General features: G+C 41.7%; 3 protein-coding genes and 1 pseudogene across 10 annotated transcripts; 3 read left to right on the top strand and 1 right to left on the bottom strand.

Moving 5' to 3' along the window:
• The first annotated feature begins 17215 nt into the window (after positions 1-17215).
• Positions 17216-69879, top strand: ZMYM6 (zinc finger MYM-type containing 6). Of its 8 annotated transcripts, none has more exons than XM_047793277.1 (16): positions 17216-17365; positions 18481-18647; positions 28806-28890; positions 29754-30003; positions 34998-35172; positions 35269-35460; positions 42903-43053; positions 43462-43577; positions 44544-44819; positions 44978-45128; positions 45921-46093; positions 51219-51366; positions 52587-52721; positions 53433-53473; positions 65572-65716; positions 67947-69879. In XM_047793277.1, the coding sequence occupies exons 2-16, from the start codon at positions 18555-18557 to the stop codon at positions 69776-69778; spliced, it is 3963 nt and encodes a 1320-aa protein (XP_047649233.1). In that variant the 5' UTR covers positions 17216-17365; positions 18481-18554; the 3' UTR covers positions 69779-69879. The 8 variants fall into 8 exon arrangements, with proteins under 8 accessions (XP_047649233.1, XP_047649234.1, XP_047649231.1 ...); XM_047793278.1 differs by lacking the exon at positions 17216-17365 and adding an exon at positions 17445-17565; XM_047793275.1 differs by lacking the exon at positions 17216-17365 and adding an exon at positions 17445-17587.
• On the bottom strand, positions 19847-27438 carry LOC125132169 (40S ribosomal protein S12-like; annotated as a pseudogene).
• A 1463-nt stretch (positions 69880-71342) lies between the features above and the next one.
• On the top strand, positions 71343-74533 carry TMEM35B (transmembrane protein 35B). The gene is made up of 3 exons (XM_047793272.1): positions 71343-71504; positions 72818-72998; positions 73968-74533. Exons 1-3 carry the CDS (start codon positions 71397-71399, stop codon positions 74063-74065), a joined length of 387 nt encoding a protein of 128 aa, XP_047649228.1. The 5' UTR covers positions 71343-71396; the 3' UTR covers positions 74066-74533.
• Positions 74534-78593: 4060 nt separating this feature from the next.
• On the top strand, positions 78594-79610 carry LOC125133350 (platelet-activating factor receptor-like). The gene has a single exon (XM_047791465.1). It carries the CDS (start codon positions 78594-78596, stop codon positions 79608-79610), a length of 1017 nt encoding a protein of 338 aa, XP_047647421.1.
• The last annotated feature ends 54707 nt before the right edge of the window (positions 79611-134317 follow it).

Here is a 134317-nt window from a genome sequence, read left to right as displayed (position 1 = left end):
GGCTTGAGCAAGTCACTTGAGCTTTCTGAGCCTCAGTTTCTTCATCTGTAAAAATGGATTACAGTAAAACCCACTGGAGCTATTGGGAGGATTTGAGATATTTTATTTTATTTTTAGGGTCACACCCATGGAATATGGAAGGTCCAAGACTAGGGAGAGAATCAGAGCTACAGCTGCCAGCCTGCGCTACAGGCACAGCCATAAAGATCCTAGCCACATCTGCGACCTACACCACAGCTCAAGGCAATGCTGGATCCCTGACCCACTGAGTGAGGCCAGGGATCAAACCTACATCCTCATGAACACTATATTGAGTTCTTAACCTGCTAAGTCACAGTGGGAACTCATAAAATGTTATCTATTTATCTCCTAAATAGCCCCAATCATAACCTTGTATCACTTTATTTATTTATTGTCTTTTTAGGGCTGCACCCATGGCATATGAAGGTTCCCAGGCTAGGGGTCAAATTGGAGCTGCAGTTGCTGACCTATACCGCAACCACAGCAAGGCAGGATCCGAGCCACATCTGTGACCTACACCATGGCTCATGGCAACACTGGACCCTTAACCCACTGATCAAGGCCAGGGGTCAAATCCACATCCTCATGGATACTAATCAGGTTCATTATCGTTGCACCATGGCAGGAACTCCCTGTATCACTATTATAATGGGGGGAAACTTCATAAATTCAGGGGAAAAAAAAATCAAGAGTCATGGAGCTCTCTTGAGGCACAGTAGGTTAAGGATCCGGCACTGGCATTGCAGTGGCTTGGGTCACTGCTGTGGCATGGGTTCAGTCCCTGGCCAAGGAACTTCCATATGCTGTGTGCGTGGCCAAGAAAAATAAAATCAAGAGTCAAAGAAGGATGCCAAATAGTAATACGTGATTACTTGTTAGTACACAACAAGCACTAACCAGCTTTTTAGTACACAGCTAATTGGCAATAAGTGAAAAATGTGCAACGGGGAGAATAAGAATGAATCATAATTCTGTTTTTCTCCTGGAAGAGCCCTTCTCCATCCTTAAGATTGTTTACGCTAAAATAAGTTTTTTTTTAAAAGCACCCTAATTATGTGTCTCAGGACAACCATTTGAAATACATTCTGGGTTTTATTTTCTGGTTATCACACAAACTCAAATGAAACTTTCTGTCTAGGTCTTGCTCTGCATCTCTGCCTGATATACACTTTCTCTGGTTTTGAAAATGGATATCTTTGTTACATCTCATACCCTAGTAGGTAACACAATAGGGAGCAGCTAGTCACTGGGTAAATGCTTGTTTAATGAACCGAATAGGTGAATGTATCCTTTCTGCCTCAGGATATCTTTGTTTCTATTTCTCAATGTAATTCTTTCGACTATGAATTCAAATGACAAAGTACTAAATAAACTCACCTTGAAACTGGCTTATTTTTTTCTTTTTTTCTTTTCAGGGCCACACCCATGGCATTTGGAAGTTCCTGGGCTAGGGGTTGAATAACAGCTGCAGCTGCTGGCCTACACCACAGCCACAGTGAAGCCAGATCTGAGCTGCACCTGCAACCTATGCCGCAGCTTTCAGCAATGCCGGATCATTAACCCTCTGAGTAAGGCCAGGGACTGAACCTGCATCCTCACAGATACTATTCGGGTTCTCAACCCACTGAGTCACAGTGAGGACACCCAATAATACTTTCCTTGTGGAGTTGCTGAGATCAGATGGGATAATGTATGTAAAGCATGATATCTGCCCTAAAGTAGGTGCTGAAAAAGAGTTCCTGTTGTGGTGCAGTGGTTAATGAATCTGACTAGGAACCATGACATTGCAGGTTCAATCCCTGACCTTGCTCAGTGGGTTAAGAATCCAGCATTGCCGTGAGCTGTGGTGTAGGTTGCAGACGTGGCTCGGATCCTGCGTTGCTGTGGCTCTGACGTATGCCGGTGGCTGCGGCTCTGATTGGACCCCTAGGGAGCAGCCCAAGGAATGGCAAGAAGACCAAAAAAAAAAAAAAAAGTAGGTGCTGAATAAATTAATTATTATTAAAAAATATCTGTTGAGTGTTGTTTATGTGACAGGCACTATACTAGATGGTGGTAATTTTTTTTTTTTTTTTGTCTTTTTGCCATTTCTTGGGCCGCTCCCTTGGCATATGGAGGTTCCCAGGCTAGGGGTCGAATCGGAGCTGTTTCCACCAGCCTACGCCAGAGCCACAGCAACTCTGGATCCGAGCCACGTCTGCAACCTACACCACAGCTCACGGCAACGCCGGATCGTTAACCCACTGAGCAAGGCCAGGGATCGAACCTGCAACTTCATGGTTCTTGGTCGGATTCGTTAACCACTGCGCAACGACGGGAACTCCCAATGGTGGTAGTTTTTTAAAAAAACACACCAAGATAGACAAAAGTTCCTCCCTTCCTGAAGCAGCTCTAGTGGGGGATTTTGATATGTAAATAGATATTGCCAACTTGAGGCTATGATAATGGAAATGAAACAGGAGGGAAGGGAGTAGGATACAATCCTTTAAAGAATGACATAGACCATGAGGATACAACAAAAACCTATTGGAACCAACCAGGTCCAAGATACCATTAGACCTTGAACCTGATTATATGCTCATTGTAATACAATGGCAGCTAAATGACACACCCAGAGGCACAAAAGGCCAAAAGCGGCCCAATTCCTGGAAATTTCCCCCCTTTCCCTGAAATAGTTGGAATAATCCTCCCAATTATTAGCCTATGAAATAACCCAGCCCATTAAAAAAATCACCCATTTCAGGGCTGCTGTCTTGCCTTTTGAGACAGGAACTTAAGTATGTCCTGAGACCACGTGTGTAATTATTTTTTTTTTCTTTTTAAAGCTGCACCTGAGGTGTTGCAGAGACATGTTTCTACAACATTTTCTTAGCCTCTTTGCTGAAAACTCCATCTTGTCCTTCTTTACTTTATCTCATCTTCCTGCTTTATCCAATCTTCCTGCTTGGAAAAACAGTCACAGCGCTGGTTAAATGACTTAAGCTTAAGAACAAGACTGTTATATGCCTAAAGGTCAGAGTAAAAGCTTAACTTTTTACCAGCTAAGTGGCTTTTAAAATAGTAAAAGAACTTACAAAATAGTAAACAAACCCTATATCCTCCACCCATAGCCCCTCCTCACTTGATCTCATCTAAAGAGCCCAATAAAAGTGTGTGGTTTCTTGAGGTAGTGCTCTTGGTCCCTGAGACCTTGAGTCCCCCAGTTCCCACCTTTACTTAAGATAAATGTCTCCGTGTCTTGTTTTATGTTAACTCTTTTCCTTAAGTTCCACAGCACCCGTTCTTCAGGCCCATCCTGCTGAGCTGGTCTCGGCACTGAGGCATGTGGAATCCTGGACAAGAGGGGAAATCAGAGCTGCAGCTGCAGCTGCAGGTCTCCGCCAGAGCCATAGCAATGCCAGATCTGAGCCACATCTGCAAATGATGGTGCAGGTTGCAGCAATGCTGGATCCTTGACCCAATGAGAAAGGCCAGGGAGCGAGCCCACACTTTGTTGGGTTCTTAACCCACTGAGCCCCAATGGGAACTCCCAGGTGTGTAATTTTATTTTATTTTAGTCTTTTTGCCTTTTCTAGGGCCGCTTCTGCAGCATATGGAGGTTCCCAGGCTAGGGGTCGAATTGGAGCTGTAGCCGCTGGCCTTCACCAGAGACACAGTAACGCAGGATCTGAGCCACGCCTGCCACCTACGCCACAGCTCACCACAACGCCGGATCCTTAACCCACTGAGCAAGGCCAGGGATCGAACCTGCAACCTCATGGTTCCTAGTTGGATTTGTTAACCACTTCACATGAGGGGAACTCCCAGGTGTGTAATTTTTGTTAAAAGACAATGTGTTTGAGGAGTTCCTGCTGTAGTCCAGAGGGATTAATGATCCAGTGTTGCTGCTGCTGTGGTGTAGGTCACAGCCATGGCTCAGATTCCATCCTGTCCTGGGAACTTTCATATGATATGAGTGCTGCCTTAAAAAAATATATATATATATGGATCGGAGATGATGGTGGCCTAAACCTGGAGAGTAGAAGTGGGAATGGAGAAAAATGGATAGATTTAAAGAGATGTTTAAGAGAAGAATCACCATGGATTAGCATGGAGATTAAGAAGTTAAGCATAATGATCAGAAAGCCTGGTATCTTTCCATGAGATAGTATACACAGGAGAAGGGGAAGCAGTTGAGGGAGTGGGAAACTGGGGCAAATAATTGGCTCAATTTTAGATATAATAAGTTTGAGTTCCAATGGAATGCTCAAAGGGAGATATTTAATAGGCAGCTGAATCAGTTCTGAAAAAACATCTGGGAGAGAATTATAAATTTGTGAGTCATCACAGAGCTGATGATTTTGCCATAGAAGTGGGTGATGATATTACACTCACTGTGGGTAGAATGAGGTGAAAAGAAGGCCAAAGAGAGGAATCTTGAGGAACATTGATAATAAAAAAATAATCTAGATATGGGAACATAAGAAAGATTAAGACGAAATGGCCAAGGCATATGAGAACATGGTATCACAAAGCAGTAAATATGGTATCATAGTAGTGGATTGAGGAGTAGTTGTGATACAAAGAAATGAAAACAGTGAGTGTCATCAGGTTTTTTTAAGAGACATGTAAGACAAAGTAGATACAGTGGTAGCTGGAGAGACATTCCCTCCTTTGTAATTGGAGGAAAGAAAGAACAGTATGTCTAGTTGCAGAAAACCTTGTGAGTTTGGCGCCAGGAACGGAAGAAGTTCTGTTTTAATGACTTCTATGGTATTTTTTTCTGTAAAGTAAAGAGGTCAGATCATCTTCTGAGTGAGGGGACAGGGTCAGAGATTTGAAGAGTAGGGAGAAACTCTGAACAGTCATTGTGAAGAATGGAAGAGAGAACTAACAAAAGAGGCATGGAAAGGTTTCTGGTCAATACTATTAGCACAGATTATTTATTTTTATTATTTATTTATTTATTTATTTATTTATTTATTTTGCTTTTTAGGGCTGCACCCTAAGGCCATACCCACAGCATATGGAGGTTCCCAGGCTATGGATCTAATCAGAACTGTAGCCACTAGCCTATGCCACAGCCACAGCGATGTGGGATCCGAGTGGTGTCTGCGACCTACACCACAGCTCACAGCAATGCCAGGTCCTAAACTCACTGAGCGAGGCCAGGGATTGAACCCATGTCCTCATGGATGCTAGTTGGGTTCATTAACCACTGAGCCACAGTGGGAACTCCCTTGATTTTTTATTTTTTTATGGCTGCACCTGTGGCATGTGAAAGTTCCTGGGTCAGGGATCAAACCTATGCCACAGCAGCAACAATGCCAGATCCTTAACTGCTAGGCCACCAGGGAACTCCTGTCCCCAATGTTTATAGCCACATTATTTACAGTAGCCAAGGTATGGAAGCAACCTAACTGTCCATCAACAGGTGAACAGATAAAAAAGGAGTCTCACGCAGACACACACACACACACACACACTGGAGTATTACGCAGCCATTAAAAGAATGAAATTCTCCCATTTGCAATGTCATGGATAGACCTAGAGGGTACAATTCTTAATGAAAGAAGCCAAACAGAGAAAGACAAATACAGTATCTTATCACTTACAGGTGGAATCTAAGCAAACAAATGAATATAACAAAACAGAAACCGACTCACAAATATAGAGAACAAACTAGTGGTTATCAGTGGGGAGAGAGTTGAGGGGAGAGGGTATCAGGCACAGTGGAGGGTAAGCGGGGATGAAAATAGGATGTAAAACAGTGAAAGTCTGCAAATGGAATGATGAAACTTGGAGTCCTCTGCTCCCATATTTTGCCCAGGTCACTGATTCATCAGGCAAGAACTTGAAGAGCTGAATAATTTTTCCCTGGAGAAACTGAATGCCTTAGAGAAAAACTTTTTTTTTTTGGCCATGCTTGGGGCATGTGGAAATTCTAGGACCAGGGATCAAACTTGAGCCACAGCAGCAACAAAACCAGATGCTTACCTGGATGTACCACAAGAGAACTCCGAGAAATCTTTAGATGAGCCACTTGGAGATCCCTCAGTGAAAAGTCCAAGTGAGTCCACTTCTCCATGTGCTTCACTAAAAAATTAATACAGCACCAAGGATCATCAGATACATGAGGAAAAATTTAAGGTGAAAAAGAGAAACCAAAACTAACAAGCAGGAAAAAGAAATCTGGAATAAATAGACACAATATAGGAAACAGAAGAAAATGACCTAAAAACTCACCAACTTTAATTAATTAATATACCCAGAGGATTAAGATAATTTATTACATTTACAAAATAAGAGCACAAAGCTTGAAAAAGTTGAACAGGAGTTCTATTGTGGTATAGGCAGTTAAGGATCTGGTGTTCTTGCTTCTGTGTTGTGGGTTTGATGCCTGGCCTGGAAACTTCCACATGCAGTAGGCATGTCCAAAGAGAAAACTGAGGAGTTCCCATTGTGGCTCAGCGGAAATGAACCTGGCTAGCATCCATGAGGATGCAGGTTTGATCCCTGGGTTAAGGATCAGTGGGTTAAGGATCTGGCGTTGCCGTGAACTGTGGTAAGGTCCCAGACATGGTTTGGATCTAGCATTTCTGTGGCTGAGGCCTAGGCCAGCAGCTACAGCTCCCATTCAACCCCTAGCCTGGGAACCTCCGTATGTTGCATATGTGGACCTAAAAAAAAAAAAAAAAAAAGAAAGAAAGAAAATTGAACACAATAAGAGAATAAGAAAGAGTTCTTTGGAGTTCCCGTCATGGCTGAGTGGTTAATGAATCCAACTAGGAACCATGAGGTTTCAGGTTTGATCCCTGACCTTTCTCAGTGGGTTAAGGATCTGGCATTGCCATGAGCTGTGGTGTAGTTTGCAGACGTGGCTCGGATCCCTCGTTGTGGTGGCTCTGGTATAGACTGGTGGCTACAGCTCTGATTAGACCCCTAGCCTGGGAACCTCCATGTGCCCCGGTAGTGGCCCTAGAAAAGGTTAAAAAAAAAAAAAAGAGTTCTTGGAAATTAAAGAACATGGTATCTGGCATCAGAAATTCAACAGCAAATAAAGTTAAGGAAACAACTAGGAAAGTGGACAAAAAGATACTATAGGCAGCTCAACTTTCTTTCCCAGAAGTGAGGAATGCTGAATTAAGAAGAAATATACCCATATCAAAACCCCAGCAAGCTTCTTTGCAGAAATGGATAAGCTGATCCTAAAATTCATGTGGAAATGCAAGTGACCCAAAATAGCCAAAACCATTAAGTTAGAGGACCCATACTTTCTGAATTCAAAACTTACTACAAATCTCTAGTAATCAAAATGATGTGGTATTGGCATAAGTATTGACATATAGATCAAAAAATAAAATTGTGAGTCTAGAAATAAACCTTCATATTTACAGTCAATTCATTTTTACAAGGCTGCCAAGACAATTCAATGGAGGAAAAAAACAGTTTTTCAACAAATGGTGATGGGACAACTGATATCCACATTCAAAAGAATGAAGTTGGATGCCACTACCTCACACTATATACACAATAACTCAAAATAGATTGAAAAGACTTAAATGTAACGTTGGATTAGGCAATGGTTTCTTAGATATGACACTTAAAAGCCCAAGCAACAAAAGAAAATAAATTGCACATCAGCAAAATTAAAGAGTCCACCAAAAGAGTAAAATTGTAGCCTAAAGAATAGGATAAAATTTTTGTAAATCCTGGAGTTCCCGTCGTGGCGCAGTGGTTAGCGAATCCAACTGGGAACCATGAGGTTGCGGGTTCGGTCCCTGCCCTTGCTCAGTGGGTTAACGATCCGGCGTTGCCGTGAGCTGTGGTGTAGGTCACAGACGCGGCTCGGATCCTGCGTTGCTGTGGCTCTGGCGTAGGCCGGTGGCTACAGCTCCGATTTGACCCCTAGCCTGGGAACCTCCATATGCCACGGGAGCGGCCCAAGAAATAGCTAAAAAGACAAAAAAAAAAATTTTTTTTGTAAATCCTATGTCTGAGAGTGGTATTATAACTAGACTATATAAAGAAATTTTACACCTCAATAACAAAAATACAAGCCAGTTAAGGGCAAATAATCTAAATAGATATTTCTTCAAAGAGGATAAACACATGGCCAATAAGCACATAGTCTTCAAATATAAATCAAAAACAGTGATATACAACTCCACACTCACTGAGACAGCTATCATCAGAAAGAGAGATAATAATAAATGATTGTGAGGATGAGAAGAAAATGAAACTCGTACACTGCTAAAAGGAATGTGAAAATGGTACAACCACTTTGGAAAACAATCTCAAGTGGTTAAACACAGACTTACATAATTTAGCAATGTCAGTCCTAGGTATACACCCAAGAGAAATAAAAAGATATGTCCACACAAGAACTTGCTGTTAATAGCAGCATTTACTCATTACAATCAAAAAGTTAAGGGGGAGTTCCCGTCGTGGCGCAGTGGTTAACGAATCCGACTAGGAACCATGAGGTTGCGGGTTCGGTCCCTGCCCTTGCTCAGTGGGTTAACGAGCTGTGGTGTAGGTTGCAGACGCGGCTCGGATCCTGCTTTGCTGTGGCTCTGGCGTAGGCCGGTGGCTGCAGCTCCGATTCGACCCCTAGCCTGGGAACCTCCATATGCCGCGGGAGCAGCCCGAGAAATAGCTAAAAAAAAAAAAAAAAAAAGTTAAGGGGTTTCCACTGTGGCACAGTGGGTTAAGGATCTGGCGTTGGCACAACTGTGGCATAGGTCACAGCTGTGGCTGGGATTCAATCCCAGGCCCAGGAACTTCCATAGGATTTGGGTATAGCTGAAAAAAGAAAAAAAAGTAAACAACTCAAAAGTCCATTAAATGACAAATGGATAAATAAAATGTGGTATGTCCATACAATGGATGAGTAAAATATGGTAATCCATCCATACTATTTGGCAATAAGAATAAAATACTGATACATGCTACAACATGGTTGAACCTTGAAAACATGCTAAGTGAAAGAAGCCAGTCATAAAGGATCACATGTTGTATACTTCCATTTATAAAAAATGTTTAGGCATTCCTAGGTGGCTGAGTGGGTTAAGGATCTGGCACTGTCACTGCTGTGGCTCAGGTTGCTACTGTGGCATAGGTTTGATCTCTGACCTGGGAGCTTCTGTGTGCCATTGATGTGGCCAAAAGAAAAAAAGTTTAGGTGAATCTATAGGGAATGAAAGTAGATTGGTTGTTGCCTAGGAGTTGGGAGGAAATGGGAAGTGATGACTAATACACATAGGATTTCTTTTTGGGGTGATGAAAATGTTTTAGTATTGATGGTGGTAATGGTTGCACAATTCTGTGAATACACAGATTTCATTGAATTGTACACTCTAAATGGGTAAATTTTATGTTATGTGAATTATATCTCAATAAAGCTTAAACATTTTTTTCTTCTTCTTTTTTCTTTTTTAGGGCCACCCCGGCCACATATGGAAGTACTCAGGCTAGGGGTTGCATTAGAGCTGCATTTGCTGGCCTACACCACAGCCACAGCAACATGGGCTCTGAGCAGAATCTGCAGTCTACACCACAGCTTGTAGCAACACAGAGGTCCTTAACCCACTGAGCAAGGTCAGGGATCAAACCCTCATTCACAAGGACACTAGTCCGGTTCTTAACCTGCCACACCACCATGGGAAGTCCTGAAAAAAATTTTTTTTTTTTTGGTCTTTTTAGGGCCATACCCAAGGCATATGTATGTAGGTTCCCAGGCTAGGGTTGACAGAGCTGTAGCTGCTGGCCTATGCCACCGGCATAGCAACGTCAAACCCAAGCTGCGTCTGCAACCTACACCAGAGCTCATGGAAACGCTGGATTCTTAACCCACTGAGCAAAGGCAGGGATGGAACCTGCCTCCTCATGGTTGCTAGTCAGATTCATTTCCGCTGAGCCACGACAGGAACTCCGTGGTTTCCATCTCTTGATGGGAGAATCATCATGCTCATATACAGAAAGGTAGAATTATTGGCGCCATCTTTGGAAACAATCTTTCATAGTTCACCTTCTGGCCATAACAATTCATGTCCCTTATTAATATAAATGCAATCATCTCCTCATCCATTATGACAGCAGATCAAGTCCAGGATCTCTGTATAACTTTTGGCATAACTGATCTCATCTTGGGCCCATTCAGTTCCTCTTGTCCTTCTACTGATCCTACCTAGGACTGTACTCTGTAGTAAATTTCTGCTCTGTTGTCAAGGGCTTAGCAGTTAATAAATATTGTTTAATGATCTTTAGGTTCAGGTAGTCCCTCTGCTCCGTTAGTCTCTAAACAATCTTGAAGATCTTTGCTGATATATTCCTGCTGCCCACAAGACTAGTTACCCATTCATCTGTCTTGATTTAGGATTGTACTTCCTATTTCCAAGCAGGTACCCCCATACCCTAGGATAAGTAGAAAATTATTCCAATGGTCCCTCGGTGGTGTGGAGTTTAGCTGGAAATAGTTCCAGATCATAGTCCTCCTAATCTTACGCAGTGTGCATGTTACCCTGTAATAAACTGATCCATTGATTGTATGAGTTTCCTGCTTTGTTTTTCAGTTTCAAAATAACCTTCTCAGTTCAGTAGGCATTTTTTATTCCCTCCATCCTCCAACAATCTCATATAAATCAAACCTATCAAAATGAAACTCCTCAGTTGCAGCTGCTCAGGTGCAACTATCTAGAGGCCTGATAACTAGACAGACTGGCTATCTGTTCCCCCTACCACCTGCTCCTCACACCCAATACATCTGATGATAGAGACATAATGACTCCCATAGACACTCCTGTTCAAAAAGAGGACGAACATAAAACACATAACAGTCATTTATTCATAGTGATTCACAACCTGGGTACCTGCTGTTAGATTCTCTAAGGACAGGGAATGTTCTTTGACTTTCCTGTTCTCTGGGAACAGTGTTATAATCCATTTTTCAGGTGTATTTGTTTCTGCTCTCTGGGCTTGTGGCTTTGCCTTCTGAGAAATTTTCCTTTTCCATAAGAAATGGTCCATTTCTGCAGCTGAGTAAACTTTCAGCTTCTCCCTGCCCATAGAAAGTTGGAACCCAGAAATCTTTTTCATTTCAAATTTCTATTGTGCTTTATAGTTTTGCTTTTACCAAAATACTCCTTTTAAAAACTTTGTGGGTGTTTGTTTTATGAGTTTTACTGGGATTCACTCTGTGCCCCCAAAACCACATCCATACTTCTTTCTGAGACAGTGCTTTCTCTACTTTGAGTGTGTCAGATTGCTATGGGACCATGTCCTTACATTTCTTAGAAGCTCTTCAGTTTATTTTATTATTATTATTTTTTTTGTCTTTTTGCTATTTCTTGGGCCGCTCCTGCGGCACATGGAGGCTCCCAGGCTAGGGGTCCAATTGGAGCTGTAGCCACCGGCCTACGCCACAGCCATAGCAACTCGGGATCCAAGCCGCGTCTGCAACCTACACCACAGCTCACGGCAACGCTGGATCGTTAACCCACTGAGCAAGGGCAGGGACCGAACCCGCAACCTCATGGTTCCAGTGGTTAGTGGATTCCCTAACCACTGCGCCACAATGGGAACTCCCAGTTTATTTTTTAATTTATTTATTGTTTTGTTTTTTAGGGTCACACCCACGGCATATGGAGGTTCCCAGGCTAGGGGGTTGAATCAGAGCTATAGCTGTTGGCTTACACCACAGCCACAGCAAGCAGGATCCAAGCTGCCTCTGTGACCTATACCACAGCTCATGGCAACGCCGGATCCCTGACCCACTGAGTGAGGGCAGGGATCGAACCTGCACCTTCATGAATACTAGATGGATTCGTTTCCACTATGCCATAACGGGAACCCCAGCTCTTCAGTTTAGATGAGAGGGTCTATGAAGTACTGTTTAACTCCTTATGAGGTCTTACTGCGCTCTCTCTTTTTTTCCCTTTTAATAACCACATCTGAGGCAAATGGAATTTCCTGGGCTAGGGGTTGAATCAGAGCTGCAGTTGCTGGCCTACATCACAGCCACAGCAATGTCGGATCCTTAACCCACTGTTCGAGGCTAGGGATTGAACCTATATCCTCATGGACACTACAGCAGGTTCTTAACCTGCTGAGCCACAATGGGAACTCCTCTTACTGCACTCTTGAGTTGGTCTTGACCTCAAGGCCACCTTTTACCTGCAATGTTCTGGATCTGATCTTTCTTCTGAGGCTATTTCTTATTTTGATGATAATTTGCTAACTGGAGAGACTGTTCTGGACCCTTTATAGTTTGTCTAATTTTGGCTTGAAAACAAAATCATTCCTTCTTCAGTTTATTTCTCTTTTACAATACCTTACCATAGATGGTTAAAATAAATGAGTAGGCACTTTTAATATTCTTTCTGGCAATCTCCTAATCTAGAGCCACAAGTTCATTAAGTACATTTTCTATCCTCTAAGTTAGTATAGTAGCCGTGCTGCCAAACATTTTATTACTACATAACACCGGTTAATCTTTTTCTAGCCTTCAGTAACAATTTCTTCACTGCTTTTCCAGACTCCACTAACAGTCTCTTTGCCATCTTTCCAGACTCTGCCTGATGTCTGGTCCCAAAGACAATGTCACATGTTTTAGGTTTAAGTTTTGTCAGTACTCCACTTCTAGATATTAATTCTGGAACAGCTATCTATTGTTAAATAACAAAGCACCCCAAAACTTTCTGAGTTAAAACAAGAGCCATTTACTTATTCGTTATTCTACAATTTGGGCTTAGCTGGGTGATTCTTCTGCCTGGGCTCATTCGTGGGGCTGCAGTAACCTAGCAACCTGGAGGATCTAAAATCGTTCCACTCACATGTATGGGACCTTGGTTGTTGGTCATGAGGCCACTCTCTGAATGATTTTTTTTCATCATTCAGTAGTTTAACTCACTAAAGCTTGATATGTTATGGGAATGTTCTAAGAAAGTGAAAGCAGAAGCTTCAAAGACTATTAAGGCCTATGCTTGGGAATTCACATGATATCAGTTCTGTAATTTTTTTTTTTTTTTTTTTTAGGGCTGCACCTGAGGCATATGGAAGTTCCCAGGCTAGGGGCTGAATTGGAGCTGCAGTTGCTAGGTTATAGCACACAGCAATTTGGGATCTGAGCTGTAACTGTGATCTACACCATAGGTCACTGCAATGCCAGATCCTTAACCCACTGAGCTAGGCCAGGGATCAAACCCACATCCTCTTGGATACTGGTTTGGTTCTTAACCTGCTGTGACAAAATGGGAACTCCAGTTCTGTAATAGTCTATCAGTCGAAATAATTCACAAGGCCAACCCAGAAACAAAAGGCAGGGAAATAGACTCCTTTTCTTGATGGGAGGAGTTGCAAAAAATTTAACGTATTTAATCCCCCACAGGTTATTACAAAAATTCTAAAGCAAATATAGTATTTAATGATTTTATGTTGAAAGCAACATAGGAAGAAGATACAGATTCCCAATGTCATTATTTCCATTTAACACATTACTAGAGGTTTTAGCCAGTGCAATAAGGCAAGAAAATTAAATAAATAAAAGTTAGTCATACACTTGGAAAAAAAAGTCATATGCTTGGAAAAGGGAGAGATAATTTGTCATTATTCTCTATATAGTTGGAAATTTAAAAAATTTAAAAATACATGGATAAATTATTAGAATTAATAAATGAATTTAGCAAAGGTGCTGGCTTCAAGACCAATATACAAAAGTCAAATGTAGTTCTATACATACCAGAAATAAATCACTAGAAAATGAAATTTTGCTATTTAAAATAAGATAGGTCTTCCCATCATGGCTCAGTGGTTGGCAAGCCCGACTAGGAACCATGAGGTTGCGGGTTCAATCCCTGGCCTTGATCAGTGGGTTAAGGGTCCCACACTGCCATGAGCTGTGGTGTAGGTTGCAGACGTGGCTTGGATCCTGTGTTGCTGTGGCTGAGGTGTAGGCCAGCGGCTACAGCTCCAATTGGACCCCTGGCCTGAGAACCTCCATATGCTGTGGGTATGGCCTTAAAAGACAAAAAGACCAAAAAGAAAAAAAAAATTGGAGTTCCCATTGTGGCACAGTGGAAAGGAATCTGACTAGGAACAATGAGGTTGCAGGTTTGATCCCTGGCCTCGCTCAGTGGATTAAGGATCTGGCATTGCTGTGGCTGTGACACAGGCCAGCAGCTGTAGCTCTGATTTGACACCTAGCCTGGGAACCTCCATATGCTATGAGTGAGGCCCTAAAAATCGAAGAAAAAAAAATAACAAAACATCAAAGATCTAGAAAAAAATCTTAACAAGATGTGAACTCTATATACTTAAAAACAATAAAACATTATTAGGAGAAATTACAGGCATTTAAATTAATGGAGAGATAGATCATTTTCATGGATTGGAATATTCAACCCTATATAATCCTATTGTTGTTTCCTGGGCCTGTGGTTATAAAGTGCTAAAAATAAAAATTTATTGTCTCAATCCTGGAGGCCTGAAGTCCAAAATCAAGTTATCAACAGAGCCATTCTCTCTCTAAACCTGTATGGAAGAATCTTTCCTTGCTGCTTCTGGTGTGCATCAGCAATCCTTGGCATTCCTTGGCTTGTAGCTGCAGCACTTTTTTTGTTTTTTCGTTTTTAGGGCTGCACCTGAAGCATATGGAAATTCCCAGGCTAGGGGTTGAATTGGAGATCCAGCCTTTGCTAAAGCCACAGCAACACCAGATCCGAGCAGCCTCTGTGATCTACACTACACCTTGTGGCTATGCCTGATTTTTAACCCACTGAGCAGGGCCCTGGGTCAAACCTGCATCTTTATGGATACTAGTCAGGTTCATTACTGCCGATCCACAATGGAAACTTCCAGCTGCAGCACTTCAATCTCTGCCCCAATTATCATCTGGCAGTTTCCACTCATATGTCTATTTCTCCATCTCTTCTTCTTATAAGGATAACAGTCATATTAAATAAAGGGCCAACTCTACTCCAACATGACCTCATCTTAAGCAATTACATCTGTGACAACCCTATCTCCAAATAAAGCCATATTCTGAGGGTCAAGACCTCAACATATCTTTGGGGGGACACAATTCAATACCATGAATAACAAATGCCATTTCTTCAAAACAAGTCTATAGCTTTAGTGTAATACTAGCTGATTCTAAAATTAATTAATTAATTAATTAATTAATTTTGTCTTTTGTCCTTTTAGAGCCACACCAGCGGCATATGGAGGTTTCCAGGCCAGTGGTCTAATCGGAGCTGTCGCTGCCAGCCTACACCAGAGCCACAGCAATGCCAGATCCGAGCCTTGTCTGTGACCTACACCACAGCTCATGGCAACACTGGATCCTTAACCCACTGAATGAGGCCAGGGATTGAAGCTGCAACCTCATGGTTCCTAGTTCTAAAATTTATAAGGAAAATTTTGTTATATTTGGCAAGCCGATTCTAGAATTCATATGAATATGCAAAGGGTCAAGAAAATCCAAGACAATCTTGACATAATGAGACAGAGGACTTTTTCTACCAGATGCCAAGATTTATTATAAACTTGTTACAGAAATTAAGACAATGTGATATTTCCCCAAAAAGAAACAAAAAGAATAGATTACATTGTCTTTAAACAAACCCACACATTTATAGACAATTTATAATTGCAAAGTTGACAATAAAGAATAGTGGATGAAAGACTTTTAAAAAAAATGGCGCTTAATTAATTTATCATTCACATGGAAGAAATGAAACCTGAGTTACCTCATACCATCCACAAAACCCAACTTCAGATAGATTGTAGATTTAAATGAAAAGGACAAAGTAATAACATTTCCATAAATTAATCAGGACCTTTGGTAGGAATATTTTTTCTTGACAGGCACAAGAAACACTAAGCATAAAGATCTTTTATATTCATCAGAAGACACCAATAATAAAGTGAAAAGGCTGACTTCTGAGTGGGAGGAGATATATGAAATACACATATTCACAAAGAACTCATATCCAGAATATATATCCATAAGGAAATGGCAGACAATCCAATACAAAAATGGCTAAGAGTCTTGAACAGGCACTTCATAAAAGAGGCCATCCAAATATCAAAAAACATGAAATGGGTTCTCTTTAGAAATCTGGGACCTCCAAATTAAAATCACAATATGATACCAATAAGCCCCCGCCAGTATGGTTAAAATTAGAAAGATGTACAGTAGTAATTATTGGCAAAGATGTGTGGCGACGGGAAATCTTATAAATGGCTAGTGGCAGTACAAACTGAAGCAACCACTTTCTAAAATTGTTTGAAACTATTCTCTTAAGTTTCCCATATACACAACAAACAATTTCATTGCTAGGGATAAACTTAGCATATGTGTCACAAAAGGCAGGAATGTTTACAGCAGACTATACCTAGTAGCCCCAAACTGGAAACAATTAAAATGTCCATCAGTAGTAGACAGTTACTTTGCAGCACTGCCATTAAAATGTAATACTATACAGCAGTCAAAATGAATGACAGTCTAATCTATCATAGCTGTATCTCCAACACAATGTTGAATGAAAAAACAGCAAATTTTGACTTTGAACAAGTTAATTAATCTCTTCGTTTATATCTCCTGGATAAAATTTGTGCATCTGAGGATTGTGGTGAGGATTAAATGGAAGATTCAGTCAGATTTGTTTTTTTTTTTTTCTTTTTTCTTTTTAGTAGCAGTCATGGCATGAGAAGCTCCCAGGCCAGGGATCAAACCCATGCCACAGCAGTGACCAGAGCCACAGCAGTGACAATGCTGGATCCTTAACCTACTGAATCACCAGGAAACTCCTCATGTCAAGTGTTTGGCTTAATAAATATCAGCTATTATTTATTCATAGCAGGCCACCTTCTTGGAAATGATCATTAAAGTATGGTGCAAGAATTCCCTTGTGGCTCACCTGGTTAAGGATCTGGCGTTGTCACTGCTATGGCTCAGGTTACTACTGTGGCACAGGTTCAATCCCTGGTGAGGGAACTTCCGCATGCTGCCCCACCCCAATGTGGAGCAGCGAACTTACAGCATCAACTATATACACCCCTAAGAGTCTCCCCTCAACCACTTTCTCTACCTTTTCATCATTGGGTCTCGGTCTCTTTAAGAAGTCAACCATAGCTGAAGAAAGGGGAATGCTGGGAAGGTCCACTCAGCTCAGGTCTGGAGCACTATGGGAAAAGGGGCGGAGACTATGGCTGCGCACGCGCAGTTGTCCGGGTGTTGCGTTGGGATGGATCAGGCGGAGGAATTCCAGTAAAAGAAAATAATCTTCATCCCCGAGCAGGGGCCTTCGGTTTTATTCCCCTTTTCTTCGTCGGTGTTCCCCGGGAACAGAAAGGCCACTAGAAGGTGAGCGCGGCAGGTGGCAGCGGGAGGGGCCGCACGGGGCGGGGCAGCGGCTGCGCCACGTGACGAGGCGGGCGCCGGGCGGAAGCGGAGCAGTCGGACTGGGCAGCTGACGCGTTGCGGTTTTGCTGCTGGGACGCGCTGACAAGCATATGCGGGTTGTGTTCTCACCATTCGATACAACGTTGCCGCGTTTGTACTCGGTGACCGGCGTGGGAATTACTGGTGGGGACGAGATTTTCGGAGCGAATATGACACGAGCATCCATAGATTATTTTAACTGTGGCAAGTGGTTAGAAGTTCTCATCTGTAGTACAGGCTATTAAGCCAGCTGCCCATTTCCATGTCTGGCTTGACTGTTTGGATTAAAAACAACTTTGAAGAGCCTCTTTTTTGCTTCAGGTTTACTGCGTCCTATTTAGTACGATTATTTTTAGGGGATGGGAAGTCTGCTTGATGACTAATAAGAGTATCTTGTTTACAAGAAGGCGATTGGAAAGTGGAGCTATGAGGGGCTCATACCAGGGCACGGCCCCCTTGGAGACCCTGAAATGTGCAGGTGGTCAACTTTACCTGTGGTGGCATCTTGCGCTCTGATCTATCATTAGGCCTTATGCTCTGATCTAGCGTTAGGCCAAAGAGGTTGGGTGCTTAGGGAGGCTTCCAGTAAATACTGAGTTCGAGGTAGAGGTGGGGAACTTTATGTGCCTCACTTTTAAAGGTAAAAGCTGCTGTGGGCCTCCAAATACTAATTCTCATGGAGTCAGAAACTGTATTTCTGAGTCCTTTCTTCTAAGAGCTTGGTAACTTCCTCCCACGTCTTGCTTTGCTAGTCTAATTTTCTCAGTAACTTTCAACATATAAAAGACCAATGTTTGTCTTTAAAGATATTAGGGAAGTGGGAGTTACCGCTGTAAGACTGTTTTCTTATGTGAAGGTAGCTTCTAAAAGAGCAGAAGGCAGGAAGAAGAGAGAATAGTCGTGGCCCCAGAAGGGTTGTTTTTTCAAATGCCTGCTCCTGAAACCTTGTGCTCAACATAAAGCTTTTGATATAAATAAACATGGGGAAAAAAAAGAAAGAATAAACCCGAATATCAACACTTTATGTTGTGTTTTAGGAATCCAGCTATCCATCACCAAGAAGAAATCTATTAGTTTTAGACTGGGGAATTCCTTTCCATAAAAATTTAGAATGAAAGAACCTTTGGATGGTGACTGTGGCAAAGCAATGGTACCACAGCAGGGACTTCTGGACAAAATTAAAGAAGAACCTGACAATGCTCAAGTAAGCATTTCATCTTTATTTTAAAAAACTTTTTTTTTTTTTAAATTTATTCTTTTCTAGCTGGTGAATTCAAATTTTTAGGTAGTTTCTGACTTACAAGGTAACCCAAGCTGATTTTTTTCCCCACGTTAGATGAGTATATCACCTTTTCTGCTCTTTGAATGAAAAAAGATCTTGGTAACTCTATGATATTTCTTTTTGTGAGAAGAAAGTAATGTGTATTACCGTTTTTCCGTTACTTCTTAACTTAAAAAAAAATTCTCTTGTATCTGATAGTGGTTGCTTTTTATTCTATGCCTGTTTGTGGCCTACTCTAGCCAGGCTTGGGGGATCCAGGTGTGAGCACAGTCAGTTTTAGTCCCTTTCCTTGCAGAGCTTGCCGGTTGGTAGAAGAGATAGACATTACATAAGTAATTGTTCAAATAATACATATAATTACAAACTATGATGAGTGCTGTGGAAGAAAAGTCTAAAATGGGGAATCTGACCTAGTTTTGATTGGGGACAGGGGGCTAGAGAAGAATTTGTAAGCTGCATTATGAAGAATGAATTGACTAGGTAAAGGCATGGAGGACAGTGTTCCATATAGAAGGATCTGTATATAGGAGAGCTCTGAGTTGGGAAGATGCATGGTTCTTTTGAAGAACTGCAAGACCAGTGGGCCTGGAACAGAAAAGGTGTGAAAATGGTGAAGATGAGAATGACAATGATGATCATAACAGCAATACTAACTATTAGTGGTATTAATATATTAATATGTAGAGTATATCATTATAATGTGACATTATAACTATTAACCTATTATTATTAATACTTACAGTGCTTAGAGTGTGCTGGGCACCAGTCTCACAACCATGTTATTATGTCCATTTTATTTTTTAATTTTTAAAAAAGTTTTTGGCTGCATCGGTGGCATGCAGAACTTCCCAGGCCAGGAATCAAACCTGTGCCACAGCAATGACAATGCCAGATCCTTAACCCACTGAACCATCAGGAAACTCCCTTATTATCTCTATTTTAGAGATGAGGAAACCAAAGTATAAAGAGGTCATGCGGTTTACCATAGCTCACAGCTCATAAAGGGCAAAGACTGGGTTCAAATCCAGGTGGTCAGACTTCAGAGTCTATGCTGTCCTGCTTCTAGAATGAAACCCTATAGGTAGTTTGAGGCCAGATTATGTAGGACCTTGTGGACCTTGTTACGAATTTTGATCTTTAACTGAGAGCTTTGGGAAGCTGTTGTAGGGTTTGATGTTGGAGAATAAGATGATCATGTTTGGAAAGATCATATGGCTACCGTTCAGAGACCCAGATTGGAAATCTGTGGAGATAACGTGGAGAGACCAGTTAGTTGCTTTGGTAAAAGATGATTTTTTTTTTCCTTCTTGGACAGTTCTTTTGCTTTATCCTTGAGTTAGTGGCTTTCTTGTATAAGTAAGCCATTACTACCAAAAGTATTAATAATAAAATAATAATGATAATATTTTAATTCTCATACTATCTCAGAGGAAGTAGTATTCCAGGATAGGGAGGCCAAATAGGTTTTGTCGTATTCTTTTTAGGGCTGCACCTGCAGCATATGGAAGTTCCCAGGCTAGCGGTCTAATTGGAGCTGTGGCCACCAGCCTATGCCACAGCCACAGCAATGCGGGATCTGAGCTGTGTCTGTGACCCACACTACAGCTCATGGCAACGCTGGATCCTTAACCCAGTGAGCAAGGCCAGGGATCGAACCTGCGTCCTCACGGATACTAGTTGGGTTCGTTAACCACTGAGCCGTGACGGGAACTCCAGTTTTGTCATATTCAACTTCACGCCCTCCTAAAGTGCTGTACTTTGAAGGGTTCTGAGGTAGTGTCTACAGAATGAGGGGTGGGGGGTGGTGGTATCCATGACACTTGTTTTCCCTCCAAATGGTAAATTCTTCTTCTTCCATTGCCAGAAGTAACCATTTGTTTGCCAAGTTTTCTGGATTCTGCCTCTGAAGAATTTTAAAATTCTGTCTCTTCCCTTTCCTCCCTGTTTCATTATTTCTCCTCTGGACTCTTCAACAGTTCCCTATTCCTCCTCATCTCTTTAGACACATATCTCATCAGAACATTATATAGTGATACCATGGTACTTTTTTTTTAAGGACAGGAGCCAAGTTTTTTACTTGATCATTTCTTGTCTTTTCCCCCCCCCCCATTGATTTTTAGGGCTGCAAGTGTGGCATAGGGGAGTTCCCAGGCTAGGAGTTGAATCATAGCTGTAGCTGCCAGCCTATACCACAGCCACAGCAATGCTGGATCCTTAACCCAGTGAGCAGGGCCAGGGATCGAACCTGCATCCTCATGGATACTAGTCGGGTTCATTACTGCTGAGCCACAGCAAAAACTCCCATTTCTTGTCTTTAAAGTACTCCTTGGAGGAGTTCCCGTCGTGGCGCAGTGGTTAACGAATCCGACTGGGAACCATGAGGTTGCGGGTTTGGTCCCTGCCCTTGCTCAGTGGGTTAACGATCCGGCGTTGCCGTGAGCTGTGGTGTAGGTTGCAGACGCGGCTCAGATCCCGCGTTGCTGTGGCTCTGGCGTAGGTCGGTGGCTACAGCTCCGATTCAACCCCTAGCCTGGGAACCTCCATATGCCGCGGGAGCGGCCCAAGAAATGGCAACAACAACAAAAAAGACAAAAAAAAAAGTACTCCTTGATGACACTCTTGGTATGAGACTCTTTACTATAGTCCTTAACCACCACACAACTGCAACCAAATGCTTTACAGGGTTTTCCTTCTCTGTCAGTTTTACGGAGGACTATCCATTCCCTTAGTTTCTTGTTGTCATCAATCTTAATTAGGTTGATTTGTTGTTCAGCACAAGAGCTTCCACCAGCTTGACATAAGCGAATCAGTTAGAGGCAAGCACACAAAGATCCGGCTTGGTGCTTGTCTGAGGCTTTGGTAGCTTCGGAATTTTGTGTACTAGGAAATTGTGTAAGAGGGCATGAGGGTCGTGTCAGCACCTCTTGTGGAACAATATTAATGTCCATTACACCTCCAGCAGAAATGCCTGAATCACTGAGGAAGTGGGTTACCACCAAGATGCCATGGCAGTAGTTATGGGTAGAGCTGAATCTTTTTTTTTTTTTTTTTTGACCACACCTAAGGCATGTGGGAGTTCCCAGGCCAGGGATCGAATTCCAGCCTTAGCCGCAACCTGCACCGCAGCTGTGGTAACACCAGATGCTTAACCTGATGCACCACAGTGGAAACTCCTGGAGCCAAATCTTGAATGCACCTGAGCCTTCATCTCCTGCATAATTTCCCAGAGACAGGGAAAGAGCATCATGGTTCTCATTATAGATCTGATGCTATTGCTCTCTTTAAAGGTCCTGCCTCCTTATGTGGGATAAAACCTAAACTTTTTAGTGTGACATTCAAACTATCCATGTTTAGGCCTTGGCTTCCCTTTTCAGTATCATCACTCATCCTTCCCACCTTTTCTATCCTGTGCTCCTGCAAACTATCTGCATTTCACAAAAAGGTATACACTGTTGATTTTTATTTCCTTGTCTTTGCACATGCCATTTCTTCTGCCTGAGTGTCTTAAACTAGGTAGCTTGGTGAAAAGTTTCTCCTCTTAAAATACAGTTTGTCTGTCACTCAGAGGTAGAATTAACCATTTTTTTTCCTCTCTTTTTGTTAAATGTATAGTGCCTTCACTTTTATTTTGGCATCTAAAGGTCAATGAATTTTATTTTCAAAGAGTTGGTTCTTATTTGACCTGAAACCTTAATTTCAGGTCAAACCTTAATACAACAACTGTACAAAGTATAGGCACAATAATTAGAATAAAATGTCCTGTGTTTCATAGATGAGGAAACTGAGACTGAAAAAAATAAATGTTTTCACCGAGATCTCATGGCAAAGCTGGGATACAAAATTCATTTTTTAAAATTCCAGATGCAATATTTCTTTCATTGTACCTTGCCTGTAATATAAAAGTTTAACAAATATTGTATTGTGAGTAAAGTGCGTGTTCTTTCTAATAAAAAAATTGTGGTAGGAGTTCCCGTCGTGGCTCAGTGGTTAACAAATCCGACTAGGAACCATGAAGTTGCGGGTTCGATCCCTGGCCTTGCTCAGTGGGTTAATGATCCGGCGTTGCCGTGAGCTGTGGTGTAGGTCGCAGACGCGGTTTGGCTCCCACGTTGCTGTGGCTCTGACGTAGGCTGGCAGCTGCAGCTCCAGTTGGACCCCTAGCCTGGGAACCTCCATATGCCGCAGAAGCGGCCCAAGAAATGGCAAAAAGACAAAAAAAAAAATTATGGTAATGAAAAATCCCACTGTTAGCTTACATTGTAAATTTAAGTGAAAAGTGACCTACTCAGTTCTCTTTGGTTTATATTAATGCTTCAAGGTAAATAGGCTGTAATTTTTCATGATTGAGCATCTGGACTATGATGGAAAAGCCAAATGAACAAATGGTGTGTGCTGTTTTTAATGTTGTATTTGAATACTGGAAAATAGACAAAAAATGAAAAAGATTAATCTTTTCAGATATACTAAGGATCTGTTCTGCATATTAAAGCTATAGTTAAGCTCTCATTTATTTGGTGAGGTTTTGTTTGTTTGTTTGTTTTGTCTTTTTAGGGTCACACCTGTGGCATATGGAAGTTCCCAGGCTAGGGGTCGAATTGGAGCTGCAGCCATCAGTCTATGCCACAACCACAGCAATGCAGGATCCAAGCCGGGTCTGTGAATTACACCACAGCTCATGGCAATGCCAGATCTTTAACCCACTGAGGGAGGCCAGGGATCAAGCCCACATCCTCATGGATACTAGTCAGGTTCATTAACCGCTGAACCATGATAGGAACTCCCCATTCACTGAGTTTTTGTTCCTGCTTAAATAATCTATAGCACTTATTGAACATGGTTGTAAGCAGTTTACATAATGAATCCATGGGTCACTCACAACCCTACAAGTACTGTTCCTATTCCCACTTTAACACATAAGGAAACTGAGACACAAATAGTAATTTGCTAAATGTAATACAACTAGTAAATGGTTGAGCTAGCATTTGAGCCCAAGCAACCTGATTTAAGGGCCCAAACCCTTAACCAAGATACTAAGCCATGTTAGTTATTTTGTTTTCAGAGAGCTACAAAGATGAAAAGATGGGGCCTCTGCTTTCAAGTGAATTGGTAAGGGGGAGTAAAGATATGGAAATTAGAGAGGTAATTATTTGTTGTATGACTGTGCCCTGCCAGAGGTATGCTAAGTGTGTCTTAGGCATTCTCATTTAAGCTCTACCACCATAGGAGGAAAGTATCCTTACCCCATTTTACAAAGGAGGGAACTGAGGGAACGACTGGTTAAGTAATTTACAAACTCAAAAGAAGCATCAGAGCTGGAATTGGAACTTAGTTTTGACTGTCTTCAAACTTGTATTCTTTCTGTTGCTTTGTGCCATCTCTGTACAGTTACAGAGTCACAGTATTATGTAATTACTGTAATTAAAAAAAAATTGTGTAAGGTGCATGCATTGGGAGTATAGGGAAGGGAACCCTTATGTCTGTCTAGGGTGGAGAGGAAGCCTTCTTCACAGGGCAAGTAGCACTTGAATTGTAACCATCGATTACAACCTTCAGACAGGAGTTCCCTCTGTAGTGCAACAGGATCAGCAGCATCTCTGCAGCGCCAGGACACAGGTTCCATCCCTGGCTGGCACAGTGGGGGTTAAAGGATCCAGTATTGCTGCAGCTGTGGCATAGGTTGCAACTGCGGCTCTGGATCTGATCTGGGAACGCCACATGCTGCGGGGCAGCCAAAAAAGGAAAAAAAAAAAAAGACCTTCAGACAAGAGAGAACTGCTAGTCATGGAGGTGGAGGCGAGAGAATATAGTATGGTTAGTGGTTGAGTATTTAAACAGTAAAGTGGGAGAAGAGAATAGATCTTAGGTATTTAGATATAATTGACTCAACTTGAGGTAACATATGCGATATGAGGGTCAAGGAAGAGTCCAGGAATGCTCAGAGGTTTCTGGCTTCAGTAAGTTGACTTCGTGGTGATGTGGTGATACCATTTACTGAGGGGCTAGGGACAGGATTTAAGGGAAAAGTAGTAAGTGTAGTTTTGGATCTGTGGTGTTTAAGGAGCTTGTGGGACCTTCAAGTGATAATTTGCACTAGGAGGCATTTGTACATATGGATGTGGTATTGAGAGATTAGAAAGTTAGCTACCTGTAAGTGTACGGTTGCCAGATAAAGTATAGAGTGCTCAGTTAAATTGTGCCTGGCAAATATACAGTGAGTGCTTTTTTTCATACAAGTATGTTGCATGCAGTATTTGGGCCATACTTATACTAAAGATTATTGTTTATTTGAAATTCAAATTTAACTGAGTGTTTTATATTTCATTTGCTACATGTGGTAGCTGTATATAGGTGATAGTTGAAGTCATGACTGTGGATGAGATTGTTCAGGGACTAGAGTAGAGAAGAGTAGAGCTCAGGATAGAAAGCTGGGAACTGGATTAATCTGAGGCTTCAGAATGGCTTCAAAGTAGTTGCCCAAGCAGCAGCCTCATCATTGTCTGGGGACTTGTTAGAAATGTATATTCTTGGGCCCTGCTCCAGCCCTGCTGAGTCAGAAGCTCTGAGGCTGAAACCCAACAGTCTGTGTCTTAACAAGACTTCAGGGGCTTCTGATAGCCGTGATTTGGGAACCACTGACATAAGGGGCGAATGTAAGAAGAACAGTGAAGCTTACTAAGAAAACAGAATTCCTTTGTGGTGCAGTGTGTTAAGGATTTGGCGTTGTTGCTGCTGTGGTGTGGGTTCCACTCCTGGCCCAGGAACTTCCACATGCTGCTGACATGGCTCTCCCCCAAAAAAGGGTGGGGGGGGAATACTAAGAAATAGTAATAAATTGAAGTAACAATCAAAAGACAACCAGTGGAATTATTGGCACTGTTAGATGTATCTGAAAACCCAAGTAAGATAAAACCTAAAAATAATTATTGAATTAGGCAATTGTGAGGTGATTGGTTATGTCAGTTGAATCAATACCCTGACTGCCTTGCACTCAAAGTGAGGAAGTAGAGGAAGAATGGAATACTTTTCCTCTAAGTTTGGTTGTAAAGGAAGAGAGTAAAGAGAGCAGTAGTTCCTTGGAGACTAGATAAGCTGGAAGGAAGAAACCAATATGGAGGCTGTGAAAGGCGCAAAGGTAAGAATGACAGAGACTGCCTGGAGGAGCTCCATATGTGCTGCCCATGCTGAACTTCAGCTGAATTCTAACATGAAACTGCTGAATAGTTGCTGAGTTGCCAAAAGGAAAGAACAATGCTGAGAACTGGACTTTTTCTGGACGAAGGAAACCATACCTTTCTCTAGTAAAAGATGGGATGTGCTTGGTAAACCCACTCATATGTATAGACCAGACTTACCCTCCAATTGAAATTCTTGGTAAACAGCCTGTGTAAGCCTGTGTGAACTTCCTCTTTTTCCCATAAAAACCCCTCCCCATTTTCCTCCCGTGGTCACTATTCTGGGTTGCTCCAGAATCTGTGATCCCTGAATTAAAATTCTAAGAACCCAAATAAATTACCTTTTTGTCTCTTTACAATTCATGCTGCTTTCAGTTGACAAGGTGGAGAGAGGCTGAAGATATACAAAGATAGTATGAAGTGCTATAGGAAGAGAGAGGGAAAGAGATCCTGAACACAAGCACTATTTTAGCCATGGATGAGAAGGTTGCCTTTCCTTAAGGTTCAAGGACAGTTTGCTGATTCATTTGTAGGCATAATGGAGGGAGAAATCAGGATGTTGGGGGAATTCGTGCATAGCTGTTTCTATTTTCTTGGTGAAATAGAAATATTATTGAGCAGGAAATGTGTGGGGTTGGGATTTAGGAGTGATGAAGGTGTGGAACAGTTACTTTGCGAAGTAAAAGCAACTGATCAGGGAAATGTAACAGGTATATTAGAAAAATATTAGAGATTGAGTTGATAAGGTGAAGTAATTTTTATTGAGTCTTAAGTGTTCTTTTGGTAAGTCGAAGGAGGTACTTTTAACTTCCTCCTCATTTTGCACATGCCAATAAATAAATACCATTATTTAAGTACAATACTAAGAACATCCACTTTGAATCGAATGAACTTGGATTCAGTCATTTAACAAATATTTATTAGATGCCATCATTGTGAAAATAATAAGAGCGTTTTTGTTTGTAATTATGTCTAACTTTTGGCCAACTGTAAGGCATCATGCTACATACGTTATTTGTATTAAATCATTTAGCTACCATAAATCTAGTCCTATGGGTTAGCTAATATTATTTTCACTTTATAGATAAGGAAGTTGAGACTGGGAAAAGATTAAATAACTTGTTTAAAAACTAGGATCACAGAGTTCTCGTTGTGACTTAACAGGTTAAGAACCTGACATGGTGTCAGTGAGAGTGTGGGTTTGATCCCTGGCCTTGCTCAGTGGATTAAGGTTTGGCATTGCCGCAAGCTGCGGCGTAGACCCAAGCCACTGCAGTGACAGTTCTGGCTACTTAACCCCCTGAGCCACATGGGAACGCCTTTATTTGCACATTTATGAGGGAGATAGCATGGGTTTGAAATAGACCTCAGTTTGATTCCCATCTGTGTGCTTAGTATTTTTGTGACCTTGGACAAGTTGATGAACATCTCTAAGCCTCATTTCCTCATCTGTAAAGAAGATACCAAGAAAAAAAAAAAAGAGGAAGGTAGAAAAGTTCCTACCTTATTGGCAGCAGCTTGTTTGGTCCCTTAACATACATCATGGAAAGTAGTAAATTACTGCAGTGGTTCCTAGTCTTCAGCATTTAGTAGTCCAAAGAAATTTCAAAGTAACTTTGGGACCTACTGTATTAGTTATTTATTTTGCTAAGTATAGGGAGATTGAAAATACAACTACCATTTGTTATCACCATTGTTTCAAAAAAGTAAGACTATTTTGGAGTTCCCTGGTGGCTCAGCAGGTTGGAGATCTGGCATTGTCACTGCTGTGGCTCAGGACATGCTGTGGTTGAGCCCCACCCCCCAAAAAAAATTAGATTAAAAAATACTTTTTCTTTTGAAACATATAAGACTATATATATATATTTTTTGATCAGGGAGTGCTGTGCTTGCAGCACACAGAAGTTCCCGGGCCAGGATCAAACCCATGCCACAGCAGTGACTTGAGCCATAGCAGTGACAATAGCAGATCCCCAACATGCTGAGCCACCAGGGAACTCCTGAAATATGTAAGACTATTTTATCAACTCCCTCCCCAAAGTAGGATGGCTCTGATCTCAGAATAAAGGGCAGTCTTTTTCAAGATAGGTATGTGTATTTAATTTGTTTTCATGATTATGTGTTATTTTAAAGCATTTTGAAGGACATGTTTAGGATAAACCTGATTTAGTCTGTGATGATTTTGTGTATAATGAACAGATTACATTGAAATTCTTGTCTTTCCAACTTGCAAACCTATTGGCTAAAATTGCTAATTTGATCCAAATTCTAAATCATTCAGATTTAATTTCACTTATTGCTCCCTGATAAACACAGCCTAAAAAAGGGGTAATGCTCAGCATTGATATTGATGTGCATTACTCTCATATATCAAGATTACATTTGAGGAATTCTCTTTGTGGCTCAGTGGCTTAACGAACCAGACTAGTATCCATGAGGATGTGGGTTCTATTCTATCCCTGCCCTTGCTCAGTGGGTTAAGGATCCAGCATTGGCGTGAGCTGTGGCGTATGTCACAGACAAAGCTCCGATCCTGCGTTGCTGTGACTGTGGTGTAGGCTGGCAGCTACAGCTCCACTTCAACCTCTAGCCTTAGAACTTCCATATGCCACAGGTGTGGCCCTAAAAAAAGAAAAAGAATAATGATAATTAAAAAAACCCTGAAAAGATTACATTTGAAAAGTAGATATAACTATCATAAAAGATTCTCCAATTCTAAATATCCTTTTTGTAGCAATTAAATCTAGCCTAATAACTTGTAAATTTTGACTTTTGAGGTATTTGTGAAGGTGATTATGATTGTAATGTAGAAGAGATGAATATGACAGAATTATTTTTTGTTTCAATTTCTAGTTTAGTTTGATACTAACACTGTATTAATTTCTTTCTCTTTTTTTTTTCCATTAAGGAATATATACATGATTCAAAGCCAAAAACTCAAGAAAGTGAACTGAAAATTAGCGCTGTGTTTTCAGTCAGTGACAGTCCTCTTGGTAAGATATGCAACTATAAGTTAGTTACAATTAGTATTTTTATATTCTGACTAGTAAAAGTACCTCTCGATGTCAGTCTTTTTTTTCCTTTAGCTGAAGCAGTGCTTTACAAACTGGCTAGCTGGTCTTGACCAACACTTTAAAAAGTGGACTATAATAAGATTTTAGTTGGCCCTTGAACAACACCAGTTTGAACTGTGTAGGTCTACTTATATGTGATCTTTTTCAATAAATGTAGTACCTGTATTTTCATTTTACAGGTCTTTAACTACGTGTGGGAAAATATTTGTGTCTGATTGGATTTCACGGTATATGGAATCAAAAGAACTAGGTGAAAACAAAAACAAAACAAACAAAAAGAGAACTAGAGTTCGAGTCCTTATTCTATCCAGACTGTTTCAGTTTCTTGCCCTTGGATGAGTCATTTATTGTCTCCTTTGTTTTTGAGGCAGAGACAGCCAGGCACAGATTTTCAATTGTGTGGGGCGGGTGCCCCCTAACCCTTCAGTTGTTCAAGGGTCAACTGTATACAAAATGTGATGTGTATAGTAAGAAAACATTATTTCATGAAACTATTATTTCAGTTATTAAAGTTTATATATAAACACAAACGTATACATGCGCATGTGCACACACACACACACAAATACTGTATGTGTCTCCTGGGTTATAATGTGAAATGTAGTTCTTACTATGTGCCATGGTTTAGAAAGTTTGAAACTGCCTGTTTTATTAGATTGCTTATTGCCTCAATTTTGGATTTCAAGACTGAGAGAATTTGTCCTAAAAAGTAGAGAATGTGTGTATGTTCATGTTGATATGAAAACTATTTTTTATTTATTTTTCTTATTTTGTTTTTATAGCCCAACAGTTGACTCCAGGCTTTCAGCTTTCTCCTGCATCATCTGGCCCAAATATATCACTTCCTTCTGTTCCAGCTGTAGCTATTCAGGTTTTTTGTTCTGGTTGTAAAAAAATGCTTTATAAGGGGCAAACCGCGTATCATAAGACAGGATCTACTCAGCTCTTTTGTTCCACAAGGTGCATCATTGGATATTCTTCACCCGTCTGCCTACCACCTCCTCCCAAGAAAACCTGTGCAAACTGCTCAAAGTATGAAATTCTTAATTACTTTGTTTTTTTAGCATGTTTAGTTCAAACATACCATTGTGATTTTAAACCTCTTTAGCACATTTCCTGGGAAATACTTTTTAGCTAATTGAGAAATTTGCAAATTCTGAAGTTTTATAAAGTTAATACGTGATGTAAAAAAGTATTACCTAAACTAGTTTTCCTATCTTTTTCAGTTTATTTTTGTCTTTTTAGAGTCACACCTGTGGCACATGGAAGTTCCCAGTCTAGGGGTCGAATCAGAGCTGCAGCTTCCAGCCTACGCTACAACCACAGCCCCACCAGATCTGAGTTTTGTCTGCAGCCTATTCTGCAGCTCATGGCAATGCTGGATCCATAACCCACTGAGTGGGGCCAGGGATCAAACCTCATGGATACTAGTTGGGTTCATTACTACTGGGCCACAACGGGAACTCCTTGAAAGTTATTGAAGTATAGAATGAAATAATATTAACCCTTATAATAGTATATGAAAGTTATTTAATTCTTTAGAAGAGTAAAATCTCTAAATGGGCACAGAAATAGTGAGTATATTTCTAAAAAATCCTTTTGAGCTTTTGTGGGTCACTGTCCCTTTGTAATAATACATACGTGGAGAGAGAAAGAAATAGCAACAAATTCACATAAACTTCTTTCTTTGCCTCAGTAAGTTTGAAGAATTTGGCATGTTTTGCCTATTTGTGTGGTAGTATAATTCTAGGAATATAGTGTGTTGTCAGTAGTCACTAATATAGAGCAGAAAAATTAAGAGCTTGGTTTTCAGTTGTGGCTCTATCACTTATTTGCTCTATGACCTTGGGCTAGATACTTCACTTTTCTAGGCCTTAGTTTCTTCACTGGTTAAATAATATCTACTTTCTCAGGTTTTAATGAGACAGGTTTTTAGTCTAGCACAGGACCTAGCACATAGCAAGTGGTTAATAAAAAGGGTCCTGTTATTTTTAATAATAAATTTGATATTATTGTGTATATTTAAACATATAATTTATGGGCCACTATTTTGTCTTCGGGGTATCGATAGTTTCTTTATCTGCTTAATGCGTTGGCCTAAAGTTTCTAAAAGTAGATCCTATTAAAATGGAAATCTTCAACTAAAAGGAAAGGGGAATTTTAAAATATTTTACTTAAATATTCAAATTTAGTTCTGTTCCAAAATACCTTTATAATAATTCCTTACTTTAACTCTTCTATGTCATTCTCATGAAACTGATTTGAAAGAGTAAATTTAGTTTCCTGTTTTTATTTATTAAATTAATTGATTTTTTTTTTTTATGGCTGCACCTGTGGCACCAGGCCAGGGATTGAGTCTAGCTGCAGCTGTGACCTACAAAGCAGCTGCAGTGACGTTAGATCCTTTAACCCACTGCGCTGAGCCAAGGATTGAACTTGCACTTCTGCAGGGACCTGAGCTACTGCAGTCGGATTTCTAACCCATTGTGCCACAGCAGGAACTCTTAGTTTTCTGTTTTTAGATATTCAGTTTTGACATAATATCAAAAGAAAGTGAATTAAATTTTAAAGAACATAAGAGGACATAGATCCAAATACATGTTGTTCTCTTAAAAATAGTTACTCTCGGAGTTCCTGTCGTGGTGCAGTGGTTAATGAATCCGACTAGGAACCATGAGGTTATGGGTTCGATCCCTGCCCTTGCTCAGTGGGTCAAGGTTCCGGCGTTGCCGTGAGCTGTGGTGTAGGTCGCAGACTCGGCTCGGATCCTGCATTGCTGTGGCTCTGGCATAGGCTGGCAGCTACAGCTCCGATTCGACCCCTAGCCTGGGAACCTCCATATGCCACGGTGCGGCCCTAGAAAAAGGCAAAAAGACAAAAAAAAACCAAAAAAAAGTTACTCTCGTCATTGGCTTTTTAACCACAGTGCTATTGTTATTCAAAAACTTTTTCTTATCTTGATTTGACATTGCCTTCAGAACCTTTGAAACATTCCTTTAGACTTAGATAGGTGATAAATCTATCTTTTCAGCCAGAGTTTGATTTTTGCAAATTGCCGAAATTTACTTGATGTCTTACCAGCTAACTATTGAGAAGTTTAAACTGAGTCATACTGTTAAACATGATATCTGATTATAAAATTTAAAGTTGTGTTTAGGAGTTTCCATTGTGGCTCAGTGGGTTAAAGGCCCAACATAATCTCTGTGAGTATGTGGGTTCAATTCCTGGCGCCCCTCAGTGGATTAAGGATCTGGTGTTGCTGCAAGCTGCAGCATAGGTCACAGATGCTGCTTGGATCCAATGTTGCTATGGCTGTGGCATAGGCTGGCAACTACAACTCCAGATCAATCCCTGCGCCAGGAACTTCCATATGCCACAGGTGTGGCCATAAAAAGAAAAAGAAGGTTGTGCTTAGAGTTCTTTTTTTTTTTTTTTCTTTTAAGAATTAATTTTTTTGGAGTTCCTGTTATGGTGCAACGGAAACAAATCCGACTAGGAACCATGAGGTTGCAAGTTTGATCCCTGGCCTTGCTCAGTGGGTTAAGCATCCGGCGTTGCCGTGAGCTGAGGTGTAGGTTGCAGACAGGGCTCGCATCTGATGTGGCAGTGGCTGTGTTGTAGGCCGGCAGCTATAGCTCTGATTGGACCCCTAGCCTGGGAACCTCCATATGCCATGCGTGTGGCCCTAAAAAGCAAAAAAAAAGGAGGAAGAATTTATTTTTTCTATTATACTTGACTTACAATGTTCTGTCAATTTCTGCTGTATAGCAAAGTGACCTAGTCATATATATATGCATTCCTTCTGATATTATCCTCCATCATGTTCCATCACAAGTGACTAGATATAGTTCCTTGTGCTACACAGCGGCAGAGTACTTATATACTAAAAGAGAAATTAGAAAAAAATGTTTGAGCCACGTTGTTGGAAGAGGAATGTTTTTTCTAAGACAAATGTTAAGGTATAATATTCATTGGATGTGTAAGGTTTAGAATGCCATTCTCATTGGTTTACTTATATATACATGGCACCTGTAGATTTACATTATTAGATAAAAAAATTTTTTTACCCCTCCCTGCAAGGCATGTGGAGTTCCAGGGCCAGGGATCAGATCAGAGCTACAGTTGCAACCTACGCTGCAGCTATGGCAATGCCCGATCCTTAATCCACTGTAGTGGGCTGAGGATCAAACCTGCATCCCAGCACTCCAGCGCCAGTGCCGATCCCGTTGTGCCACAGCAGGAATTCATATGAAATAAAATTTTTATTTTTTTGGTTTTTGTTCTTTTTTGTCTTTTTAGGGCTGCACCTGTGGCATGTGGACGTTCCCAGGCTTAGTGTCAAATCGGAGCTGAAGCTTCTGGCCTATACTACAGCCATAGCAATCCCAGATCCAAGCTGTGACTTCAACCTGTACCACAGCTCACGGCAACACTGAGCGAGGCCAGGGATCGAACCTGCATCCTCATGGATACTAGCTGGGTGCTTAATCCCCTGAGCCACAATAGGAACTCCTTAGATAAAATTCTTAATTGCTTTAATTTTAGTAGGAAAATCACTGTATAAAATTAATGTACATGTAAGCACATCCATTTGGTTTCTAAAACTCACTGTCATTTTTAAGGCTAGGAGAGTTTTGGAAAATTAAAGTAGTGCTCTGTCACTGTTTTTTCATAGTTTATCATGTAACAGTTTTCATAATAAAGGTACAGAATGGAAGGCAGAATAGTGGAATGATGAACTCCATGAACTATAGAATCAGACTGCCTCAATTTGTATTCTGGTTTTACTGCTTACCAGCTGAATGCCTTTAACTAATACATATATATATACACACACATATATATTTGCCTTTGACAAATATGCAGGTTCCCAGGCTAGGGGTTGAATTGGAGCTGTAGCCTCTGGCTTACACCACAGCCACAGCAACGCCAGATTCAAGTTGCACCTGCAACCTACACCACAGCTCAAGGCAATGCTGGATCCTTAACCCACTGAACGAGGCCAGGGATCAAACCTGGGTCTTCATGGATGCCAGTCAGATTCATTTCTGCTGAGCCACGACAGGAACTCCACCTTTGACAAATATTTAACTTTTCTGATTTGGTCTCCTTATAATACTTACCTTACAGAGATTTTGTGATAATTAAATTGGATAATTTGAGTAAAAAGAACAATGTCTGGCACAAAGTAATCAGTATACATTATTATAGTACACAATATTATTACCATTATTATTCTTTACTTCATGGCCTGTACTCATGTCTCTAATTAGTGACTATTTCCTTCAGTTTTTACACTTGTCAGAAGAATAGCCTTTGTTTTTATTGGCAGTGCTTATTGCAACAATGAGCTCTTATGAAATAACTCTAGGAATCTCATAGAGAAACTCAATTATTTGTGTCTTTTTGTCTCATTCTTCTTTCCATCTGTCCTCTGGTACCAAGCCTTAATTGCCCTTTTGTCATTTCTTTGATCTCTTGAGTTATAGCAAAGTTTCAGATATCATGCAGTGCTAATCTTTGGTGGTTCATCTGTTTCTCAAAACTTTCATTTAAATAAAAATTTTTTTTCATTCCTTGTCTTATTCATGTTTCTATTCTGGCAGCTACTGGCTAGTAAGAGGACAAGTGTTTTGTGGTCTGGAGTTGAGGGATGGCCACTTGTTCCATTGGCTCCAGTGGATGAAACTTGATTGGAGCTGGAAGCCTCTGTGTTTTTATCATGAGCATCTGGCTGTATATATTTTAAATATAATTATTCCTCAACACATCTATAAATTAGGTATTTTAAACCCCATTTTATACATGAGGAAATTGAGACAGTAATTGCCTCGCTCATTGTCACTCAGCTGATAAGTAACAGAACTAATCATCAAACCCAGTTTTCCAGATGCCTTATCCAGAGCCAGCCATTTTCTACTCTACAATAGCTGCCCTTAGTAAATGTAGTTATTTTAGCTCACAAAGAGGAAGAAATTACAATTATGAGGAACACATTTCATTCTGCCTTTGTTATTTATTTTTAGAGACATTTTAAATCCAAAGGATGTGATCACAACCCGATTTGAAAATTCCTCTCCTAGCAAAGATTTCTGCAGCCAATCATGCCTTTCTTCTTATGAGCTAAAGAAAAAACCTGTCGTTACCATATATACCAATAGCATTTCAACTAGGTGCAGTATGTGTCAGAAGAATGCGGATGTAAGTTACATTTCACCTTTATTGGGATTCTGCTCAAAGATGAGAGATTTTTAACTGGCTCTGCTTATTTTGTATCTGTGTGTTTTTATTTCCTAGATTCGATTTGAAGTTAAATATCAAAATGTGGTACATGGTCTTTGTAGTGATGCCTGTTTTTCCAAATTTCACTCTACCAACAACCTCACCATGAACTGTTGTGAGAACTGTGGGAGCTATTGTTACAGTAGCTCTGGTCCTTGCCAGTCCCAGAAGGTTTTTAGTTCAACAAGTGTCACAGCATATAAGCAGGTATGAATATCAGTCTATTGCATACAGTTAGGCTTAGTCCTCCTGAGATGGCTGCACAGGGATGAAGTGCAGAATAAAAGTGTGAGCTCTTCCTACTAGTTGATCTTGTGTGATTTCCCCTCCAGGAAAATGGGATAGATTCTAATACTGTAAAGGCTGATTTTGGTAGTGAGGTGATACAGATGAACTAGATCGTTTTTTAGGGAAACTTCATGGCCAAGAATTCACAAATGTAATTTCATGATTTGCTATGAGTCTGAAGTATTTTGTGACATGTATGCCATATAATTGTGAATAAATCGTGACTGAGTTAAAAGATGATAAAATCAGTGAATCTAAAGGATCTTTTTTCCTTTTATTTATTATTATCATTATTATTATTTTTGCTTTTTTTAGGGCCACACCCTTGGCATATGGAGGTTCCCAGGTTAGGGGTTGAATTGGAGCTGCAGCCACTGGTGTACACCACAGGCACAGCAGTGCCAGATCTGAGCCTCGTCTGAGGCCTACCCCACAGCTCATGGCAACGCCAGATCCCCTACCCACTATATGAGGCCAGGGATTGAGCCCAAGTCCTCATGGATGTCAGTCAGGTTCGTTAACCACTGAGCTGCAATGGGAACTCCCTTTTTTCCTTTTAGAAAATATATTTTTAAAAGGTGTTAAAGTGTTTTTTGTGTGTGGTTTTTTTTTTGTTTTTGTTTTTGTTTTTGTTTTGTTTTGTCTTTTTAGAGCTATACCCGCGGCACATGCAAGTTCCCAGGCTAAGGGTGGAATTGGGGCTGCAGCTGCCAGCCTATGCCGCAGTCATAGCAATGCCAGATCTTTAACCCACTGAGTGAGGCCCAGGATTGCACCCAAGTTCCCATGGATACCAGTCAGCTTCGTTTCTGCTGAGCCACAGTGGGAACTCCCTAAAGTCTTTTTTTCTTCTGTGCCAGTAACGTGGAAGTTTCTGGGTCAGAGATCGAACCCATGCCACAGCAGAAACCCCAGCCTCTGCAGTGCTAATGCTGGATCCTTAAACCACTGCACCACAGCAGGAACTCCAAAAAGTTATTTTTTAAAAAAAGATGTAAATAATGATTAATTTTTTTTCAGTTAACAAGTTTTTGATTAAAAAAAAATTTTTTTTTTTAGTACCACACCTGTGGCATATGGAAGTTCCCAGCTTAGGGGTTGAATCAGAGCTGCAGCTGCCAGCTTATGCCACAGCCACAGTAACGTGGAATCCTAGCTGAGCTCACGGCAACACCGGGACCTTAACCCACTGAGCGAGGCCAGGGATTGAAATTGCATCTTCATGGATATTAGTTGGGCTCATAACCCTCTGAGCCACAATGGGAACTCCCAAGTTTTGTTTATTTTTAGTTCCTCTAAGTAGTTGGTAATGGACATTCATTTTTGGAAAGTATTCCTTTTCTAGGACTTAGCCACTTTTGGCAGTCTAGTTACTACTTTTACAAGAATAGAATCCATGTTATTTATATATTATGTCTTCGTGTGCGTGTGTGTGTGTGTGTGTGTTCCCAAATCAGTTCCTTCTTAATTCTGTTACCAGTATACTCTATCAATTGCATAAATGATGTTCCTCTTCTACCAGGAAGATTATGTATTGAAACTTCACAATTTATATTCTTCTGCTGTTTACCTCTCTCTATAATATCTTAGTGAAAGACCTTACATTGTGTTAATGACACGAGTAGCAGATAGGAGCCTGGACTTTGGAGCCTGATGAAGTAAATTTAATCTCTTACTTTTCTGATCGTTAAGTTAATCAAAGTTATTTTAAACTTTGTTAATATAATTTTAAAAAGTATCTCACTGTGTTATTGAAAGGGTTTTGTGGTACAGTATATATTAATTGCTTAGTAGGGAGCCTGGCTCATGGTAATCACTCAGTAAGTAATAATATTGGTAATTTATATAAATGGTAGCCATTATTATTATTGTTGTTTCTTAATACATGAATATATTTACAGGCAAATTTTTTTTTGTCTTTTTTTTTGCTATTTCTTTGGGCCGCTCCCGCGGCATATGGAGGTTCCCAGGCTAGGGGTCAAATTGGAGCTGTAGCCACTGGCCTACGCCAGAGCCACAGCAATGCAGGATCCGAGCCGCATCTGTAACCTACACCACAGCTCACGGCAATGCCAGATCCTTCACCCACTGAGCAAGGGCAGGGACAGAACCCGCAACCTCATGGTTCCTAGTCGGATTCATTAACCACTGCGCCACGACGGGAACTCCTCCAGGCAAATTTTATTATGAGACTCAGCTTGAAAAACAGGTAGTTCTGTAGGATCTCCTAATATACGTTAAACACCATTTCTACCTCCTCCTAAATAGTCTTACTAGTTGTGCATGTATGTATGTATGTGTATGTGTATATATATATATACACACACACACAAATATAATTATATATATATATATAAAATGGCATATATTCTTGGTTTAAAGAGTATGTTTTAGGTCTCTATAGTTCTTTTCAAAAAGTGAACAACAAATCATTAAATAATTCTAAAATAGCATTTATAAAGAAGTTTCATCAATTAAGAGTTTTAGAGACATTATTAAGTTCATCCAGTTTCTATAGCTAGGAAAGCAGTTTACTAGATGACTAACTTACATAGATTATGTCTTTTCCTTACTTTTATAAAGAGAGCATTTATAGGCACACCTCAGAGGTACTGCCTGTTTAGTTCCAGACCACCACAGTAAAGCAAATATTGCAGTAAAGTGACTCAATGAATTTTTGGTTTCCCAGTGCATATGAAAGTTCTGTTTAGAAGTTCCCACTGTGGTGCAGTGGGTTAATGATCCAGCGTTGTCTCTATGGCAGCACGAGTTTGATCCCTGGCCCCATGCAGAAGGTTAGAGATCCAGCATTGCTGCAACTGTGACATAGGTCGCTGTCGAGATTTGGATTTGATCTGTGGCCTGGTAACTTCCATATCCTCTAGGTGTGGCCTAAGAAGAGAAAAAAAAGTTGTGTTTACACTATACTGTAGTCTGTAACGTGTGCAGTAACATTATGTCTTAAAAAACAATGTATATACCTTAATTTAAAAATACTTTATTGCTTAAAAACGCTAACCATCATCTGAGCCATCAGTAAGTCATGATCTTTTTGCAGAGGAGAGTCTTGCCTTGGCATTGATGGCTGCTGACTGATCATGGTGGTGATTACTGAGGTTGGGAAGGGTGACAATTTCTTAAAATAAGATAAAAATTAAGCTTGTTGCACGGATTGACTCTTCTTTTCATAAACTCTTTCTCTGTAGCACACAGTGCTGGTTAATAGCATTTTACCCACAGTAGAACTTCTTTGAAAATTGGAGTCAAGTTTCTCAAACCTTGTAGTTGCTTTATCAACGAAGTTTATGTAATATTCTAAATCCTTTGTTGTCATTTCAGAGTCTTCACAGCATCTTCACCAGGAGTAGATTCCATCTCAAGAAATCAATTTTTTGCTCATCTTTAAGAAGTAACCCCCTGTTCATTAAATTTTTTCATGAGATTGCAGAAATTCAGTCACATCTTAAGACTCCACTTCTAATTCTTTTTCTCTTGTTATTTCTACCACATCTGCAATTATTTCCTCCATCAAAGTCTTAAACTCTTCAAAGTCACTCATGAGGGTTGGAATCAACTTCTTCTAAACCCTGCTAATGTTGATATTTTGATCTCTTTCCATGAGTCACAAATGTTCTTAATGGCATCTAGAATAGTGAATCCTTTCCAGAAGGCTTTCAGTTTACATTGTCCAGATCTATCAGAAGAACCACTGTCTATGGCAGCTGTTGCCTTAAGAAATGTATTTCTTTTCTTTCCTTTTTTTTTTTTTTAATAATGGGCACACCTGCTGCACATGGAAGTTCCTAGGCTAGGGGTTGAAATGGAGCTGCAGCTGCTGGCCTACACCACAACTACACAACTATGTATGGCAACTTTGGATCCTTAACCTGCTGATTGAGGCCGGGGATTGAACCTGCATCCTCATGGAGAATATGTAGGGTTCTTAACCCACTGAGCCACAATGGGAACTCCTGAAATGTTTTTCTTTTCACTTTTTTTAAAATTCAGTGAATTTTATTGTATTTATAGTTGTACAACTGTCATTGCAACCTAATTTTAGAACATTTTCACCCCAAACCTCCAGTCCATCCCTCTCTCCTAACCTGTCTCCTTTGAAAATCATAATTTCAAAGTCTGTGAAGTTCATTGTATCTTTTTTTAGATTCCACATATATATGATAGCATATTATGTTTGTGTCTAGCTTTCTAACTTCACTTAGCCTGATAATTTCTGGGTCCATCCATGTTGCTGCAAATCCCATTATTCCCATTATTTCATTTTTATGGCTGAGTAATATTCCATTGTGTACATGTACCACTTCTTCTTTATCCATTCCTCTGTCGGAGACTTAGGTTGCTTCCATGTCTTGACTATTGTATATAGTGCTGCCGTGAATATTGAGGTATATGTATCTTTTCAAATCACTGTTTTCTTCAGATAGCTGCCCAGGAGTGAGATTGCTGGTAATTCTTTTTTTTTTTTGCCTTTTTCTAGGGCTGCGCCCACAGCATATGGAGGTTCCCAGGCTAGGGGTCTAATCAGAGCTGTAGCCTCCAGCCTACGCCAGAGCCACAGCAACTCGGGATCCGAGTCGTGTCTGCGACCTACACCACAGCTCACGGCAACGCCAGATCCTCAACCCACTGAGTGAGGCCAGGGATCAAACCCACAACCTCAAGGTTCCTAGTCGGATTCGTTAGCTACCAAGCCACAACGGAAACTCCTGTATGGTAATTCTATTTTTAGTTTTTTGAGGAATTTCCATACTGTTTTCCATAGTGGTTGCACCAGTTTACATTCCTGCCAATAGTATAAGAGGGTTCCGTTTTTTCCACACCCTTCCAGCCTTTATTGTTTGTAGACTTTTTGATGATGGCCATACTGTGAAGTGGTACCTCATAGTAGTTTTGATTTGCATTTCTCTAATAATTAGTGATATTGAACTTCTTTGCATGTCTTTTTTGGCCATCTATATGTCTTCAGAAGATTGTCTGTTTAGATCTTCTGTCCATTTTTTGATGGGGTGGTTTGTTTTTTTGGTATTGAGCTGCAGGAGGTATTTATATATTTTGGAGATTAATCTTTCATCAGTCCCTTCATTTGCAAATATTTGGGTTGTCTTTTCATTTTGTTTAAAGTTTCCTTTGCAGTGCAAAGACTTTAAGTTTAATTAGGTCACATTTATTTATTTATTTGTTTGTTTGCTTTTCAGGGCTGCACCCTTGGCATATGGAAGTTCTCAGGCTAGGGGTTGAATTGGAGCTGTAGCTGCCAGCCTACACCACAGCCATAGCAACTCAGGATCTGAGCTGCATCTGCAGCCTATACCACAGCTTGTGGCAATGCTGGATCCTTAACCCACTGAGTAAGGCCAGGGATCAAACCTGCATCCTCATGGATTCTAGCGTGTTTGTTACCACTGAGCCACAACAGGAAGGCTGTTTATTTTTGTTTTTATTGTCATTATTCTAGGAGGTGTATCTGAGAACATATTGGCTGTGGTTTATGTCAGAAAGTGTTCTGCCGAAGTTTTCCTCTAAGAGTTTTATAATGTCTTATAGTCTTATATTTAGGTCTTTAATCCATTTTGAGTTTATTTTCGTGTATGATGTTAAGAGAGTGTTCTTTTAATGTAGCTGTCCAGTTTTCCCAGCACCGTTTATTGAAGGGACTATCTTTTTCCACTGTATATTCTTGCCTCCTCTGTCATAGATTAGTTGACCCTAAGTGCATGAGCTGAAATGACTTGGAAGTCAAAATTGCCCTTTGATCCATGCACTACAGAATGGATGTTGTGTCAGCAGATGTGAAAGCAATATTAATCTCATTGTACATTTCCATTACAGTGCTTGGGTGACCAGATGCATTGTCAGTGAACAGTAATATTTTGGAAGGATTTCTTTCTTCCGAGGAGTAGGTCTCAGCAGTGGGCTTAAAATATTGAGTAAACCATGTTGTCAACAGATGTGCTGTCATTTTTGTTGTTCCATTTATAGAGTACAGGCAGAGTAGATTTATCATAATTCTTAAGGGCCCTAGTTTTTTTAGAGTAATAAATGAGCATTTGACTTCAACTTAAAGCATTGCCCCTGATGAGAGAGTCAGTCTGTCCTTGAAGCTTTGAGGCCAGGCAGGCATTGTTTTCTCTCTAGCTTGAAAGAGAGAAGACTTCTTCCAGGAGAAGACTGTTTCATCAACGTTGATGAAAATCTATTGTTTAATGTAGGCTGCCTTCATTAATTATCTTGGCTAGATCTTGCAGATAACTTGCTACTTCTGTATCAGCTCTTGCTGTTTCACTTGCACTATTCTGTCATGGAGACTGCTCCTTTCCTTAAACTTCATGAACCAACCTCTTTTAGCTTCAGACTCTTCTTCTGAAGCTTCCTCACCTCTCTCAGCCTTCATAGAATTGAAGAGAATTAGGGATTTGCTGTGGACGAGGCTTTGACTTAAGGGAATATTGTGGCTGGTTTGATCTTCTTTCCAGACCACTAAAACTTTATATCAGCAGTAAGACTGTTTTGCCTTCTTATCATTTGTGTGTTCACTGCAGTAGCACTTTTAACGTCCTTCAAGAACTTTTCTTTTGCATTCACATCTTGGCTAACTGCTTGGCACAAGAGGCCTAGATTTAGGACTCTCTTGGGTTTTCACATGCCTTCCTCACTAAGTTGAATCATTTCTAGCTTTTGATTTGAAGTGAAAGACTTGTGACTCTTCCTTCATTTGACTACCTAGAAGCCATTGTAGGGTTCCTAAATGGCCTAATTTCAATAATGTTGTGTCTCAGGGAATAGGGAGACCCGAGGAGAGGGAGAAAGACAGGAAATGGCCAGTTAATGGAGCAGTGAGAGCACATACCACATTTATCAAATAAGTTCATCTTAAATGGGCAAAGTTCATGGCACCCCAAAACAGTTTACAATGGTAACGTCAAAGATCACTGATTAGAGATCACCAAAATAAATACAGTAATAATGAAAAAGTTTGAAATACTGTGGGAACTAACAATGTGATACAGTGAGCAAATACTGTTGGAAAAATGACACTGATAGACCTTGCTTAACACAGGATTGCCACAGATCTCCAGTTTGTAAAAAATGAGGTCTCTGCCAGGTGTAGTAAAGTGAAGCCCGATGAAACAAGGTATGTCTGTATTATAGTATGAAAGAACCTATTTTTTCCACATCCCTACTTTTAGGAAAGTCTGTACTTAGTGTAGCTTCTGTCATTGTTCATGCTCAGATATTTCAGCCAAAGACATTAGTTGTAGGTAGCTTTTCTCTTCTCTTTCCTTAAACCATATGTATTTATGTATGCTCGTACTAGGCGTCTAAATGTTATTTTGTTTTAATAGAATTCAGCTCAAACTCCTCCTTATGCCTTGGGGAAATCGTTGAGGCCCTCAGCTGAAATGATTGAGACTACGAATGACTCAGGGAAAACAGAGCTTTTCTGCTCTGTTAATTGCTTATCTGCTTACAGAGTTAAGACAGTTATTTCCTCAGGTAAATGTTTAAGTTTGATAAACTTATAGATTTTATAACTATTGAAGCAGGATGTAACTGCTTTTCTTTCACTTTGTTACAAACTAAATTGATCTGTATAAATGAAGGCCTAAGATTGTTTTAGTTTCAAAGAGCTGATTTTTAAGTGAAAATAGTTTTTCAGTGATTTTCTTGGTTGAAGTATTTATTTTGTAATTTCATAGGAAAAGAAACAAACTCTTATAAGTTCCAAGCTATCTTTTTTGTAAATGGGACTTAATTGAGGTTAGCTTTATATATTATTGTAAAGTTCCTTCATCTGTGTTTTGCATGTTACTGAATATTTGTGTTTTTACTCTCCTAATACATTTTTGGATTATTTGTTCATCTATGTAACTTACTCACTGGTTTTTATTTTTTGCCACCAAGGTGTCCAGGTTTTGTGTCATAGTTGTAAAACCTCAGCGATCCCTCAGTATCATCTAGCCATGTCCAATGGAACTATATACAGCTTCTGCAGTTCCAGCTGTGTGGTGGCTTTCCAGGTATGATCTAAGGTAGTATTTCACCCTTGCAGTTCTCTTAGGCATTGGTCTATGGCAAGATGTTGACTGCCAAAGGACCATACTTATAAAAGATTAAGTTAGGAAGAAAAAAAATTCTGTTCAACTGTGGTCTAAGAGGTCATTTCTGCAGAATGTCTGAGCCTAAGATTTGAGCCTCAGTCCTTCTTTATTCAGAGTTCTCACCTAAACTGCCTTTTCTTCCTACTTTCTCCCTTGCCTCTCCCCCTTTCAAAAGAATGAAAGCTAGGCTATGTTTTGGGTCGATGGTGTGGTGATGTGCTCATGTGTCCCTTCCTGTCATCCTGGGCCAGACACATAATGACTCCAGGCATGGCATTGGAAGCCTCCACTTGTTTGTCCCATTTTCTCCTCACTCTCTGATGCATAGAGAGAGGGTAGAGTTTAGCCATCCTCCTGGATAGGAAGATGCAAGTCATGTACTAGAGATCTTTGTCTGGAAAGCCTGAATTTCAGTCCTCAACCTTTTATTTATTTGTTTGTTTATGTATTTATTTATTGCTTTTTTAGAACTGCACTCACAGCATATGGAAGTTCTCAGGCTAAGGATCGAATTGGAGCTGTAGCTGCCAGCCCACACCACAGCCACAGCAACTCGGGGTCTGAGGTACGTCTTCGACCTACACCACAGCTCACGGCAACGCCGTATCCTTAACCCGCTGAGTGAGGCCAGGGATCGAGCCCTCATCCTCCTGGAATTGGGTTTGTTACTGCTGAGCCACCACAGGAACTCCCCTCAACCTCTTAATGTTGCATTTCTCAGCCTTGTTCGGGAAGTATGCCATTTCAACTCTTTTTGTGAACTGCTTAATCAAATTTTAAAGGAATGTTTAGGAGGAATTAATTTATTAAAATGAGAAAATGAAAATGACCAGGTTACCTTCTTTCTCAGTTGATAAAATCTTTGCCTTATTTGTGTTCATTCAGAATGTATTTAACAAGCCAAAAGGAACAAACTCTTCGGCAGCGCCCGTGTCTCAGGGCCAAGTGGTTGTAAGCCCACCCTCTGGGTCAGCAGTGTCAGTGGGAGGAGGTAACGCCTCTGCCGTTTCCCCCAGCTCCATCAGTGGCTCTGCCGTAGCCAGTCTCCAGCCTCTTGCTGCTCAGTCCCAGCAAGCTGCTTTAACTCATAAAGGTGTCAAACTCAAGTGTCAGCACTGTAACCATCTGTTTGCCACAAAACCAGAACTTCTTTTCTACAAGGTAAAGCAATATCATGAAAGGGATCGAATATGAGTATCCAATAGAAGCATTTTTATCTTTTCATCTTTGATAGTTGGCTTTGACATGAGAAAGCAAAGGATTTCTTAAAAATAAAGCAACTGTTTACTTAGATATTAATGACTGTTCTTCCTCTGCAGGGTAAAATGTTTCTCTTCTGTGGCAAGATTTGCTCAGATGAATACAAAAAGAAAAATAAAGTTATGGCAATGTGTGACTACTGTAAACTGCAGAAAGTTATAAAGGAGACTGTACGATTCTCAGGGGTTGATAAGCCATTCTGTAGTGAAGGTAAAGAATAAAGCTAGTTTTAGCCACAAGGCATGTTTGTGGGTTGTTATGAAATAATTCCTGATGAGTTAGGCTGTTAATCCACAATTAATTTTCAAGTGATTTGTTTTATGAGGTATAATTTAAAGCATTTTTATTGAGTTTTAACTTATTTCGCTTTAAAGTCTATCCTTTTTTATTTTAATTTATTTTTTATTAAAGTATAGCTGTTTTAGAATGTTGTGCCAATTTCTGCTGTCTAGCAAAGTGACTCAGTCATACACACACACACACACATATTCTTTTTTAAAAATATTACTTTCTATCATGGTCTGTCTTAGGAGATTGAATATAGTTCCCTGTGTTATACAGTGGGACCTTGTTGCTTATTAAAGTCTATCCTTTTAAATGTTATAATAATCTCAATAAAGAAACTGAAAATATAATTAGATCATAGGTGTTAGTGTATAGAACATCTCTTCATTAGTTTAGCTATGACTGCAGAGATCTTTTTGTTTCTGCACCCATTTATAAAGAGGTACTTAAGCAATTACTGCTTCTTGGCTTAAGAATCTTTTATACCTCTGATTTTCTGAATATAGACAACGTACTATTTAGACTGTATATTGCAAAGGTAATGTGAATTTGATTTGTGAATGTAGGGACTATCTTTTAACCTAGAGGCTTAATAATTGTGTCAAGTATTTAGAAAATAGCTTCCAGTTGTTATCTTAAGTCTGTAGAAACTCACTTTACCTCCTTTAAATTAATGTAAACTTGATGGTTCTTCCTTTTATCCTTTCTGGATCTCAGTTTGCAAATTCCTCTCTGCCCGTGACTTTGGAGAACGATGGGGAAACTACTGTAAGATGTGCAGTTATTGTTCACAGACATCCCCTAATTTGGTAGAAAATCGATTGGAGGGCAAGTTAGAAGAGTTTTGTTGTGAAGACTGTATGACCAAATTCACTGTTCTGTTTTATCAGGTAAATGTAATATACCTCTTCGGCTTTCTGAAGTTAGCACAAATTATTTTCTTTTCCTTTTCTTTCTTTCTTTCTTTTTTTTTTTTTTTAGGGCCACACTTGCAGCATATGGAAGTTCCCAGGCTAGGGGTCGAATCAGAGCTGCAGCTGCCAGCCTACGCCACGGCAATGCCATATCCACGCTGCATCTGTGACCTGTACCAAAGCTCATGGCAACAGCAGATCCTTTAACCCACTGATTGAGGTCAGGGATCGAACCCCTGTCCTCATAGGTACTAGTCGGGTTCTTAACCCACTGAGCTGCAATAGAAACACCCACAGATTATTTTTTGTTTAAAGTATATTCATATTATGTGAAGAAAAATTTGGTGTTTAGAACTGGGTAAATAAATTATGGGCTCCTAAAGCAAAACTCAATTGAATATAAACATGAAATCAGAGTTCCCGTTGTGGAGCAGCAGAAACGAATTGGATTAGGAACCATGAGTTGCGGGTTCTATCCCTGGCCTCGCTCAGTGGGTTAAGGATCTGGCGTTGCCATGAGCTGCAGGGTAGGTCGAAGATGCGTCTCGGATCTGACGTTGCCGTGGTTGTGGCATAGGCCAGTGGCTATAGCTCCAATTAGACCCCTAGCCTGGGAACCTCTGCGTGCCGTGGGTGTGGCCCTAAAATACAATAATAAATAAAATAAATAAGCATGAAATCTTTGTGTTAAGAGTAGGATTTCAGGAGACTTTGTTGTTGTTTAAAGATATGATCCTTTTTTTTAGAGGTAGAACTGATGAATTTATTAAGGAACAAAGCACACTTAAAGGGCAATATTGAAAAAAATACCGAGGAATACTACCCTTACTCATGCCTAAACTGAGGGACTAAAATGTTAGTAGAGGTAATCCAAGACAAGAGGTTGGCCCATCACCTGTGTGAAACATATTCAGTAAGATTGAGAGGCTCTTCCTTCTCAGGAGACTTCTAGAGCATATGTCAAATAGGTTAATAAACCAATTGTAGTTTATAAAGTTTATTGGAAATGAAGTACATTGAATATTTTTTACTATTAAAAGCAGAAAAAAAAAGATATGTTCTTCTTTTTTTTGTCTTTTTAGGGCTGCACCCATATAGCATATGGAAACTCCAGGCTAGGGGTCAAATTGGAGCTACAGCTGCTGGCCTGTGCCATAGCCACAGCAATGCCAGATCTGAGTCATATCCACACCCTATGGTGCAGCTTGCAGCAACGCTCCATCCTTAACCCACTGAGAAGGCAGGGATTGAACCTGTGTCCTCATGGATACTAGTCAGGTTCTTAACTGGCTGAGCTACAGATTCCTTTATTTTTGCTTTCTGTTTTTGGCTGTGAGAGGTGGAAGTTCCCAGACCAGGGATTGAACCCATGCCATAGCAGCGACCCGAGCCACTGTAGTGACAAGGCCTGATCCTTAACCTGCTATACCACAAGAGAACCTTATATTTTTGCTTTCTTTTTTTTTTCATTTTTTTATTACTCAAATGAATTCATCATATCTGTAGTTGTATAATGATCATAACAATCTGATTTCACAGGATTTCCATCCCACAGCCCAAGCACATCCCCCACCCGCCAAATGTCTCCTCTGGAGACCATAAGTTTTTCAATGTCTGTGAGTCAGCATCTGTTCTGCAAGGAAGTTCTGTCTGTCCTTTTTTCAGATTCCACATGTCAGTGAAAGCATTGGATGTTGGTGTCTCATTGTATGGCTGACTTCACTTAGCATGATAGTTTCTAGGTCCATCCATGTTGCTAAAAATGCTAGTATTTCGTTCTTTTTAATGGCTGAGTAATATTCCATTGTGTATATGTACCACATCTTCTGGATCCACTCCTCTGTCGATGGACATTTAGGTTGTTTCCATGTCTTGGCTATTGTAAATAGTGCTGCAGTGAACGTTGGAGTACATGTGTCTTTGCAAGTCGTGGTTTTCTCTGGATAGATGCCCAGGAGTAGGATTGCTGGATCAAATGGTAGTTCTATGTGTAGTTTTCTGAGGAATCTCCATACTGCTTTCCACAGTGGTTGCACCAATTTACAATCCCACCAACAGTGTACTAGGGTTCCTTTTTCTCCACACCCTCTCCAGCACTAATTGTTTATAGACTTTTGGATGATGGCCATTCTGGCTGGTGTAAGGTGGTACCTCACAGTGGTTTTGATTTGCATTTCTCTAATAATGAGTGACGCTGAACATCTTTTCATGTGTTTCTCGGCCATCTGTATGTCTTCTTTGGAGAATTGTCTGTTTAGATCTTCTGCCCATTTTTGGATGGGATTGTTTGTTTTTTTTTGGTATGGAGCTGCAGAAGTTGTTTATAAATTTTGGAGATGAATCCCTTGTCAGCCACTTCATTTGCAAAGATTTTCTCCCATTCTGTGGGTTGTCTTTTTGTGTTGTTTAGGGTTTCCTTTGCTGTGCAGAAACTTTGAAGTTTGATTAGGTCCCATTTGTTTATTTTTCTTTTTATTGTCAATACTCTGATAGGTGGATCTGAGAAGATGTTGCTGTCATTTATGTCAGAGAGTGTTTGGCCTATGTTTTCCTCTAGGAGTTTGATAGTGTCTGGTCTTATATCTAGGTCTTTAATCCATTTGGAGTTTATTTTTGTGTATGGTGTTAGGGAGTGTTCTAATTTCATTCTTTTCCATGTGGCTGTCCAGTTTTCCCAGCACCACTTATTGAACAAGCTGTCCTTTCACCACTGTATAGTCTTGCTTCCTTTGTCATAGATGAGTTGGCTGTAAGTGCATGGGTTTAATTCTGGTCTTTCTATCCTGTTCCACTGATCTATATTTCTGTCTTTGTACCAGTGCCATGCAGTTTTGACGACTGTTGCTTTGTAGTATAGTCTGAAGTCCAGGAGCCTGATTCCTCCAGCTCCGTTTTTCTTTTTCAGAATGTCTTTGGCTATTCTGGGTCTTTTGCACTTCCAAACAAACATTAAAATATTTTGTTCAAGTTCTGTGAAAAATGTCCTTGGTAATTTGATAGGGATTGCATTGAATCTGTAGATTACCTTGAGTAGTATAGTCATTTTGATAATATTAACTCTTCCAACCCATGAGCATGGTATGTCTTTCCATCTCTTTGTGTCATCTTTGATTTCTTTCATCAGTGGCTTGTAGTTTTCAGAGTACAGGTCTTTTGTTTCTTTAGGTAGGTTTACTCCTAGGTATTTTATTCTTTTGGATGCGATGGTAAACGGGATTGCTTCCCTAATTTCCTTTTCTGCTTTTTCATTGTTAGTATATAGAAACGCTATCGATTTCTGTGTATTGATTTTGTATCCTGCAACTTTGCCAAATTCGTGGATAAGCTCTAACGGTTTTTTGGTAGAGTCTTTAGGATTCTCTAGGTATAGTATCATGTCATCTGCAAATAGCGATAGTTTTATTCTTCCTTTCCAATTTGGATTCCTTTTATTTCTTTTACTTCTCTGATTGCTGTGGCTAGGACTTCCAGAACTATGTTGAAGAGTAGTGGCGAGAGCGGACATCCTTGTCTTGTTCCTGATCTGAGTGGGAATTCTTTCAGCTTTTCACCATTGAGAATGATGTTCACTGTGGGTTTGTCATATATGGCCTTTATCATGTTGAGGTAGGTTCCCGTTATGCCCACTTTCTGAAGGGTTTTTATCAGAAATGGGTGTTGGATTTTGTCAAAGGCTTTTTCCGCATCTGTTGAGAGGATCATATGGTTTTTATTCTTCAGTTTGTTAATGTGGTGTATCACACTGATGGATTTGCAGATATTGAAGAACCCTTGCATCCCTGGGATAAATCCCACTTGATCATGATGTACAATCCTTTTAATGTATTGTTGGATGCGGTTTGCTAGTATTTTGTTGAGGATTTTTGCATCGATGTTCATCAGTGATATTGGCCTGTAGTTTTCTTTTTTTGTGGAGTCCTTTTTTTTTTTTTTGGTGGAGTCTTTGTCATATTTTTGCTTTCTTAAAAGGCATTTGACTTTATTTGTAATTCTGGCTTCTTTCTAGTTAGAACTTTACATAATTCTGTTGCCTTAAGTGGTTCTCCCATTCAGAAGGTTACTCTGAGGAATTTGAAGTTAGACCTTGTTCTGACTTCATAGATCAAATAACTATGACTCACCTCCTTACCCCTCACCTGTCTTCTTTTTTAAAAAAATTACTTTTTTTGCAAGGCTAACAACAACAGCTACAATTAATTGAACCACTAATACATGTCTGGTGCTTCATAAATGTTATTTCATTTAATCCTCATCACAATCCTAAGAGGTGGGTATATCATTGCCAGTTGATAAATAAGGAAAAATAATCAAGTCCAAGAGGTTAAGTAATGTTCCCCTGAAGAAGCTGGTAGGTGACAACACCTGTAACACCCTACCTAAAATATAATTTTCTTAGGTGGGAGGTATGTCTTTTTCATAATTATATGACCAGGACCTATCACAGTGCTCAAGATGAAAGATACCTAGTTAAATATTCATTGAATGAATCAAAGTATGACTCAAAGCCTATATTCTTTCAACTGTAATAGGTTGCCTCTTAACCATTAAAAAAATTTTTTTTAAAAAGGCTGCCTTTAGGGAGTTCCCATTGTGGCGCAGTGGTTAACGAATCCAACTAGGAACCATGAGGTTGTGGGTTCGATCCCTGCCCTTGCTCAGTGGGTTAACGATCTGGCATTGCCATGAGCTGTGGTGTAGGTTGCAGACGCGGCTCGGATCCCGTGTTGCTGTGGCTCTGGGGTAGGCCGGTGGCTATAGCTCCGATTGGACCCCTAGCCTGGGAACCTGCATGTGCCGCGAGAGCGGCCCAAGAAATGGCAAAAAGACAAAAAAAAAAAAAAAGGCTGCCTTTAGATTCCTTCATCAGTAATTTTGAAAATAGGAGATCAACTTTATATCCTCTCAATTGAGGGCATCCATATGAAACAAATTTTATATATATATTTTAGCTACAATATTTTAAGGTAAGAAACTTACGTTTTGTGATCTCACCTGACTCATATGTCCTGTTTTTATAGTTCCTTCATGTCTTAGGGTTAATGGTTTTTTTTTTCATTGTTTTATAGTTTTAAGCCTCTCCTGTTTCACGTTTCTTTCTCAGATGGCTAAATGTGATGGCTGCAAACGGCAGGGTAAGCTAAGTGAATCCATAAAATGGCGAGGAAACATCAAACATTTCTGTAACCTATTTTGTGTCTTGGAATTTTGTCATCAACAAGTTATGAATGACCCTCTTTCACAAAATAAAGGTAAAGTTAAACTTGGCTAATGGGATCTTTGTATCAGCACACACAGTTGTAAATAATATAATAAAAACAAAATTCCACTGGATTCAGATAGCCTGAATTTCCTTCACTGTAAGAATCCTTAAAGATTGTCCTTGAGGGAAAATTAATCCTGATGCTTTTTACTACCAAAATCAAACACACCGAGGAATTATTAAATATGTAAGCACTAATTTTGTAGGAAAATTAGATTTGACTGCTTTTGATTAAATTTATAAGTACCCAAATAACTTATGTTAAGGGATATATGCTATTTAGTTAATACACTAAGTAAATATAAATAAAAAATAAATAAAAATAAAATAAAAATAAAAAATCAGGGCAAACAAAGGAAGAGGATATAAATATGTTAATATAGTTGCTGTGACTGACGTAAGATTTGATCCAGAGCTTGCTTGTAGCCAAGGAAGAAAGAGCAACACATTAATTATATCAGAAAAAATAAAGTAGACCAGTTCTTCATGGGTATCGAAGTTTTTCTGGCTAAGAATAAAATAATTTTGCAAGTAGGACAGCTAATGCGGTTAAAATAACCAGATGAATAGATATGCAGCATGTTCTTAAAGTAGCTCTCAAAAGTAGCACTTCTCTGAGTCTAAAAACATTTGATGTTATGTTCTCTCATCAAAGCCTGGAGTGCTGCTGAATTGACAGAGTTTGCATGCTTTGGCCTTACAGTCTGGCCTTTGTCCACCGTCGTCATCTTATTATTCATTATTTTAATCACCCATGCCTTGTGCTAATCTTTTGTGTTCTCATCCATTCCCTAAGATCAGTCTGGGTTGTAGTAGAATTTTCATCCTATAAGGTGGGTTGACAAAATCAGTATTCCATTGTGGATGGATAGCTACCTCACCAACTTATTTATAAAAATTATCATGTTAAATTTTTATTTGGGTCAAGCTTAGGATAGGAATTTTAATATTCACTAATAGAAAAGTCCAGTTAATCTTAAAGTTGATAACTGTATTTTTAATGTAATATCATTTGAAGTTTATAATTTTAGAGAATCAGGCACCATTTGAGTCCTGATGAACTCTAATCTGAACACAATCACTCAACCCAGCATTATACAGAGTTAGTTACTTGCATTGCATCTTGAAACTCAGTTGTTAAACAAGGTTTTGTGTGTGTGTGATCCTTTTGTTTATACTAGGTCTTACCTTTTTGTTTATTTTAATTAGTAAACATCTCCAAGGCTCAGACTGCTTCAGTGAAGCTCCTGTCTTCAAGGACAAGTACAACACCAGTTATAACCAATGTGGTGTCGTTGGCAAAAATATCTCCTGCCCAGCCCCCAGGGAACGGTGTTTTAAAAGGTATGATGGAAGTTCCCGTCGTGGCACAGTGGTTAACGAATCCAACTAGGAACCATGAGGTTGCAGGTTCGATCCCTGCCCTTGCTCAGTGGGTTGAGGATCTAGCATTGCCGTGAGCTGTGGTGTAGGCTGCAGACATGGCTCAGATCCCATGCTGCTGTAGCTGTGGTGTAGGCTGGCGGCTACAGCTCCGATTGGACCCCTAGCCTGGGAACCTCCATATGCCGTGGGAGTGGCCCAAGAAATGGCAAAAAGACAAAAAAAAAAAGTATGAAGGAGCATGATAATGTGAGAAAAAAGAATCTATACATGTATGTATAACTGGGTCACCATGCTCTTCAGTAGGAAAAAAAATGTATTGGGGAAATAATGATTACAATTTTAAAAAATACTGAAACAAATAATAGGGCAAATTAAAGTTTTCTGAAGAGAAAAATAAAAGGTATGGCTTAGGGTAGCATGCGTGGGGAAGGAAGTGTCATGTACAGTTTATTTTTGTATTTTTGAAAGAACCGAAATGATTTTTAATAGTGCTGCCTTTACCATCAGAGATTCTAATACAGTAGGATGAGATTGGGTCCCAGTAGTCCCTGCCTTTACCAAGCACCCCAGGCGATATTGCTGCCAAAGGTCCTGGTACCATTTTTTGAGAAATTCTGGACTAGACAATAGTATTCTAGGGATAATAATGTATGTTTTAATTTATAACAGGTGCAGTTACTACTAAAGAGGCAGCAAAGATCATTGAAGATGTAAGTTTTATTATTAATTATTTTCCTGATCACTGCTCCTTAGGTTTAGCTTCATTTTGGATGTAGCCTTCTAATATATATATATCTGAGTACATTTCTATTTGTTGTTTAGTCTTTTTAAAAAGTAGAATAATGTATTATGCACTAATTTTTGTTTTTGAATCTTAAAGTTAGATCATTAATAAGAATGCATTCCTGGGAGTTCCCGTCGTGGCGCAGTGGTTAACGAACCCGACTAGGAACCATGAGGTTGCGGGTTCGGTCCCTGCCCTTGCTCAGTGGGTTAACCATCCGGCGTTGCCGTGAACTGTGGTGTAGGTCGCAGACGCGGCTCGGATCCTGCGTTGCTGTGGCTCTGGCGTAGGCCGGCGGCTACAGCTCCGATTGGACCCCTAGCCTGGGAACATCCCATATGCCGCGGGAGCGGCCCAAGAAATGGCAAAAAGACAAAAAAAAAAAAAAAGAATGCATTCCTGATTTATTTTATCATTTGTGTTCTGGCCCCTTAGTTTCTTTAAGTACTTGTTAATTCCATCTGGTTGCTTATTTTTCTCTTTTACTACACTTGAGTATCTTTCTTTTAGATTAGGTCTCTTGAAAACTTCAGTATATTGTTGTTTTATGCATCTTTGAATTACGTGAGGCTGAAAATAGTGCAAAGTAAAAATACATTTAAGTTCCCACTTTATTGTGAAACTTCCCAAAATTAAAAAAATAATTTTTAAAGAAATGTATAATTTCAAATATGCTAGGCTGAAAGAATTGCAAACTATGTCATTGTTGTCCTGTGTCCACCTCACTTTGGCAGGAAAACAAAGTTGCCATCATCCCTTATCAGTATCACACAAACCTAATATGTCAGATCTTTGCTTAAGGTTTTTAGTGACTCTTGTGTTGCTCTCTTAACATTTGCTCTTGATACTTTTAAAAATCGTTTTAAGAAATATAATAATGTCATTCAGGTTCATTAAATGGTGGTGCTATACTAAAAAGTGTGCTGAAAATGTCATAAATTTGGAGCAGAAGTTAGATGTGATAAAACTGTGAAGAAGGCCAGACCATTGCTATGGTATCTCATGCTGTTAATTTAGGAGAGTGCACCCTGCGGTGCGTTAGAGATAATGCTCCCAAAACCCCAAAGCGGTATATCCTTTAGTTCACGAAATTATATTATAGCCAGGCAAGGATAATGGAATAAGTGGAAAAAATCCTGGCAACACAGCTGCAAGATTAGTGCTGCATAATGCACCCCTAAGGCCAAGCTATCATCTGTGCTAAGGCACGAAGTATTTTTGATGATTTGAAAGGAGGTGACACAGAGACAAAAAGGTTTACTACAAGTCACGGCTGGCTTTCCAGTTTTAAAGCCCACCAAGGTTTTAAGAATATAAAGATGAGCAGGCAAGCTATATCTCCTAATGCTGAAGCTATCAAAACATTTTCAACTTTACCAGAATTTAAAGAGGCTTTAACTTGGAAGACACCATAACATCTGCTAATACAGAAGCTTTGAAAATGGTAAAGAAGGTAAATTTGTGCAAGGCTGACGAAAGGGATATTGAAATTTTGCTTGGGTTGTTGCCCAGGGATTAATAAAGGAAGACTTGCTAGAATTAGAAAAGCAAAGGCAGCAGGAAAAGGGCCCCAGCAGTTAGCCTGGCCCTTCAAGCACATTAATTAGCAGTAAAGTGACTGGCGTAGACTTTTGACCATATTTCAGTAACAGTTGCCGTTTTCGAAGATGATTCAAATGTGGATTGCAGTTCCATGGTGGCAAGGTGAAAGATGGACAGTATGTCTGCATATCAAGAAAACCTCAGTGAAAACAATGAGAAGAAAACCAAACCACATTAGATTCATTCTTTAGCCAAATCCTTCTAGGGAATCAGACCAACCTTCACCATAATTCGGAGAGATAATTTATCTTACCTAATTTAATATCTTTTAACTCTCCCATTTATTAGTGTTGTTGGAAGATGATAACGATTGGCTCTACTTAATTATTTTCAGGCAGTATACCACATTAATAAATGAATTATCATTAAGTTAATTTTGTATTTATTATATATTGTACATTAAATTACTTTTTAAAATTACATGATTAATAAATCATTTTGTTCTAGAACAATTTTGTTAACTTCCTAATTGTATAATGAATTGTTATTAATGTATCTTATATTAATAAGTATTATTAATATATATTATAAAATATCCTATGTTGGTTGTAGATTTATGTACTCTGATAAGGCAGCCCTCCTCTTTATGTGTATGAGACAATGAGTCTTAAATTATGTTAGTTTTAAATTATTCAGAATTTTCAGGAACATATCCCTCATATTAATGTGACTGCCCCTATATATGTTTTCCTTATGTGAAGTCAGTACTTTGTAATTCACCAATCATTTAAACTTATCTTATGGAGTAGCTCTGATAAATATTTTCAGTCTGGTGTATAAAAACTATAATAATAAATGATGTAGTTATTATGATTTTTTTTAAAAAACTGACAGTTTTAGAATCTTTTCTTTGTTTCTCAAAGACTTCAGTCTGAAACTCCATCAGATTATTTAAATGGTCATAAATTGGAAGGAAAGGTGATATATAGGAAAGGGCAAAGAAAATATACTGCAAATGTCAGCAGACTTTTCTGTAAAGCTTTGAAGGGTAAATATTTAGACTTTGCAGGCCAAACAGTCTCTTACAACTCCTCACCTCTGCCGTTGCAGTGCAGAAGTAGCTGTGGACAGTACATAAATGAATGGCTGTGTTCCAGTAAAACTTTATTTACAAAAACAAGTGGTAGGCACATGAGCCATACTTTGCCAACTCCTGCTCCTCTGTATTCCCACCATCCATAGTTAACCATTGATAGATTTGGCTTATTTGCTCACATTTCTTTTTCTTCTACCCTCCTTTTTTCCCCAAATGAATCACTACCTTCAGTCCCTTTCACATCCCTAGATGCAACTACTGTTAGAGTTTGATGTGTGTCCTTTGAGACTATTTTTAATCTTTCACATTGGAAAATAATGTTGAAAAATATCCATGTGAGGAGTTCCCACTGTGGTGCTGTGGCTTAAGAATTTGACTGTGGTGGCTCAGGTCACTAGGGAGGCATGGGTTCTATCCCCAGCCTGGTGCAGTGGGTTAAGGATCCAGTGGTGCTGTAGCTGTGGTGTAGGTCACAGGTGTGACTCAGATGCAATCCTTGGGCCAGAAATTTCTATTGCTGCGAGTGCAGGCCCCCCCTCCCCCAAATCCCTGTGATAGGTTTTGGTACATTCCTATTGCTGCTGTGTAACATTGTGTTGTATATAGTTCCACACTTTATCAGTTCCCCTGTTGAAGAAAATTAGTATTGCTTCCAGTTTTTTGCTAATAAAAACCTCTGCTACAGTGAACATTCTTTTTTATATCTCCTTGTGCATGTGCACAAGGGTTTGTCTAGTGTGTAGATGTGGAAGAGTGGAATTTGGGGGACAACACATATTTGCATTTTTAGTTTTCAAATTTCCCTATAGAGTGCCTATTCCAGTTTTTATTCCTATCAGCAGTTTATTTTTGTACCTATTTCCTACAGCCTTACTATCATTTGATGTTGTGAAATTTAGATTTTTTTTTCCAATTTGTTTAGTAATATCTTGTGGTCTTATTTTGCATGTCACTGATTGCTGGTGAGTTTGTTTATATTTCTGTTTTTGAACATTTGAATTTTCTGTTCTTTGAATTTACTAGTTTTAATTTTCTCCATTTTTGTGTTTAATTGCCTTTTCGTATTCATTTATAGGGTTTCTTTGTGTATTCTGGATTTGCCTCTCTTTCCACTCATCAATTTTTTTTTTGGCCCAAATCTGCAGCATGTGGGAGTTACCAGGCTAGCGGTCTAATCAGAGATGCAGCTGCCAGCTCCACTCATCATTTGTATCAACACAAAGACATGCAGTAATATTTCCTACCAGAAAAAAAAAAATTCTTTAACACCATGGCCTTTCAGCTTCTGTCCCATTTCTCAGCTCTCTGTTTTGGAAAAACTCCTCTAAGTGTGGCTACTACATGCCGCCTCCATTTCCTTATCTGTCATCCTCCCATTGTCTCACTCTAGTCAGGTTTTGTCTGCACTGCTCCACTGAAACTGTTCTTTTCAAGGTTGTCATCTGTCTTTATTTTGCCAAATCCAGTGGTCAATTTTCATTTCTCATTCTACTCATCCTTTCAGTAATATTTGAAGCAGTTGATCTCTCCTTTCTTCCTTGAAATAGCTTCTTCAACTTCCAGGTCATCATGCTTGTGTCTTTTGTCAATCTGCATTTCTTTGTAGGGGACTTATTGAGTCCTGTGGTTTTAAACTGCCTAGATGGTGGCAGGTTACCAGATTTATTCATCTTGCTTTGACCTCTGAACTCCAGGTTCATATATCCATCCAACTGCCTACTTGACATTTACGCTTAGATGATTAATAGCCATCTCAAATAATATGTCAAAAGCAGAACCCCTTTATTTCCCCAACACTTACTTTCCAGAGTTCCTTATTTCTTGTCACTTCCACTGCTACCTCCTTAGTCTGAGCCACCATCATCTTTCTTCTGGATTATTGCAATGACCTACTTGTGTTCCTGCTTTCTTTCTTGCCCTTTGCAGCTTTTTTTTTTCCTCCACCCTTTTGCCAGAATGATCATCTTAAAACACAAATCAGATTATGTCACTCCAGTGCCTTAAAAACCTTCAATGAAATTCTGAAAAAGAATAATGAGAAGAGCTAGTTTCCAAAATTATAGGATAACAACATTTTTATAAAGCTACATAGTTAAAACAGCAAGAAGACATGGGTGTACAGACAACTCAAATAGAAAAGAATTCCAGAAATAGACATATATATATATATATTTCAATATGTATGTGAATTTAGAAATAATAAAGGTAGCAGTTCAGATCAGTAGGAGGAATCTGGATTATTCAATAGTGTTGTGACAACTGAGTAGACATATGGAAGAAAAATACAATTGGATTTCTACCTCACAAGTTAAACCAAAATGATATCCAGATGGAGAAAAGATTTAAATTTTTAAGAAATAATAAAAGCACTAGGAAAAAGTATAGGAAAGAATTTTAATGCAGGAGTGAGGAAAGCTAAATATGTCACAGAACCCAAAAGTCATAAAAGATTTGTTAGGGAAATTCAACTACATTTTAGAGTCAAAAGATAACTCGAAAAGGAGTTCTCTGATGGCATAGTAGGTTAAAAACCTGACATTGTCACTGCTGTGGCTTGGGTTGCAGCTGTGATGTGGATTTGATCCCTGGCCCAGGAAATTTTGTGTGCCAGAAGCAAAGCCTCCCCGCCCCCTCCAAGACACATGAAAAAGTTGCAGTTTATCTCATAAGAGGCTAGGTCTTTTTTTGTTGTGTTTTTGTTTTTGCTTTTTAGTGCCGCGCTGGTGCCATATGAAAGTTCCCAGGCTAGGGTTGAATTGGAGCTGCATCTGCCAGTCTTTGCCACAACTGCAGCAAAGCCAGATCCAAGCTGAGCCTTCGACCTACACTGCAGCTCATGGTAATGCTGGATCCCTAACCCACTGAGCGGGGCCAGGAATTGAACTGGCATCCTCATGGATACTAGTCAGGTTCATAAACCACTGAGCCACAATGGGAACTCCCATAAAAGTCTGGTTTTTTAATATGTAAAGAGTTTCTGTGAATCAATAAAGAGATCCAACACTCATTGGGAATATGGGTAAAAATATGATTCATCAGTTTACAGACTAGGAAATAAAAATAATTCTTACACATATACAAACATTCAACTTCAGGATTAGAGAAATGCCATTTAGAACTAGTTTTTTTTCAGATGGAAAAGTTTAAAATGATAGATAACACTTTTAAGGCATTTTTACATATTGTCAGTAGTACAGAGGACATTTTAATAAAACTTATTAAAATTTAAAATGTAACTACTGTTTTACCCTGGAACCCCAGTTTTCAGAATTTATCCTTCAGGAGTTCCCTGGTGGTGAATTTGGTTAAAAATCTTGTATTGTCACTGCTGTGGCCTGAGTCGCTGCTATGGCATGGGTTTGATCCCTATTCTGGAAATTTCCACATGCTACAGACATAGCCCCCCCCAAAAAAAAAAATTTATCCTTGAGATATATTTTACGTATTTATGGAATGATGTACAAGGATAATAATTGCAACATTGTTGGTTGTAGCAAAAGCCTGAAAACATCCCGATTCTTTTTATTTATTTATTTCTTTATTTATTGTCTTTTTGCCATTTCTTGGGCCGCTCCCGCGGCATATGGAGGTTCCCAGGCTAGGGGTCTAATCAGGAGCTGTAGCTGCCAGCCTACACCAGAGCCACAGCAACGCTGGATCCGAGCCGTGTCTGCGACCTACACCACAGCTCACAGCTAACCCACTGAGCAAGGGCAGGGATCGAACCCGCAACCTCATAGTTTCTAGTCAGATTCATTAACCACTGTGCCACGACGGGAACTCCGACATCCTGATTCTTTCATCATTGGTCAGAGCCATTGTGAGTTTATCCTGAGTTATTGTGCAAATTAGAAAACAGTAGCCCTGTGTGCACCCTCTCCAATCCTACACTTAGTCACCTGGCCACACTACACAGTGGCTCTGTTGTGACTGTAGTTAAATATGCTATATCCCATAGTGGAATACTATGAAATTAAAAAGAATGTGGCAGATCTGTCTGTACAGACATAGAGCTATCTCATATATAAGTGAGAAAACACAAAACACATGCCTGTATATTTGTGTAGAATATCTCTGGGAGGCAGCCAATAAATAAATAATATTGATTACCTCTAAGGAGAATCCTAAGATGGGGAGATTTTAAGAGGAAGAATTAATTAATTTTTCATTGTTTACTATTTGAATCTTTAAGTTTTGTCACATGTTACCCACTCCAAAAACATGCATAGAATTTTTTTTTTTTTTTGGTCTTTTTAGAGCTGCACCCAAGGAATATGGACGTTTCCTGGCTAGGGGTCGAATTGGAGCTGTAGCTGCCAGACTGTGCCACAGCCACAGCAGCATGGGATCATTAACTGACTGGGTGAGGCCAGGGATTGAACCTGCATCCTTACGGACACTAGTTGGGTTCGTTACCACTGAGCCATGATGGGAAATCCACACACGGATTTTTTTAAAAGATATGAATAGATAGTTCACAGAATAGAAACTATAAATATATAAATAATGCTTAAACAGGAAAAATATCTAAGCGCACTACTGTTAAATAATTTTTCCCTTATTGAGAAATAGCAAAACAGTTTTATAATAATATTTAGAGTATTGGGAAACAAACTCCCATATGTTGTAACATGTGGAAATTTCATATACTTTGACCTGCCAGACAGCACTTATAAGGCCTTATCTAGTCCGTGTGCGAGGCAGTCCTGCAGATCTGTCACTTGCTTCAGTAGTATCTGGCTGGAACGGACCCAGGGTCATCTCCTCTTCCAGCCTCTGATCAGCCTCCAACGTCTTTTCCAGTTGTAACCTTCAGAACCATTTTCTCAGCCATCCTCTGTCTCCAGGACCAGCCACCTTGGTCCTATTGTCCTATTTCCGGTCAGCCAAGAACTCCCAGATTGGTCAAAATTACTCCACCAGGATGGAGGCTGCCATCAACGCCTGGTCAACCTGCATCTGCAGACCTCCTACACCTACCACTATGAGTATCTATTTCCACCATGATGGTGTGACTCTGGAGAGTGTGGGCCACTTCTTCTGAGAGTTGGTCTGTTGAAGATGTATAACTAGCGCAGTGGCCGTGTTCTTTTCCAGGGAGTCCGGAGGCCATCCCAGGATAAGTGGGGTAAAACCCTGGATGCCATGAGAGCTGCCATGGTTGTAGAGAAGACCCGGAACCAGGCCCTTTTGGATCTTCATACCCTGATTCCACTCGTGCAGATCCCTACCTCTGCGGTGTCCTGGAGAATCACTTCCCAGATGAGGAGGCGAAACTCATGAAGAAGATGGACAATCCCCTGATAGATTCCGCAGGCTGGACTAGGCGAGGATCTCCGTGAAGGCTCACCCTCAACTCAAGAAGGGTCAGGAGCTTCCAGCCCAGCTGCCTTTGAGGGGCCCCTCTGGCATCTCCCTGGTGTCAGGGCTTCTACTAGAGCCTCTTCCTGCCGCCCGTAGGCAGCTTTTTAACCACCCTGGAACCCTCGCCCAAGCCATGGACCAAATGGAAACAATAAAGCTTCTCGCAGGGGAAAAAAAAAAGACCTTAGTCTGTAGATATACTGGCACATGTAGAAATCATTGTGTATGTAAAGATATTTATTGTAGCATTGTTTGTAATAGCAAAAGATTTGTAACATTTAAATGTTTAGTAGCATAGGTTAAGGATCTGGCATTGGCTTTGTCTCTGCCGTGCCAAGGGTTCGATCCCCAGCCCAGCACAGTTGATTAAGGATTCAGCATTGCCACAGCTCTGTCTTAGGTCTCAGCTGCAGCTCAGATTCAGTCCCTGGCCTGGGAACCTCCATATGCTGTGGGTGTGGGGAAAAAACAAATTTAGCAACAGAGACTTCAGATTATATACAGTACATTCAGTGTATAAAGCTATTACTAGGCAGCTTTGTATAAAGTTATGTGAATATACCTCAAGATAGTTTGCCAAGTGGCAAGGCAAGGTGCTAAAATTTGCTAATAATGTGCTACCATGTGTAGTCAGAAGCAGCTTATTTAATTACATAGCCCATCTCTAGAAGGATGTATAAGAAACTGGGAGCACTGTGTTCAAGTCTGAGTCTGGATAGATGGCAGAGAGGTGTGGAAAACTTAATTCTCATGTATACACTTTCATACCTTTCAAATTATTACATCATTCAAAATTATTTCATCTATTACCTATTTAAAAAATAAATTTAAATACAGTACCCCCCCCTTAGCTGGAGGAGATACATTCCAAGACCCTCAGTGAATGCCTGATACCATGTATTGAACCCTATATATACTACATTTTTTCCTGAACATACATATCTATGATAAAGTTTAATTTATAGATTAGGCAGTAAGAGATTAACCACAAAAACAATAAAGTAGAACAAGTATATATAGAGTAGAACTTTAATAACTGTAATAAAAGTTATATGAATGTGATCTCTATCTCAAAATACCTAATGTACTGTATTCACCATTCTTATGATATGAGATGATGCTGTGAGATGAAGTGAGTTGAATAACAGGCATTGTGATGAAGTGTTAAGCTTTTCCCTTTGTACTTAAAGGATGCACTTTAGGGGTTTTCTTTGGCGCATGTGAACTACCAGCATCACTGCCCTTGTGCTTTAGAGCCATTATTAAATAAAATAAGGGTTACTTGACCACAAGCACTGCAAGACCATGACAATTGATCTGGTAACCAAGACGGCTGGTAAATGACTAAGGGGCATGATACGCTGGACAAAGGGATGATTCACTTCCGGGGCAGGACAGAATGGGATTTTTATCATGCTGCTGAGAGTGGCACATAATTTAAAACTTATAAATTGTTTATTCCTGAACTTTTCCATTTAATATTTTTGGACTGCAGTTGATCACAAGTAACTGAAACTGACCAAAGCAAAACCACAATGAGGAGCACTATTGTGCACTGTTTGGCGGTTTTCCACCACATTTAAAATATAATCCTATTATTATTTATTTATTTATTTATTAAAAACTAAGATCTTCCAGGTCCTGGAGTTCCTGTTGTGGTGCAGCAGAAATGAATCCGACTAGTATCCATGAGAATGTGGCCCTGCTCTGTGGGAAGGGGATATGGCATTGCTGTGAGCTGTGGTGTGGGTCACAGATGCAGCTAGGATCCTGCATTGCTATGGCTGCAGTACAAGCCAGCAGCTGTAGCTACAACTCAACCCCTAGCCTGGGAACTTCCATATGCCTCAAGTTAGACCCTAAAAAGAAAAACAAAAACAAAAACAAAAAAACAACTTCCAGGTCCTGTACAATTTGGTTTCTTCCTACCTTTCCAAACTTAGCATTCTAGCCCCCTGCTTACTTTATTTCATCCTTGTTCTTGTTGATTTTCCTAAAGCATGCCACACTCTTTCCCACTTGGGGCCTTTGTGCCTCAGTCCCTCTGCCTGTAATCCTCTGACCTCAGGTGTTTGCAGGGCATACCCCCCCCCCCTTTTTTGGTCTTTTTAGGGCTGCACCCGAGGTATATGGAGGTTCCCAGGCTAGGGGTTGAATCGGAGCTGTAGCTGCTGGCCTGCGCCACAGGAATGCAGGATACAAGTCTCAGCTGTGACCTACACCACAGCACAAGGCAATGCCAGATCTTTAACCCACTGAGCGAGGCCAAGGATCGAACCTGCGTCCTCATGGATGCTAGTTGTATTCATTTTCGCTGAGCCACCACAGCAACTCTGCAAGGCATACCCTTTTGAATATTCAGAAGGTCTTTGCTCAGATATTTACTCCAAAGTTACCTCTCCTCTGAGCTATCACTCTCCATTCCCTTATCCTGCTTTCTTTCTTTCATAAAGCCCTTATCACTACCTGGAATCACACATCTCATATTCCTTTTACTTGTTTATATTCTGTGTCTCCTTCTCGAATGTAAGGCCCATAAAAGCAGGGCTTTGTCTGTGCCGTATCCTCAGGGCTTAAAACAGGATCTGGCCTATAGTAAGCATTCAGTAAATGTTTATTGAATGAAAGAACATGTTTTTACTATATTCTTCCACTCTGTTGCTTATCCTTCAACTTTAAAGACCTTTGCAGAAGTTTTAGATTTCAAGGTAGTCAAATGTATCAGTCTTTTTACTTTATTTTTCACTCTTTTATATTTTATTTAAGAGTGCTTTTCTGAGTTCTGGTTATTTGAAAATTGTCCATTGGGAAAAATAACAAAAATCAAAGGATTTCCCTTCATGGTCCAGCAGAAACCAATCTGACTAGGAACCATGAGGTTGTGGGTTCCATCCCTGGCTCCGCTCTGTGGGTTAAGGATCCAGCGTTGCCATGAGCTGTGGTGTAAGTGTTGGATCCCGAGTTGCTGTGGCTGTGGCGTAGGCCGGCAGGTGTAGCTCCAATTCGACCCCTAGCCTGGGAACCTCCATATGCCAAAGGAGTGGCCCAAAAAAACAGAAAGAAAGAAAAAGAGGAAAAGAAAATTGTCTATTGAGTTTAAAGTTGTTTTTTTTTTTTCATGTCGAGGTCTTTAATTGATATGGGATGTTTTTTACATAGAGGTTGGATCTAATTTTTCTAAATAGCCAATTGTCCTAATCAGCAAAGATTGTTTTCATTGTTTTGATTGTACTTATTTAAGACAGAGTACTTTACTTTTTTATTTTTTTTATTTTTTGTCTTTTGTCTTTTTGTTGTTGTTGTTGTTGTTGCTATTTCTTGGGCTGCTCCCGCGGCATATGGAGGTTCCCAGGCTAGGGGTTGAATTGGAGCTGTAGCCACTGGCCTACGCCAGAGCCACAGCAACGCGGGATCCGAGCCGCGTCTGCAACCTACACCACAGCTCACGGCAATGCCGGATCCTTAACCCACTGAGCAAGGGCAGGGACCGAACCCGCAACCTCATGGTTCCCAGTCGGATTCGTTAACCACTGTGCCACGACGGGAACTCCAGACAGAGTACTTTAAAACTCAATAAATGGAACTGGGAAATTCCTCATGTGGCTCAGTGATAACGAGTCTGACAAGTTTCCTTGAGGATGCAGGTTTGATCCCTGGCATGGCTCAGTGGGTTAAGGATCCAGCATTGCTGTGAGCTGTGGTATAAGTTGCAGACTCAGATCCTACATGGCTGTGGCTGTGGTATATGCCAGCAGCTGCAGCTCCAATTTGACCCCTAGTGAGGGAACTTCCATATATACCATGGGTTTGGCCCTAAAAAGCAAAAAAAAAAAAAAAAGGAACTGATTACTGGTTTGAAGAATTAGGAATTAGAGGGTGTATTTTCCAAAGTGACTTTATTGTGCCACTCTTTCAGAAAATTATATTTCTCTTGATATGTATCACCTTTCAATTGATTGCAGTTTAATCAGTGAGAAAGTACTAAAAGAATCTCTTTGGTTTCTGAATTTGTTTTTACCTAGGGAAGTATGAAGACAGATGCCATGAAACTTCTGTCTCCTCAGTCTTCGAGGCTTTTAAAGAACAAAGCCGTACTATGCAAACCCGTCACACAGACCAAGGCCACCTCTTGCAAACCACATATACAGCACAAGGAATGCCAGACAGGTATGTGTTGTGCTTTCCACATGTTGTAAGTTGTTTTCTGTTTTGTGTGTTTTTGTTTTTTTAAGAGAAGACAATAAAATTGACAATTTCTAAAATGTGAAAACATACATTAATTCTTGGATCACATCCTTTGAACATCTAATTGATTCCTGTTGTATTTATTGTCACTAGCACTAATAACTACTAATTTGAATTTGTATGCACACAAAGTACTATGTGTAGAGTGGCCAGGCATCTTCTGTATGTGTGCATTGCTTTTCAAATGTACAGACAAGCCGTTATAATCACTAAGATACAAATTTAAAAGCATCAGTGGTTTTTTTTTTGGCCACATGCATGGCATGAGGAAGTTCCCAGGCTAGGGATTGAACTTGTGCCACAGCAGTGACAGTGCTGGATCCTTTAACCATTAGGCCACCAAGGAACTCCAACAGCATTAGTGTTTGAACCTTGGTTCTTTTTTAAAACACTGAATTGATTTACTAAAAGTAAAACTGTATGAGGTGCTGGTGATCAGGAAGACTATTTGAATTCATGATAGAGAATATTGTATACTGTTGCCCCAATCCATGTTAACTGCTTTTAATCCCACTACCCTTATATTTTCAATTATTCTTACAGCCCACTCTGTCCAAAATATAAATATTTATATATTTTTGGCCTCACCTGTGGCATGCAGAAGTTCCCAGGTCAGGGATCAAACCCATGCCATAGCAGTGACAATGGTGGGTCTTTAACTGCTAGGCCACCAAGGAACTCCTGATTTTTGTTTTTAATGATAACTTTACTTCACAGAATATACTGTATTTAAAAGCTTAGTCTGTCAACAACTAACCATAAGTTTTTATGTAGGATGGCTTTCTTTTGGTAGGAGTCAAGGAGAATTCTGTTTTCTTTCTTCAGTAAATTTGATTGTTTTACATGCTAATGATATAAAATGTATAAGGTGTATAATACGATACACTCTTTGTGTGCATGAATTTATATTAAATATACATTCACATGTGGAAAATAGTAAGGGATCTGTGGACATCTATATATGTGGGTATGGGTATGCTTACGCATTTTTTGAATTTCTAAATTAAATTTTAGAATGTATTCTATATACTCTTGTAAACTACTTTTTCATTTGACACTGCACGAAAACATCATTTCACATCAGGGTAAATTTAAATATACATTGAGATTCTTAATGGTTACATAGATTCAAATGTGTATAATGTATAGAAATACACAATGTATATCCATCCTTCTAAGGCTGGACATTTAGATTGCTTCGAGTTTTTTAATGTTATCAACAGTACTGAGTTAAGCCGTGTAAGTGGATCTTTCTCCACTTGTCTAATTATGTCCTTAGGATAAATCCTGGGTAGTGGAATTACTGATTCAAAAGCTCTCATAGATTTTTAAGGCTTAGATTTTGATGTGTAGTGCAAAATTGCCTTCCTGAAAAGTTATATCAATTTATGCTCCAACCAGCAGTGTTTGAGACTATCCATTTCTCTACACCTTCAGTGACACTGGGTATTGAAACTAATAGCCACTTTTCCCCTCAACTTACTTTTGAAAACTTTCGAAATTCAGAAAGATTGAAAATGAACACCCTTGAATTAATATACGCAATGAATAAAACCCGTCATCTAGATTCGCCAAATGTTAACTTTTTGCAACATTTTTTTCTCATCTTTTAAAAAGTAAAAGAGTTTATTCTTAATTTGGTGTGGTCTGTAGACATCAGCCCAAATTCCACTAATCTATTGAATATGTGGCATTGTTAGTACATGTACCACAGCCTACAGCTTCTCTACAGTAGATGACTAAGCTTTGGTCAAAGGAGAAATTCAGTTTTCAGTAGCATCATGGAAGCATTATGGTTTGTGTTTAAACCTTAATTAGTATATGCTTGACAAATATAAATGGTAACAAAGTATAAATTTTAAATGTGCGGGGGGACAGACATAAAGAACATTGTTCAGAGTTCCCTTCGTGGCTCGGCAGTTAATGATCCTGACTAGGATCCATGAGGATGCGGGTTTGATCCCTGGCCTCGCTCAGTGGCTTGGGGATCCGGCATTGCCATGGGCTGTGGTGTAGGCCGGCAGCTGTGGCTCCGGTTCAACCCCTAGCCTGGAAACTTGCATATGCCATGGGTGCACCCCTAAAAAGCAAAAAAAAAAAAAAAAAAATTGCTTCTTTTTGAAAATAACAGTGATTCAAATATTTCATTCAGATTTATCTATGCCTAATGAAAAAAATGATGCAGAACTTGATTCTCCACCTGCAAAGAGAAAAAGAATAGGTTTTTTCCAGACTTATGATGCAGAATATTTAAAAGTTGGTTTTATTATCTGTCCGGGATCAAAAGAAGGTTCACCAAGACCACAGTGTGTCATTTGTGGAGAAATTTTATCCAGTGAAAACATGAAGCCAGCAAATCTTTCTCATCATTTGAAGACAAAGCATTCAGAATTAGAAAACAAACCAGTAGATTTTTTTGAACAAAAGTCTCTTGAAATGGAATGTCAAAACAGTGCTTTGAAAAAGTGTTTACTAGTTGAAAAGTCACTTTTGAAAGCTTCGTATTTAATTGCTTTCCAAATTGCTGCCAGCAAAAAGCCATTTTCCATTGCTGAAGAATTAATTAAACCATATTTAGTAGAAATGTGTTCGGAAGTTTTGGGTTCCAGTGCTGGAGACAAAATGAAAACCATTCCTCTTTCTAATAATACGATTGGACACAGGATTGATGAACTATCTGCAGACATTGAAGATCAGCTGATTCAAAAAGTCAGAGAATCAAAGTGGTTTGCCCTTCAGATAGATGAGTCATCAGAAATGTCAAATGCCGCCCTTCTTTTGTGCTATATTCGTTTCATTGATTATGGTTGTAGTGATATAAAAGAAGAATTATTATGTTGCATTGAAATGCCTTCTCAAATGACTGGTTTTGAAATATTTGAACTAATAAATAAATATATTGATAGTAAATCTCTGAATTGGAAACATTGTGTTGGTCTCTGTACAGATGGGGCTGCAAGCATGACTGGTAGGTGTTCTGGTTTAAGGGCAAAAATTCAAGAAGTTGCCATGAATACAGTGGCATTTACACACTGTTTTATTCACCGTGAACATTTAGCAGCAGCAAAGTTGTCTCCATGCTTACATGAAATTCTTTTGCAGTCAGCACAAATTTTAAGTTTTATAAAGAGCAATGCATTGAATTCACGGATGTTAACAATTTTGTGTGAAGAGATGGGGTCTGAGCACTTGAATTTACCACTTCACGCTGAAGTACGTTGGATATCGAGAGGGAGAATTTTAAAAAGATTATTTGAATTACGACATGAAATTGAAATATTTTTAAATCAAAAGCACTCAGATTTGGCTGAATATTTTTTTGATGAGGAATGGGTTGCAAAGTTGGCCTATTTATCAGATATTTTTTCACTTATAAATGAACTAAATTTAAGTCTCCAAGGAACTATGACCACTCTCTTCAGTTTGTATAATAAAATTGATATGCTTAAGGAAAAGTTAAAAATGTGGTTGAAGCGCACACAAGAGAATGATTATGATATGTTCCCTTCATTTTCTGAATTTTCAAACTCATCAGGCTTAAATATGAGAAGTATTTCAAGCATTATTTTTGAACACCTCGAAGGACTTTCTCAAATGTTCAATGACTGTTATCTACCTGAAGAAGACTTGCGTTCAGGAAATTTGTGGATAATTAATCCTTTTATGAACCATCAAAATAGTAATCTCACGGACTTTGAAGAAGAAAAACTAGCACAGTTATCTTCAGATTTAGGATTACAATCAATATTTAAATCAATGTCTGTAACTCAGTTTTGGATAAATGCAAAGGCAAGTTACCCAGAACTCCATGAAAAGGCAATGAAATTTTTATTGCCTTTTTCAACTATTTATTTATGTGATGCTACATTTTCAGCTTTGACTGAGTTAAAGCAAAGAAATCTGTTGGTTTCTGGCCCTGCCCTACGACTTGCAGTCACATCTTTAATTCCGAGGATAGAGAAATTAGTCAAGGAAAAAGAATAGTAATGTGCATATTGCTTATTATCAATTATTATCAAAGTCTATAATTTTGTGTTAAATTTTGTATGAGATAAATATCCTAAAATATAATTTCCTAATATGGATATGTGTTTTCGGTGATTTAATAAGTGTTTTAATAATTTTTCTTTTTGTTGAGGAATTTAATATATGCATTTACAAATAACTATAATTTTAATAATCCAAGATAGAGAATTTAGCTATTTTATTGATTGATCACATAATTTGGATTAGTGACAAAGATGTAGGTAGTGATAGGCCCAGTTTATAATGTAATAGCTAGCACACCTGGACATTGAAACGGCTTGGCCTTTAGAAGCACATGGGACATTTCAGTCTTCAGCCAGCCAGCTACCTACCCAGCAAGTTGCGGGTAGGTGGAAAACGAAGTCCAAGCAGCCCTGCTAACAGGAAGTGGAAGCAGGGGAGAGTTTGAGACCCCTGTAAAGATCCTCTCTGGCTCTCTAGATCGGGGTTTGGCAAACCTTTTTCATAAAAGGCCAGGGTAGTGAATATATTAGGCTTTGTAGGCCGTAAGGTGAGAACACTCAGTTCTGCGTTTACAGCACAAAAGCAGCCAACTGCAGACTATATACAAATGAATGTGGCTGTCTTTCAATAAAACTACTTATTTATGAACAATGAAAAATGAATTACATGTAATTTTCATGTGTTATGAAAACTTCCATAAAAATTTTTATCATTGGAGTTCCCGTCGTGGCTCAGTGGTTAACGAATCCGACTAGGAACGATGAGGTTGCGGGTTCAGTCCCTGGCCTCGCTCAGTGGGTTAAGGATCCGGCATTGCTCCTCTTTGACCCCTAGCCTGGGAACCTCCATATTCCGCGGGAGCGGCCCAAGAAATGGCAAAAAAAAAAAAAATATATATATATATATATTTAAAAATGTAAACAAATACATCGTTAGCTGGGGGAGGGGGAAGGAGTAAAAAAACCCAGAGAGCTGACCCAGTTTGTCATATTGGTCATCTAGGTCTAGGTAGATTTCCAGGTAAGAGCAGACGGGCCAGGAGTGGCCTATAGGGTTTGTTCAACCAAAGCCTCTCTACTGACAAATTTAATTACTCGTTACTGATTTATTCCTAATAATTTTATAAATTTACTAATTTACAAATAACTCTTTTGAGTTCTTACATGTGCCAGGCATTGTGCTAGGCCTGATCCAGGCTCAGATCGACGTTGTCCCCCTTTACAGATGTAGACACTGATGCCCGCTGAAGTTAGGTCTTTTGATTATAACCGAACTCTTCTGCAAGATGCGTCCAGGTACCCATGTTTGGTTCTACCCAGTCCATACTGGCTGGGAGACTGTCCCTGAATTCAGAGGGCCCGTTTAGTCAATTAAGAGCAAGTGAGCCTCGGTGTCCCCATCTGTGCAATGGGTGTCCCCGCCCAAGCTCCTTTTCCTCCCGCAGCCGGTGCTGGGTCAAAAGCGGGAGGCACCCGCCCAGTAAGGTGAGGACCGGAGGCTCTAGCGCAGATCTTCGGGCCGCGGCTGAGGGAGGACTCCTACAGGCGGCAGGGGGCGGGTTTGCGGCGGGGCCTGCCCGGGGGCGGGCGCCGTCTGGGAGGCCTGCGCGGCCATGGCGCTCCCGCTCGCAGCTCTGCGCGTCCTTCTGGGCGGCTTCTTCGCGCTCACGGGGACAGCAAAGCTCTCGGGGCAGATCTCCGCTCCGGTGTCGGAGCAGATGGTGAGCGGCGCGGTGTGGGTGGTTGGGCTGGGGGATCGGCCATGCGCGGCGGCGGCGGCGGCGGCGGCGGCGGTCTCTGCGACCCCGGCCGTGACCCCGGCGCCCTGCCAGCCCCGGCCCCGCGCCTCGCGGACCCGCCTGCTTTCAGGCCCGGGCTGGGGGAGAGCACCGGACCGCGACTTAGACGTGGGCCTCTTCCTGGGCAGTTCCTCTCTGGATTTTCCACAAGGGCGTTGGTGGCCTCAGGCAAATCTGGAACCCGAGCAGGACCCAGGGGGAGGGAGTGGGACCTGCTTGCCCGCCTTCGTTTGCTTCGATTCTTGGGAGGTTCATGAGGCAGGGGTTTTTTAAACCCCCAGCCGCTTGGCAGGATAGGAAACCCGCCCTGAATGTGAAGTGTATCTGCTAAAGGTTGCAGGCCACTCTGGAAGCAGGAACCAAATCCTGACTTTGAATCCCGAGAGGGAAGCATAGAAGTGGCCCTTCAGCTTTCTGTCTAGTTCCACACTCTCAAGAAAGCTTTCCTGTTCTTATGTCTATCAGTCTGCCCAGCCCCTCAGATAAGCCCCACTTCTAGGCCTGCCAGCCTCCCTCTCCCAGGCCTGGATTCTCCTCCTCCTTCTTCGCTTAGGGTGGTGGGTTGTTTGGGGAAGGACATCCTCAGAGCCAGACAGAGTTTTTCCCTTACAATCCTGGGTACAGGAGGTAGAGCTGAAATGGGGGAGCAGGAAAAGGTAGCCAACCTGAGGATTGAGATGTGGCCCAGGACAGAGTTTGACCCAGTGAGATGAGTCACTCACTTTGACACCCTCAACTCCCCTTCTAGCAACTGCCATGAGATCCAAGTCCCAGCATCTGATACTGAGTGAAATCTGTTTAAGGAACAACCTTCCCTTCCATCCCCTTCCTCATCTCCAAATATCCCCTGCCTGCTAGCCTGAAGAGAAACCAGGCCAGGCAAGGAAGAGAAGCTGTGGCGTCCCAAAGGCCTTGGTCCTAGATGAGAAGGCCCAAGTCTCGCTTCCCCTTCCTGGGATTTGGGGCTGGGTTGTAACCTGGTGAGAAAAACAGTCCATCTCTGTACCACCATTCAGCCCTTCTTGGAGCATAAAACCTATCCCTGATCCCAAAGCTCTGCTCCCTCGGGAGGCCCTGTCCTTTCCAGGCTGGCTGACTTCAGCCCTGGACTTGGCCTAGAGTAGTGACTTCTTTGCTAGGGGAGTCAAGGGCACTGGGACAGAGTGCCCCTGTGGAGCACCTGGGGAGTGGATCCTTGGTGACTGTGGCTGACAGGCATTCCCTGCCATCTCTAGAAAGCTCTGTTCGTGCAGTTCGCTGAGGTGTTTCCACTGAAGGTGTTCGGCTACCAGCCAGATCCCATGAGCTACCAAGTAGCTGTGGGCTGGCTGGAACTGCTGGCTGGGTTGCTGCTGGTCCTGGGCCCACCGATGCTGCAAGAGATCAGTAACTTGCTTTTGACTCTGCTCATGATGGGTAAGGGGGCTGCACCTGGGCTGGTGAAATGGGGACTTCTGGGGAAGGGTGACACAAAATTCTGGCTGTTCTCTTTACTGTTGCAATCCTTTTTCTCTGAAACCAGAAGCACTTCCTGCTCTATTGCAGTTTCCAAGGCCTTCAGATTAGGACAGTTTCTTTTTAAACCTAATCTAACACTTTGTCAAATATACTTTGTCTGTCATCAATTCTATTGGCTGCATGGTATTTTCATTATAATATATTGTAAATTAAAAGCCCCTACCCCTTTCTTTTCACCTCTACCCTGAAATGAGGGGATGGAGTAGCAGCTGCCACTGGACTCATGTGTCTGGCAGGTGGGAACAGAGAGCAAGGAATCTGGGCCCCCTGAACAGAAAGGCAGAGAATTTCCCTGTGGCCGGCATTCCTAGAGGGCCCCCTCATAGCAACTCTGCCCACAGGAACTGCTGATGTACAAAGACAGCTGCTGCTTCGAAGGCTAGACATCTTCAGGCGCTTCCGTTTCCTCTGGCCTTAAGTCACTATTGCTTCTGCCACCACTGCCCTTCTTCCAGGATTTCTTTCCATCTCTGTAGCTTCCCTCATTTCCAGATCTTTCCTGCACCTCCACCACCAACCCCTGGGCCTCCTTCCTTCCACTAGGATTGAGAAAGGAGAAGGATCAGGGAGAATTTGTTCCAAAATTCCCACCTACTCACCTACCTAACCTATTTGGTTGGATTGTTCCTGTTTCTTTCTTGCCAACTGAGAGGGGGCTACGTTCAAGAAACTTCTGATTTCTGGTTCTGCCTTCTCTGAGAGAGATGAATGCAGCTAGTTGAGGGTATTTGGGTATGTATGTGGGAGGGGAGTGTTCAAGAGAGGGCTTAAGCTGGAGTGGGTCAGCCTTGGCTGGAGGGCTCTGAGCCCCTGAATCCCCTGGGCACACCCAGGGGGGAGCCTCAGGGACCTCATTTTCCATTCTAGGGGCCATCTTCACTTTGGCATCTCTGAAAGAGTCACTGAACACCTGCATCCCAGCCATCATCTGCCTGGGGCTCCTGCTGCTGCTGGATATCTGCTAGCTCTTAGTCTAAACTAAAAAGATGTTCAGACCTACTAGGAAGAATTCTCCCAGTGAATTCAAGGACTTCTGGGAGTAGAGTGTCTCTTGCCTCTTCATGCCATGTCACTGTCAAAGCAGGAACATGGTGGAAGACAAGAATGCCACCTCATTGCCAATACTACCAAGGTCGGCCAGTGTTGAAGTAGACATCTGGTCTACCTGGCCCTGCTTTCTCGCTTAGATGGTTACCGCTCTTTTTTGAGGGGTACGTGTTACACATTCCAGCATTCCTCATGTCATTTGAAAATAGTAAATGTAAATCACCCAAAATTTTAATGCCCCAAGTAACTACTTTCAATTCCTTTGTGTAACTGTACCTTCCAACTTTTTTCTGCGCCTTTATTTAGATATTGTTTAATGAAAATGAGATTTTATATTTGACTTTATTACCTGCTTTTTAAGCCTAATACATTGTAATACCATTCCATGTCTCTTTTCCCTCATTGATATTAATGGCTGTGTAGTAGTCCGTTGTAAGGATGTACCATAATGTATTTATATGAGCTCCCACTAAGGAACATTTGTACTGTTCCCGATTTTTTGCTGTTGTAAACCTCACAGTGAATCACCTTTGCATACTTATTTTCTTTCCCTAGAAGTGAGGGTGCTGGTTCAAAAAGCATGCACATTTTAAAGGTTTCTGTTACATGCTTAGAATGTCCCCATTGAGCATGGCGGAGTATTGAGTACATCTGCTTCTGCCTGTGCCCTTCTGAACCACATGAGGTTTTCCCTGCCATTCCTTTTTATCTCATGCATTTTAGAATTGCAGGGGCTAACAAAGGTGGGCATCAAACTGTCGTTTTACAAGGCCTGAAACTGCCAGGGCACTCAGTGCAGTGCTCCTTGGACACCTACCTGGAGGCAGGAGACAGCCAACTCCAAGGGATGCTGTGTGTTAAAGCAGTGCTGGAAACCTGGGGTGAATCCCAGAGGTCCTAGACAGTTGTCAGAAGGGTGTGTGTGTGTGTGTGTGTGCATGTGTGTGACAATTCTCAGGGAAAGTGACCATGTTAGGGTACCTGCTATCACTTCACCAACCATCTTCACCTCAGTGGCGGTCTTTTGGGAGGTGATGTGCCTCCCATAAGAAACATAGTAAAGAAAAAAGAATTCTTTTGTTTTATGCAAATACACCAGCCACTAGCCTACGCATTGCTTTTCGGGGTAGGGACAGTGGCTTTTGGGAGCCCACAGGAGTGAAAGAATCTATGTATATTACTCCATTTCCTCTTCACTACGGAATGGGCATTTCTGCTCTGACACTTGAAACCTCAGTCAGGTTGGCACTCTTAGGGCTTCTTGTATCTGAAAGCACAGTGATGCAGTCTATCTATAGTAAGTGTATATATATGTAAGTGTATATATATATATATATAGTAAGTGTATATATATATATAGTAAGTGTGTATATATATATATATGTATGTATGTGTGTGTATATATATATTTATATATAGTAGCGTATGTATACTATATACACAGAGTATCAAAACAATAAGGACACTTTTAATCTCACAGAGGTCAAGAGATAACATAGCTTCATTTTCAATGAGTATTTTGGCTGCTTTATGTTGACATCAAGGACTGATATTCTTTCAGGTTTGTGCTCTGCTGCTTTTAATTTATTGACTACTGCCCTTGGGGTTACAAAATAGCTGCAGCAGCTCCAGACAGCACATTTGCACATAATATCCAAAGGTGAAAAGAGAGGGGAAATCTCTCTTAAAAGACCCTTAGGAGTTCCCGTCATGGCACGGTGGTTAACGAATCCGACTAGGAACCACGAGGTTGCGGGTTCGATCCCTGGTCTTGCTCAGTGGGTTAAGGATCCGGCGTTGCTGTGAGCTGTGGTGTAGGTTGCAGATGCGGCTCAGATCCCGTGTTGCTGTGGTTCTGGTGTAGGCCAGCGGCTACAGCTCCGATTGGACCCCTAGCCTGGGAACCTCCATATGCCGCAGGAGCGGCTCAAGAAAAGGCAAAAAGACAAAAAAAGACCCCTAGATTTCCCCTTCATATCCCACTGTGTAGAACTGTCACATTTCCATTCTTAGACCAGTCACTGGCAAGAGAAATGGGATTCCCAAGATGGACTTAGAATAGTTAAGATTTACCCACACTGGTCAAGTGGTCAGCAAAGAAGGGTAGATAGTGCTACTTACTAACTTATTTGCAAAATATGGATAATAATGGCAAATATTTCATTAAGATTTGTGAAGATTTAGGAGTTAAGTGCTTAAGTAGTGCCTGGCACATAATAAGCGCTCATCAGTAAATGCTATTAAATAGCGCTTGTCATTAAATAACTGTTTGTTCTCCAGATGAGAAAATGGATTCAGAAAACAAGTGCGTATATGTTACCTGAGGTTAGAATTAAGGTCTGACTGACTCCAGAACCCACACTTTCCAAAGCACCAGCTGCCAAAGTTGGAAGTGGGCAGGCATGGCACCCCTGCTCCCTTTACCTTGAAGGTAGATGGGGTGACTGAGCCAGTATGATTAAATCTGCACTACTTCACAGAATTGCCCCTCAGCATGAAAATTTTGAAGCCCTCGAAAGTAGAGCCTGGAAACCCTAGGATCCTGGCCTCTTACCATCTCTACCCCTTCCAGGATTCCACAGCCAGCCTGTCTCCAACCAGGACTTTAAGTAAAACCTCTCAGCTGGCATGAAGGCTCTTGTTTATCAAGGCTTGGCCTGTAAGCTGATTAGCAGCTACAGGGCCCCACAAGCTTGGTTGTAGGGCCCACCCGGCAGCTGCAGGAAAGGCAGGGTGCTGGAGAAGTAGGCTGGCCAGCTGGTATAGAGGAGCAGTTGGGATTGACAGCAGCAGGAGTATCTTTGGCGCAGGCAGTGCCTCCTCAGCCCAAGGAGAAGTAGGTCTTAGAAAATGGGCCCTTTTAACCACAGTCTAAACTTTGGCCAGGTCAGCATAAGGACATTCAACTGCAAGGCCTATCTCCCTCCCTGTGCCCCCTTGCCTTGAATTGACACTCCCTTCCCTTGGCACCCTGGCTGCATCCCACAAACCCAGCTCACAGTTGCCACAAGTGGACTCCAGCTGTTGGGCCCATTCTTCATGTCATGTCCTGGGATTAGTTGGTTGATGGGAGGGTCTAGGATGTGTGGGTGGGAGTGGATTCTGCTCTAGCTCAGCTCCTGAAGTCCAGGGCCCCAGAGAGAGCTGTAGCAGCCAGAAGAACAAGCGGTAAGAGAAGAATGATCTGGTGGGATGGCAGGGAGAGGTGCAGGGCGGAGCAGTTGGGAGCTAGAGCCATGGTGGGCAGAGCTGAGAGGGAGGGGGAGATGGAATACACACCCTCAGGGTCCCGGAAAGGACTGGCGCCTGAGAGTGTCAAAGGCAGAAGTACAAACTTTGATATTGGAGGATCCATGTTTGGGAACACCCTAGGAGTGTAACTATGTGCCAAAAATACAAAAAGGACATTGGCTTGTGCACTTACCCCCCTTGGGGAGAGGAGGCATGTGCAAGGTGTCTCTGTCTCTAACACTCTATGTGTGACTGTGTGGGTGTACACATTTATCCGTGCTGCCTGGAGGGGAAGGGAGCTAATGGTTATGAAGTATCTCTCCAGTGTCAGCCAGTGCTCAAAGTTTTACTCATGTTTTCTCATAATCCTCTCAATAACCTGTGAGGTAGGAATTTTAATCTCCATTTTACAGCAGAGAAGACAGGTTCAGTGAAGCTGAGTAATTTGCCCAAGGTCACGTGGCAGATAAATGTGTGTATTTAGAATCTGCCTCATTCCCAGGCCTGTGCTCTTTTTGCTTTGCTGCCCAAAGTTTCAAATCAAAACCAGGACTTGTTTGTGGTCAAAGACAAGGGAGAAGGAAACAGGCTGGAAGGCCTGAGAGATGTGAAACATTTTCAGCCCTGCACAAGGTGCTCCAGGCAAGCCCCAGGAGAGGACCTTCTCCAAGGTAAGTCCAAGGCCACTGTGCATCCCAAGACCGTAATAACTCCATCCATGCCTTGCTCCCCTCTCCCCCAACTGACCTGGATGGCACATGGAGTGAGCCGAGAAGATTGGGCTTTTTCTGGGAAGGACTCTATATTCCAGCCTAGCTTCTCCATAACTTCCCGTTGGCTCAGCCTTGCTTGGGCTTAATGTACATGCCTGTGCCCCACAAACTGGAACCATACTCTATCTGTGAGGGGCACCTCCACCCTCCCAGTCCCCAAGGTTGGAGATTTCCAAGCCATCTGGGATTCTAGCCTCTTCCTCATTTTCCACATCTTGTCACTATGCCTATTCTACTTCAAATTCACTCTGGAGTCTTTGCCTTCCTCTCCATCCCCTCAAGAACTGCTTGAGCTCGGTTCTCAGCCCTACACATGGGCTTTCGTAGTCTCCTCCCCCTGAGAAGAGAGGACTGGGACAGGGTGAGGGGGCGGGATGGGGGGCTTCTTGTGTGGCTAGCCTCCAGAGTGACCGCTTCTCCTCTCGACGGTCCAAGGTCCGAGATGAACAGCAGCGTTGAGGACCTGGGTGTTGGCAGCTGCAGCCCCTGGGACGACCCTGCTCGCTTCATCGTCGTGCCCGCGGCCTACGCCTTAGCGCTGGCCCTGGGGCTGCCGGCCAACGTGGCCGCCCTGGCGGTGTTCGTCCGCAGCGGCCGGCGCCTGGGTCAGGCCCTGCGTCTCTACCTGCTCAACCTGGCCCTGGCCGACGTGCTCTTCACGCTCACGCTGCCGCTGTGGCTCACCTACTACCTTGGCCCGGCCCACTGGCCCTTCCCGGAGGCCGCCTGCCGCGCGGCGGGGGCTGCCTACTACGTGTCCACCTACGCGGCCGTCTCCTTCGCCGCGCTCATCAGCGTGTGCCGCTGCGGCTCGGTGCGCCGGCCCGGGCCCAGGGCGACCGCCCGCTCGGCGCTGCGCCGCCGCGGGCCCGCCCGCGCCGCCTGCGCCGCCGCCTGGCTGGCGGGCCTGGCCTGTGCAGCGCCCTCGCTGGCCGCCCCGCACGCGCTGCGCCCCGGACCCGGCGGCTCCGCTCGCTGCCTGGAGCGCGGCTGGGCGCGTGCGGGCCTGGCCTACGCCACCGTGGCCTTCTTCGCTGCCGCCTTCCTTCTGGTGCTCGCGGCCTACGTGAGCCTGGCGCGGGCGCTCGCGGCGCCCTCGGGCCCGGGCCCGGGCCCGGCCCCCACCGGCCCGCACCGGCGCGCGGCCAGGACCATGGTGCTGGGGCTCTTGCTGGTCTTCGCCCTCTGCCTGGCGCCCTACCACCTGCTGCTGGCGCCGTGGGTGGCCGGGCAGGAGGGCGCCGCGGGCCCCGACGGCGGCGGGTGCCGCGCCGCCTCCACGCTCGACGTCCTGCACACTCTCAGCCTAGCGCTGCTAAGTCTCAACAGCTGTCTAGACCCGCTCATCTACTGCTTCTCCGTGCGCCGCTTCCGCCAGGACTGCTGGGCGTTGAGCTGCCTCCCGGGAGTGGGGGTGCCCGGGGCGCACGCGGCCTCTTTGTCCTCCTCGGCCTCCTAGAGCGGGCCTTGGCCTGCTGTCTGCTTCACTACTGCCACCCTCTCAGTGGCGTCCTGGGTGGAGAAAACTCTTTGGAAGGACCTAGAATCCAATCCCGATGCAGCCACATACTAGCCTCGGTAGCTGTAAACCTCTGGGCTCTGACCAAAAGGGAAAGAACATTCTTTGAACCCGAATGTTCCCAAGACTTTGCCAGCTTTTGGATCCACATAAATGCGATTGCTTTTTAAATCTCCTGGGATGAAACCCGAGGTCCTTAAAAGGGCCTGAAAGGCCTAACTGGCTTCTGTTTCCCTCTCAGCATCCTCTCATCCTCATCCTCCTTCTTCTCTGCCACCTCTGCCCCTTTCCGCAGCTTAAGTCACTTTCTCGGTCCCTGGAATAGACCTGTTTCCTGCCCTTCAAGGCCTTTGCACCTAACTGCCAGGAATGATATCCTTCTCTCTCCCTCGGTAAATTAATCTCTTTTCCCCCTCACCTCCTCAAAAGCAACTATAGGGAAGGCTTTCTAGACCAGCGCCATACACACCATACCCTAGACTGGATTAGGTATGATTGCTCCTTTATAGCTCTTTCCATAATTGCAATCAACAATTAATTCTTTTTCTTTTCCTTGGCTGTGACCCTGGCATGCAGAATTCCTGGGCCAGGGATAGAACCCAGCCACAACAGCACCTGAGCATCAGCAGTGACAATGCTGGATCCTTAACTGGCTGAGCCACCAGGGAACTCCCAATTTTTTTCCCTTTGTTCCTTCTCTTTTCAGAATATATTCATGTTGAGCCATAAGAAAGTGCTGTTGTTTTTTTTTTAGTCCAAAAACGTCGAATAGTGGCAATTTTGTTTTCATCCAATTCAACTTAAACTCCATGTTTGTCTTATTTACTGCTTGCTACTGTGCTTTGCATGTAGTAAGACCTCAATATGTCAGAAGAATACATGAAACCTGAATATATCATTAACTTAACATGCTCAAGGACTCACTCAGACCTTCCAGTCTCTGGTAGATTTTCCTCAAGTGCCTCTGTGATTTTCCAAGCTTGTATTACCCAGATGCATTCCTGACCCGGTCCTGATGATTTCTTCCTTCTGCTGTTGCTGGATACCTGCAAGTCTGCCATCACCTCCACTGTGCCAAGACTCCTGTGCCAAGACTTGGTGATAACCAAGCTGGAGATCCGTCCTGCTATTAGTTGGGATAGGGATCAGCCAGACTCACTGCCTTCTGCTTCGGCTGAGCTGGGACTCTGTCACTGGGTGCAAATCCCTGCCAATGGCTCTGGCCACCAGTACTTTCCCTCCTTGTATCTTGATGACTCAGCAGTTGGCTTCAAGTGGGGAAGGGAACCACTCTCTCTCCTCAGCCGTGCTATTGGGGGCCCCATAGCAAGACTGCTTAGGTCTCAAGGAGTTTACCTTAACAAGGGAGGGCTGCGTGTTCATGTTGCCAAGTTGGCTGGGTTGGGAAGGGTTTACAAATCAGCCACCATGTCTTACGGACCTCAGGCCCTATTGCTGAATTTGCCTTCTAATGGTAAATTTGGTAAATTTCTTTTTAAAAAAATTTATATTATAGTTGATTTACAATGTTCTGTCAATTTCTACTGTATAGCAAAGTGAATATAGTTCCCTGTACTATACAGCAGGACCCTATTTATCCATTCTAAATGTAATAGTTTGTACCTACTAACCCCAAACTCCCAGTCCATCCCAATCCCTCCCCCCTCCCTTTGGCAACCACAAATCTGCTCTCCATGTCTGTGAAACTGTTTCTGTTCTATAGATAGGTTCATATGTGCCATATTTTAGATTCCACATGTAAGTGATATCGCATGGTATTTGTCTTCTTTCTGACTTCGCTTAGTATGAGAATCTTGATGTTGCTGCAAATGGCATTACTTTGTTCTCTTTTATGGCTTAGTAGTATTCCATTATGTATATGTACCACATCTTCTTATAAATTCCTTCTTTTAATTTTGATAAATTACCTTTCGGTCCCTAATTCCTCCTTTAAATATTTTCTTTTACATTTTAAAAGTAATGCATGTTTATGAAAATAAGTTCAGTTCCCTTCTGGCACAGTGGGTTAAATATTCAGTGTTGTCACTGCAGTGACCCAGGTCACTGCTATGCCACAGGTTTGATCCACATCCTGCAGGTGTGCCACCCCCCCCACCTCTGCATAAAGAAATTAAGTTCAAAGCAGTAGAGAACAATGCAAAATAGAAAATAAAGCAACCCCCAGAGGTAACCACTGTTCAGTTTCTTGTGTAGATCTTTCCCGAGGTTTTCTATTGCAGTACAAAATATATATATAGTCAATTTCCTTCAAAAATCCACACATGGGATAGTATTAGAAGGCTATTCTGGGCTTTTCTCTTTTAATATATCTTGTACATCTTTTTATATCAGCACATATAGATCTACCTCATTCTTCTTAACAGATGCAGAGTATTTATTTCACTCGATTGGTCCCCCTGTTGATGGACAGTTGTTTCCATTATTTTACTGTGGTACACAATGATGCAATGAGTGTCCTTGTCCACAAATCTTTACACACTTCCAAGTCTGTAGAATAAATTCCTGGCAATAAAATTACTGTCTCAAAAAGTATGTGTATGCACTTAAATTGCTTAATTACATCACCAATTTCCCTCCCAAAGTGTGGCACCAATTACATACCCATCGATAGCATGTAACCATCCCCATTTTACCACACCCTCACGGGGACTGGATATTATCACCTGCCTCCTTCTTGAATCTGAACTCTTGTCTGCATTTCAACTCTGAGCATGGTTAACTTGTTTCTTTTTCCTAGAAGGCTTCTCAGTCTCCTCCATATCTATTGGAAACCCAGTGGGGCGCGGGAGTGGGAAAAGAAAGGGCATTGCCTGAGACCTCACACCAGCCAATCCCTAGTGTATCTGGCTTCCTGGAGAAATTAACCTGAAAGCCCAAATACACACTGATAGATCCACAGTAGTTGTTGTCTCTCCTTTCTTGGAAATTAGGTTGGCTTATTCCATGCAGTGCTGACCATCATCTCAGGCCAAGGCCAGGAGACAGCCTGGGCCCACATCACTTCACTTGGTCAGGTGGAATGAATTGCTCAGCCCCACAGGCTGTGCAAATCTGGGTTTCTGAGAAATGATCCTGTGTCCACACTAGAGCCCGCTGAATCTCCTGAGGCTGAGTTTGATTCTGTCCAAATAAAAAATGATCCCCTGTTGCATCATCCTTCCCTGTAGTCTTGTACTGTCTTCCTTTTGATGTGACTTTTCCCTTAGTAAACTTGTCAGTTCCCTTTGGGAAATGTTTAGCTTAGTCTTCTGTGTTTGACCTGGAGAAAAAGAATTTGAGAGTTGATTGCCTCTGGGAGGACAGACACAGTGGAAGGACAGCCTCTGTCTGGAGTTACAGTGTGTGGGAATTACCCTCCTCTCTCCTTGTTGACTCAGGAGAGTAGAAACCTGGGGTGAGGACCCAGAGGCAAAGAGCCTGAGGTATGAGAGAGAGCAGATGCTTTGTATTGTCAATCCTTTTGGATTCTTGGTTACCTTACTTATTCTAAACTTTCAAAAATTTGACCAAAGACCTTCCCTCAATCCAGGATGGAGAAGAGTGAGCCTAGGTTGGTCCTTGATTAGATGCCAGACACTGTCTTTCTCTAGGATCCAGGAAAAGCTCATCTGTCAACTGTTTTCAGCAGCTAGGGGGAGTCTAGGGTGTGTTTTCAGTATGCCCAAGACCCCTCCTCCTCCTGATAGGGCCAAGGATAGCCAAATCCTACCCCTGCCCACCCAGGCCACACCCTGTGGCTGTGCGGTCCTAACGTGGTGGCGGGGGGAGTTGCTCCTGACACAGAGAGGAGAGCCTCCCTTCTCTTTTGGACCTGCTCTTTCTCTCAGCTCAATTACAGTCCAGATCTCTGAACCCCATCGAACCCTGTTCCTGCCTTTGGCTAGGGCTGCTCCAGGTTCTTGGCTCTGCACACACTTGCCTGGGGTCCATCAGAAAGCCCTCCATCCTCTGTGACCCTGTGTGCTCTTCCTGAGTCCTCACCTCCACACCAGGCCACACCTGTTCCCTCTGCCTCTGTAGGGAAACCTGTCAGACTGCAGCTTTTTTGTTGTTGTTGGGGGGGCCACACCTGTGACATATGGAATTAATTTCCCAGGCTAGGGGTCGAAGCAGAACTTCAGCTGCTGGCCTACACCACAGCCACAGCAACACAGGATCCAAGCCGCATCTTCGACCTACCCCGCTACTCATGGCAATGTCGGATCCTTAACCCACTGAGCGGGGCCAGGGATCTGACCATGTCCTCATGGATACTAGCTGGGTTTGTTACCTCTGAGCCACAACAGGAACTCCTAGTTATTTTATTCTTCAGCTCTCTTTGGTGCTTCTATTCTAATTCTTTGTTGAAATGCTCATTGTATTCATCCATTCTTCTCCCAAGTTCAGTGAGTAACTTTATGGTCACTACCTTGAACTATTGGGTAGGTTGCTTATCTTCACTATGTTTAGTTCTTTTTATGTGGTTTGTTTTGTTCTCTTATTTGGAACATATTCTTCTGTCTCCTTATTTTGCCCTATTCTCTGTTTTATTTCTATGTATTAGGTAGGACAGTTATATTTCCCAATCTTGGAGGAGTGGCCCCATGTAGGAGATGACCTATGGGGCCCAGTAGCATGCTCTCCCCTGGTCACCAGGACTATATATTCTAGGGCTGCCCCTATGTGGGCTTCATGAGCTCTTGTGCTGTGATGAGGCCAACTACTGTGGACAAGAATGGTAGGGGAGTTTAGTGCCTGGCCCAGTTGTATGCCAGGCTCTTGTGATGGCTGTGTCCTCATTGGAGGGCAGAATAGACTTCCTGTGTAGCTGGTTGTGGGGCCTGGGGGAGGGGAAATTGGGGCTGGCGAAAGCCTACAGGTGGGTGGGACCAGGTCCCCAGCACTAATAGTCTAGAGGGAGGATTCCAAAATAGTGCTTGCCAGCACTGGTGTTATTGCAGTGGAATGAACTCGCCAAAATGGCTGCTGCCAGCATCTCCATCCCTAGGGGAGAGTCTCAGTTGCTTCTTTCCTCTTAGGAAGGCACTCAGTACCAGCAATGGGTCTGACCCAGGCTCCTTTCAAACCAATGCTGCTGTACTTGGATTCATAGCACGTGAGGTTTTTGAATGCCTCCTTTAAGAGCAGAGTCTCTTTCTTATAGTCTTCTGGCTCTGCTGAAAGTTCCACTAATTTTCAAAGTCCACCTTGTCCACCTCCCTCTAAATATTTTCTAATTTTCCTCATGATCTCTTCTTTGATCCATTTGTTGTTTAAAAGAGTATTGTTGGAATTCCCGTTGTGGCTCAGCTAGTTAAGAACCCGACTAGTATCCATGAGGATGCAGGTTTGATCCCTGGCCTCTCTCAGTGGGTTAAGGATCTGGCATTGCTGCAAGCGAAGATTGCAAATGCAATTCGGATCCCATGTCACTGTGGCTGTGGCGTAGGCTGGCAACTGCAGCTCCAATTCAACTTCTAGCTCATGAACTTCCATATGCCACAGGTGTGGCCCTAAAAAGGAAAAAAGTGTATTTTTTACTCTCCACAACTTTGTACCTTTTCCAGTTTTACTTTTGTTATTGATCTGTAACTCACCCTTTTGTGGCCAGAGAGATACTTTGTTGATATCCATTTTTAAAAATCTAGTGAAACTTAATTTGTGGCCTAACATATAGTCTATCTTGAAAAATAGCCCATGTGTACTTGAGAATAGCATGTATGCTGTTGTTGATAGAGTGTTCTGTACATGTCTATTAGATCATTTTGGTTTATTGTGGTGTTTAAGTCTTCTATTTCTTTACTTCTGTCTGGTTGTTCCATCCGTTATTGAGAGTGAGGTATCAAAATCTTTAACTATTATTGTAAAACTCTCTAGTCCTCCCTTCAATTCTTTTAGTTTTTGTGTCACATATTTTGATTGTCATTAGGTGGTAAAACTTATAATTGTTCTGTCTTCTTGCTGTATTAAACCGTTTAGTAACATATAATGTCCTTTTTGTCTCTTGCAAACTTTTAAAATTTAAAGTTTATTTTGTCTGATATAAGTATAAACATTCTTGTGCTCTTTGGTTACTATTGCATGAAATGTCATTTTCCATATATTCACTTTCAGCCTGCTTGTGTCTTTGTTTGTTAGGTGAGTCTCATGTAAATAGCATATAGTTAGGTCATGTGTTTTTATCCATCTTACTAAACTCTGTCTTTTGATTGGAGAGTTTAATTTAGTTCCATTTAAAGTAATTATTGTTACTCACATCTGTCATTGTGCTATTTTGTTTTCTATATGCCTTCCAGCATTTTTGTCCCTCATTTGTTGCATTGCTGTCTTCTTTTGTGTTCAGTTGTTTTTTTAGTGAAATTATTTAGATTTCTTTTTCATTTCCTTTTATGTATATTCTAGGGCTATTTTCTTTGTGGTTTCCATGGGGATTACATTTAACATCCTAAAATTATAACATTGTAATTTGTATTTATACCAGCTTAACTCCAATAACATAAAAACTTTGCTCCTTTATACTGCAGTCCTCATCCCTTGCAGTTGTTGATGTCACAAAATTGTATCTTTATACAGTGCATGCTCAAAAACATAAACTATTAGTTCTTTTAAATGCATTAGTATCCTAAATTTTGTAGAAAATAAGATTTGGAGTTACAAACCAAAGGTACAGTAATACCAGCTTTTACACTAATAATTGTTTTTAAAAATGTATTTGTCTCTTAAAATCATGTAGAAAACAAACAAAATACAGTTTTAAGCCATTGTTACAATAATAATTACTTTTGTAATTGACCATGTGGGAGTTCCTGTCTTGGCTCAGTGGTTAATGAACCCGACTAGTCACCACGAGGTTGTGGGTTCGATCCCTGGCCTTGCTCAGTGGGTTAAGGATCTGGCATTGCCGTGAGCTATGGTGTAGGTTACAGACACGGCTTGGATCCCACATGGCTGTGGCTGTGGCTGTGGCTGGCAACTACAGCTCTGATTGGACCCCTAGCCTGGGAACCTCTGTATGTTGCAAGTGCGGCCCTAAAGTAATAGTAATAATAATTAGAAAATAATAATAATAATAATTGACCATGTGTTTGCCTTTACTGATATCTTTATTTTTCCATAAAGCTTCAAGTTACTATCTAGTGTCCTTTCATCTCACCTTGTAAGATGCCCTTGAGCAGATATAGTGGTAACAATCTCCTTTAGCTTTTGTTTATCTGAATATCTTTATTTTATTTTATCCCACATTTTTGAAGGACAGTTTTGTCAATATAAGATTCTTAGTTGACAGTTTTTTCTTTTAGCACTTTAAATATATTGGCCACTCTCATAAGTTTTGTGAGAAATTTGCTGATAATCATATTAGCATTCCTTTGTATATGACAAGTCATTCCTCTCTTGCTGCTTTCAAGATTCTCTCTCCCTGTCTTGATCTTTTGAAAGTTTGATTATAATGTGTCTCAGGTTTTTTTTGTTTGTTTGTTTGTTTTGTTTTGTTTTGTTTTAGTTTAGATCTTACATGGAGATCGTTGGAAGTCTTGGATGTTTATATTTGTGTGTTTCATCATATTTGGGTAGTTTTCAGCTAGAAGTTCTTCAAATATTCTCTCTGCCCCTTTGTCTCTCTCCACTCCTTCCCATGATGCATATGTTGGTCCAAATGATAGTGTCCCACAGATCTGATGGATTGTTCTTTTTTTTTGTCTTTTCTAGGACTGCACCCATATGGAGGTTCCCAGGCTAGGGGTCGAATTGGAGCTGTAGCCGCCGGCCTACGCCAGAACCACAGCAATGTGTGATCTGAGCTGCGTCTGCAACCTACACCACAGCTCACAGCAACGCCGGATCCTTAACCCACTGAGCAAGGCCAGGGATCGAACCCGCAACCTCATGTCTCCTAGTCGGATTCATTAACCACTGTGCCACGACGGGAACTCCCTTTTTTTTTTTTGTCAGATTGTTCACTTTTCTGCAGTCTTTTCTCTTTCTGTTCCTCAGCCCCAATAATTTCTATTGTCCTATCTTCAAGTTCATTAATATTCTTCTGCCTGCTCAAATCTGCTTTTGAATTCCTCTAGTGAATTTTTTATTTCAGTTATTGTACTTTGCATCTTCAGAATCTCTTTTTGGTTTCTTTTAGATTTTCAGTCTCTTTATTGGTATTTTCATTTTGTTCATACATTGTTTCCTTGATTTACTCCACATCTTCCTTTAGTTCCTTGAGCATCTTTTTTTCTTTTTAGGGCTGCACCCATGGCATATGGAGGTTCCCAGGCTAGGGGTCCAATTGGAGCTCCAGCTCCTAGTCTACTACACTGCCACATCAATGCCAGATCTGAGCCTCTGCGACCTACACCACAGCTTATGGCAGTGCTGGGTCTTTAACCCACCGAGCAAGGCCAGGGATCAAACCCACATTCTCATGGATACTATCCTAACCCACTGAACCACAATGGGAACTCCTTTTGAGTATCTTTGAGGAAGTTATTTTAAAGTCTTTGTCTAGTATACTACCATTAGTTTTTTTTTTTTTTTGGTCTTTTTGCCTTTTCTAGGGCAGCTTCCGCGGCATATGGAGATTCCCAGGCTAGGGGTCTAATTGGAGCTGTTGCCGCCGGCCTACCAGAGCCACAGCAACACGGGATCCAAGCCGAGAATGTGAGCTACACCACAGCTCATGGCAACGCCTGATCCTTAACCCACTGAGCAAGGCTAGGGATCAAGCCCGCAACCTCATGGTTCCTAGTTGGATTCGTTAACCACTGCACTGGGACGGGAACTCTCCATTAGATCTTTTTTAGGAATAGTTTATATTGGTTTGTTTTTCTTCCTTTGAATGGACCTCACTTTCCTGTTTCTTTGTATGCCTAGTGATTTTTTGCTGAGCACTGTAGTAACACGGGAAATTAGATTCTTCCCCTTTGCCAGGGTTTTCTGGTTTTTGTTTTTTTATTTTTTGGCCACACTGCAGCATATAGAGTTCCCAAGCCAGGGCTCAAATCTGAGCCACAGATGCAGTCTACACCACAGCTATGGCAATGTCAGATCCTTTTACCCTCTCTGTGGGGCCAGGGATAGAACCTGTGTCTTGGCACTACAAAGACACTGCTGATCACATTGCACCACAGTGGGAACTCCTCTGGGTTTTTGTTTATTTTTTCATTTTTGTTTTTGTAATTTTTTTTTTGCCACACCTGTGGCACACAAAAGTTCCAGGCTAGGTATCAAGCCCACACCACAGCTGTAACCAGAGCCACAGCAAGGACAATGCTGGAGCCTTAACCCACTGAGCCATGAGGGAACTCCTTGTTTTTGTTTTTATAATTGTAGGCTGTCTCTGTGCTGGTGATCAGCCTGAGTTGTAAACTAAATGCCTTTTTAGATCGTTTCTGAGGCTTTTTGTCGAACTGTGTGGTCACTTCCTTTCTTTTCATGTAAATGCAATTGCTTTTTATGTCCTTGTCTTATTTATTTATTTATTTATTTATTTATTTATTTATATGGCTGCACCCACAGCATATGGAAGTTCCTGGACTGGGGATTGAATCCAGGCTGCAGCTGTGACCTATGCCACAGTTGCAGCAATGCCAGATCTTTAATTCACTGCACATGGCATGGGGACTGAACCCATGCCTCCACAGTGACTCAAGCTGCTGCAGTTGGATTCTTAACCCGCTCCATCAAATGTCCTTTCTTTTTTTTCTCTTTTCTTTTTAGGGCTGCACCTGTGGCATGTGGAAGTTCCCAAGGCTAGGGGTTGAATTGGAGTTGTAGCTACCAGCCTATGTCACAGCCAAGGGTTCCAAGCTGTGTCTGCAACCTATACCACAGCTCATGGCAACATCTGAACCTTAACCCACTGAGCAAGGCCAGGGATTGAACCTGCATCCTCATGGATACTAGTTGGGTTCATAACCCCCTGAGATGCAACAGGAACTCTGAAATGCTCTTTTCTTTAATGTCTGGCTCCCAAAATAGAAAAAAGGGAAAGTGAAGGTGGGAAAAAAGGCCACTAGCTCTTTAAATCCCCTGAAAGTCACTTCAGTCAAGGAGGAGAGTCTTGCAACAATGAAGGGAAGTGCAACAACATCACCTTCCTTTGTCTGTACCTCTGTAATCGGAAGCAATTAACAACCAGAGCATGGATCCCCTGTATTTCACCGACAGGATCATTTTTGCTACTACATGCTATATGCACACTGCTCCAGGAATATATGCACAACTGCCTGCTACCTGACTGAGTGGTGGGTATGGGTCACTTATTATGCTAAGAGCTGAAATAGACCAAAATTAACCATAATTTACTGCTGAGGTTTTCCCAAGAAATTGGGAGTCTTCAACAGACTCCAGAGCACCAAAGTTGTTACAGCAGACATATTCTGCCAGTGAAATTGTTGTCTAGATGGTAGACAGATTCCTGGAACTTCCTCCTTTATCATCCTCCCAGAGTCCTCCCCAGCAACAAACTGTTATTACATATATTGTGAACTACTAGAAGAAAATATAGAAGTCAAAAATAGCTATTGCATCATTAATTTAATACCTATTGCTAGAAGAACAATATTTTATTGGGATATACATTATAGTCAGTAAAGGGCACAAATATTGTGTACAAATCAATAAATTATTACATATGTATTTGGTATCCAGGTGAAGATACAAAAACTTCCAGTATCCTATCAAGTTTCCCTTATGTACTGTGTCACTTAATATCTCCCAAGAGACAACCACTATTCTAAATTCTATCACCATACAGTAGTTTTGTCTGTACTTTATATTAAAATGAAATCATGCATACTATATATAGAAGGTTCTAGAGATGTGATAAAAAATGATTAAAGCTAATGAATGAATTTGGTAAAGTTGCAGGATACAAAATTAATATACAGACATCTGTTGTGTTTCTATACATTAACAGCAAACTATTAGAAAGAGAAATTAATAAAATAATCTCATTTACAATTCCATCAAAAAGAATAAAATATCTAGGAATAAATCTAACTGAGAAGGTGAAATACCTGTATTCAGAAAGTTATCAGACATTGATGACAGAATTGAAGATGACATAAACAAATGGAAAGATACACCATGTTGGGAGTTCCTGCTGTGGCACAGCAGTTAACAAATCTGACTAGTATCCATGAGGTTGTGGGTTCAACCCCTGGCCTTGCTCAGTGGGTTAAGGATCCGGCATTGCCATGAGCTGTGGTGTAGGTCACAGATGTGGCTTGGATCCCCAGTTGCTGTGGCTCTGGCATAGGCTGGTGTCTACAGCTCTGATTAGACCCCTAGCCTGGGAGCCTCTATGTGCCACGGGAGCAGCCCTAGAAATGGCAAAAAGACAAAACAACACCAACAAAAAAAGATATACCACATTCACAGATTGGAAGAATTAATATTGTTAAAATGAACATTTTGTCCAAGGCAATTTATAGATAAACGCAATCCCTACCAAATACCAAAATACAAAAAACACTAAAGGCATTTTTCATAGTACCAGAACAAATAACTGTAAAATTTGTAAGGAAACACAAAAGACCAAAAAAAAAAAAAAAAAGCTGAGGTGATCACACTCCCTGGTTTAAAACTATACTACAAACTATAGTAATCAAAATAGTATGGCACTGGCACAAAAACAGACACATCGACCAATGGAATAAAATAAAATCCCAGAAATAATCCCATGTTTTATGTTCAATTAATCTAAACAAAGGAGACAAAAATATACAACAAGGGAAAGACAGCTTCAATAAATGGTGTTGGAATACTAGACAGCCATATGCAAAAGAATCAAACTGAACTACTCTCTCACACTGTATACAAAAACAAACTTAAAATGAATTAAAGACTTACATGTAAGGCCTGAGACCATAAAACTCCTAGAAAAAAACAGGAAGTATGTTCTTTGACATTGGTCTTAGCAATATTTTGGGGGACGTATCTCCTCAAGCAAGGGAACCAAAAGCAAAAATAAACAAAGTGGGACTACATAAAACTAAAAAGCTTTTGCACAGTGAAGGAAACGATCAACAAAACAAAAATACAGCTTACTGAATGGGTGAAGATATTTGCAAGTGATATATCTGATAAGAGGTTAATATCAAAAATATGCAAAGAATTTCTACAACTCAACATAAAAATAAAACCAAACAGCTCGATTTAAAAATGGGCAGGAGTTCCCATTGTGGCACAGTGGAAACGAAGCTAAGTAGGAAACATGAAGTTGCAGGTTTCATCCCTGGCCTCGCTCAGTGGGTTAAGGATCTGGCATTGCCATAAACTGTGGTTTGGGTCACAGATGCAACTTGGATCTGGCATTGCTGTGGCTATGGCATAGGCTGGCAGCTGTAACTCGCATTCGACCCCTGGCTTGGGAACTTCCATATACCATGGGTGTGGCCCTAAAAAGTAAAATAATAATAATAATAATTAAAGCTGAGTGAAAACAAAAACACAGCATATGACATAGTAAATGCAGTGCTAAAGGGGAAATTTATAGGTATAAATATTACTTAAAAATACTAGAAATATATCAAATCAACAACTTAAATTTACAACTTAAGGAAATAGAAAAGGAAGAACAAACTGAACCCAAAGCAAGCAGAATGAAGAAGGCTATAAATATTAAACCATAAATAGGTCAAATGGAAAATAAAAAACAATAGGGAAAAATGAACGAAACCAAAGTTGTTTCTTTGAAAAGATTAACCAAGTTGACTGAACTTTATCCTTTAGCTAAATGGATTAAGAAAATAAGTGAAGGGAGTTCCTGTCTTGGCGTGGCGTGGTGGTTAACGAATCTGACTAGGAACCAAGAGGTTGCAGGTTTGACCCCTGGCCTTGCTCAGTGGGTTAAGGAGCTGGCATTGCTGTGAGCTGTGGTGTAGGTCGCAGATGTGGCTCAGATCCTGTGTTGCTGTGACTCTGGCATAGGCCAGCAGCTCCAGCTCCAATTGGACCCCTAGCCTGGGAACCTCCACATGCCATATGCCACGGGAGCGGCCCTAGAAAAAAGACAAAAAAAAAAAAGAAAATAAGTAAAGAGTTCCCTTGTGGTACAGTGGGTTAAGGATCCAGCATTGTCACCACAGTGGCCCAGGTCTCTACTGTGGTGTAGGTTTGATTCCTGACCTGGAAACTTCCACATGCCATGGGCACGGACAAAAAAAGAAAGAAAAAAAAAGAGAAATTCAAATTACTAATTAATTACTATTGAAGCATTCAAATTCAGATATGAAAGTGGGGACATTACTACTGATTCTAGAGAAATAGAAAGGATTATAAGAGAGTACTCTAAACAACTGCATGCCAAAAAGGGGATAACCTAGAGAGAAGGATAAATTCCTAGAAATATGAAATCTACCATGGCTAACTCATGAAGAAATAGAAAATTTAAATTTACCTATTACTATTAAGGATATTGGATTAGTAATCAGAACTCTCTCAACAAAGACATATCTTGGACCTTATGGGTTCTCTGAGCAATTCTACTATACATTTAAGGTAAAACTAATACCAATCCTCAAATTTTTCCAAAAAATTGAAGAAGAGGGAACATTTACTAACTCATTGTATGAGGTCATTATAACCCTGATACCAAAAGCCACACAAAGATACTATAAGAAAAGTACAAACCATAAGTTCCCTGGTGGCTTAGCAGTTAAGGATTTGGCATTGTCACTGACTGGTATGGCTCATGTTTGATCTCAGGCCTGGGAACTTCTGCATGCTGTAGGTATGGCAAAAAAAAAAAAAAAAAAAAAAAGGAGAAAATACAATCACCAACATAATACTAGCAAACAGAATAAAAATCATATTAAAGACTACACATTGGAGTTCCCATCGTGGCGCAGTGGTTAACAAATCCGACTAGGAACCATGAGGTTGCGGGTTCGATCCCTGGCCTTGCTCAATGGGTTAAGGATCTGGCGTTGCCGTGAGCTGTGGTGCAGGTATCAGATGCGGCTTGGATCCTGCGTTGCTGTGGCTCTGGAGTAGGCTGGTAGCTACAGCTTCAATTAGACCCCTAGCCTGGGAACTTCCATATGCCACGGGACCGGCCCTAGAAAACGCAAAAAGACCAAAAAAAAAAAAAAAAGATTATACATCACAACCTGGGATTTATTCCTGGAATGCAAGGATGGTTCAACGTTCAAAAAATTCATCAGTGTAATACACATCAACAAACTGAAGGAAAAAACCCCAAGAAATCATTGTACTTGATGCAGAAAAAAAAATTGACAAAATGCATTATTTCTTTCATGATAAAAACACCTCAGCAAAGTAGGAAAAAAGATAGCACTTCAACATAATAAAAGCCATGTATGAAAAACACAACAAATATCATACTCGATGATGAAAGACTGAAATCTTTTCCTCTAAATTTGGGAACATGGCAGTGGTGCCTGCTTTTTCAACTTCTATTTAACAGTAGTGGAAGTCCTAGCCAGAAAAATTAGGCAAGAAAAAGAAATAAAACCCTTCCAAATTGGAGAGGAAGAAGCAAAATTTTCTCTGTTTACAAGTGATATGATCCCATATGGAGAAAATCCGAAAGACTCTAGAAAGCCATTAGAACTAATAAATGAATTTGGTAAAGTAAAAGGTACAGGAGTTCCCGTTGTGGCACAGCAGAAACAAATCCGACTAGGAACCAAAAGGTTGCAGGTTCAATCCCTGGCCTTGCTCATTGGGTTAAGGATTTGGCGTTTCTGTGAGCTGTGGTGAAGGTCGCAGAAGCAGCTTGGATCTGGCATTGCTGTGGCTGTGGTGTAGGCTGGCAGCTGCAACTCCAATTAGATCCCTATCCTGGGAACCTCCACATGCTGCAGGTGCGTCCCTAAAAAGACAAAAGACAAAAGACCAAAAAAAAAAAAAAAGGTACAAAGTCAACACAGAAAAATCACTTGCATTTCCATATACAAACAATGAACAATCTGAAAAGGAAATTACAAAAAATTCAGTTTAAAATAGGGTCAAAAAAGGGAACTCGGAGTTCCTGTCTTGGCGCAGTGGTTAGAGAATCTGACTAGGAACCATGAGGTTGTGGGTTTGATCCCTGGCCTTGGTCAGTGGGTTAAGGATCCAGTGTTACCATGAGCTGTGGTGTAGGTCACAGATGCGGCTCGGATCCCATGTTGCTGTGGCTCTGGCGTAAGCCCGTGGCTACAGCTCTGATTAGACCCCTAGCCTGTGAACCTCCATGTGCTGCTGGTGCGGCCCTAAAAAAGACAAAAAAAAAAGGCAAAAAGGAAAAAAAAGGGAACTCTACCAATATTCTGTGATAATCTATGTGGGAAAAGAATCTGAATCTGAAAAGAATGGATGTGTGTATATGTATAACTGAATCATGCAGTTGTGCAGTAGAAATTATCACAACACTGTAAATCAACTATACTTCAATAAAACCTGAAAATTAAAAAATTCGCATCAAAAGAATAAAATACCTAGGAAATAACCAAAGAGGTGAAAAACTTGTACAGTGAATACTACAAAACATTGCTGAAAGAAATTAAAGATGACGTAAATAGGTGGAAACACATCCTATGTTCATGTGTTAGAAGATTTAGTATTGTTAAAATGTTGATACTACTCAAAGCAATTTATGGATTTAACACAATCCCTATCAAAATCCCAATGATGTTTTTTGAAGAACTAGAAAAATGCATCCTAAAATTCATACACACACACAAAAAAAGTAGGAGTTTCCGTCGTGGCGCAGTGGTTAACGAATCCGACTAGGAACCATGAGGTTTCGGGTTCGGTCCCTGCCCTTGCTCAGTGGGTTAACGATCCGGCGTTGCCGTGAGCTGTGGTGTAGGTTGCAGACGCGGCTCGGATCCTGCGTTGCTGTGGCTCTGGCGTAGGCTGGTGGCTACAGCTCCGATTAGACTCCTAGCCTGGGAACCTCCATATGCCGCGGGAGCGGCCCAAGAAATAGCAAAAAGACAAAAATAAATAAATAAATAAATAAATAAAATTCATACAGAATCTCAAGAGACTCTGAATAGCTGAAAAAAGTGTTGAAAAAGCTGAACAAGATGGGAGAACTTACACTTCCCGATTTCAAATCTTGTTACAAATCTACAGCAATCAAAACCGTGTGGTATTGGCATAAAGACAGATAAATAAACTGATGAAGTAGAATAGAGAGCCCAGGAATAAGCTCTCACATGCTTGGTCAAATGATTTTTGACAAGGATGCCAAGATCATTCAATCGGGAAAAGATGGTATTTTCAACAAATGGTGCTGGGAAAATGCAATATCCACATGCAAAAGAATAAAGTTGGACTCTAACACAATATCACATACAAAAATTAACTCAGTATGGATCAAGAACCTAAATGTAAGACCTAAAACAATAAAACTCTTAGAAAAAAAAATAGGACAAATGCTCATGATTTTGGAGTTGGCAATGATTTCTTGAATATGATATGAAGTCACAGGTAACAAAAGAAAAAATAGATAAACTGGATTTCATGAAAATTAAAATTTGTGCACTAAAAGACACTATTTACAGAGTGAAAAGGAAACCCACAGAATGGAAGAAGATATTTGCAAATCATTTATCTAACAAGGTATTAATATCCAGAATATATAAAGAAATTCTAAAACACAGCAACAACAACTTCAATAAAACAAACACCTGGAGTTCCCGTCATGGCTCAGCAGAAACAACCGCTTATAGTTCCATGAAGATGAAGGTTCAATTCCTGGCCTCGCTCAGTGGGTTAAGGATCCAGCATTGTTATGAGCTGTGGTGTAGGTCAGAGACGGGGCTCAGATGTGGCGTGTCTGTGTCTGTGGTGTAGGCTGGCAGCTACAGATCCGATTTGACCCCTAGCCTGGGAACCTCCATACGCCAAGAGTGCAGCCCTAAAAAGACAACAACAACAAAAAAAGCCTCCCCCCAAAAAAACCCTGCCCAATTCAAAAATTGGGAAAGGGGAATTCCCACTGTAGCTCTGTGGTTAACAAATCTGACTAGGAACCATGAGTTTATGGGTTCGATCCCTGGGCTTGCTCAGTGGGTTAAGGATCCGGTGTTGCTACAGCTGAGGTGTAGGTCGAAAACATGGCTTGGATCCTGCATTGCTGTGGCTGTGGTGTAGGCTGGCAGCTGTAGCTCCAATTGGAACCCTCGCCTGGGAACCTCCATATGCCGCAGGTTCAGCCCTAGAAAAAGACCAAAAAAAAAAAAAATTGGGAAAGGACTCGAATAGACCTTTCTCTAAAGAATATATGCGAATGGCCAATAAGCAAATGAAAAGATGCCCAACATTACTAATCATTAGGGAAATGCAAATTAAAGCTACAATGAGATATCAACTCATATCCATTAAGATAACTTCTATTTGAAAAAACAGAACAAAGATGTGGTACATGTATATAATGAAATACTAAGCAGCCATAAAAAGAATGAAATAATGCCACTTGCAGCAACATGGATGCAACTAGAGATTCTCATTGTCAGAAAGAGGATGAATACCATACGATATCACTTATATGTGGAATATAAAACGTGGCACAAATGAACCTATCTATGAAAGAGAAACAGACTCACAGACATGGAGAACAGACTCATAGTTGCCAAGGGGGTGGGGGAAAGGAATGGGATGTACTGGGAGTTTGGGGTTAGTAGATGCAAACTATTACATTTAGAATGGAAAAGCATGAGGTCCTACTTTATGGCATCAGGCAGCTATATCTTATTTCCTGGGATACATCATGATGGACAATAACATAAAAAAAGAATAATATAAAAAAGAATAATATAAAGAAAGAATGTCACTTTACTGTACAGCAGAAATTGGCACAACACTGTAAATCAATTATACTTTAATTTAAAAAATTAAAAAAAAAAAAACAGAAAGGAGTTCCCCTGGTAGCTTGGTGGTAACGAACCTGACTAGTATCCATGAGGATGCAGGTTTGATCCCTGGCCTTGCTCAGTGGATTAAGGATCTGGTGTTGCCGTGAGCTGTGGCATAGGTTGCAGATGCAGCTTAGATCTGGCGTTGCTGTGGCTGTGGTGGTGCTGGCAGATGCAGCTCCAATTCAACTCCTTGCCTGGGAACTTCCATATGCCATGAGTGCAACCCTAAAAATACCAAAAAAAAAAAAAAAAAAGATAAAAGAAAAGGAGTTCCTGTCGTGGTGCAGCGGACACAATCTGACCAGGAGCCACAAGATTTCGGGTTCGATCCCTAGCCTTCCTCAGTGGGTTGAGGATCTGGCCTTGTCATGAGCTGTGGTGTAGGTTGCGGACGCAGCTCAGATCCTGCATTGCTGTGGCAGTGGTATAAGCCAGCAGCTGTAGCTCCGATTCGACCCCTAGCCTGGGAACCTCCATATGCCACAGGTGTGGCCCTAAAAAGCAAAAAAAAAAAAAAAAAGAAAAAAAAGAAAAAGAAAAGAAAAACCCAGAAAATAGCAAGTGTTGGTAAAGATATGGTGAACCTGGAACTCTTGTGCACTGTTGATGGAAAGGTAAAATGATGCAGCTGCTGTGGAAAACAGCATGATGGTTTCTCAAAAAATTAAAAATAGAATTTCCATATGATCCAGTAATTCCACTTTTGAGTATGTCCTCAAAAGAATTGAAATCAGGGTCTCAAGAGACATTTGTACGCTCATATTCATAGCGGCATTATTCACAATAGTCTAAACATGGCAGCAACCCATGGGTCCATTAACCAATGCATAGATTAGCAAATGTGATATATACATATAATGGAAAATTATTCAGCCTTAAAAAGGAAGGAAATTCTGTAATATGGTACAACATGGATGAACACTGAAGACATGGTGCTAAGTGAAATAAATAAGCCAGTCACAAAAAGACAAATACTGCATGATTTTACTTATATGAGGTACTTAGTCAAAATTATAGAGACAGAAAATGTGGGAGTTCCCGTCGTGGTGCAGTGGTTAACGAATCCGACTAGGAACCATGAGGTTGTGGGTTCGATCCCTGCCCTTGCTCAGTGGGTTAACAATCCGGCGTTGCCGTGAGCTGAGCTTGCAGACGTGGCTTGGATCCCGCGTTGCTGTGGCTCTGGCGTAGGCTGGCAGCTGCAGCTCCGATTGGACCCCTAGCCTGGGAACCTCCATATGCCGTGGGAGCGGCCCAAGAAATGGCAAAAAGACAAAAAAAAAAAAAAAAAAAAGAAAATGTAATGGTGGGTGCCAGGGGCTGGGGAAGGGGAGAATGAAGTTATTGTTCAACAGGTATAGAGTTTCAGTTTTGCAAGATGAAAAGAGTTATGGGAGGAGTTCCCTTTGTGGCACGGTGGAAATGAATCCAACTAGTAACCATGAGGGTGAGAATGGGGTCCCTGGCCTTGCTCAGTGGGTCAGGGATCCGGTGTGGCCATGAGGTGTGGTGTAGGTTGCAGACATGGCTTGGATCCTGAGTTGCTGTGGCTGTGGCGTAGGCTGGCAGCTGTAGCTCCTATTCGACCCCTAGCCTGGGAACTTCCAAATGCCACGTGTGCCTCCTTAAAAAGCAAAAACAAAACAAACAAAAAACAAAAAAAAGAGTGTTATGGGATTGGATGGTGATAAAGCTTACACAACAAAGTGAATGATTTTAATACTACTGAAGTGTACAATTAAAAATGATTAAAATGATAAATTTTATGTTATGGGTATTTTACTACAATTAAAATAAGAAAAAGGAGTTCCTGCTCTGTGTGGCACACTGGGTTGAGGACCTGGCATTACTGCAGCTGTGGCATACGTCACAGCCATGGCTTGAATTTGAGCCCTGGTCTGGGAACTTCCATAGGCTGCAGGTGTGGCCAAAAAAAAAAGAAGAAAAGAAAAAGGAAAAAAGTTTGTTGTTTAACATGACTCATTCCTATACAATTTAGTTGAATGGACTAATATCTACTTTTTGAAATTTGTCTTTTTCAGGGCCGCACCCACAGCATATGGAGATTCCCAGGGTGGGGTCAAATTGGAGCTGTAGCTGCCAGCCTACACCACAGCCACAGCAATGCGGGATCCTTAACCCACTGAGCGAGGCCAGGGATCAAACCTGCATCCTCACGAGTACTAGTCAGATTCGTTTCCACTGAGCCATGATGGGAACTCGTGGAATTTTATATATAATTTCTTCTCTCACTGTACTCCCTATGAAATTACTAATCTCATTTTAAATTCTCCATCTCAGACAATAATTATTTATTTTATCATTAATTTTTTATCCATCTTACATGCCTATTCTATCACCAAATTTCAAAATAATTTCTAGTATGCTTTGAAAATATCTTTTTTTTCTTTTTTTTTTGTCTTTTGCCATTTCTTGGGCCGCTCTCGGGGCATGTGGAGGTTACCAGGCTAGGGGTCAAATCGGAGCTGCAGCTCCCTACACCAGCTCGGGAGCTGAGCTGCGTCTGCAACCTACACCACAGCTCATGGCAATGCCGGATCCTTAACCCACCGAGCAAGGCCAGGGATCGAACCCGCAACCTCATGGTTCCTAGTCAGATTCATTAACCACTGAGCCATGACGGGAACTCCAAAAATATCTGTCTTTCTAGAAATATTGTGCTTTTGTTGGTTAAGTGTAAAAATATACTATTATTCTTTTAGTAATATCATGCCAAAGTTCTCTATCAAAGTTTATATTTATTACTATTAATTGCTGATTTTTTTTTTAGCCTTTCTTTTCAGATATAATTACTAGGTATAATTTCGACAGTTCTAGATTTGGAGTTACAGGGGCACTCATGTTTCTTTCTTTCTTTCTTTTTCTTTTTACGACTGCACTTGCAGCATATGGACGTTCTTGGGCTCAGGCATGAAACTGAGCTGCAACTGCAGGTCTACACCATAGCCATAGCAATACCTGATCCAAGCCGCATCTGCAACCTCTGCCTCAGTTTGCAGCAAGAACAGGATCCTTAACCTACTGAGTGAGGCCAGGGATCAAACCTGCATCCTCACAGAGACAATGTTGGGTCCTTAACCTGCTGAGCCGCAACAGGGACTCCTCATGTGCTCTTTAATAAACTGTAGCGTGTGTGTGTGTGTGTGTGTGTGTGTGTGTGTGTGTGTGTGTGTTACCAAGACTCTAAAACATAGATACCAGAGATGGGCCCTTTTTGCCTCAATTTAGGAAGGCTACTGGCTGAGCCCATTTGGTTTCTTTTCAAACACCTGCTCAGTCTATAGTAAGACATGGTTAAATTTTCCAATATTAAGAAGAGTTTTCATTTCAAATATTTAGTCCTATTGTCCACATAAGTAGCAATAGCTACTATTAATTGAGCATTTCCTATGTCCCAGGCACTGTTCTAAACATTTTATGTTTATTTATTCACAAAATACTCAGTATTTACTCACAAGAACTCTATAAAGTAGGTACCACCACTATCCCAATTTTACAGATGAGGAGAGATGATAGAGAGGTTAAGCAAATTGCCTAAAACACTTAAATATCCCAGAGTTCCTATCGTGAAGTAGCGGAAACAAATCTGACTAGAAACCATGAGGTTGCAGGTTTGATCCTGGCCTCGCTCAGTGGGTTAAGGATCTGGTATTGCTGTGGCTGTGGCATAGGCCAGCAGCTGTAGCTCCCATTCGACCCCTAGCCTGGGAATTCCATATGCCGCTAGTGAGGCTCTAAGAAGCAAAAATAAATAAATAAATTAATTAATTAATTTAAAAAAAACCTTAAATGTCCAAAGAATGTCCACACAATTTCCCCTCTTCAATTTAAGAGAAACACAAAAATCTGGAGTTCCCGTCGTGGCGCAGTGGTTAACGAATCCAACTAGGAACCATGAGGTTGCGGGTTCGGTCCCTGCCCTTGCTCAGTGGGTTAACGATCCGGCGTTGCCGTGAGCTGTGGTGTAGGTTGCAGACGCGGCTCGGATCCCGCGTTGCTGTGGCTCTGGTGTAGGCCGGTGGCTACAGCTCCGATTCAACCCCTAGCCTGGGAATCTCCATATGCCGCGGGAGCGGCCCAAGAAATGGCAAAAAGACCCAAAAAAAAAAAAAAAAGAGAGAGAGAGAAACACAAAAATCTGTTGCAAACCATCGTTCCCAGCTCTTGTTTCAAATCAATCTATTCAGCCTGAACCTTTCCCTGGAGTTCTAATCCCACAATTCCACCTGAGTACCAGAAATAGTCTCCTGTGTGTTCCACTGGCAACTTTGACTCAACATGTTCAAGATCACACCCCTGATTTTCTCCTCTAGACTTGCTCTTCCTCCTGTGTTTTTTACTTCAGTGAATGGCACCCGGATCCCCTCAGCCATTTGAGCCAGACCCTGGGGTAATCTCAGGCTCTTCCTTTCTTCTCCTTCCCACCAAGTTCTCCTTATTTAAACATATACGTTGGTGCTAATAATGTTCTGTTTCTATTTTTCTTTTTTGGCCATGCCTGAAGAATGTGGGAGTTTGAGGGCCAGGGATCAAACCCAAGCCACAGTAGCAACATGAGCCACTGCAGTGACAGTGTTAGATCCTTTACCCCCTGCACCATAACGGAACTCCAGTGTTCTGTTTCTTGATCAGAATTAGTTAAAAGAACATGTTTACTTTGTGACATGTCCATCAGGTACACTTATAATTTATGCACTGTATGTATCATTCAAATGCAATTTAATGAAATTATTTAAATTAAAAAATTTTAACCCTCCTACACTCTTGGTAAATTGGTGCAACCACTATGGAGGACAGCATGGAGTTTCCTTAAAAAACGAAATATAGAACTACCATACAATTCAGCAATCCCACACGTGGGCATGTATCTGGAGAAAAACATAATTCGAAAAGATATATGGGAGTTCCCATTGTGGTGCGGCGGAAATGAATCCAACTAGGAACCATGAGGTTGCAGGTTCGATCCCTGGCCTTGCTCAGTGGGTTAAGGATCTGGTGTTGCCGTGAGCTGTGGTGTAGGTCGCAGACGCGGCTCGGATCTGGCGTTGCTGTGGCTGTGGTGTAGGCAGGCAGCTGCAGCTCCCATTGGACCTCTAGCCTGGGAACCTCCATATGCCATGGGTGCAGCCCTAAAAATAAAAAAAAGATATAGGCACCCCAGTGTTCATTGCAGCACTATTTATAATAGCCAAGACATGGAAGCAACCTGAATGTCCACTGACAGAGGAATGGATAAAGAAGATGAGGTACATATATGCAATGGAATAGTATTCAGCCATAAAAAGAATGAAATATGCCATTTGCAGCAATATGGATGGACCTAGAGATTATCGTACTGAATGAAGTTAGGTTGGACAGAGAAAGACAAATATCATGATATCTCTTGTATGTGGAATCTAATAAAAATGATACAAAAGAACTTATTTACAAAACAGAAACAAACACACAGATTTCAAAACCAATCTTAGGTTATCATAGGTGAAACCCTTGGGCGGGGGAGGGGGGAATTGGGAGAGTAAGAATAATATATACACACTACTGTATGAAATAGATGATTAACAACAGCCAACTCTATAGAACAGGAAAAATCTACTCAATAGTTTGTAATAACCTATATGGGAACAAAGAATGGATACATTTATATGTATGACTGATTCACTTTGCTGTATACCTGAAACTAGTACAACATGGTCAGTCATATATGCCAATAAAATTTTAAGAGATAAATATTTAAAATGTTACCTTATTTACAATTTTTGTTAATTAAAAAATTTTAATTAAAAGAAGTATTTTTTGAACAGCTTTAAAGTGAAATAAATGAGATACAATGCCATGATTGGGTATAAACTGGTGCTCAGGTGTCTGAGAGTTTAGACTAATCCTTCTCCCTTTGTGTCCTTTTGCATCTACTGATTTCCTAAGGCTGAGGACCTCCTGAAGAGAAGTCATGAACTCTTTTCAGATACATGCAAACTATGACCCCAAAAAGGAGACCAGAAGCCAATGAGGGAGAATAGCTGACATAAGAGAGCGGAGTACATGAACCAGCTCTAGCAGTAGATCCTAAGTGGTAGAGAAGAATGCTGGTTTCAGGCACCAGACAGGACTGATACTGAAGGTAATTCTGTTCCAGCCACTCTGGTGACAGGTATGCCTCCTGCGAGACATGAGTAATGCATTTGAACTAGAAAAGTCAAGTCATTGATTTCTAAAATATCAAGGGGCTCAGTCAACTTTGATATGGTTCCCCTCCTCTCTTCCACTGAGGATTCATCAGGAGAGTCTCTTCCTTATGTCTAAGGAGTGAAGACATGGGTTTCTGGCCCTGAGTATAACACAAAGTCCAAGTTTCATGGCCTTCAGGCTACAGCTGCATTCGAGCATTACCAGCATGTGGCATGGCTGAGATCCTGTTTCATTGGTTCCTAGTGGTGGGGGTGATGATAAGATTGATAGGAATGCAGTTTCAGCAGGAGTATGACTCTCATGGAATTATCAGGGCCTGAGGTTATGGAGTCCCTGCCTGGATATCCATGGCAGTGAGAACAAGAATGACAAAACTAACAGCTCAAGCAATTTCACTGCAGGACCTCGCCAACTGAGCATGACATAAAAAAGACATTCTCTCCCTTTCCGAGGAGATAACTTTAATCTAAGTATCAAGCCAAAGCAGCAGCATTTTAATTCCACTAACAATGGCACATGGCAATGATGGGGCTGCCAGTGCCAGTGTGGAGTGGAGCTTCCATGAATGGTTGAGGCCTGAGTGAGCTTGGCTAGACAGCACCTAAAGCTCCCACTTTTTTGCTTGCTTTCAAAAAGTCTGGGTTTTAGGCTGTCCAGATTTAGTCGTGAATGTTAATAGATGATATTTGTACTCATCCACTGGCAGTGTAGGAGATTTCTGATTATCTTTGTGAGATTTTATATTGTGTGTGTGTGTATAAAATCTAGTGTCTATGCACACTGCTGTCAGAATACTGTTTCTGAAAGCTGGTCCTTTCAGTCTTGGTTAAATTAAAACTTCACTGACTCCACATTAATTAGGTGCCCAACTCCTTAGCTGGGCTTGCCAGACCCTTCATAATCTGACTCTTGCCTATATCATTAATCTCATCTCCTGCCACTCTTCCCACAGTCTAATCATCGTGGAATGGATGATTAGACTTGGATTCCCACATTCATCTAGGATCTTTCATTTCAATTTTTCTTCAACTGTTTGGGAAATAATATATTTTCTTCTATTCTTTTATTGATTGTTTTAGAAAATCAAACACATGTACTTATCAAAGTCTGAAGTTAATTGATCTCTTTATTCTCTTCCCCTCAAATAGAAGGATCTTAGATACTTGAATGCCACTTTTCTCTCTTTTCTAAAGACATATGATATGCTATTGTAATTAGGTTTTAATTCTATCTTTGAAAAACTCACCAGCCTATACTATTACTATTTTATACAGTCAAGGTTTATTTCCATGTATCCACAAACTTACCTTGCCTCACCTTGTGGCAATAGATCTGTAACCCACTGAGCAAGGCCAGGGATCGAACCCTCATCTTCAAGGATACCAGTCAGGTTCTTAATCTGCTGAGCCACAATGGGAATTCCTCTTGATTACTTCTTGCATCCTAACCTTCCATCTGAGACCACTTTTTACATGAGATGATCTTTTGTCTAAAGAACTTCCTTTAGAGTTTTCTTCAGTGAGGTCCTGTTAATGACAATCTTTCCATTTTTTTCTTCTCTGAAATGTCTTTCTTTCACCATGATCCTTGAAAAACCTCTTTGTAACTGGGCATAGATTTTTAAGTTGACTGTTTTGTTTCCTTAGCATATTGAATGTACTGTTCCCTTGTCCTCTGGGTGTCTGTTGTTGCTTTGTGAAGTCAATTGTTAGCTTATCTATTGCTTCTTTGAAGGCAACCTGCCTTTCTGTTGGCTGCTTTTAAATTCTTTTTATCTTAGGTTTTGCAGTTTTCACAGGATGCTGTAGGTATGGATTTCTTTCTATTAATTTTACTTGAAATTTGTTGGGAATGTGTAGTTTGAGATCTTTATCAGTTCTGAAAAATCATCAGCCATTATCTTTCTGCCTTATTCTCTCCCTCATTTGGGGTGGGGGATGGGGTTCTCATTAGAAGTATGTTAGGCCATCGCATGTTCCCTTCATCTTTAACTCCTCCCTCTCAGAGCTTTGTTTCTCTGTGATGCTTTCTGCATATAGTTTTTTTTCAGCCCTGTCTTTCTGTTTCACTTGTTCTGTTAGCACCTGCATCCAGTTGGCTGTTAAACCCATTTATTGAGTTTCTAATTATAGTTATATATTTTTCATTCCTAGAAGTTATATTTAGTTCCTTTTCTTATCTGCTTGGTCATTCTTTAAAATTCCTTGTTCTTTGCTCATATTACAAAATTGCCTTTTATTTTTTAATGAATCTGAGACACAAGAATTGGATAAAGCATAACTCTTGGTGCATGGTCACTGGTGTCATTGTTCATAGCCCTCTTATCTGGGCATGAATGTATGTATGTATATGTTTATAAAAGAATGTAATGAATACCTGTAATCCCATCATGCAACCCAAGAGCTAGAAGAGCTACCTATCTGTTCCTCCCCATCTTGTAATTGGGTTTCCCCCGTTCTAAGTTTTGTGATGATAATTCCCTTTCTTTTTTGTTTTAATAGTTTTATAATATATATATACATATGACCTAAATGTGTTATTTAGTTTTAGTTGTTTTTGACCTTTTTTTTTTTTTGGTCTTTTTGCCATTGCTTGGGCTGCTCCCCAGCATATGGAGGTTCCCAGGCTAGGGGTCAAATTGGAGCTGTAGCCGCTGGCCTACACCAGAGCCACAGCAACGGGGGATCCCAGCTGCGTCTGCAACCTACGCTACACCTCACAGCAATGCCAGATCCTTAACCCACTGAGTAAGGCCAGGGAAGAAACCTGCAACCTCATGGTTCCTAGTCGGATTTGTTAACCACTGAGCCACGACCAGAACTCCTAGTTGTTTTTGAACTTTGTGGAAAGTTTATTACAGTGTTTATAATCTTCTGAAACTTAGAGAAAATTTGAAGCTTTATATTACCTAAGGTTTATCCATATTTTTGCATGTTCTTTATAACATTCCATTGTGTGATTATTCCATGCTAAAATAACCAATAGCATGTTGGTTATTTCTAGATTTTGTTCCCCTACTGCCAACAGTCTTGCTATGAATATTCTTGTATATATCTCTTGATCAACAAGAGCAAGTTTTGAAGTTCCTGCTATGGTGCAACAGGATCAGTGGTGTCTTGGGAATGCTGAGATGCAGGTTTGAACCCTGGCCTGGCACAGTGGGTTAAGAATCTGGTGTTGCCACATCTGTGACTTAGGTCAAGATCGTGGCTTGGATCTGATCCCTGGCCTAGGAACTCCATATGCCTCATGATGACCAAAACAAAACAAAACCATGAGCAAGTTTCCACTGGGTACATAATTGGGGGTCGAATGCTAATTTATCCTGGAAGTAGGATTAGTAAGAAACCAGTGCATACCAGTAGAACTATTGGCTAGCATCCAGTCTGGTTGGCCAAGCATCTGTTCTGATTGATTAGTACCCATGTGATATTGGTTGCTAATATTTTTTGTTTTGTTTTGTTTTTCTTTTTTTTATGGCTGCCCCTGTGGCGTATGGAAGTTCCCGGGCCAGAAGTGGAATTGGAGCAGCACCTGAGGTCTATGCTTACAGCTACAGTGACACTGATTCCAAGCCACATCTTCGACCTATGCCGAAGCTTGTGGCAATGCAGGACCTTTAACCTACTGAGCAAGGCCAGGGATCGAACTCAAGTCCTTATGGACACTATGTCAGGTTCTTAACCCACTGAGCTACAACCAGAACTCTGGTTGTTAATATTTTGAATATTATCCTTGAGGGTCTACGAAATGGCAAACTATGTAAGCTAATGACAATTATTTGAAATGGTTGTTTTAATTTATACCTCCACAAGAAACATATGAGATTCTATTGATCCATGTTCTCTCCAACATTTGGAATTTTCTAATATGTTAATTTACGCCAATCAAATGAGTGTGAATTTGTCTCTCAGTGTGATATTGATTTGCATTTCCTGTTTACCAATAAATTTGAGAATCTCTTTGAGTGTATATTGGCCATAGACCTTTCCTGAGAATTCCCTGCTCATAGGTCTTGCTCACATCTCTTACTCATATATTTTTCTATTTGATTATCGTTTTCTTGTTGACTTGAAGGAACTCATATAAAGAAATTAAAAAAATCCTTGATGCCAGGAGTTCTCGTTATGGCTCAGTGGTTTAAAAACCCGACTAGTATCCATGAGGATGTGGGTTCAAACTCTGGCCTCAGTTAGTGTGCTAAAGTCTCCTTCGTTACTGTGAGTTGTGGTATAGGTCACAGACATGGCTCGGATCTGGCGGTGCTGTGGCTATGGCATAGCCCAGCAACTGCAGCTCTGATTCCACCCCTAGCCTGGGAACTTCCACATGCTGCAAGAGTGGCCATAAAAAGAAAGAAAAAAGATTATATATATATATATATATATATATAAATAATTGATGCAAATTCTTAGTCAATTATGTACATTATGAATATCTCCTCCCCATTTGTAGTTCTTTTCATTTTCTTTAAGTTAATTTATCAGTTATCAGAAGTTCTTCTTTTCCTTTTCTTTTCTTTTTTTTTTTTAATCTTTATAGGGCCGTACCCATGGCATATGGAGGTTTCCAGGCAAAAGGTCAAATCCAAGCTGTGGCTGCCACCCTGCACCACAGCTCACAGCAACACTGGATCCTTAATCCACTGAGCAAGGCCAGGGATCGAACCTGTGTCCTTATGGATACTAGTCAGATTTGTTTCTGCTGAGCCATGACAGGAACTCCCAGAAGTTCTTCATTTTAATATAGTCAAATGTATCAATATTTTCCTCCCTAGATACTGCCTTTTGTATGTTTTCTTTCAGAAAACCTTCCTAATCCAACTTCAGAAAGATATTTTCCTATACTTCTGTGATAGTTAATGTTATACATCAACATGACTGGGTCATGGGGTACCCAGATGTCGTTTAAATATCATTTCAGGGTGTGTATGTAGATGTTTCTGGATGAGATTAACATTTGTATAAAGCAGACTGCCCTCTTTAATGCGAGTGGCTTCATCAAATTGACTGAAGTCTGAATAGAAAGAAAGGCCAAGTAAGAAAGAATTCTCTCTCTCGCTCTGCCTGTCTTTGAGCTGATATTGTTCTCCTGTCTTTAGACTTGGACTCTGACTAGAACATATACCAAATGCCCTTCTGGTTCTCAGGCCTTTGGACTTGGACTAGAACTATACCACTGATTCTCCTGGGTCTCCAGCCTGCCTACTATAAATCTGAAGACTTCTTATCCTCCATGATTGCATAAGTCAGTTCCTTAATACAAATCTTTATATATAGATCTTTATTATATAGTTAAATATGTACTAATTATATAGTTAATTACATTGATAGTTTTATACATATATGTATAAATGTGTAACTGTATGCTTCAAAGTGTAATTACATATAATTTTATTTAAATGTATGTATATATATATATATTTTCTTCTTTGGCTGTCCCATGGCATATGGAGTTCCTGGGCCAGGGATCAGATCCAAGCTACAGTTTTGACCTAAGCCACAGCTGTGGCAACACCGGATCCATAACCCACAGTGCCAGGCCAGGGATCTAACCTGTGTTCCTGTGCTACCAGGACATTGCTGATCCTATTGTGCCACAGCAGGAACTCCTAAATATATTTATATATTTAAAGAGATATTTATATACTTTTAATAAATTTAATAAGTATACCTTACAATCTATCTATCTATCTATCTATCTATCTATCTATCTATCTATCTATCCCACTGTCTCCTATTGGCTCTGTTTCTCTGGAGAATCCTGGTACAACTTCTATTAAGAGTTTTGAATTTGACATTTAAGTCTTTAACCCAACTGGAGTTAAATTTTATGTAAAAGGTGAAGTAGCAATCCAATTAATTATTTTTCTAAGTAGTAATTTCTCCTCCTTTCCTTACTTATCTGCCAAGCAACCTCTGTTATGCATCTAAGTTCCATAAATAAACCCGTTTTTGAGCTCCCTAGTCTATTGTACTGGTCATCTTATTTCCTGGATCCAGTACCACATGGTCTTGATGCTATACCTTTTAAATAAGTTCTGATATCTGATAGGGCTAATCACAAATTTTTATTGTCATCTTCAGAAGTGTTGAGAGTAATTAATGAGACCTCAGTATCCAGTTTGGAGTTTTTATTTTTATTTTTTGCTTTTTAGGGCTGTACCCATGGCTATGGAGGTTCCCAGCCAGGCTAGGGGTCAAGTCGGGCTACAGCTGCTGGCCTACACCACAGCCACAGCAATATATGATCTGAGCCGCGTTTGCGACCTACACTGCAGCTTACAGCAACACCGGATCCTCAACCCACTGAGTGAGGCCAGGGATCGAACCTGCAACCTCATGGTTCCTGGTCGGATTTGCTTCTGCAGTGCCACAATGGGAACTCCCAGTTTGGGGTTTTTAAAATACCATTTCAAATTAAAAGGACTCTGAATCCTTGAGAAAATGGTTATTTTTCAGATCTGGACAGAAAATGTACAAAATGAAACATTTTCTTATATGAGAAAGCAAGAAAATTACCAATATTTCTGAGATTGCAAAGTACCCAAGAAGTCAGCTTGAAGAGGCTCCCTTTGGTCAAAGATGGGAAAAAGAGAGCAAAAATAGAATAATTAATTCAATGGATTACAGTGCTTTAAATATATTTAAATCCATAAGTTTGTAATGATATTTTAAGAACCCTCATTAAGTAAGCCAATCACCTTTAAAATGCTAGTGAATCAAATAATTACTTTTATTTGATTATCTTAATTTGGTATTGGGTTTAAAAAGGCACAGTAAAGTGCATCTTAAATGTATAGGTCTGAATATGTACAGTATAAAATGTTATCTTAAATGTATGAATTGATGAAAATTTACGTTTATATACACCTATGTAACTATCACTCAGAAGAAGATATACAATAGTGCTTCTCAAATCTTAATGTGCGTTTGCATCAATTAGTGGATTTGTTTAAATGCATAATCTGATTCAGTAAGACCTCAGATCCTGCTTTTTTTTTTTTTTTTTGGCTTTTAGGGCAGCACCTGCAGCATATGGAAGTTCTCAGGCTAGGGGTCTAAATGGAGCTGCAGCTGCTGGCCTACACCACAGCAATGCGGGATCTGAACCACGTCTGTGACCTACACCACAGCTCATGGCAACACCAGATCCTTAACCCACTGAGTAAGAACAGGGATCAAACCCACATCCTCATGGATACAAGTCAGGGTCATTACCACTAAGCCACAGTGGAAACTCCTCAGATACTGCAGTTTTAACAGGCTCTCAGTTTATGCTGATACTGCTGGTATCAGCAACCACATTTTGAGAAGCAAGATTGTAAATTCTGTTATGTTGTAGCATGTAACAGTAGTTTGTTCTTTCTATTGCTGCATGATTTTTCATTGTATTAATATTCCAACATTTATTTACTTATGTGACCATTGATGGACATTTTGTGGTTTTTAGTTTGGAACCATTATGAATTAAGCTGCTGCGAACATTCTTGTACATGTCTTTGGGTGGACATTTGCACTCATTTGGAGGGAGTATATGTCTAGAAGTAGAATTACTGAGTCATAGGGTAGGTATATGTTTAGTTTTGAAAGATAATGCCAAATAGTTTTCCAAAAATGATTTTACCATTATACTTTTATCAGTAATATATCAGAGTTCTAGTTGCTCCACATTTCACCAAAACTTGGTATTATTTTTTTGTTTTTAAAATAGCCATTCTGGGAGTTCCCGTCGTGGCGCAGTGGTTAGCGAATCTGACTAGGAACCATGAGGTTGCGGGTTTGATCCCTGCCCTTGCTCAGTGGGTTAAGGATGTGGCGTTGCCGTGAGCTGTGGTGTAGGTTGCAGACGAGACTTGGATCCCGCGTTGCTGTGGCTTTGGCATAGGCCAGCGGCTATGGCTCTGATTAGACCCCTAGCCTGGGAACCTCCATATGCTGCAGGAACTGCCCAGGAAATGGCAAAAAGACCAAAAAAAAAAAAAAAAAAGGCATTCTCTCGGGTGTGTGTCGGTATCCAAGTGAGGTCTTTTTGGCCAGTGAGAGATTTTCTTTTGGGAAGTTCTTAAGTTTTATTTTCTCATTCAGATTTTTGGCTTGTTGTTTTGTTTCATATTGATTTGAAGGGATTCTTCATATATTCTAAATTTGAGTCTTTTATTGGATACACATATTGCAAAATTTTTTTCTCCCAGTCTGTGGTTTGTCTTTTCACGCTCATAATGATGTCTTTTAATGAACAGCTGTTTAATTTTAACAAAATCCAATTTGTTAATGTTTTTCTTCAATTTAAAAAAATCGTGGTAAAATACGCATAACATAAAATTTGACCTCACAACCATTTTTAAGTGTACAATTTAGTGGTATTAAGTACATTCATATTGTACAGCCATTACTGCCACCCATATCCAGAACTCTTTTCCTCTTGCAAAACTCAGACTCTGTACCATCAAACGATTACTCCCCCTTCCCTTTTCCTTCTAGTCACTGGCAATCACCATTCTATTTCCTGTCTTTATGATTTATGTAGTATTTATCTTTTTATGATTGGCTTATTTCACTTAGTATAATGTCCTTTTTTTGGTCTCTTGTAATGTTTTTTGATATAAATTTTATTTTGTCTGACACTGGTATAGCCAATCCTGTTTTTGCATTATAGTCTTCTTTTGTGTTTAGGTGTTTTCGGTAGTGAGGCTTTTTTTTTCTTTTGGCTGCGTTTGCAGCATGTGTAAGTTCCTTGGTCAAGGAACAACATCAAATCCGTAACTCACGGTGCTGCAAGAGAACTCCTGTAGTGAAATGTTTAACTTCCTTTCTCATTTCCTTTCTGTATTTTCCAGTGCTATTTTCATTGTCGTTACTACGGGGATTTCATTTAAAATCCTGAAATTATAACACTATAATTTGAATTTATACCAGCTTAACTTCAATAACATAGAAAAGCTCTGTCCTCACCCTTTTTCAGTTGTTGATGTCACAAAATTTTGTCTTTATACACAGTGTGTCCCAAAACATAAACTAATAATTCCTTTAAATGCATTAGGTCCAAAATTATGTAGAAAACAAGATTTGGAGTTGCAAATCAAAGTTATAGAAATACTAGCTTTTACACTAATAATTTTTTTCTTTAAATGTATTAGTCCCTTAAATCATGTAAAAACAAGCAAAAAGCGCAGTTATGAATTGCTGTTACAATAATACTAGCTTCTATAATTGTTTTATAATTGTTTTATAGTTGTTATAATGTATTTGCCTTTAGTGAGATCCTTATTTCTCTATACAGCTTTGCGTTACCGTCTGTTGTCTTTTCATTTCTACTTGCAAGATTCCCTTGAGCGTTTCTTGCAGGGCAGGTCAAATGGTAACAAACTCCCTCAGCTTTGTTTATCTGTGAATGTCTTAATTTCTCTTATTTTGAAAGACAATTTTGCCAAATATAGGATTTTTGTCTAGTAGTTTTTTCTTTTAAAATTTGAATATGTTGTTCACTCTCTTCTGGTCTCCAAAGTTTCTGGTGAGAAATCTGCTTATTATTTTATTGATGATCACTTATTTGTGACAAGTTGTTTTTCTTTTGTGCTTTCCAAATTCTCTTTGTTTTTGTCTTTTGCAAGCTTGCTTATAGTTAGTCTCAGTGTGGGTTGCTGAGTTCATCCTACTTGGAGTTCACTGAGCTGCTTCTTTTTGAGCTTCTTAAATATTTATATTCATGTCTTTCATCAAACTTGGGAGATTTTTAGCCAAATAATATTAAAATATTCTTCAAATATTCTCTCTGCTCCTTTCTCTTTCTTATCTCCCTCTAGATCTCCCACTTAATGTACATCGTTCTCCTTGATGGTGCCCCACAGGTCCCTTCAGCTCTGTTCATTTTCTTCGATCTTTTTACTTTCTTTTCCTCAGCCTCAGTAATTTCCATTGCTGGAGTTCCTATCATGGCTCCATGGTTAGTGAATCTGACTAGCATCCGTGAGGACACAGGTTCGATCCCTGGCCTCGCTCAGTGGGTCCAGGATCCGGCATTGCTGTGAGCTGTAGTGTAGGTTGCAGATGCAGCTCAGAACCTGCATTGCTGTGGCTGTGGCATAGGCTGGCAACTACAGCTCCAATTCAACCCCTAGCCTGGGAACTTGCATATGCTGTGGATGTGGCCCTAAAAAGCATAAATAAATAAATAAATAAATAGAAAATAAAATAAAATAAAATACATTCTAGTAGGCTATTTCTGTACCAAAGATCAACATGAGGTGTAAAGTTAAGGTTTTCTTGAGTGTTTTCTGAGCCTGTGCCTTTTCTGGGCATGCAGGCTGACATGCATGGGACACTCTAATTTCTCTTGAATATGTAGTTGCTTTTGAAATGTCTTGGTCTTTAACGTCTGGGTCCCAGAAAGAGAAGAGAGGAAAATGAAGGGTGAAAAAAAGGCTCTAGCTTCATAAATCCCCTGGAAATCACTTTAGCCTGAGGATTAGGGAGTTGCAATCATAGGAGGAGGTCCAACAACAATGCACACTTCCCCTTTGTCTATACCTCTGTTATTAGAAATAGCTTTCAGTGACCAGAGAGAGCCATAAATCTCTGATGTTTGGAGAATAGGCCTTTTACACACCCTGGCTTCTACAAGCTGCCCCAGGAACACATGCACAACTGCCTGCTATGTGACTGGGGTTGGGGAATGGGCCACTGCCACTGTACTAAAAGCTGAAATTGACCACAATTAACAGCAATTTATCATCCAAGTCTTCCCCTGGAACTTTCCAACTCTCAAGGCTCCAGAATTCCAAAATCATTACATCAGACAGATTCTGCCAATGCATGTATTATATGGGAGGGAAGACAGATGCATTATGCTTCCTATCCCTTCATATTCCCAGAATCCTCTTGTCAATATTTTCTTATATGGGTAGCACTTTTGAATCCTGCTTAAGAAATATTTGTCTCCTTTGATGTCATAAAGATATTCTCCTATATTTTCTTCTGGAAACTTTAATATTGTACCATTCACATTTAGGTCTATAATCCATTTTGAACTATTTTTTGCAGTCAAAGTTTTTTTTTCCTAATTTTTGAAAACAAGGTTCATTTTTATCCAACTCATTGTTTAAAATTTGAAAACTGAGGTGGGGGAAATAGTATGTTTTTTCTGCTTTTCCTCTATAAACTGTATATTGAGATAATAAAATAATTGAGATAAGTTTCTCTTGATGGAAGTTTTTCTTTATAAAAGTGCTCCAGCTAATAATTACATAACTGGTACACCACCATTTTGCAACCTCCAACACAGAAAAAGGAGAGATCATAAAAAGAGAGATTATGAGATACGATACATCTACTGATAGAAATAGATAACACTACTTATGAAGAATTGTTGCCCCCAAATTGAACCTGAATCTGATCAAATTTCTAGATTTAGTTACCAATTTACAAAAAAAAAAAAATAGGGAATAAATAAATATGATAACTCTGCAAGTAAAAAAATCCAAGCAGTAGGTAGTTTTCAAGATTAACAGTTTTGGAGTTACCATCGTGGCACAGCAGTTAGTGAATCTGACTAGCATCCATGAGGACTCGCGTTCGATCCCTGACCTCGCTCAGTGGGTTGGGGATCTGGCGTTGCAGTGAGCTGTAGTGTAGGTCACAGACGCAGCTGGGATCTGGCGTTGCTGTGGCTCCTGCTTAGGCTACTGGCTATAGTTCTGATTGGACCTCTAGCCTGGGAACCTCCATAATGGCATGGGTGTGGCCCCAAAACCCAAAAAAAAAGATTAGCAATCTTTTTTTTTTTTTCCACAAACTTGCTGGACAAAATAGAAGGAAGAATCTATAGATTAAAAAAAGACTCGAGAGCTCTCGTCGTGGTGCAGTGGTTAACGAATCCGCCTAGGAACCATGAGCTTGACGGTTCGATCCCTGTCCTTGCTCAGTGGGTTAAGGACCCGGCGTTGCCGTGAGCTGTGGTGTATGTTGCAGACGCGGCTCGGATCCTGCATTGCTGTGGCTCTGGCTGGCGTAGGCCAGCGGCTACAGCTCTGATTCGACTCCTAGCCTGGGAACCTCCATATGCCACGGGAGTGGCCCTAGAAAAGACAAAAAATAAATAAATAAATAAATAAATAAATAAATAAATAAAAATAAAAAAATAAAAAAGACTTAAGTGACTTCCATCAATTACAGTTGTCCCTTGAACAATGTGGAGGTTAGGGGAGCAGACTCTCTACACAGTCATAAATCTACTAATAACTTTACAGTATATCCTCCATATTCACTGTTTCATATCTGAGGATTCAACCAACCATGGACCATGTACTACTGTAGTACATGTTCATCAAAAAAAAATCTGTGTATAAGTGGACCCACGCAGTTCAAACCTGTGTTGTCCAAGGGTCCACTGTACAAAGTATGAGAAATCAGGAAAATTTCATTGGATAGTTCCCTAGCTATTTGATGACATTAAGGGATTATTGTTAAATTTTTTAGATGTGACCATCCTTTTGTAATTAAGTTTAGCAAAACATTCTTGGGTTTTAGAGACACATACTAAAATGTTTATTGATAAAATATTATGTTTATGACGTGCTTCAAAATAATACAGAGAGGGAGATTGGAAGATATAGATTAAACACAATTGGTCAGGAATTTATAATCATTGAATTTTCTTTGTCTTTTTAGGTTGCACCTGCTGCACATGGAGGTTCCCAGGCTAAGGGTTGAATTGGGGCTGTAGCCACTGGCCTACACCACAGCTCACAGCAACACCAGATCTTTAACCCACTGAGTGAGGCCAGGGATCAAATCTGCGTCTTCATGGATTCTAGTCAGATTAATTTCTGCTGAGCCATGATGGAACGCTGATACAATCACTGAATTTGTGTAAAAGATACACAGAGGTGAGAGTGTTATACTATTCTCTCTACTATGTATTTGTGTGTGTGTTTGAAGTTTTTCATAATAAAAAGTGTAAAAAAAAGTCTTAGTCATTCTTTGTTGTTTACTTTTCTATAGTTATTTTAGAATCAACTTATCAAATTACAGGGCTTTTCAATTGAAATTGTATTGAATGTAGGGATTAATATGGGAATAACTTACATTGTTATGAAATTGCCATTTTTTATCCGTGAATGTGTAATATCTCTCCATTGATTAGGTCTTTTAAAATGACTTTTTATATTTTTCTGTATCTTTTGTTAGATTTGTTATTAAATATCTAACACCACTCTAGCTATTATAAATGATGTACTTTCACAAATTACATACTTTATTATTTGCTAATGTAAAAATATGCAAATGACTTTTGTATATTGATCTTCTATCTAGACACCTTGCTAAATACAATTACATCTAATAATTTGTCTTTAGATTCTTTTCTATTTTCCAGGTAAACAATTTTTTTATCTAAAAATAATGATAGTTTCATTTTTTTCTCTTTAATCTTACCATGCATGCACCTAACAAATTAACCTTAAAGTATATAAAGAAAATTTGAGGGAGTTCCCATCGTGGTGCAGCAGAAATGAATCTGACTAGGAATCATGAGGTTGCATGTTTGATCCTTGGCCTTGCTTAGTGGATTAAGGATCTGGCTTTGTGGTGAGCTGTGGTGTAGGTCACAGATGTGGCTCGGATCTGGCATTGCTGTGGCTGTGGCATAGACTGGCGGCTACAGCTCCACAGTTCCAATTCGACCCCTAGCCTGGGAACCTCCATATGCCATGGATGTGGCCCTAAAAAGACAAAAAAAACAAAAAGAAAAAAAAGAAAAGAACATTTGATAGGGCTACAATATAATAAAATAGACAAATCTACCATTACAATGGGAAATTTCACACATTTTTTTAAATTATTGAAAAGTCAAATGGATAAAACTTCACTAAATATATCGAAGATATAAACAATAAAATTGAACAAACAGAAGCTTGACAGTATACAATTCTCCTTCCTACAATTAGAGAGTACAAAATCTCTCTGAAATTATCTTAGTTATCTCTTGCTGCACAAACTTAATAGTGTAAAACAAAAATAGGCATTTAAAAATATCTAAGTGTCCGTAGGTCAGGAATTCATGAGCAGCTTGGCTGGGTGGTTTTGGCTCAGTATTTTTCATGAGATTCACAGAGATGTTGTCAGTGGCTGCAGTTTTCTGATGATCTCACTGGGACTGGAGAATCTGCTTTCAAATAGGTTCACTCACATGACTGGTAAATTGGTGCTAGTGGTTGGAAGAAAGCCTCAGTTCCTCTCCAAGGAGATCTTTCCATAAGGCTGCTGAGTGTCTTTGGGACATGGCAGCTGGCTTAACCTCAGTGTGAGCAACCTCAGACTGAAAGATGAACACAGCAGTGTGTTTTATGCCCCAGCCTCAGAAGTCACATACTGTCCTTTCTGCAACATCCTATTGGTTACACATAAGAGCCCTGTTATTCCATGTGGGAGGGGAAGACTCAAAACAATAAATACCTTGAGATGAGAGTAACTGGGGGACTCCTTGGTGACTAATTACCAAAAGAATACATGTAACATTCATGAACATTGATTAATGTATTCATCACTGAGCAAATTTCAACACTTTTCCAGGTGTATGTATCATACAGGCAAGATTCTTTGATCACAATGCAATTAAGTTAGATAATAACAAAACTGTTGCACTAAATGTTAGCACAAGTTGCTTTGTCTGAGGCACAGTGAGGCCAAACAAACCAAAATATCAGAGTTTGGAGCAGAGAAACTTATGGCATGGCTATGCAAGGAGATGGGTGGTTTGTGCCGCCTAAGTATCCCAAGCTCCCCAAACCAAAATTGCAAAGCATTTTTAAAGGTAAGTTGAGGGAGGGCCATGGTGGTTGTTGCAAACTTTTTGGTACAGAAATCTTTTGTTCTTGTAGCTATCCAAAGAGGTCAGGTCACCATGTTCCTGTAAACCTCCAAAAAGATATATGTTATACTTCAGAAAGGAGCTAAAGCAGAAGATATGGTGGAAGGGCTTGCCCTGGGAAGGCCCCATAGAGTCCTGCTTGGTTATATAAATACTGCAATTTGGAAATGAATAACATGCTTCTAAATAACTCAGAGGTCAAAGAGAAATCACAATGAAAATTTTAAAATACTCAGAGACGAATGGTAAAGAAAACATGTGAGATGCAGTGAAAATAGTTCTTTGAGGATAATTTATTGCCTTCCATATTTACATTTAAAAAGAAGAAAAGCCAAAATTTGAGAAACTACATTTCCAATTTAAGCAGTGAGTTAAAGAACGAATATACCTAAAGAAAGTGGAAGGAAATAGATAATAAAAATAAGAGCAGAAATCAAGAAATTAGAAAAGATATAATAGAAAATACCAACAAAGTTAAGACATTGATTTTTTTTTTTGGCTTTTTAGGGCTGCACTTGCAGCATATGGAGGTTCCCAGGCTAGGGGTCGAATTGGAGCTGTAGCCCCTGAGCTATGCCACAGCCACAGCAATGCAGGATCCAAGTCATATCTATGACATACACCACAGCTCAGGGCAACACCAGATCCTTAACCCACTGAGTGAGGCCAGGGATCAAAACTCCTTCCTTATGGATACTAGTCAGATTCTCTTCAGCTGAGCCACAATGGGAACTCCAAGACATTTATTCTTTACAATAATTAAAATATGGACAAATCTCTGGCAATGAGAATCACGAAAAAGAGAGAAGGCACAAATAAATACCATAAGGAGGGCACAATTACAGAGGAAGCAGATTAAATAGATAATAAAGTCAAATAGATCATCAACTTTCTGACAATACATTTGAAAACATAGACAAAATAGACATATTCTTAGCGAGATAAAATTTATCAGAACTGACTCAAAAGAAATAGAAAACCTGAAGTAGTCCTTTAAGTTGTTCTGCTAAGGAAAGAGAAGCAATAGTGAAACAAACAAAAAAAGCAAAACAAAAAACTTCCCATTAAAAGAACCCACCAGTTCCAGATGGTTTTACAGATGTGTTTCATCAAACTTGCAAATATCAGATCATTCCAATCTTAAACAAACTTTCAGAGATAAGAAAGGAAATAATACTCCCCCAATTCATTCTATGAAGCTAGAAAAACTTAGAAACCAAATGCTAGATAGCAAAAGACAGGAAACCATCAGTCTCATTTTATTTATTAATATAGGATGTAAGAATCCAGAACAAAATATTAGCAGATCAAATCCAATGATATATGTAAAATTAATCATAAAGCTCTTCAAGTAAGCTGGGTTTATCTAGGCAAGTAAAATTTAATATTAGAAAACTCTCGGAGTTCCCGTCGTGGTGCAGTGGCTAACGATTCCGACTAGGAACCATGAGGTTGTGGGTTCGATCCCTGCCCTTGCTCAGTGGGTTAAGGATGTGGCGTTGCCGTGAGCTGTGGTGTAGGTTGCAGACGCGGCTCGGATCCCGCATTGCTGTGGCTCTGGCGTAGGCTGGTGGCTACAGCTCCGATTCGACCCCTAGCCTGGGAACCTCCATATGTCGCGAGAGCAGCCCAAGAAATAGCAAAAAGACAAAAAAAATTAAAAAAAAAACAAAACTCTCTACATGAAATTAATGACAACAGATTAAATGAACAAAACCAATTATCATGTCAAAAAATACAGAAAAATTCCTTGAAAACTTCAACATACAGTTGGTTAAAACTCTTAGTAAATCGGAAATAAAGTGGAACTTCCTTTACCTGATCAAAAGAAGTTTTCAAAAATTCTACAATAAATATCATCCTAAAGAAAAAAAATCAGAGCATTGATGTTATAAACATGACAAACATACCCCCATCACCACTTCTAACATTGTACTCTAAGATCCGGCCAGCACAATAAAACAAGAAAAATAAGCCAGAGGCAACAGGATTATTTTATTTCTCTAAATATATTAAACATAATTATTTTATATTCTGTGTCACATAATTCCGATAGCTGGATTCTTTGCAGATGTGTTTATGCTATTTTTTGTTTGTGTGTTCATCATTATTATTTTTGGCTGCACCTGCAGCATGTGGAAGTTCCCAGGCTAGGGATCCAACCCATGCCATAGCTATGACCTGAGCCACAGCAGTGACAATGTCAAATCCTTAACACACCGAACCACCAGGGAACCCCCGCTATTTGTTGTTTTTGCTGGTTCTTGTTCCTGTGCCATGTTTCCTTGTGTGTTTGATGGTATTTTACTGAGTGCTGTTTTTTTCAGAACTTTATCTGTGGATATTATTTGAGGGCTAAGATGAAGGTGAGTTCCTCTAACAAATATTTGCTTCTGCCAGGCACCTGGGGTGCTACCAGTCTGGGAACGTTTTATACTAAATTCTTGGTTTCAGGTTTTTCAGATCACCTAGGTAGAAGGAATTTGATTGCATATGTTGTGAGGTCCAATTTGCAGTTATGGATTCTCAGAAGGTGATTCTTCCTTCTTACACTCATTATTATTGCCAAGGTTTGAAACAGGTAATTTTCCTTCCAATTCCTGAAGTGTGGGGATAGGGTGAGGTTTTTTTTTTTGTTTTGTTTTTCTAGTCCATCTGTACTTTAGAGTAGAGCACTTTAGGGTTCTAAGTTTAAGCACAGGAGTATTTGCCCAACTTAGACCCAATGCCTTATCTGCTTTGTCTCATGTCCTGAGAGATCACAAAAACTAAAGCTTAATTTCACCTGTTAGCAAATACCCTTGTAACAGTTATTTATTACCACAATATTGTGGCCTAATCCAATATTTAAAAATCCAGTAGCTTAAATTAATAAGCATTTGTTGTTGCTCAAGAGTTCTCAAACTCTTCTGGGTGGTTCTTCTCATTTAGCTGGTCTCACCGAAGTGTCTGCATGGTCAGGTAATGTCTTTATTGATCTTGACTGGGCTCTCTCACATGTTTGGGGGTCAGCTGGCTATAGGCTGGTCTATGATGGTCATGGCTGGGATAGCAAAGCTCTCTTGCATCATGTCTCCTGTCTCATAACAGGTTATTCCATTCTTGTTCTCAAAATGGAGGCAGGAGACCAAGAAAGAGTAGAAGTATGCAAACCTCTTACAGCTTAGGCTTAGAATTGGCACACCAGGACTTCTACATTCTATTGGTTATAGTCCACCCAGATTCAAGGGCTGGGAAAACAGAGCACACCCCCACACACACCTACCTTGATGTAGGGAGTTGCAGTCATATAGCAAAGGACATGGACTCAGGGAGAGGATGAATTGGTGCCTCTTTTGCAACCAATGTATCAAAGTCCCCAAGACTAAAGTTGGCTTCAGTGTGCTGCTTACTTCTCTGGTTCTGTCTTCACTTAAATTTTGGCTGGAGTGATTTTTTATTTTTTTGCCAGCTCACTGATGCTTTTAAGATTTTAAAATATTTTAACCTATCATTTAAGAAAATCATTCATCACACTTTCAGTGAGAGGATCAACCAACCACCTAGTCTGCCATACTGCTTGATTTGCAATTTTTTTTTTAATTGGCTGTGCCAGGAACATGTGGAAGTTCCTGGGCCAGGGCTCAAACCCAAGCCACACCAGTGACCTGAGCCACTGCAGTGACAATGCATGGGTTACCTGCTGGGCTGCAAGGAAATTGCCTTGTTTGACATTTTGATGAGTTTCTGTCTCTGCACATGTGTAGCTCTACACTCTCATTCTCTCTCCCAAACTTTGAAACTCTGCTCAAATGGTTCCTTTATACTTTACTTCTTTGGCTGCTCTTCCTCACCTATGAGAGCTCTAGACTGTAAAAATATTTAGTGCCCATCTTTTTTTTTTTTGTCTTTTTGCTATTTCTTGGGCCACTCCTGCGGCATATGGAGGTTCCCAGGCTAGGGGTCTAATCGGAGCTGTAGCCACCGGCCTACGCCAGAGCCACAGCAACGCCATCTTTATTAAAGCATGGAATTCCTAATGTTAGCAATCATAATTTATGGAGTGCAGGGTCCCTTGTTTAAAAATTAAGACTTTCAAGACAGTGACAGAAGAACGTAAAACCAAGAGTGGAGCCCTTGTAAGTGTGGCACTCTGTGCGACTGCACTGCTCACATTCCCATGAAGCTGGCCCTGATAGTAATGATTGGCTTGCGTCTCCATCTCCCATATATATCACTGAATGTGTGTGATAGAACACTGTCTAAAGGAAGCCTGTCTGATTAATCTTTATGCCCCACCAGGCTAGCAAGGTGCCAGGTACAGTCAGTGAATGGTTGTGGAATAAACAAATGAAAACTATACCAGTTTTCAATTCTAAAACATGTCAAGTCTCTGATGTAACTGTAGAAGAAAAATAGAAAACCGTATAAAATGTTCCTTCTATTGTCAGATGCTTTCCAAATTCAGAATAATTAACAAAACTTACATCTTAGAACTGAGAAAACATGGTGGGGCCTTTAAGCATCCTACATGATGGCTGTTATGTTTCTTGGAAAGTGAGGTCCTTCTTGCAGTTCTAAGGTGGGTTCCTGAAACCAACTTTCTGTCTTATTTCACCTGGTATCTGCTGATCCTTGGGCTGGGAATTGACTGCAGACTTAGCCTATGATTGTCAAGTCTTGATTGAACCAGTCTTGCAGGCAGCAGGACAGATAATGTCTGCTAGCCCCCCCCCCCCACCTTTATGTCAAGTGGCATCTTCAAACATTCTTGGGAAAAGGGGAAAGGGCTTGACTCCCAGTTTTAACTCACAGGGGCCTGTGACTTCTACTTTCTGTGCCTGTTTCCTCCTTCATACGAGGAGAGCCAGCGACCCCCAAAGGGGTACAGGGAGAAGGAGGTTGTAGGGTGGGTGCTGAATCAGAACTACTCCAAGGTCTATTCCTAAAGAGGAGGATGGTCAGTCTTTCCAGGCTCCCAAGTCCACACCTCACAAACCCAAAGCTTTCAAGACAAGAAAAGGTGGAGGAAGGAAGAGGGAAAGGAAGATTTAAGGATGCACACTACTCTCCACCCCAACTTTCTGCGCCTGAGAGCAGTGCTCCTCTCATCTGACCTCGGGAAATCAGAATCCGGAGCCAGCCCACCCCCCGCTGCGGCTTCCCCACTGCGACCCCCTCCCCCCCATTACAGCATCGTTCTGGGCGCCAAGACGGATTCTAGCCAGGGACTGCTGCAGTCAGCTCTCCTCCGCCTCTCCTGGTTCCTGCAGCCTGTGTCCTGGCTCTGCAGCCTCCGGCTGTGCTCCGGACCGTCCGCTTTCCCTCCCCCACCCCACCCCCGCCACAGCACGACCCCTGGCTTAGGGCCTAGAGGTGGGCGGGCACATGTGGCACAGGTGGGAGCCCCAGCAAAGTCGGCAGGTATAGCGGGGTTCTCCCTCCACACTGGGGATGCCTGGGCTGGGCGGACTGTGGGTGGGGGACGCCTGTCTGTGGCTCTGAGGCCCGGCACAGCGCCCCATCCTGGGAAGCAGAGGAAGGGGGCTGTTAGAACCGAGGCCAGGAGCTGAAGTCGGGTGGCTCACAGGGGAAACCCGAAGAGTCTCCTAGAGGGATGTGCCCAAGGGGCTGTGTGTGACATTCAGGGTGTTAACTGTCCCTCGGTAGGGCGCAAGACCGTGTCTGGGAGGCTGTGTGACTGTCTCCTCAACCGTCCGCCTCTGGGCTTGGGTCCCTGTGCCCAAGTTGGCTGTGCGTGACCGTGAGACTGTGTGCGCCCGTTCCTGGGTCCCGGGCGGACTCGGACCTGGTGGTCCCCGGGGAGGGAGAGCTTATTTGCACCCCCACTTGGGCCTCTCCAGCGCGGTCGCTTAACGAGGCAGGTGCTCCTTGGAGACCCCGGCGGCCGCCCCCCGGCTGCGACCTCAGCCCTCCTGGGTCCCGTGCGGGGGCGGGGAGCTCGGTCCCCCTCCCTCTCGCCGGCTCCGGGCTCGGCAGCCCTGCGCGGGGGCGGGGGCGGGGGCGGAGCGCGCGGGCGGGATCCCCCCGCCTCCCCTTCCTGGTCCCCGGGAAATCCAGCCTCCGTGGCTTGGCCGCCTCCCGCTCCCGCTCCCGCGGCCGCTCCGCGCTCGCTCGGGGCTCCGCAGCCGGCGCGGCCCCTCAGCCGGGGGCTCCGCAGTGCCGGACCCGGTCCCTGCCCGCCTGCCCGCCGCCGCCGCAGCGCCCCCGGCCCGGGCCGCCGGCACCATGTAACCCGGCCGGAGCCCGAGCCGGGCCAGGTAAGCCGCGGGGAGGGGTGGGGACGGGGCCGCGCGCGCTGCGCCCTCTGCAGCGCCCCCCAGCCTCGGCCTGGCTGCAGCCCCGGCGCCGCCCACGCCCCGGGCTCGGGCGGCCTCGGCTCCCGGCCCCAGGAGGGGGGAGGGCTGGGCCTCCTCCGCCGCCCCCGCCCTGGCCAGGCAGCCCGCGGGCCTGACCCAGGGGACCGGCGGGTACCACGCGGAGCGAGGACCGGCTCTCGGGGTAGAGCCGCGGGGCCGCTACACCCCCGGCCCAGCCCTGGGCAGGCTGAGGCTTGGGTCTGGGAGGGAGTAGCCGGCTGGGTTGTGGGGGGAAGAGACGATGTCAGGGAGATCCGGAGAGAAGTTTCCTCTGCAGGTGTGTGAGTGTGAGTGCGTGTCACTGTGTGTCTGTGATGAGCGTGTGTGTCACCGTGTGGGTCTGTGGGTGATTGTGTGTGCCGGTGAGTGTATGCAGTCAGAATGTGCGTGTGTCATTGTGGATGAGTGTGTGCGTGTCAGTGTGTGTTTGCAGTGTGAGTATGGAGGGTGTTCCTGTGTATGTATCTGTGGACATGTGTGTGAGTGTGTGTGTTGTCACCATGTGTGCCTGTGGATGTCTCTGAATGGATGTGTGTGTGCTGGCGTGACTCTCCTGTGTGGGTCCAGGTATCTATGGTCTGTGTGTGTGTGGGGGGGGTGGCTGTGTGAGAATGTATGGGAGCAGGGTTTCACTCTGAATCACCCACACCTGGGCTTTGTCCCCTCTGCCCCCAGGGGATTCCTGGGAGTGGTAGGATGGGACAGGGAGATGGGACTTTTCAGAGGTCAGATCAAATCCCCTTCTCAGGGACTCCTCACCCCTGACTCAGGCAGGAGCTGCTTTGCACTTTCCATGTTGCTTTTCACCTTGGCCTGTATCCCTGAGGGTACCCTCCCTACTGGTTGTGTCCCAGCAGCCTGCTGAGGTCCCTAGGGGTGGTGGGACCTGGGCTGAGCTGGAGTGTGTGTGCCTGTGTGTGCTTCTTCTTCTCGGGGTCTGGAACTTGTGTCACCTCAGTAATGTTTTACCAAGGGCTATTTAGATCCAGGAGCTGAGGTGGCCAGGTGGAGGCTTCTGTCCTGTTCTTAGTCGCCAGAGCAGGAGGCCCTAAATTTCCAAGTTCTGGTTCATTGGTTCAGTCCACTGACTCCAGGTGGGTCTGTGCTAAAGCTCTTTGGTGTACTAATAATTTAAAAAACAGTACCTTTATATCAGTCCAGGGCTTTTGAAAAATGCTCTCTTCTCAACTCTTTCTCCTGATATTCACAGCAGCCCTGGGAAATAGGCAGGGCCAGTTAAGCCATGTGAAATCGCCAATATTCAACTGTTGTTTTTTTTTTTTTTAATCTACAAAAACAGCAATTTCATGTGATTCAACCTAGTATAATGTCAGTTTACAGATAAGGATGTCAAGATTTGAAAAGTGAATTGCGTTCCCTGCAATCACACACTGCTAGTCAGTGGTTCAAAAAGACTCCGACCCAGATCTTTTGGTGACCCAAAGAGCTGGGCTGGACCAAGGTTAGACAGTGGCACTCACTGGTGTGCTCTCTCTGACCCTGGTGGCACTGCCCTCCACCTTTGCCCAGCATTCCCTGAATGCTGGGGCTACTTCTGCACCCAGCTGCCAAGGCCTAAAAGGGAGAGAGGGGGAGAAGAGAGGCGGGAGGGGAGGGAGAGGCTTCGTGAGTTGGCAGTGAATCAGGGTCTAAAAAGGGAGCTGGGAGGGCTAGGGTGGCAGGTGTTTCTAAAAGGAACATGAACATAGGATGAACAGCCTCTGATACAACCCCCGCATCCCCCACCCCCACTGCCCCACTGATCTGGCAGGCAGTGCCCATTGCATTTTATGCCAGGGGCTCACGTCCAAGGAGTGAGCTTGTATGTAGCTATAGAATGATGGCCAGGGGAGAAACATTAGAACTGACTTGGTCCAACCTCTTAATTATCAAGTGAGGAGACGGAAACCCAGAGAAGAGAGGTCCAAGGTCACACAGCGAAGAAAAAAAAAAAAAAAAAGTCTTAGGAACTTTCCAACCTTCCAAGTGGATTTCCATTCCTGGAAACCCCCACACCCACCCCCACCCCCTGCTCATCAAAACTGAGCAGAGGGGATCTGAGGAGAAGAAACAGACTCAGTAACCCTAAGGCTGCAGATCCTTCAACCTGGGACCCCTTTTCCAAAGAGGAGGAGTTACAGATGTTTCTGGGAATAAGGATTCCTAGCCATCCCCATTCCGGCTGGTGAGGGGCTGAAGCTGCTGCAGGCCAGACTCCCAGACTTTCTTCGGTGGCAGCACTTCCTCCCCTGCTTGGCACCTCACATCATCTCTCTCCAGATGATGCTGGGGCTGGGGCTGGCTGAGCTCCATTTTCCTTCATCCCACCGAGTTTGTGATGCATTTTGCCTCTAGCTGACCTGATAGTTCCTTACTCTATAGGTTCTTGTTAGGTAGAGAAACTTCTAGGGCTTGTCTGATTTTGGAGGGAGTCCGTGGTTACCCTTAAACCCTTTCTCAAACCTGCCAGGAGTCTGGGGTAAATGATAAAGATGTGTTCCCATTTTACAGACTGGAAAGTGAAAATTCAGAGGGGCCTCCTACTTGTTTGGTCTTTCAGTTAGTCATCCAAGATCAGTAGAAGAGGTTCTTTGAGAGAGGGGGTGAAAGGAGCAAATGACAACAGGAGCTTTTTTCTAGGGGGGCTTCCACAGACCCCTTCCAGCCTTTTACTCTCCCCATGGTCAGCAAACCTTTCCAGAGTCTGATTTCATTCCCACTTGGTGGCATCAAAGCTGGGTCTCTCAGTAGGGGTTGGAAGAACAGCTGCGTACCCTCCACTCCTCAAGCATTTTGTCTTGATTCCCTGCCCTCCCCCCAGTCTGAAGGCTGCTGGCTCAGCGGGCCTCCCGTCGTCTGGGGAGTCTGGGTTTGAGCTGGGGTGAGGTGGTGGCACCATCGTTATGGTAACGAGCTGCCAGCTCATCGTTGCTAATAACTTGTCAAGTCCCTGGGCTCAAATGCAGCATGCCTTCCCACCAGCCCTTCTCCCCATGTCACAGAAAGAAAAAGTGAGGCTGTGAAGGAGGGGCCTGTGGATAAGGAAGTCTGAGGAGGTGGGTGGCCTTGTCCTTGGGCTTGTAGCTGGAGAGCTGGGGGGGAGGTCACTTGGGGCCTGATTTACACATATGATTATATAAATTTGCATCTGATTGCCTGGGCTGGTGCATGTGAATACACTCAGAACATACTTGTATAAACCTGTACATGCTAGCTGACATGTTCATGCGCTTCTACACAGCAGCCCACATGCAAACATGCCTTTAGGCATCAGAACATGCTTGGGCATGAATACTGCCTTTACCATCTGCACATAAGGCACCCAAGAAATCTGGGTTTGTGGGGGTGTCCAGGTATGTGGGTGGGGATCTGATCTTTTTCTGATGCAGCTTCAAAGTGTCTTGTTAACAAAGGGACAGAATGGTCCAGGGTTCCTTCTTCCTTCCAGTCAAGAGCTCAGAATGGGAATGGGCTGGGGATGGTGTGGGGGCCCCAAGCTCCCAGCTGCCCAAGGCCCCTGCCTCTGTGCCCTTTGAGCTTAGGTATTCCCTGCCCCCCCCCAACTCCCTGTTCTTTCTCATCCTCTCCTCTTCCCGTGTGTAAATATTAAAGAGCTGAGCCTGCAGGGCTGATGTAGACATGGGGAGAGAATGAAATTAAAAAGGATTCCCTCGCCCCCATCCCGACACCCCCACCCCGCAGTCCCCCCGCTCCTACCTCCTCCCCTCTCCCTTCTCCCCTCCCCTCACTCAGTGCTTCCACATGTCTCTCCTCCCCCCAGTCCAGATGGGAGCTGGCTCCTTCAGAAAGGGGGCTCAGAACAGGGTGTGGGGAGCTACCTCTCCCTGCCTCCCCCCACCACATCTGCCTGCAGGGCTGGGAGCCCCCACGTGAGTATCTCGTTAATTTGGGGGGGTGAAGGTTGAGAAGGAAAGTGGATTTAGAACCAGCTGTGAGTGGCGTGGAGAGGCTCAGGGCTGAAAGAAGGTGGGTGGGGTCCTCTCCCCAGGCTCCCTCAGGGAAGACTCGTGTCTGGGTTTCTTTTCTTTCTTTGGACCTAGAGGGAAGGGAGGAGTTCCAGGTGCCGCCGGTGGATGGGAGCGAGGGTGGGAGGGGCCGACGAGAGGGGCTTCTGTACTAAAGAGGGTGCGTGGCCGGGTAAGCTTTTCTTTTCTGGCCTCCCGGTTTCTGGCAATGGGGGGGGGGGGGTGTCACAGAGTAGCTGGGAGCTGTCCCAGGTGCTGAATGAGACTCAGGGATTTGCTCCTTTGGAACTGTCCCGGGCATTGAATGGGGCTGCATTGGGGCCCTGATGATGGAGAAGCTGCTGGGCAGTGCTGAGGGCTCACTAGAAAAATTCTCCCAGATGACCCACTTTCCAAGGACAGAGTCCCTGGAATGAAAAGACAGATTTGGGGGTCCTCCCTCTGGTTTTAGGCCTCACAGTTACTAACGGTATTGGGGAAAGGGACTCCTTTCCCTAGTAGTGTGGGGGGCATGGATGGAGGAAGATGTTGCATCTGTGTGCTCTCTTCTGGATAGTTTTTAGTGCAGTAAGCTTCGGGGTCCTGGCATCAGCCTTTCTCCTATGAGGTCTCTGAAGTTCAGGCTGAAGGCAGATCTGGATTGAGAGAGTTTAGGTTTTGCTGGTTAGGCTGAGCGCAGGAGTTCAGGAGAATTTGATTGACCATTTAGCATTCCCCCTGCCCACCAGACTTTCTAATTCAGGACAGGAGGCAGTGAAATATTCTGCAAGCCTGTCTCATGCTTTGCCCACCCCAACCACAGTTTAGAGCAGCATTTGGGAGAGATTTTGTTGGGGAGGAAGATTTCCAAGCAAGGGACTCAAGGAGTGGGTGGGGTTTTTTGGTGCCATGGAGCAGAGGAGGAGGCTACTAGAGACAGGGCAGTGGGAAAAGAGGAAGATCTGGGGGAGGGAAAAAAAACACACACAACAAGATTCAGGTTGGGGGATGGGGTGTGAGTTTCAGTCCTCAGCTCCCTTGTAAATCTTTTCCCCACTAACTCAGGGTCAGGATCATCTCTGTTTTCTGGGTTCTTATGCTCCATCTTTGTAAACCTGAAGGGAATAGAGCAAGGATTTATTTCTCCAGGTCCCTTCCCTTGTCATCCCAGGGGGATGAGAGCCAAATGTCAGGACATGCAGATGAGACTGTGGGGGAACAACAGGCAGGAGGGTATGGTGGCAGCTTCACCTCTTGTCCCCAAGAGAACAATCAAATATTCAAATGGCATCCTTCTCCAGGGGCAAGGAAGGAAAAAGTTTCTGGATGCTGGACAAAAATTGGGTGTGTCAGGGAGTTCAAGAAAAGGGGGAGGTATTTAGGGACTCCAAAGTGAACCAGTCCATCCCTTTCCAGATGCGACTTCTAGTTAATAAGGAGCCCCTCACCCATCATGTTTTTGATGTAGTTCAGCAAAGATTCCTCCCTTCTCTAGCTGCTTGGGAGGAGCTGAGTTTTTCTATGCTGTGGGTTCTGGGAGGTGGTGGGTGTGGGTGTGGGTGCCTGTTTGGGGAGGGGAGGTGTTTGTGCTCCACTCGGCTCCCTTGGTTACATAACAGCTTTGATAAGACTTTACTTTGGAGCTGCTGCTACTGCCTGAAGCAGTCACCCCTCCGCCCCCACATGGAATGTTGGACGTCCACCCCCTTCTCCCTGGCCCCTTGGAGAGTCCTGCTATTCAGGATCTAGTGTTCCAGCAGCTGCTTTCTTGCTGGGAGGTGTCGTCAGTTTGCCTCCCTGCTCCCTACCCAGCTCCTGTTTTCTAAATACTTGCTTCTTTTACTCATGTGAGTCCAGGCCAGTGGCTCTCCAACCCCCATTTTTAAGCCTCTAGTTCTGCTTGCTCTTTGGCAGGGCTCTTGGCTGGGGTGGGTAGAGGGTAGGGGGTTTCACTGAATATCATGAAGTTGTCCTCTAGGGAAGGAGAGAGGTATATCTCAAGAGGTTTTAGGGCCCAGAGATAATTTTCTTACTGTTCCTTCCTTTGCTCCAATAGCTGTTTGGAGTTTGGCAGCAGTGGACCATACCCAGAGGTAGAACTCTGGCCTTGACATTTTCTCTTCTTTTCCCCTTGTTGGGTTAAAAAGCTGTGAGATATGAGAGATGGGGCTGCCTGTTGGGTGGGAAAAGGTGCACTTACTCTAAGGGGCACCTACCTCATTGTTCCCTTGCATCCCAGGCTGTCTGAGGAAATACTGGTTATTCCAGGCATGAGACAAAGGGAGAACAGAGTCCTTTTTTGGAATGACTTGTTTTTTTTCTTCCCCTCTGAGTGGGTAGGAAAGGGGTGTGTCCAGGGATAGGGTATATCCTGTCGATAATAGGAAAAACTTTCCAAGAAGAAGTGGGAGACTGGCAAGAGGAGAGAGCAAATGCAAACTTGTGACATCACTTGGAGAGAATGTGAACTTCTAACTTCCTGAAAAGAATAGAAGCCAGAGGAGGGGATGAGTATCTTTGCTACTGCAGTGTATGTGCCTGTGTATTTCTGCCTGTGAGTGTGGATGTGACTGTATATATGTCTATACATGTTTGTATGTTGTATGAATGTGTACAAATTTATGAGTTTGTGTATGTGTGGACACATGTACATGTGTGTATATATGTATCACTCTGTGTATATATCTATGTATGTAGTGACTATAAAGGCAATTACTAAATTAAACCTCTGTGTGCTCACCCAACAATGCATATATGTGAGTGTAAGTATGCATGTGAGCATACATGTGGGGACACGTGTATGCACCCATGAATTGACGTACATAAGTTCAGTCATTCATGTGAATAAATGTGACAGAAAGAATGAGAGATTCTGACTACATGTTGGGGCTGTCCAAAAGTTCTTTTCGCATAAGCTTGAACTTGATCCACTCTGATGCCTGTGACTCTTCTCCAAAAACCAGGCTCCTTGAGGTTTCTCAGATTATCCTGTTACAGGGACCCAACTGTTCTCCACCACCACCCATATGAAGGGAGTTTGCAGAGGAGACACCTGAATAGGCCTTGGGAACAACTGAGTGAGAGAGCCGAGCTCAAGGCTGATCAGATCAGATGCTGTGGTGCTCAGGGGTGGAGGTGGGGAAAGAATTTGGGAGCTCGAATGTTAATATTACAATGGAGGTTTCAAGAATCAAGCAGAACAAGTTGGACTTAGTGGATGAAAGGGGCAGGGATTTTAGGGATGCCCAGGTGTGTGCCTCAGCCTCCCACGTGTGTGTGTGTGTGTACTTGTATATGTGTGTATTGCTCGTCTGTGCCTTAATATGCATATCTCAACACAAATGCACTTTCTAGCATGTATACAGGTGAACAGATCTACAGAAATGTACATACCAACAGAGGGATTTATTGACATGTACATAGCTGACACACACATACCTATAGACGGCGTATGCAGACCTATATGGGCATGTGCTAACACTGGCCTGATTACAACCCACGATAGCATACATGTGCACCTCTCTCACCCAAGTTGACAACAGCCTACAGGTAGTCCCTCACCAAGTTCATCCATCCATTCAGTCAGTGTTGATCATCCACCTGTGATGTGCCACATACTGTGCTGGACACCGGGACGGTCCTTGACCTCAAGTAACTTACAGTCTAGAGGAGGTCAAAGACCTGGATCCACGTAAGGAGAGTGTTTATCAGGGCAGTGGGAATCTATGGAGGGCTTGGTCAGTTCTGGAGTGGGGAAGGGAGGGGTTCCATAAAGGGTTCCATAGAAGAGGAGGGCCTTGAGCCAAGGCTCGAACAGGTGTTCACCACATGGGCAACTGTAGGTAAAGGTGTTTCTGTGACAGACACTGTCCCAACTGGTCTCCCCACCTCCCCCCTTGCCAGCCCCTCCTCCAGAGATTCTCCCCACAAAAGCAGCCAGAATAAGATGAGATCATACCTTTCCAGTGGCTTTCCATCTCGCTCAGAGAGAAATCCTAAGTGCTTAGTGGGGCTTGGGTGACATAAGTGCTGTGTGTAAAATAGCCTCCAGTGACCTTCCTGATCTCCGGCACCACCCCTACAAGCGCTTCCTTTCAGTTCCGCAAAGAAGCTGAGCACAGCCTTGCCTCGAGGAGGCTGTTGTATTAGCGTTTCCCTCAGCCTGAAATGCTCTCCCCCAAGATACCCACATGACTCGCTCCCTCACTTGGTTGAAGTCTTTGCTTCAAAAGTCACTTTTGAGGGGGAGGCCTCCCCCCATAGTCTACTTTAAGTAGCCTCTTTGTCATGCTGTCCTCTCACCCTCCCTTTAAGAAACAATTCAGGAGTTCCTGTCATGGCGCAATGGAAACGAATCTGACTAGGAACCACAAGGTTGCAGGTTCGATCCCTGGCCTCGCTCAGGGGGTTAAGGAGCCAGTGTTGTGGTGAGCTGTGGTTTAGGTCACAGACATGGCTAAGATCCCTCGTTGCCATGGTTGTGGTGTAGGCCGGTGGCTACAGCTCCGATTTGACCCCTAGCCTGGGAACCTCCATATGCCATGAGTGTGGTCCTCAAAAGCAAAAAAAAAAAAAAAGAAAAATTTCAAATTCAGCATTTACCACCTCCATTATTTCATATATTTGTTCATCATCTCTTTTTCCACTCGAATACAAATGTCATGAGAAGGGAGCATGAACATGTTTTGTGCACTGCTGTATCTAGAGTCCAGAGGAGTACCTGGCAAGGAGGCCCTCAATACATATGTGTTGAAATAGACAAATTTTAGGTGGATCACAGTGGCAGCCAGTAAAGAGAGTGGATTGGGCTGGGCCAAGATACAAGGCAGGGAGACCAGATAGGAACCTGTGGTAAGAGCTTTGGTGAGAACTTAGGGTGGCCTGATAGAGAACATTGGGAGCCAAGGGGGAGAAAAGGAGATAGAGTATACAAGCACAGGCATGCACGCACACAGTCACACGCGTGTGCACATATCTATTTTAGGCAGTCAGATCTGCTGTCTTGGTGGAGGAAGGCTAAGGAAGAAAGTAAAAGTGCCTTTATATGCATATCTGGTATGCATGTCATGAATACCCGGTGGCAAGCTGGACACCCTCCAGCTCACTCTGGCTGATGGTCCCCTTTCCTTTGGGATCTTGGGACCATCACCCCCATGTGCCTACCCCTGTCCACCGGGCTGCGAAGGGCTGCCATGCAGGGGTCCTTCTGGTTCCATTCGGTCTGCGATACAGGGCTCTTGCCTAAGGGAACAGGGGCAGGGCTTAGGATCCTGAATAGTGGGAAGGGTCTTAGGAGGTCAGAATCACAGAGACTTAGAGACGCGCGGGGAGAGGCATATGGGCCCTGAGAGGAGTGCTCAGAGCTGGCAAGCTCAGCC

This window comes from Phacochoerus africanus, chromosome 8, assembly GCF_016906955.1.
Source record: "Phacochoerus africanus isolate WHEZ1 chromosome 8, ROS_Pafr_v1, whole genome shotgun sequence".
Lineage (NCBI taxonomy): Eukaryota > Metazoa > Chordata > Mammalia > Artiodactyla > Suidae > Phacochoerus > Phacochoerus africanus.
Note: the sequence above shows the minus strand (reverse complement) of the source record. Positions and strands in the feature narration are given on the sequence as shown.

Bases quoted from the DNA above. Each gene is read 5' to 3' on its own strand.
- ZMYM6 (XM_047793277.1), top strand. From the start codon at position 18,555: ATGAAAGAACCTTTGGATGGTGACTGTGGCAAAGCAATGGTACCACAG. The intron at 44,820-44,977 runs GTAAAGCAATAT...CTTCCTCTGCAG, and splicing joins CAGAACTTCTTTTCTACAAG to GGTAAAATGTTTCTCTTCTG. The intron at 51,367-52,586 runs GTAAAGTTAAAC...TATTTTAATTAG, and splicing joins CCCTCTTTCACAAAATAAAG to TAAACATCTCCAAGGCTCAG.
- TMEM35B (XM_047793272.1), top strand. From the start codon at position 71,397: ATGGCGCTCCCGCTCGCAGCTCTGCGCGTCCTTCTGGGCGGCTTCTTC. The intron at 71,505-72,817 runs GTGAGCGGCGCG...TGCCATCTCTAG, and splicing joins CTCCGGTGTCGGAGCAGATG to AAAGCTCTGTTCGTGCAGTT. The intron at 72,999-73,967 runs GTAAGGGGGCTG...TTTCCATTCTAG, and splicing joins TTTGACTCTGCTCATGATGG to GGGCCATCTTCACTTTGGCA.
- LOC125133350 (XM_047791465.1), top strand. From the start codon at position 78,594: ATGAACAGCAGCGTTGAGGACCTGGGTGTTGGCAGCTGCAGCCCCTGG.